General features: G+C 41.7%; 2 protein-coding genes and 1 pseudogene across 6 annotated transcripts; 1 reads left to right on the forward strand and 2 right to left on the reverse strand.

Moving 5' to 3' along the window:
- The first annotated feature begins 35,577 nt into the window (after positions 1–35,577).
- On the forward strand, positions 35,578–37,905 carry LOC120020090 (Krueppel-like factor 2). 2 transcript variants are annotated; one of them, XM_038963530.1, is made up of 3 exons: positions 35,578–35,773; positions 35,879–36,869; positions 37,031–37,905. In XM_038963530.1, the coding sequence occupies exons 1-3, from the start codon at positions 35,705–35,707 to the stop codon at positions 37,204–37,206; spliced, it is 1,236 nt and encodes a 411-aa protein (XP_038819458.1). In that variant the 5' UTR covers positions 35,578–35,704; the 3' UTR covers positions 37,207–37,905. The 2 variants fall into 2 exon arrangements, with proteins under 2 accessions (XP_038819458.1, XP_038819459.1); XM_038963531.1 differs by having other exon boundaries at positions 35,578–35,687.
- A 3,186-nt stretch (positions 37,906–41,091) lies between these two features.
- On the reverse strand, positions 41,092–91,730 carry LOC120020349 (epidermal growth factor receptor substrate 15-like). Of its 4 annotated transcripts, XM_038963941.1 has the most exons (7): positions 91,521–91,729; positions 86,818–86,859; positions 86,489–86,578; positions 81,676–81,748; positions 61,407–61,470; positions 43,786–43,802; positions 41,092–43,285 (listed from the first exon to the last, which is right to left on the reverse strand). In XM_038963941.1, exons 1-5 carry the CDS (start codon positions 91,572–91,574, stop codon positions 61,427–61,429), a joined length of 303 nt encoding a protein of 100 aa, XP_038819869.1. In that variant the 5' UTR covers positions 91,575–91,729; the 3' UTR covers positions 41,092–43,285; positions 43,786–43,802; positions 61,407–61,426. The 4 variants fall into 4 exon arrangements, with proteins under 4 accessions (XP_038819869.1, XP_038819870.1, XP_038819868.1 ...); XM_038963942.1 differs by lacking the exon at positions 43,786–43,802 and having other exon boundaries at positions 61,407–61,467; positions 91,521–91,730; XM_038963940.1 differs by lacking the exon at positions 43,786–43,802 and having other exon boundaries at positions 91,521–91,728.
- Positions 91,731–114,494: 22,764 nt separating this feature from the next.
- LOC120019799 lies at positions 114,495–117,149 on the reverse strand (annotated as a pseudogene).
- Positions 117,150–137,469: the final 20,320 nt, after the last annotated feature.

Raw genomic sequence — 137,469 nt, forward strand, 5'->3', positions numbered from 1 at the left:
TAATATTATTATTTGTTATTCTTAATTATTTTGTTACAATGTATATTGTATACATTGTTGCTTTGGCAATATCGACACAACATTTTTCATGCCAATAAAGCAGCTTAAATTTGAATTTGAGAGAGAGAATGAAAGAGAGAGAGAGAGAATAAAAGAGAGAGAGCATGAGAGAGAGAGCATGAGAGACAGAGAGAGAGCATAATAGCATAGGTGTCACAATCGTTATAATAAGTAGCCCATCCTTTATTTTGGAATAGAAAACTTTAAAGAACAAAACAACAAAACGAGCAAACGAAACATGAAGCTAGAAATAGTGCTCACAGGCAACTATACATAGACAAGATCCCACAAAGCACAAAGGGGAAATGGCTGCCTAAATATGATCCCCAATCAGAGACAACGATAAACAGCTGCCTCTGATTGGGAACCATAACAGGCCAACATAGACATATAAACACCCAGATGACCCACCATCGTCACACCCTGACCTAACAAACATAGAGAATAAAAAGCTCTCTATGGTCAGGGCGTGACAATAGGAGAGAGAACATTGACAGATAAAGAAAGCAGAGAACAGAGAGAGAGCATGAGAGAGCGAGAGTGTGAGAGAGAGAGAGCGCGAGAGAGAGAGAGAGAGAGAGGAGAGAGAGAGAGAGCATAATAGCATAAGAGAGAGAACATTGACAGATAAAGAAAGCAGAGAACAGAGAGAGAGCAGAGATAGAGATCACAGTGAGAGAGCCGAGAGAGGGAGAGATAGCCATCAGAGCAGCGATAAAGATGCTAAGTAAACAACAGGTGTAGACTAAGAATGAAATGCTTACTTAGAGAGAAAGAACATGTCTACAACATGCTGATCTCAGCTGATTCCTCCTTCCCGTCCAGACGATAGACATTCGTCCAACCAATGGCCACTACCACTGGCTAAAAGTTGTAAGTGATCCAACCAGTTACATACTGTTGTTTTGTTTTTGTGGTTTTTATCATGACTTCACTACATGTTTTGTGATGTTTTATTTGTGATGACCATGACTGTGTTATTGTATTCTACATGTGTGTGTATCAGTGGAGGCTCCTCAGAGGAGGAAGGGGAGGACCATCCTCCTCAGTGAAATTTCACAAAAACAAAAAAAATTGAAACATTAAAAATGTATCCTTTTTAGATAAAACTGTATTAAATATATTCATATGTCACCAAATAATTGATTGAATAACACTTTTTTTTGCAATGAAAGTCTACATTACCTTCAACAGCACAGTCTGGGGTAGCACCATGGTGCAGCCGGAGGACAGCTAGCTTCCGTCCTCCTCTGGCTACATTTACTTTAATACAAAACCTAGGAGGCTCGTAGGCCTCACCCCCTTCCATAGACATACATGGTAATTATTTCCTCTTCCGGAGGACGTCCTCCAACCAATCAAAGCTTTTGCAGTATGAAGTGACATGTTGTCCATCCAGGGTCCAGAGTTTTCCTAGTTAGGTTAACATGTAAGGAAAAAATTTAAGGAAAAAAATTGCCCCACCGCTCTGGGACCTATGGTTGCACCAGCCTGCTTGTAGTTGTCAGTTATCGTCAGGTATGTAGATGATCAGGGCTTTATTCAGGAATGTTTCTTGGGATACTTTGATGTGTCAAGTGGGAAAGATGCACGGTCTGTGTTTGACTTCATGAATTTTGAGATGTCTGAGTTTAAGTTCATAGAGAAACTTGTTGTCCAAACATACGATGGTGCAGCTGTAATGGAACGTATCTGCTATTTAAATTTACAGCTAAGTCCCCTCCTGTTCCTTGATTAAGAGGTGATGACTACTCCACTCCACTACCTTTGTCAACTTTCTCCTGACATGAACTGAAGCCACGTCTCATGTGCCCACTCATTCACTGGCACATTGAATGTTTCCCCTCCAAGCACTGTGAGTACCCCTATACATTTTCTCTCATTCCTGTATGTAGAGTCAATCACATACACACTCACATTATTACACATCAATGATTTTACTCCTTGCTTGGACTAATTCATTCTTAGCTCTTTTGTCTAACTGTGTTGTCAGTGTTGTGTTACTGTTTTTTGTCTTCCCAGTCAAATCCTGTCCTGCACTGGTCAAGCCTCTGAACACCTCAACTCATTCCTCATACCCTCATTCAATCACTGCTGTGATCCCTTTCCCACACAGTGTAAGTAGCCCTCTCGTTCCCATTCCCCATAATATTGTACTATAAATGTATTTATTAAATGCTTTAGGTTAAGAACTTCTTGCAGCACGGATCCCTTTAGCGGGATCATTTTCATAAACAACCGCTGAATTGCAGAGCGCCAAATTCAAAAATAATACAAAAAATATTTATAATCATGAAATCACAAGAGAAATATACCAAAACACAGCATAGCTTGTTGTTAATCCACCTAATGTGTCAGATTTTGAAAATATGCTTTACAGCGAAAGCAATCCAAGCGTTTGTGAGTTTATCAATCACTAGACAAAACAGTAAGAACAGCTAGCCGCAAATTAGCTTGGTCACGAAAATCAGAAAAGCAATAAAATGAATCGCTTACCTTTGATAATCTTCGAATGTTTGCACTCACGAGACTCCCAGTTACACAATAAATGTTATTTTTGTTCGATAAAGATTTGTTTTATAACAAAAAAACGGCATTTGGTTTGCGCGTTATGTTCAGAAAACCACAGGCTCGTTCTGGTCCTGAAAGGCAGACAAAAATTCCCCAAAATATCCGTAATGTTCGTAGAAACATGTCAAATGTTTTTTATATTCAATCTTCAGGTTGTTTTTAACATATATAATCGATAATATTTCAACTGGACGGTAACCTATTCAATACTACAGAGAAAGAAAATGTCGAGCTACATCTCTCGCTCGCAGGAACTAATCAAAGGACACCTGACGCGTTTTGAAAAAAAATTAAAAATAAAAGCTTGAAACTATGTCTAAAGCCTGGTCACAGCCTGAGGAAGCCATTGGAAAAGGAATCTGGTTGATACCCCTTTAAATGGAGGAGGGGCAGGCAACGGAACAGGGATTTTTCCAAATAAAAGGCACTTCCGGGTTGGATTTCCTCAGGTTTTCGCCTGCAAAATCAGTTATGTTATACTCACAGACAATATTTTGACAGTTTTGGAATCTTTAGAGTGTTTTCTATCCTAATCTGTCAATTATATGCATATTATAGCATCTGGACCTGAGAAATAGTCCGTTTACCTTGGGAACGTTATTTTTCCAAACATAAAAATTCTGCCCCTTAGCTGAAAGAAGTTAAAATAATTCGTCTTTTTTACGATATTTGAAACACACTTTGTCGTCTCCGTGCGTTACGCGCCTATACCGTGGGTCTCCCATCCTCCTCAATTTTTCAGGTCACCAGCCTCCACTGGTGTGTATAAATGTATATTTAATGTGTACTTTATGCTGTATTATACAGGGCGCTTGGAAAAGAGACCTAGGTCTCAATATGTCTTCCCTGTCAAAATAGAGGTTAAATAAAAAATAAAAATAAACATCTTGGTGATTGGTTAGTGGGAATAGGTAGAAGCTGCCTTTAATCAATGATTCAGAGTCAGATATGTATTAATCCCTCTCATGGTTAAGGCTTGGATTAGGGGTAGAGTGATCTGATCCTAGGACTGTGGTCAGGGACGGACTGGGACCAGAAATCGGCCCTGGTATTTCTAACATACCAGCCCATTTTATTGAATTACCCACACCGGCCTATTTCTCCCTTGAGGCCCCCATTATTAGCCAATTAATCATAATTTTGTGCAATTAAAAAAAAAAATGTAGACAGGCCCACTGGGCTACAGGTGGACCGGCCCATCTGGCATTTGCCAGAATTGCCCTATAGCCAGTCCAACCCTGCCTACAGGTGGACAGGCCCATCTGGCATTTGCCAGAATTGCCCTATGGCCAGTCCAACTCTGCCTGTGGTTGAGATTTACACGTTGGTGACTAATGTGTGAAAAAGAGGTGTCTGACCAGGTAATGGTGATGACACTACACAGTACACACGCACGCACGCACACACACACTACACTTTGCCACCTCTGTCACTCTTTCCGCAGAGGCCACGGAGGTCAGAGAGACACTGTCAGAGGTTCAACATGCTGTTAACCCCTGAGCTCCCCTACTTCCCCCCTCCATCCCCCTCTACCTCCCCCTCTGCCTCTACCTTCCCACTCCTTCCCCCTTTCCTCCCTTTCCTCCCCTTCCTCCCCCCTCTACCTCCCCCTACTCTTCCCTTCTCTACCTCCACCCCCCTAGCCCCCTCTCTAGCTCAATGCTACTATCAACAGGAAACATCTTTCTCACTCCAGGAAGTGTTACTCTCTAATTGGCCGACATGATTCGCTGAGAACTTCTGCACTCGGCCAATAGGAGGAGGATTATTTTAAGAGGTATAAAAGGAAGGGAGGCCCTTCCAGACATATCAGAGAGCAAACAATTTTCTTCACACAGATGACTACTCTGTGTGTGTGTGTGTGTGTGTGTGTGTGTGTGTGTGTGTGTGTGTGTGTGTGTGTGTGTGTGTGTGTGTGTGTGTGTGTGTGTGTGTGTGTGTGAACACCCTGACACCATTACTAAGCACATCTGGGTCTGTTGATTCAATAAACTCATAACGATACCACAAAACCTCCTGATGAAAAGAGGAAGTGAACACACAAATTGCAAAAAACATTGACATTATCAAACAAGTTCATAAATATGACTATTAACACACAAAGTGTATAATATTATTATAACAATAGTAGGTATAATCATTCTATTTTGCATTTGCCTATTGGCCATCATCCATACACTCATAACATATTGTTACAGTAATAATGAATACATTTCGTGATTTGATTATTCAGCCATCTATAATAGATTACATAGTATTTCCTATATACCAGGGTCCATAGGGTATAGTCAAAAGTAGTGCACTATTAAGGTAATAAGGTGCCATTTGGGATGCAGAAATACAGTGTACATGTGTATGTGGGTGTAAGGGGAGATGGTTTGCGTGAGTTCCATTGTCTTTACATTGGCATTTCATCACAGTGTTATTTGGAACTGAATTGTGTTACTATTTCTTACTAACTGCATCCTGACCATATCATTCCACTATGGCACCATGCTGTTTTTAGACCAGGCATCATCCCCACTGTGATTGTTCTAGTTCTTGCCAACTTTGTCATGTTTTCTGTTTCAATGGAGAACCGACAGCATGAGAGCAGAGCCCAAAAATATGTGTGTGTATGTGTGTGTATGTGTGTGTGTGTGAGCAAGCGACAGGAGCGCTGACGGAATTCCTTCATGAGTAAGCAACAGAGACAAAGCTCCGGAGACAAAGGGGTTCGGAATTCTCAGGAAGGAGAACAATCGCGGAGCTTGCGCACATTCCAAGAAATGCACTAAACTCAAAATTCACAAGGCCCATTTGTCAAATGGCACTCTATTCCCTATATAGTGCACTACTTTTGACAGGAGCGCTATGGGCCCTGGCGAAAAGTAGTCCACTACATAGCGAATAGGGTGTAATTTGGGACACATGGAATTTGTTCCGGCATTCTGGCGTAAGGCTCTGTCTTTCAAGAGATTGGAGGATAGCTTTTTGGTGTTTGGCAAGTGCAGCAAGGTGATTGGCAAAAATATATACCACTTGGAGTAGATAGGGAAGTACAAAACATTTCAAAACATTGAAGATCGATTCAGAACATGCCTATAGTGCAAATGCTGACGTCTTTTCTCCCTTTCATTGATGTTGAGGGAGGGAGTAAGTTTCAGCCTGTAATGGCTCTCTTTCGGTGAGTGAGTAGACCAAGGCGCAGCGGGTGATGAATACATAATGTTTTATTGACAAGACGGAAAAACACGAAACGAAATACACTTGAATGATTAACAAAATAACAAAACGAACTAGACAGACCTAAACTATGAACTTACATGAAACGAGGAACACATGAACAGGAACGACCGAACGAACGAGACGAGACAGTACCGTGTGGTGCAAAATACACAGACACAGCGACAATCACCCACAAACAAACAGTGAGAACAACCTACCTTAATATGACTCTCAATTAGAGGAAAACGCAAAACACCTGCCTCTAATTAAGAGCCATACCAGGCAACCCAAAACCAACATAGAAACAGAAAACATAGACTGCCCACCCAAAACTCACGCCCTGACCATCACACACATACAAAACAACAGAAAACAGGTCAGGAACGTGACAGAACCCCCCCTCAAGGTGCGAACTCCGGGCGCACCCCTAAAACTCAAGGGGAGGGTCTGGGTGGGCATCTGTCCGCGGTGGCGGCTCCGGCGGTGGACGAGGACACCACTCCACCACTGTCTTTGTCCCCCTCCTTAGCGTCCTTTGAGTGGCGACCCTCGCCCCCAACAATGGTCCAGGAACCTTTACTAAGGCCCCTCCTACATAGAGGAGACAGCTCAGGACAGAGAGGTAGCTCAGGACAGAGAGGTAGCTCAGGACAGAGAGGTAGCTCAGGACAGAGAGGTAGCTCCGGACAGAGGGACAGCTTAGGACAGAGTGACAGCTTAGGACAGAGGGACAACTCTGTACTAATGGCAACTCCGGACTGGGTGGCAGCTCCGGACTGGGTGGCAGCTCCGGACTGTAGGGCAGCTCATGACTGTAGGGCAGCTCATGACTGTAGGGCAGCTCATGACTGTAGGGCAGCTCATGACTGTAGGGCAGCTCATGACTGTAGGGCAGCTCATGACTGTTGGGCAGCTCATGACTGTTGGGCAGCTCATGACTGGAGGGCAGCTCATGACTGGAGGGCAGCTCATGACTGGAGGGCAGCTCATGACTGGAGGGCAGCTCATGACTGGAGGGCAGCTCATGACTGGAGGGCAGCTCATGACTGAAGGGCAGCTCATGACTGTAGGACAGCTCATGACTGTAGGGCAGCTCATGACTGTAGGGCAGCTCTGGCAGCTCCTGACTGGCTGGCGTCTCTGGCAGCTCCTGACTGGCTGGCGTCTCTGGCAGCTCCTGACTGGCTGGCGTCTCTGGCAGCTCCTGACTGGCTGGCGGCTCTGGCAGCTCCTGACTGGCTGGCGGCTCTGGCAGCTCCTGACTGACGGGCGGCTCTAATGGCTCGGGACAGACGGGCGGCTCTAATGGCTCGTGGCAGACGGATGGCTCAGAAGGCGCTGGGCAGACAGATGGCTCAGACGGCGCTGGGCAGACAGATGGCTCAGACGGCGCTGGGCAGACAGATGGCTCAGACGGCGCTGGGCAGACAGATGGCTCAGACGGCGCTGGGCAGACAGATGGCTCAGACGGCGCTGGGCAGACAGATGGCTCAGACGGCGCTGGGCAGACAGATGGCTCAGACGGCGCTGGGCAGACAGATGGCTCAGACGGCGCTGGGCAGACAGGCAGTGCAGAAGGCGTTGGGCAGACGGCCGACTCTGCCCTGCTGAGGCGCACAGTAGGCCTGGTGCGTGGTGCCGGAACTGGAGGTACCGGGATGACGGCACGCACTTCAAGGCTAGTGCGGGGAGCAGGGACAGGGCACACTGACCTCTCGAAGCGCACTATAGGCCTGGTGCGTGGTACCGGAACTGGAGGTACCGGGCTAAGGACACGCACCTTCAGGCTAGTGCGGGGAACAACAACAGGGCACACTGAGTTCTCAAGGCGCACTATATGCCTGGTGCGTGGTACCGGACTGATGGCACGCACCTCAGGACGAGTGCGGGGAGAAATAACAGTGTGTACAGGACTCAGGAGACGCACAGGTGGCTTAGTGCGTGGTGCCGGAACTGGAGGCACTGGGCTGGAGACACGCACCATAGGGAGAGTGCGTGGAGGAGGAACAGGGCTCTGGAAACGCACTGGAAGCCTGGTGCGTGGAGTAGGCACTGATGGTACTGGGCTGAGGTGGGAAGGTAGCGCCGGAAATACCGGACCGTGTAGGCGTACTGGCTCCCTTGAGCACTGAGCCTGCCCAACCTTACCTGGTTGCATGCTCCCCGTAGCCCGTCCAGTGCGGGGAGGTGGAATAACCCGCACTGGGCTGTGTTGGCGAACCGGGGACACCATGCGTAAGGCTGGTGCCATGTACACCGGCCCGAGGAGACGTACTGGAGGCCAGATATGTTGAGCCGGCTTCATGGCACTTGGCTCAATGCTCAATCTAGCTCTACCAGTGCGGGGAGGTGGAATAACCCGCACCGGGCTATGCACACGTACAGGAGACACCGTGCGCTCTACTGCGTAACACGGTGTCTGCCCGTACTCCCGCTCTCCACGGTTAGCCTGGGAAGTGGGCGCAGGTCTCCTACCTGCCCTCGGCCCACTACCTCTTAGCCCCCCCCCAAGAAATTTTTGGGTAGTACTTGCGGGCTTCCAGCCTTGCTTCCGTGCTGCCTCCTCATAACGTCGCCTCTCCGCTTTCGCTGCCTCCAGCTCCGCTTTGGGGCGGCGACACTCCACTGGCTCTGCCCAGGGTCCTTTACCGTCCAGGATCTCTTCCCATGTCCAATCCTCCTTGACCCACTGCTGCTGTCGTTGCTGTCCGTTAACCCGCTGCTTGATCTGGGTTTGGTGGGTGATTCTGTAATGGCTCTCTTTCGGTGAGTGAGTAGACCAAGGCGCAGCGGGTGATGAATACATAATGTTTTATTGACAAGACGGAAAAACACGAAACGAAATACACTTGAATGATTAACAAAATAACAAAACGAACTAGACAGACCTAAACTATGAACTTACATGAAACGAGGAACACATGAACAGGAACGACCGAACGAACGAGACGAGACAGTACCGTGTGGTGCAAAATACACAGACACAGCGACAATCACCCACAAACAAACAGTGAGAACAACCTACCTTAATATGACTCTCAATTAGAGGAAAACGCAAAACACCTGCCTCTAATTAAGAGCCATACCAGGCAACCCAAAACCAACATAGAAACAGAAAACATAGACTGCCCACCCAAAACTCACGCCCTGACCATCACACACATACAAAACAACAGAAAACAGGTCAGGAACGTGACACAGCCTCTTCATTCAAACATGTGAGACTTTTTAGTGTTCAGTTGTTCGATCCAACTTTTTTTTTACAGGATCGATCAGAGCATTTATAGATTCTCTATCAAAAGGTTATTGGTCTGGTCTGCGTTTAAAACCAACAGGGAAACTCTTCACCATGAGGCTGGCATTGTTCTCTAACTTGTGGTACGTGTGGGTTACCTATGTGGTGTGCATCTCTGTTGAACTGGCTTCTTCTTAGCTTCTCTCTTTGTCTCTCCCTCCCTTATTTATCTTCATTTTCACTCTCTCTTGCTCTGTCTATCTCGCTCCCTCTCTCCCCTCACAGTGCCTTGCAAAAGTATTCACCCCCTTGGCGTTTTCCTATTTTGTTGCATTACAACCTGTAATTTAAATATATTTTTATTTGGATTTCATGTAATGATATACACAAATAGTCCAAATTGGTGAAGTGAAATGAAAAAAATAACTAAACAAAAAAAAACGGAAAAGTGGTGCGTGCAAATGTATTCACCCCCTTTGCTATGAAGACCCTAAATAAGATCTAGTACAACCAATTACCTTCAGAAGTCACATAATTAGTTAGATTGCACACAGGTGGACTTTATTTGTGTCACATGATCTGTCACATGATCTCAGTATATATACACCTGTTCTGAAAGGCCCCAGAGTCTGCAACACCACTAAGCAAGGGGCACCACCAAGCAAGCGGCACTATGAAGACCAAGGTGCTCTCCAAACAGATCAGGGACAAAGTTGTGGAGAAGTACAGATCAGGGTTGGGTTATAAAAAAATATCAGAAACTTTGAACATCCCACGGAGCACCATTAAATCCATTATTAAAAAATTGAAAGAATATGGCACCACAACAAACCTGCCAAGAGAGGGCCGCCTACCAAAACTCACCAGGCAAGGAGCTCATTAATCAGAGAGGCAACAAAGAGACCAAAGATAACCCTGAAGGAGCTGCAAAACTCCACAGCTGAGATTGGAATATCTGTCCATAGGACCACTTTAAGCCATACACTCCACAAAGCTGGGCTTTGTAAGCAAACAAAAATAAGCAAACATGTTTGGTGTTCGCCAAAATGCATGTGGGAGACTCCCAAACATATGGAAGAAGGTACTCTGGTCAGATGAGACTAAAATTATGCTTTTTGGCCATCAAGGAAAACGCTATGTCTGGCGCAAACCCAACACCTCGCATCACCCTGAGAACACCATCCCCATGCTGTGGGGATGTTTTTAATCAGCAGGGACTGGGAAACTGGTCAGAATTGAATGAATGATGGATGGCGCTAAATACAGGGAAATTCTTGAGGGAAACCTGTTTCAGTCTTCAGAGATTTGAGACTGGGACAGAGGTTCCCCTTCCAGCAGGACAATGACCCTAAGCATACTGCTAAAGCAACACTCGAGTGGTTTAAGGGGAAACATTTAAATGTCTTGGAATGGCCTAGTCAAAGCCCAGACCTCAATCCAATTGAGAATCTGTGGTATGACTTAAAGATTGCCTGTACACCAGCGGAGCCCATCCAACTTGAAGGAGCTGGAGCAGGTTTGCCTTGAAGAATGGGCAAAAATCCCAGTGGCTAGATGTGCCAATCTTATAGAGACATACCCCAAGAGACGTGCAGCTGTGATTGCTGTTAAAGGTGGCTCTACAAAGTATTGACTTTGGGGGGTGAATAGTTATGCACGCTCAGGTTTTCTGTTTTTTTGTCTTGTTTGTCGCACCACCAAAAATATTTTGCATCTTCAAAGCGGTAGCCATGTTGTGTAAATAAAATGATACAACCCCCCCCAAAATCTATTTTAAATCCAGGTTGTAAGGCAACAAAATAGGAAAAATGCCAAGGGGGTGAATACTTTTGCAAGCCACTGTAATCTCTCCCTCTTCATGACAAATCTCTTCAGATTGAAACAACTAACATGTTTGACAGTGTACGCACCAGTTGGGCCAGGGAGGAGGATGGAAGATGAGAGAGAAGAATACATCTTAACAGGGTCCACCTCCAAGTCTGCAACAACAAATTACCACGGGCATTCGTCTTTTACTTTCTCAGACGTATATACACAACTGGTGTTCATGTGTGTCTCCTACATCTGGGATTTGAAAACACACACACGTCACAGTTCAGTTTTCACATCACAGATTGATTGGACCACATGTACACCAACTGTCCTGCAGTAGGGGGAGAATGATTTCATGACAGTGTGTATAGACCAACAGCATCAGCACATGACAATAACACACATTTTCTTCCATGACTACATTTCTTCACAAACAGATCCACTTTAAAAACAAGGAGGCAGGCACACACACACAGACACACACAGACACACAGACACACACACACACACACACACACACACACACACACACACACACACACACACACACACACACACACACACACACACACACACACACACACACACACACAGTAGTGTCTGGGCATGGGGTCAAATTAGAGGAGAAACCAAGACTCTCATTTAGCTCTATCATGTCACCCACATCAAGAATGACTAAAGCATTATAAATGAGGTAGAAATGTACGTATGTATTAGGGTTAGGGCAAGGAGTTTAAGGTCCAGAGTTGCTCCTGCAACTGGCACATGCTTTCACTCTCTATCTATTTGTCTCCCCTCCCGTCTCTCTCTCTACACTATATTGGGACATTTATTCCATTGTCCCTGGTGATGGAGTAAAACAGGTGCAGTAAAGCCATGTGAAACATGCAAAACAAAAACAACAGAGAGGAAAACTGTGATTACTAATGGTAAGCAGCATCACGTGATGCCGAACTGCACGCGTTCACACAGGTGCACACAGATGTGCACACACCAGAGGGGGCCCAGGGGAGTCTCAGACCCACTGAATGAGACATGAGTCCTCCTAAATGCAACAAAGTCAAACTTTGGGGGGGGGGGGGGGGGGGGGGGGGCTCTAAATAATGCACATTTAACCATTCTTCTATTTGTTTAAAATGCATTTTGTACGGCGACAGCAGTAATATTACAATAAAAGCTTATTCCAAATTAAACTAACTCCCCCACCTCTGTCATGGTTTAAACCATATTTTATTCATGCTGCACTTGTCATCCCGGGACATATCATCCCGGGATAGTCCTTGCACTTTTCAGATGTCTCAACTTTTCTTTCTACAAAAAGAATGTCATTTTGGCAGCCAGACGCATCTATTAATTTAGGTTACAAGAGTGTAGACCCAATGACAATCGGCGAACAGATGTCTCTTTCCATTCATCAAATGGCGTGGGTGCAAGGTGCACTGTTTAGATGCAGTTAGCCTACTTTTTAAAGGGATTTGTTTGACAATAAGATGAAAACAAAAAACATAATGACTGGTTGTGTTCATGCCAAATTAAAAGGTAATACAAAAACTAATGTCATTACTATTAGGCCCATAAAAAAATGATGTGCACGTGCAAGTATGTGCACATAGCTGTCCAGCGGAAAAAAATGGAGACCCCCCAAATGTCACGGTATAATTTGCAATTTGGCAAACACACACACTCTGAGAAGGAAACGATGGCCTAACTGTGAGAAGATTCACTAGTAGTGAAAACAGGAAGTGGTTTTAACCAACGGCATTAAAGCAGAGAACACCACTCTGAAGCACCCAGCCTGCCTCTCTCTCTGACACTTCGACACTCAACAGTAGTATGACACACAGCACTCACTAGTCTCTATCAATCACACTTTTAAGCATTTATCTTTTATCTTCATGTTATTCTCAACTCCATGAACATTGAACAGTGCAAACCTATGATAACACTTAATGTCAGCATTTGCCATGTTTTCAAGTCTACTCTCTGAACTTGTGCAATAACAACACTCATTTTTTATTTCCATTTCAAAATATTTTGCTACGATGTGCTTCATTGAACACAGCCCTGTTTGTGGAATGTCCAGGTAGCTTAACATAGCATACGGTGGCATGAAGGACAGGTAGATTAGTGGTCCTGTGTTATTATAACAGCTGGTCTGTGGTATGCCTGCCTGGTGTTAAGTGTGATTATGATCTGTTAACTGCTAGTATGACTGGGATGAGAGCCAGAGCAAAGCAGCTGCAAAGTTCCTTAAGAGGTTAATGCCCCACAGCTCCAGGCCAGTCATCTAACCTGAGTGCATTAAGTGTTTTTATCTCTGACCGTCCCTGCCCCTTATGGAATGCTGTTTGGGTCAACCTGGCCCCTGCCCTCCCTGGTCCCTATCTGTCACAGGTTGAAGTGTGTGACCTGTCCTGCCTAGTGGCTGTAGTAGGAGAACCCTGACCCTACTTAGTGCCTGCCTCTTTGTAGGAGTAGTGTCCAGACACGCTTAGACAACAACAACAAAAGGACAATTAATGGCGTCCAGTCATTATCATGGAGGGATTAGAGTGTTTGGTTTAGAGCAGAATGCCTGGTGCAACAAGACACTCTGACCACTGTTTAAGGCTCTTGTGAGCATCTAAGCGTGACAACCAGCTCTGACAGTATGGATGGGCTCACAAATAAGATGGATCTGATAGGTGACTAAGGTAGGTGCAGCTGGGTGTTAGGGGTCTTAAGGGGGCAGTCAAGGTTGGGATAGGGGCCCCTCCAGGCTCCGAGGGGCCACAACCTCCTTCACCCTCAGATCAGCGTCCATTTTGACCTCTGAACCAAAATGGCCATCGAGACTGATGAAGATGTTGATTGATCTAGATGGAGGGAGGTGAGAGAGAGAGAGAGAGAGAGAGAGAGAGAGAGAGAGAGAGAGAGAGAGAGAGAGAGAGAGAGAGAGAGAGAGAGAGAGAGAGAGAGAGAGAGAGAGAGAGAGAGAGAGAGAGAGAGAGAGAGAGAGAGAGAGAGAGAGAGAGAGAGAGAGAGAGAGAGAGAGAGAGAGAGAGAGAGAGAGAGAGAGAGACTGTAGATAGATGGGAGTAATGACCACACTGGCCTCCAAAGCCCCCCACTATGCATGCTATTGCTGAACACTGGACATGTGTGTATAAAACACTCACTATTATTCAGTGTGTGAGACAGTGTGCAATGATCCCATCTTGGGACCAGTTGGGTGGTGAATAAGAAACACACAGAGAAGCACACATCATGGCTGAGTTATGTCAGCCAGTCCCTAGTGTGTGGTAACATTACCCTGACACAAACCGAGAGAGAGAGAGACGGGAGGGGAGACAAATAGATAGAGAGTGAAAGCATGTGCCAGTTGCAGGAGCAACTCTGGACCTTAAACTCCTTGCCCTAACCCTAATACATACGTACATTTCTACCTCATTTATAATGCTTTAGTCATTCTTGATGTGGGTGACATGATAGAGCTAAATGAGAGTCTTGGTTTCTCCTCTAATTTGACCCCATGCCCAGACACTACTGTGTGTGTGTGTGTGTGTGTGTGTGTGTGTGTGTGTGTGTGTGTGTGTGTGTGTGTGTGTGTGTGTGTGTGTGTGTGTGTGTGTGTGTGTGTGTGTGTGTGTGTGTGTGTGTTCAGCAATTTACCTGTCTTACATCCTCTCGCTTGCGCACAGATGGGTGCAAATGGTGGAAATATTTTAGGAGTGTCCTTAAAAACATGATCAAAAGTGCTAATTTATGGCAGTTGGTTATGGCATGAATTTTGACAGCGGAAACACAGCCTATTCAGCCATGACACACACTGTCCATATCCGTATGGAACAAGATGAGCCTAATGTGCTTCTGAGGCCAGTATACTTCGTATTTAGAAACATAAAAAACAAATGTTTTTTCCCATTTCATAGTATTTGATTAATAAGCAAGCATAGCCTCCCCTCCTCTCAATGAAGGCTTTTTTTTGTCTGCCCAATGCAATCGCAAAGTCAATAAAGGGTTTGGCTCATGAGACCGCTTGGAAATACATCTTAATCACCAAAGCTTTATTAATTTAAAATATGAAGTTTGAGAGGAGTAAAACAGTGAGCTGACCTTCCCTTTTTATCTATGCATTGTTGTCCTGTTTTGGACGTGCATAAAACCCCCTCCATGACGTAGGGTTCGTGTCCTTGCCCATAATCAAACGAGAGATGAGAATCTCTGTGAATACCGGTGAACCTTGTATTTAGAAGTTACCTGTACAAATTACTTGTTTTCCTTTTAATGTTATTACAACCAAACTTATTAGAATTCTTCACCTTCCTGGTTTTATGGTGACAACATCCGTGGTGCGCTTGTAATGCAGCTTCTGGAGATGTGAATGCGATCTGATCTGTAAGATGGTTCCGTTTATGTTCATAAAACATAGGCCTATTTGGCAGCAGTAGAACGGTGAGTGGACATTCCATTTCTCTTTATATTGGATCTTTGTCCAGCTACTGTGAAAAGTTTGGAGGTGCGTAAAACCCTCCAAAGTCTGTTTTGTTTTAATATTATATGCACACGGGGAGAAATGATGGTGCCTGTAAGTGTGACATAGCCTATTTAAAACAAATTGTTGTTTATTTTTGTTTACAATTTGATTAGAGCTATTCTGTAACTTTTTATGCCTTATCAATAATGAATTTAATGTTACTTATTGACTATGTTTGGCATGTCCATGCTCAGCCATAATGAAATGTACAGTAAGCCTAGACCCTAATTCAGTGTGAATGCTATTGAAGCCATGCAATTACTTAGAATGTGGACTGCAAATGGGTTCAAGTTAACGTACTTAGCAAAGATAGGTCTGCATTTTGTTATTTCGTTTCTGTAAGCTATTTAACAAACTATAACAGACTAATATTGGAATTGGAGTTGATACCAAGTCAATACATAAAAGACCGTATATACACAACTTGAAGCAACCACATATTTCGCTATGGAGCACGTTCTGATGAGCCAGTGAGGGGCCAAGCCTCGACACACCCACAACTTGTTTATTCATCAAAACCCAGCCCTTTTGTGCCAACACTAGCAAGTGCGCCGATAATTGTGATACTGAAAATAGCAGAAATATTTCTGAGACACCCCTGGACATATAGCACCACCGCCTGCGCTTAGATTTACAATTACATTAGGTTTGTTAAAATAATGCCCTAAGACTGATGATCTGCTTCTAACACATACTTGATAGAACACATCTATCCCTCTCCCTTCCACTCCCTTCATCACTTTTTTTTAAACCTTTATTTAACTAGGCAAGCCAATTAAGAACAATTTCTTATTTACAATAAGATCAACTGCCTGATCAGGGGCAGAATGACAGATTTGTACCTTGTCAGCTCGGGGACTTGAACTTGCAACCTTTCGGTTACTAGGCCAACGCTCTAACCACTAGGCTACCCTGCCGCCCGTACCTTGTTAAGTGACTCGCTAGAGATCGGCCACACAGAGCTATAGTTAAGACACGACTTACATAACCTAAACACAGCACTACAGCTAACACAAAGCCTACCCAACCTACACACAGCACTACAACTAACACACAACCTCCCAGACACAGAAGAACATCTAAAAGTTGGTCCCAAATTAACAAGTCACTGAAACTATACTGAAAGCATGTGAGGTTTTAAAATAATAATCTCAGGCCTCAAAGTTAGCAAAGAAGCACTACAAGTCTACATTCACAAATTATTCATCTCTATCAACCTCACATATAGTTATGTATATCAATGAAAAATAAGAATGCCCCCAATGACTGGCTGACTGAGAGAGTGGCTGTGTCCCAAATGGCATTCCCCGTATAGTGTACTACTGCTATAGGCTCTGTTCAAAGGTAGTGGACTGTATAGGGACTAGAGTGCCATTTGGAACACAAACTCAATTGCCTGGCCAGGTGAAGAAGAGGAAATGCCAAGAGCACTCCTTCCTACTAGAATGTTTGTATTAGTGTTTTACAAATGTCACCGTTTTGAGGTGTGTACACTATAAAGTGCAGTGCAGACTGGATCACTCCATCAACCTGAGTATGGCTTCAATGGGGAACCTGTGTATGGGCTGGGGCTAGTCAGTTGAAACAGCTGGCACAGTTTAGCTCGGCATGATCAAATGTGCTCAGTTCTGTCTGTGGTTGGAGTGCAATAGAAAAAACACAGGCCTCTTTGGTTTGCAGAGGATAGACTGAGGCTTTATACTGTTATATCTAAGTAACTGAGGGTATCCATCTGTCTAACACTGAATGCTTCACAAATGTAGTGCTTCAAAGCTCAAAAGCATAGAAAATGGAGAATGACCAATACTACACCAAAAAATGCTGGGTTGTTTGATTGACACTTACAGGCGTTGGGTCAATTAGTTGGGTTGTTTCCTTTAGAAACTGCTTGGTTATTGATGCTGGGTGCTGGGTTATTGATGCTGGCTTATTGAGATATGACCCTGCGGAGCACCTCAAAAGACTAGTGGTGTGGCTTAGTAGGGGTGATGCTTTCAAATAGTTTCTTTGGCCACCAGTGAGCGTAAATGTCATTCCGGTTCATCTGTTCTGTTGTATTATTGTCACATGTAAAGGTTGAACACTAACACTTCTGAAGCTTGAAAGTGACTTACACACGTGTATGAGTTTTCAAGACACTATGCATATCCAAATGTTGGGATATGTAAATAATACATATCCTAACAGTGTATCTCAATGTTGGGATATTATATTAGAATATGTAATGTGCAAAAAACAAAACATTTAATTTGCAGTGTACAAACTTAACTTGATGATATGCTATTGGACCAAAAACAGATCTGATTAATTCATCTATATGGGTCAAATAATGATGATCCACACTTCTTCAAAAATATATACAGTATAATAATCTATTGAGCTCACAAGTAACACATGAATCTATTATTATGCTGGGAGATTATAATACGGCTTAAAGTACCTCAATGGATCATGAAGGAAATCACACTACAAGCTATCACCCTCATGCAATAAAATGCAAATTAATTACTTATAAATCATACAATGTGATTTTCTGGATTTTTGTTTTAGATTCCGTCTCTCACAGTTGAAGTGTACCTATGATACAAATTACAGACCTCTACATGCTTTGTAAGTAGGAAAACCTGCAAAATCGGCAGTGTATCAAATACTTGTTCTGCCCACTGTATATCCAATAACGTTCCAACCGGAGCATTCCTTCGTGTCTGTAAAAGTTATGGAACTCAAGGCGATATCATGAGGAATGCGCGTGACCAGGAACTGGCAATCTGCCAGACCACTGACTGAAACACCTCCCATCCGGTCCCACATCACAGTATAAACTTCATTCAACGTTCTACCGACTGTTGACATCTAGTGGAAGGCGTAGGAAGTACAAACAAAACCATATCTTCCTGGGATTTGAGTAGAAAAAACACCAGCCTCAGAATTTCCACTTCCTGTTTGGAAGTTTGCCTGCCATATGAGTTCTGTTATACTCACAGACATATTTCAAACAGTTTTAGAAACTTCAGAGTGTTTTCTATCCAATAGTAATAATAATATGCATATATTAGCATCTGGGACAGAGTAGGAGGCAGTTCAATTTGGGCACGCTATTCATCCAAAGTGAAAATGCTGCCCCCTATCCCTAAAAAGTTAATCTTAGACTTGGGACCGCACAGCCACTCCACTGAATAGGACGCTTATGATTGCTTTGCAATGCTTGCAGTTAGCCATTGATTCCTTCCAAACCACTCATTGTTGAATTTGTGATTTCCAACTTGTTGTTTATGTCCAATGGCCGATGAGCACGGATACGTTTTTTTCTATAATTTCTCTTCTTTATTTCTCTTCATATGACAAGGATTAAAAAGGATTTGCCAGTAGATTGTCAACTTGATTCATGATGATGACTGATAGCTAAGATTTTCTTAGTATGATGTTGACATGATCAGGCCAACCAAAGCTACTGTAGATATAACGTGATTTGACGTAATTTTATCTGTGTCCAATGACCTTGAACCTTCTTGGATGGGCAATTCTAATGTAACTCTATGGCAGCACCCAAGGGGCTAGAATTTTAGAGCTCTCCCCTTAGACTTGGCGATGACATAGTGTCCCCATGAGTGACAGAAAACTGAGCCAATCCCGATGCAACGCTCCATATTTTCTGCTGGCTTGCCCCACCACCACAAAAAGCCATGAGCTAGGCTGAAACACCTGCATTTTGAAGCTGCCTTACTCAAGAAAACAAAAAAGAGACCATGCGGCTTTATTAACTCAATGATATATATATATTTTTACATTGTTTGCAAACTGATATGTGACACGTATTAATGCCAAAATAACATGCAAAACAGGCAAGCCCCCCAAAAATGTATATATATATATATTTTTTACATTTATGCTAAAAATGTGGGGCTTAAAACAGATGGGGCTCTGCAAAATATTTTAAGCATATGTTTCCTTTTCAGTCTCCTCCATCTCCACTGAATGATGTTAACTGTAAGGATTTCTTTCCTAATAATAATAAAGTAAAATCGACAAATGTACAGAAAGACCTGTGTGAAGGCCAATTTACCGAAGAGGAAAAACTTGAGGAAATTAAATCCTTTCAGTCTGGAAAAACACCAAGGCTTGATGGTATACCAGTAGAGTTATATCAGACCTTTTTTGATGTACTCAAAGATCCATTATTAGCATGTTCTAACTACTCCTATAAAATGGTTCAGGTACTCAATAAGGTCTGATTTCATTACTACTGAAACAGGACCCAGGTGGTAAGTATAAAGATCAAGTCCATTTAAAAAACTGGAGGACTCTTTCACTTTAAAATCCTGGTGAAATGCATAGCACATATAATTAAACAGGTTTTGCCAGATATTGTTCATCGGAAGGAACAATATCTGGCAAAACCTGTTTAATTGTCTCCCTTATCTATGTATTATGGCCAACAAAATGATAGCTATTGAAATCAGATCCAACAAAAACATCAAGGGGTTAGAATTCCACGGATTAAAAACAAAAGAGTCAATGTATGCCGATGTCTGAAGTTTTTTCTTAAATCCACAATCTGGATCCCTGCACAGTCTCATTTAAGATCTTGATCTCTTTTCTAGCCTCTCTGAACTAAAACCCAATTATGACAAGTGTACCATATTACGTATTGGATCGTTAACTACCTTGTAGTTTACCAATAACATGAGCGGATGGTGAAGTAGACATACTTTCCATTTATATCGCAAAAACTATAAATGAACTTACCACAACTAATTTCAAAAGAAAGTTTGCAAAAATAGATACGATTCTGCAACCATGGAGAGGTTAGTACTTGTCTATTTATGGAAATATCACATTGATCAACTCTTTGGTCCTATCACAGTTAACCTCTCTGGTACAAGAGAGGTTAACCTCGACAACAGCCAGTGAAATTGCAGGGCGCCAAATTCAAACAACAGAAATCCCATAATTAAAATTCTTCAAACATACAAGTATTATCCACCATTTTAAAGATAAACTTCTTGTAAATCCAACCACAGTGTCCGATTTCAAAAAGGCTTTACTGCGAAAGCACACCATGCGATTATGTTAGGTCAGCACCTAGTCACAGAAAACCATACAGCCATTTTCCAGCCAAGGAGAGGGCTCACAAGTCAGAAATAGCAATTAAATTAATCACTAACATTTGATGATCTTCATCAGATGGCACTCATAGGACTTCATGTTACACAATACATGTACATGTTTTTTTGGCCATACAACAATCTCAGCTCTGTAGATTTAGCTGTAAAGAGACAGAATCACTAGATCATTTATTCTGGTATTATTCTATGTAGCTTGTTTCTGGTCACAGGTTCAGGAATGGTTAAAAAATCACAACATTCACTTAAAATTAACCTTACAAATAGCCTTGTTGGGCTATTTGGAAAGCCGTAGTCAGTCAATCAATAGTATAATAATACTCGTAGTAAAGGTTTTCATCTTTAGCTCACAATATGTGGATACTATACGATTACAAAAGTTCAAAATTCATGTGGAAAATGTATGGCACATGGAAACTAAAGGAGGGTTGTCTACGGTGATAGGTGGGATGGGCTGAGAGTGGCTAAGGTGTGGGATTAAAGAGCTCATGTTCGGTAATGTATTAGTGTTATGTGGTTGCTGTATATAAAAGTACCATGTATGTAAAATGTATATGTAAAGTCTGATATGCAAAATGTATATATAGCAAAAAAGCTGTAAAAACAAAAACATATATTTGTGTTCTTCAAAGAGTGGGTGGGTGGTGGTTGGGTTAATAAAAAAAGACAAAATAATAATAACTGAACATGATGAACAGGAATGACATTTACTCTTACGGGTGGCCACAAATAGTTATATGAAAGCCAAGTCCCTAATAGGTCACCCCTCCTGAAGATAACCTATGATTGCATTAAAAAGACCCAGCTGCTGGGTCAACCCAACTGATGGTTAAAATAAAAACGGATGGTTAAATTACCCAAATGTGTGTTATCCAAACAACCCAACCTAACTGGCTCATTCAAAATAACCCAGCGTGTGTTCTGTCCAATATTTACCCAGCATGGGGTTACCAAATAACCCACATTACAACATGGACAGATATACTGTAGGACCAGGCAGCCCTACGAAATCTCTGGTTCATGTAGACCATTCTCATTAATAACAGGAAAATTGCCTTTCTTTGCACTTTGAGAGAAAAAAAAGCACAGCCAGCACAGGCCTGTGTGTGGCACGCCGAGAAACCAGTATCCTTCTGAATGTTAACAGATAATAAATTGGGCCCCATCTCTCCTCTACACTGCTTTCGCTCTACCTCTCGCTCTCTCACTTTCACTCAATTATATCCACATGTAGTTGTTACTAGCATGTTAAGGAAAGTGAGAGCTAAATACTTTGGAGAGGTGGGTTTCCCTAACACATAGTGAAAGCTAAATTGGTCTCTGAGACCTATGTTTGGGTTAGGGTCCTATCAGACTGTGGAATGTGTGTTAGTACAGAGGTGTTGTTGAATGTGTGTGTGTGTGCGCGGAGACTATTAATATGGACATTTACTACACAAAACCTCAAACACAGTTCATAATAATGTACTATTTAACCTTAATCATTACCACTTTTGTGTGTCTCCTATATATATACACTGATGAGGATGGATGCAGGGCACTAGTACACATATAGCACATATAGCACCCAATCTGTTTCACCTGTCTTTGTGATTGTCTCCACCCCCCTCCAGATGTCGCCCATCTTCCCCATTATCCCCTGTGTATTTATACCTGTGTTCTGTCTGTTGCAAATTCGTTTTGTTCATTCATACCTACCATACCTACCTACCGTTTTTCCCCTTGCTCCTGTCCTGTCTATAGTGCCTGTTTTCTAGTTTTCCCGGTTTTGATCTTTCTGCCTGCCCTGACCCTGCCTTCCGTCCCGTACCTTTGCCCCACTATTGATTACCGACCTCTGCCTGACCTGACTCTGAGCCTGACTGCCGTCCTGCTTTTTTCACTGCCCGTGTTCGATTTAACAAGCTGTTGTTACTTCGACCTTGTCTGCACCTGGGTCTTACCTTCTAACGTGTTACTAATAATGTGGAAAAAAGTCTAAATCCCAGAAAGTCTAGATCTGTCAAATTGGTCATCTCAAGAAAGACTAATCATATTTTAAGATTTTGTAAGGTTTAGGGGAGACTTCTTTGGGCTTACGATTGTATTTATCACTAACAATCTGGTGGAAACATTATATGTACACATGTACTAAACAATATTACTGTAACTATGCAATCAGACACTGTTATGCAACACTATAGACATAAAAATTGGTAGATAGCTTTTGTCCCGATAGTGCTAACTTTTGGTTGTTCTTTCAATTTGTTTTTGTTTGTTTGTTTGGGGTTTTGTTTTTAACATTGAAAGTTTTCAGTTCTTTAGTCATGGGAATGATTTTAAATTGCATCCAAAATGGCTCCCTTATCCCTATATAGTACAATACTTTTGACCATGGGCCAATAGGGTTCTGGTCAAAAGTATTGCACTATGTAGGGAATAGGGTGCCTTTTGTCTTGACTGGTCTTTGCCTAGCCTAGTCCTACAGATCTCAGAACTGTGAACACAGGTCTTTCTCTCTCCTTTCCACAAATATTTGAGGTGAACTGAAATTAGAACAGGAAAGGGGCCAAGTCTTTGAATCTCACGCCATTCATTGGCACGTGCTAACCTTCTTCAGTTTAACATTTCTTCTTTTCCCCTCCGCCTCTTTTTTATTTTTTCCCCCTCCAACAGGAGGTCTCAGGAAGTCTCTGAATGCTATCATTCTGGGATTTGGCCGCGTGTGTGTGTGCGCGTGTGTGAGAGCAGGAAAACGAGCCTGGCACTCTTCCTGAGTGGCCTGCGGTGGAAATAGTGTAATAAGACAGGCCAGGGGTGTGTGGTTAAAAATAACCAGCATATAAAAGCCTAGAGCAGGAGCAGAATCCCACTCACTCTCACACACACACTCCCTCCTCACTGACTCTCTAGCAGGACGTCCTAGCTGCCTGGCCTGTGCAGCTCTCCCTCGCTCTCCCACTCCTGCTCCAGCTCATGACAGAGATGATATAAATGTAACACCCAGATAAGGAGTGGGTTTACAATGGAATTGACAGCCCTCTCTGTGTAGTGAAGGGTAGGATGTGTACCAGTATGTCAGACCTACAGTACCAGTCAAAAGTCTGGACACACCTACTCATTCAAGGGTTTTTCTTTATTTTACATTGTAGAGTACATTGTTGAGTAATAGTGAATACATCAAAACTATGAAATAACACATATGAAATCATGTAGTAATCAAAAAAGTGTTAAACAAATCAAAATATATTTTATATTTGAGATTCTTTTAAGTAGCCACCCTTTGCCTTGATGACAGCTTTGCACACTCTTGGCCGTCTCTCATCCAGCTTCACCAACAGTCTTGAAGGAGTTCCCACATATATTGAGCACCTGTTCGCCTCTTTTCCTTCACTCTGTGGTCCAACTCATCCCAAATCATCTCAATTGGGTTGAGGTCGGGTGATTGTGGAGGCCAGGTCATCTGATGCAACACTCCATCGCTCTCCTTCTTGGTGAAATAGCCCTTACACAGCCTGGAGGTGTGTTGGGTCATTGTCCTGTTGAAAAACAAATGATATTCCCACTAAGCGCAAACCAGATGGTATGGCTTATCGCTGCAGAATGCTGTGGTAGCCATGCTGGTTAAGTGTGCCTTCAATTCTAAATAAATAACAGACAGTGTCACCAGCAAAGCACCCCCACACTTCCTCCTCTATGCTTCACGGTGGGAACTACACATGCAGAGATCATCTGTTGACCTATTCTGCGTCTCACAAAGACACGGCAGTTGGAACCAAAAATCTCACATTTGGACTCATCAGACCAAAGGACAGATTTCCATTGGTCTAATGCCCATTGTTCATATTTCTTGGCCCAAGCAAGTCTCTTCTTCTTATAGGTGTCCTTCAGTAGTGGTTTCTTTGCAGTAATTTGAGCATGAAGGCCTGATTCACACAGTCTCCTCTGAACAGTTGATGTTGAGATGTGTCTGTTACTTGAACTCTGTAAAGCATTTATTTGGGCTGCAAATGCTGAGGTAGTTAACTCTAATGAACTTATCCTCTGCAGCAGAGGTAACTCTAGGTCTTCCTTTCCTGTGGCGGTCCTCATGAGAGCCAGTTTCATCATAGTGCTTGATGGTTTTTGTGACTGCACTTGAAGAAACTTTCAAAGTTCTTGACATTTTCCGGATTGACTGACCTTCATGTCTTAAAGTAATGATGGACTGTCGTTTCTCATTGCTTATTTGAGCTGTTCTTGTCAAAATATGGACTTTACCAAATAGGGCTGTCTTCTGTATACCACCCCCAACACAACTCAACTGATTGGCTCAAACGCATTAAGGAAAAAAATTCCACAAATTAACTTAACAAGGCACTGTTAATTGAAATGCATTGAAATGCATTCCAGGTGGCTACCGCATGAAGCTGGTTGAGGGAATGCCAAGAGTGTGCAAAGCTATCATCAAGGCAAAAGGTGGCTATTTGAAGAAAATCAAATGTAAAATATATTTTGATTTGTTTAACACTTTTTTGGTTACTACATGATTTCATACGTGTTACTTCATAGTTTTGATGAGTAGGTGTGTCCAAACTTTTGACTGGTACAGTATATATTTATTCCTTCTAGTCAGTGCATAGTTGTGAAATTGTGTTTTGTATTGCCCAATAGTCAAACTATTGTGTAAATCTTTAATTCAAGGAAAACCAGCTCTTTGGGCGCTACTCGTTCTGTGGAATCATTACTCATCAACATACAACCCTGTCACTGTCATTCAAAACAACAAGTTCATATGTGGTTCCTCTTCAGCAGACTTGCTTATGTTAGAGTGGACAGGTTATAGCCAAATAAATCCGACCTACATAGTCAAGCAAATTAAACTCAATTAGCTCGAGTGGCCTATGCGAATGCCCTACTCATCTGCATCCTCAAGACATTTGATCAATCATGGTCCATTCCATCCCTTTATTAATGAATTATACTTCAAAGATGCAACTAAAAAACGAATTGAAGAAAACTGTCCAAAACAAGCTTCAGTGAAGAGGCATTGTTGAGGTAGCCTCGTTCAACCATCCTGATCTCGCAAGCTTACACGAGAGCTCAGCGGTTAGGATGGTGGATCAGGCTTTTGTTGAGAAGACCTTTTGCTCATTTAGGACTTTTTGATTGTAGAATGTAAGTCAAGTAAGTCAAGTCTCACTCTGTTTGAATTATGCTGAGTTCCTCACACTCTCGTCAGCTACAAGCATACTGTTCAGTATCACATAGCTTAGAGAGAGCTGTCTGGTTGCGTCCCAAAAGGTGCCGTATTCCCTATATAGTGCACTCTTTCTGACTAGGGCCCATAGGGCTCTGGTCAAAAGTAGTGCACTATGTAAGAAATAGGGTTGCATTTGGGACGGAACTGAATGATTCACACCCTGAGAGGAAGTGGTCAGACAGAAGACCACTCTCACTGGTGGCTGTTCAGGGACAAGTGGTAGTGTTAGGGTTAGAGCCAGGGTTAGGGTCAGACGGTCAGGCACTCACATATACACACACACACACACACACACACACACGCACGCACGCATGCACACACACAAACACACTCTTCCGCTTCCTTTCCAGGACTACTGGAACTGACGCACGTTCCACAGAACAAAACACAGACTCCAGCAAAAAAATGTCCACAGACAAAAGAAGAAGAAAAACTTGAATCTCTCAGCAAGAAATAATGCTGTTCAGAGAGATTGTAATATCGCAACACCTTTTTATACCTTATAATAACGTCATTAAATCTATAATGGAGATGTTAAGAAAGGCTACCCAAAAATTCTATCTCCAGGAATGAGTTCAGTCGGAGATGACAACCCATCAACCTTAGTGAACTGAAAACATCAAAGTGTTACACTATGTTGCTCTTTTACCTGTGTAGTAAAGCAATAACAACATTGTTACAAAGTAATTAGAGGTTGTAATGACAGTTAGCCCAAACATCTACAATCAATGGATAGGCCTACGTGTCAGTTGTACGCCTAACTGATTATTGTTGAGATAACATTATGCTTATATAATCTCGTTCAGGAGGCAACAACATAAGTGAGATAAAAGTGAAATAAAAAAATATGTAGCATTTTGTTTGTCACAATAACATGATAGAATGTGTCACAATAACAAGATATCTGAGATAAAGAAAAGACTGTTGCAATACTACGACCTAATTAGCCTCCAAGACTACTGGCATCAAAAGCAGAACAGGCAAATATTGCTTTCTTCTTGGTGGCAGACTTCTATTAGTAAAACACAGAAAAACAAAACAAAATACTTGGTAAGGAAAACAATAGTGTCGGGTCGGAGCTCCTCGGGCCGTCATAAATGAAATCAATGGCCCTAAAGGCGGCAATGCAAATGTCATCAACCCCATCAACATTCTGACCACCGGTTCCAACCACCATTCGTTACTTACACCTGAATAGGTGTAAGCCATCAAATACCTCCAACTTTTCCTGTTTAAATGTGACATCCCAAGTATACATACAGTAAAGAACACCTACCAAAGGGTAAAACAAGAAATACATTGAGACACAACTGCATTCAAGAAATTGGTTTGATGGGACGTCGTGATATCATCAGCCTTCCCTTCCTTGAGGAACAATAGAGGAGAAAAAAAGAACAAAAGAGGACCCCACTAATTGGAGACTGGGGTGCTATTGGGAAAACAGTTTCAGGTGATCCTGGCACCTGATATAGTTGCATTTAGGCAAGTCTGCTGAGCAGTGACAAAGCATCCTAGCACTAGTGAAAGTCAAGGAGCCACAGCTAAGGTTGGTGCCACAAGTCTACTAATTTCTCTTAAGTGGAGATTTTATATTTTCTCCCTCTCTCACCTGTCCATCTCGTCATTTGAATTCCATGCTGTCAATGTCACTTGTCCACTCAAGCTTAACATTATTGTCATCTATCACCCACCAGGTGCCCTTGGAGAGTTCCTCAATGAGCTTGACACCTTGATAAGCAAATTTTCGGATGATGGCTCACCGCTCTTCATACATGGCAACTTCAACCTCCTGACGTCTGCCTTCAATTAATTTCTTTCCAACTCTCTCTTTCCCCTTCTTGCCTCTTTTGACCTCACCCTTTCCCAATCCCCTCCAACTCACAAGGCAGGCAATACGCGTACCCTCATCTTTACTAGAGGATGCTTGCCTACTGATCTCACTGCAACCCCCATTCAGGTCTATGATCACTAATTTGTTTCCTTTCCTGTCTCCCTTTCCTCCAACACTAACCACTCAACCCCTACCTAGATGGTCATGTGCCATCGCAATCTTAGCTCTTTCTCTCCCACTATTCTCTCCTCTTCTATCCTGTCATCTCTCCCTTCTGCTCACTGCTTCTCAATCCTGTCTCCTGATTCTGCCTCTTCGACCCTACTTTCCTCCCTTTCCTCACATTCCCAGTGGGTCAGAAGTTTACATACAATCAATTAGTATTTGGTAGCATTGCCTTCAAATTGTTTAACCTGATGAGGATAGAGGGCGCTATTTACACTTTGGGGGAAAAACGTGCCCAATTTAAACGGCCTCGTACTCTATTCTTGCTCGTACAATATGCATATTATTATTACTATTGGATAGAAAACACTCTCTAGTTTCTAAAACCGTTTGAATTTTGTCTGTGAGTAAAACAGAACTCATTTGGCAGCACACTTTCTGACCAGGAAGTGGAAAGTCTGAAAATTATGCTCTGTTCAAGGGCCTGCCTATAAATGGGCATTACACGTATGAGTATACATGCACGTCATACACCTTCCCCAGGATGTCAAGATGCAGTGAGAGAAGAAATGGAGTGATTATCTTGGTCTGAGATGGAATACGTCCTCTTGGAATGACGTGTCACCCATTTTATGTTTTCAGGAAGGCGCGAAGTTGGTCCTGGATTTGCCATCTGAATAGCTGTCGTTATAGGCGATTACTATCTCCGGCTTTGATTTTATTTGATACATGTGACCATATCATCGTAAAGTATGTTTTTTCAATATAGTTTTATTAGATTTTGGAAATTTATTCGGGACGTTAGGCGTGTTGCGTTGTGTGCCTTTGTTCAGAAAGGAGAGCTTCGAGCCACTTGGCCAGTGTGCTTGCTAAATCAGGAGGGAAAAACGATGTTCTAAATCCAAACACCGACTGTTCTGGACAAAGGACCCCTTGTCCAACATTCTGATGGAAGATCACCAAAAGTAGGACCCATTTTGTGATGCTATTTCATATATCTGTCGAACTGTATACTAGTAGTTTTGCGCCCAGATTTTGGGCACTCTCTCGCTATAACGTAAGGTGGATGTCGTAATGAAGATATTTTTAGAATTCTAACACTGCGATTGCATTAAGAACTAGTGTTACTATCATTTCCTATACAACATGTATTTTTTTGTAATGTTTATGAATAGCTATTTGGTCAGAATAGGTGAGAGTCTAATAGAAATATCCGCACATTCTGGGAAAAAGAAGCTACATTAGCATAATGGATAACCACTGATTTCAGCTCTAAATATGCACATTTTCGAACAAAACATAAGTGTATGTATAACCTGATGTTATAGGACTGTCATCTGAGGAAGGTTTATGAAGGTTAGTGAAAATTGATATATTTTGCTGGTTTATTCGCTAACGCTAACGTGCCTATTGCTATCGCTAACGTGCCTTGATGAATGAATGCGGTTGTGTGTAGGCTATTGTAGTAAGCTAATATAATGCTATATTGTGTTTTCGCTGTAAAACACTTAAAAAATCTGAAATATTGGCTGGATTCACAAGATGCTTGTCTTTCATTTGCTGTACACGATGCATTTTTCAGAAATGTTTTATGATGAGTATTTAGGTATTCCACGTTGGTCTCTATAATTACTCTGGCTGCTTCGGTGCTATTTTTGACGGTAGCTGTGATGGTAGCTGCAATGTACAACTGATTTATACCTCAAATATGCACATTTTTCGAACAAAACATAGATTTATTGTGTAACATGTTATAAGACTGTCATCTGATGAAGTTGTTTCTTGGTTAGTTTGGTTGGTTCTTGGTTAGTTAGGTTGGCTTTGTGCATGCTACCTGTGCTGTGAAAAATGTCTGTCCTTCTTTGTATTTGGTGGTGAGCTAACATAAATATACGTGCTGTTTTCGCTGTAAAACATTTAAAAAATCGGACATGTTGACTGGATTCACAAGATGTGTATCTTTCATTTGCTGTATTGGACTTGTTAATGTGTGAAAGTTAAATATTTCTAAAAAATATTTTTTGAATTTCGCGCTCTGCCTTTTCAGTGGAATGTGGGAGGAGTTCCGCTAGCGGAACGCCTGGGCGAGACAGGTTAACTTGGGTCAAACGTTTCAGGTAGCCTTCGAAAAGCTTCCCACAATAAGTTGTGTGAATTTTGGCCCATTCCTCCTGACAGAGCTGGTGTAATTGAGTCAGGTTTGTAGGCCTCCTTTCTCGCACACACTTTTTCAGTTCTGCCCACAAATGTTCTATAGGATTGAGGTTAGGGCTTTGTGATGGCCACTGCAATATCTTGACTTTGTGGTCCTTAAGCCATAACTTTGGAAGTATGCTTGGGGTCATTGTCCAGTTGGAAGACCCATTTGCGACCAAGCTTTAACTTCCTGACTGACGTCTTGAGATGTTGCTTCAATATATACACATAAGTTTCCGTCCTCATGATGCCATCTATTTTGTGAAGTGCACCAGTTACTCCTGCAGCAAAGCACCCCCACAACATGATGCTGCCACCCCCGTGCTTCACGGTTGGGATGGTGTTCTTCGGCTCGCAAGCTTCCCCCTTTTTCCTCCAAACATAACGATGGTCCTTATGGCCAAACAGTTCTATTTTTGTTTCATCAGACCAGAGGAAATTTCTCCAAAAAGTACGACCTTTGTCCCCATGTGCAAACCATAGTCTGGCTTTTTTATGGAGGTTTTGGAGCAGTGGCTTCTTCCTTGCTGAGCGGCCTTTCAGGTTATGTCGATATAGGACTCGTTTTACTGTGGATATAGATACTTTTGTACCCGTTTCCTCCAGCATCTTCACAAGGTCCTTTGCTGTTGTTCTGGGATTGATTCGCACTTTTTGCACCAAAGTACGTTCATCTCTAGGAGACAGAACGCATCTCCTTCCTGAGCGGTATGCCGGCTGCGTGGTCCCATGGTGTTTATACTTGCGTACTATTGTTTGTACAGATGAACGTGGTACCTTTAGGCCTTTGGAAATTGCTCCCAAGGATGAACCAGACTTGTGGAGGTCTACCATTTTTTTCTGAGGTCTTGGCTGATTCATTTAGATTTTCCCATGATGTCAAGCATAGAGGCACTGAGTTTGAAGGTAGGCCTTGACATACATCCACAGGTACACCTCCAAGTGACTCAAATGATGTCAATTAGCCTATCAGAAGCTTCTAAAGCCATGACATAATTTTCTGGAATTTTCCAAGCTGTTGAAAGGCACAGTCTACCTGGAATTGTGATACAGTGAATTATAAGTGAAATAATCTGTCTGTAAGCAATTGTTGGAAAATTACTTGTGTAAGTAGATGTCCTACCGACTTGCCAAAACTATAGGTTGTTAACATGAAATTTGTGGAGTGGTTGAAAAACAATTGTTACATCACTCCGACCTAAGTGTATGTAAACTTATGGCTTCAACTGTATGTGTAACCAAGGGTGTAATCTTTACAAAAAAAAAAAAACTAAAACGTTTAGTCTGTTTTGCAACAGAGTTTATATTTGACCAATTCAGGTAGGTCCCTCCCCGTTTCGTTTGCTCCCCTTTGGTTCTTAAAGAGTAAACAATTTCCATAATGAATACACCCCTGCTTGCAAGTATTTGCCAACTTTCGAGTCTTACAACCCTGTTGTGCCGAAAAGCTCCCCCCTGCCAGAATGTGAACGCGCACGCACTCAATTCTTCATTGCTGAGGCTTGCTTGCTGGTTGAGATTTCTGATCACATTAGGCTGCGTTTCATTCGATTTTTTATGTCGGTTTGATCGCAGGGGAGGCACTAGTAATGTCTGCAGTTTTCGGTTTGGCTATTTGTTTCAGGTGTATAGTCAATAAATAAATCTCTTTGCCAAAATTAGTCATCCCTCCCATGCATTATTCGACTAGTAGATGTTCTGGAATGTTTATCGCTTGCCAACATTTTACTCCCTCTTCTATGTTTAATATAACACACATACATTAATTATTAATTTGGTTGCCTAACCTGACGTGAAGTTTGTTCTCTAGAAAGTATTTGACTCGGATGTGTGCCACAGAAAGCACTTGACTTTAGCCACAATATAAGGAAATTAGAAGGGGGGGGGGGGGGGGGTAATTTCGGCAAGGCCATTTTCTTGCCTGCCGAACCCCCCCCCCCCCCCCCCCCCCCCCCCCCCCCTTATATCTTGGGACTGCAAGGCCTGGCACACTTCAGAATAATTTTGGCTACCTATCATGCCCTCTGATTGTGTGCCACTGGAAGTATTAGACTCTAGTCACAAAAGGAAGTGGCTATTTAAGCAATAATAGTTTTCAGAGCCCTCTACTATTCTCTCTATCCATCCCTCAATCCCCCATCCCATCTTGCTTTTCCTTCCTTTTTTTACACTTTTTCTGTTTTAGTTTTTAAGAATGTAGGTAGAGTAGTAATAATAAAATAATAATAATAATTGTACTCTGTGCGAAAAAGAAAGTTCAAATATATAAGTCAACATGAGTAAACTGTTATAATAATAGAAAAATTTGAAAAAAATGTATAAATGTATAATAATTGAATAAACAAAACTATGACTGAATGTGCCTCCTTGAAGAATCCTCTCCCCAATAGGTCCCTTCACCCTCAATAGGACACCCCCAGCACCTCCACCATCCCCATCAACCTCCCCCCACCCCTCAACCACAAAACACAATAATGATAATAATTTAAATTAAAAATACATACCATGATATATATACACATGCGTACAGTACATTTACATAAACATTTTCAAAAGACACTCAACTTATCTCTTATCTCTTTTCCTACATCCGATATGCAGGTGACATTTCCACCTGGATGACAGCATATAATCAGCAAGACAGAGATGCTCTTCATCCGAGGGAATGCCTGCCCGTTCTCAGATGTCAGATAATCCCAGATGATCACATGTCATTTACATTCCAGCCCTTGTCAGCTCCAGTTTTGACTACTTTAATCCCTGCATTCTCAGATTCCCCTCTGTGATTATTCTCTATATTGTAATCAATAAAGTGTTTCAAAATGCTGTACTTTTATTAACATATATGTTCAGATCATTCCTGAGAGAGAAAGAGTGTTATATCTCCAGGTGGGTGTGGTAATTCCTCACCTATGCCAACAAGATGCTACTTCTTGTGGGGTCTTTGCCTTGAAAGTAAGTATAAAAGTAAAAGTAATGCAGAATTAACCTACTGAAAGTATACTGACTACAAGGCAAAACAGAACTGTCAAATTAAATTATGTCAGTGTCGTTGTATACTTGCGAATTAGAATCTTAAGTGTAACATAATTTTGTTGGGGAAAACTGAAATGCCCATCAAATTTCTTTCCCAGTTTGCTGAATGTGTTCGGAAGGAGGAGTGTCTTTTCAAATACTGACAAAGATGTTAACATCATGAGAGAAGAAATAGCAGTCACTCTCCTCCAAAACACTGGTATGTTCAATTTCTAATTGAATATAATGGTAGATAAAAAAAAACATTTATATGGACCTTTCAAGGTTATCTTTGATCAAACTTCCCTACTCGTTGGCCACTAAAACACATGTATTTAAATAATTATGTTACAAGAAAGCTATACTATTCCCTTGTTCCCTGTTCTCTCAGAAAAATACATGTAAAGATGTATAAACTACTTGACATTATGTTTCGCTAGATGACCTGAGCCAACTGTGCCACTTCTGTGGGGAGGTGGACAATAATGAGGAAGACATTAACTGGGTAATTGCGTGCTCACTTCTAAAGGCACATTTTTAGGAGTACGAATTTGTATAAGCAGTAATATTTCTAGAGGTAGTATCATCCGCTTTGTCTGATAATTAAATAATTGTAATTCAAGAAATTGTATTTGTTTTAAATATTTTAAAAATGTTCATCATAAATTTCAGATTGGTTGTGACCGCTACCCATGATGGTTGCACCAGTCCATCATTGGAGGATTATGTCTTCGCTGCCTGTCAGGACTAGGTTAGGCTTGAGTTCCAGTCGACGATATCACCTGGAAAACTTTGCATGAAAAGTGGACTAAATGTTCCGTCAAGCTGTTGCAGCTTTCCAGTATTTGATTATGTTATTTGTCTTTTTATATTTGATTTATTGTCATTTTCTATCTCATTATGCAAAGATCAAAATTGTTATTTCTTATTTAATGTTTGTTAACAAACTTAACTTTCTGTGATGTTTTTGTGTTATTGTGTGAATATTTGTGTATTATCTTAATTTTTTAACATTACAAAATGTTTCTTTATACTCAAATTTTGCTTTCTGTGGCACACACTACTGGTCAACATGAGCTACCAAAATGATTCTGAAGTGTGCCAGGCTTTGTAGTCCCAAGATAGAAGGGGGGGGAGAGAATTTCGGCAGGCAAGAATATGGCCTTGCCGAACCCCCCCCCCCACTCTTCTAATTTCCTCAATTTTGGGGCTAGAGTCAAATACTTTCTGTGGCACACATCAGAGTCAAATACTGTCTATAGAACAAACTTCACGTCAGGATAGGCAACCAAATTAATAATTCATGTATATGTGTGTTATATTAAACATGAAAGAGGGAGTTAAATGTAGGCAAGCAATAAACATTTCAGAACAACTACTAGTCGAATAAGACATGGGAGGGGTGACTAATTTTGGCAAAGAGATGTATTTATAGACTAATACACTTGAAACAAATAGCCAAACCAAAACTGCAGACATTACTAGTGCCTCCCCCGTAATCAAACCGACATAAAAAAATGAAATGAAACGCAGCCTAACGTGATCAGAAATCTCAACTAGCAAGCAAGTCGCAGCAATGAAGAATTGAGTCTGGCAGGGGGAGCTTTTCGGCACAACACCGGCTGCGTCATCATTGTGGAGGGAGGTTCCCCAGAGCTTTATAGGCTCACCTGAAAGGCAGAGTGGGGAGATAGACAGACAGCAACACAATTAAACCCAACCAAATCATGAGAAAACAAAAAGATAATTATTTCCAATGTGTCAAGTAATTAACAAAAAACAGAGCAAACTAGAATGCTATTTGGCCCTAAACAGAGAGTACACAGTTGCAGAATACCTGACCACTGTGACTGACCCAAACTTAAGGAAAGCTTTAACTATGTACAGACTCAGTGAGCATACTCTTGCTATTGAGAAAGGCCGCCGTGGGCAGTCCTGGCTCTCAAGAGAAGACAGGCTATGTGCATACTGCCCACAAAATGAGGTGGAAACTGAGCTGCACTTCCTAACCTCCTGTCAAATGTATGACCATATTAGAGACACATATTTCCCTCAGATTACACAGATCCACAAAGAATTCGAAAACAAACCCGATTTTGATAAACTCCCATATCTACTGGGTGAAATACCACAGTGTGCCATCACAGCAGCAAGATTTGTGACCTGTTGCCACAAGAAAAGGGCAACCAGTGAAGAACAAACAACATTGTAAATACAACCCATATTTATGTTTATTTATTTTCCCTTTTGTACTTTTAACTTTTTTCACATCATTATAACACTGTATATATACATAATATGACATTTGTAATGTCTTTATTATTTTGGAACTTCTGTGAGTGTAATGTCTGCTGTCCATTTTTATTGTTTATTTCACGTTTGTATATTATCTACTTCACTTGCTTTGGCAAAGTTAACATATGTTTCTCATGCCAATAAAGTTCCTTGAATTGAATTGACAGAGCGCAATAACTTAGCTCATTGGAGGTCTGCTTTATATACCGGAGCTAAATTTACCATCATCCTGAACGTATTTCCTCGGCTGCGCACAATTGGTCCAGCTACTCGGCTATCATATTTATAAGCTTGGAGAACCTCCTACTACCATTCAAACTTGCTCATGATTTTGAAGCGCAACTTCGGAAGAGCAACGGTTAGATAGAACGCACTGATTCTGGTGCGAGGTGAGCGCAAAAGGGCACTCACTCACTGAATCAACTTTGACATAAAATAAGGTATCATCTTTTTTTAAATGTCTTTATCCGGGGTGGTTTTGCCATCCATCTCGACATTTGCAAACCAAACCAAAAGTTGTGAACATGTAAGTAAGCCTACAGACCTCTAAAACTTTTATGTTCGTAGCCTTCTGTTTGAGATTCAGCTGTGTGTTTTATGTCTAATGCCGTAAACCTCTTGGTTGTTGCAGAAGTGGAAAAGCGAGACGGACAAACCCATTTCTTCCAGCTGCTCCATGCTTGATATGGTACAGAACATGGACTGTCGCAGTATCGGGAGAAAGGACGACGGGGATCTTTGTAATTACTTAGATCTGGATTTTATTCTGGCCAACACCACTGGCTCAGACAGCATGACTACCGCTGCGCTGGGAGCAGGTTTAGCGGAGTATTACATGTCCTCGACGGATCATCCAGGCAACCTGTTCACCACCGAGAACCCCATGCCATCCTACCCGTCCAGTGAGCACAGCTCCCCGCCTCCCCCCTACAGCACCAACCTGATGGCGGAGCTTCTCAGGTACGAGGGGGAGAACAGCTACGTGGTCGGTATTACGCGCAACACCTCCAGCATCCAAGGAAGGTTGTATGTGAACTCTACGCCGTTTCCCAGACAGGACATTTTAGATAGCATCAAAGTGGAACCTTCCATGGACGGTTATGGACCTGTTATGGACATGGTTCCCCAGAGGTGTACGAAAATCAAGCAAGAGGGCAACGTGTTGTGCATGATGTCCTTCGACCAGCCGAGAGTAGCCATCTCCCCGCGGGCAGCCAGAAACATGACGCCACCGCTCAGCCCCAACGATCAGGGGAGCTCCGAGTGCCCCCAGCAGGACCCGATGTGTCACTCCATGAGATTCCCACATAACTACCACTCCTCAGCGGCGTACCCACACCACCCCCCCGGGGCGCCTCAAGCCACCCAAATGCAGATTGGACCATACCAAGGTGCTCACCAGTTCGGAGTGTACGAGGAGGAACTCAGCATGCAACCGAACACACAGAGGGTACTGCTGACGCCCCCGTCTTCTCCGCTGGAGCTGCTGGAGACCAAACCAAAGAGAGGTCGCCGCACCTGGCCAAGGAAGCGCACGGCGACGCACACATGCACATTCGCTGGGTGCGGAAAGACCTACACCAAGAGCTCGCATCTGAAGGCGCATCACAGAACGCACACTGGTAAGATAAATATCTTAGCTTTTTTTAGCACATTGTGCACCATAACATGTAACATTACACACCTTTACGCGCCACCGTATAATTTTACAGGGCCATATTCTTGGATAATAAATATAGGCCTACTCAAGAGAGCTTATGCTTCTTTTGTTCTGTCTCCTCAGGTGAAAAGCCATACAATTGCGGCTGGGAAGGCTGCGGCTGGAAATTCGCTCGCTCCGACGAACTGACCCGCCATTTCCGCAAACACACCGGTCACCGGCCCTTCCAGTGCCACCTGTGTGATCGCGCCTTCTCCCGGTCCGACCACCTCGCGCTTCACATGAAGAGACATATGTGATGTGATTGATGTACACGATGACTGATTGGGGGTTATTAAGGGGTGTCCTTCATGCCTATTTTGACTAGGCCTATCGGTCTTTTTATTTAAATATTTAAACATTCCATTTTGTTATACATAAATATATTGAAAAAATGTTATTATTTTGTAATAACGTAGCTGGTACTACCTTGGTTATATTTGTTATATTAAAGCTTTATAACGCTTGGTAGGGTGTTTGTTTTTGAGTAAACAGTCCCTATGTGGGGCTGGCCCTGTACTTATTTTCTTTCCTTTACAAAACTGGAGTGCTGTGATTGACACAAGTGCCTTTCTGTTACTCTGACTGTGTGCTATTGTAAACACTGTCTATGGCAAAACTACAAAGACACCAAAATAACAAAACAAGTTTACTTAGTCTGCTATGAAAGACAATGTTTTGATGTTTAAACTGCCTGAATGTTTTTTTGGAATGGCCCAAATTTCGTAACTTGCCTTTACACTCAACTGTGTTCTGTTTTCATGGAAATCTTACACTTTTGGATGAAATTGTATGGTTCGAGTGCAAACAGACTGGTCCAGCCCCTTTGTACATTACCAGGGCTAGATGTCCTGTGTATGATTAATTTTTACTGAAGTCTATATGCATTTTATACTGTAAATTGTGTATATATTATAAATATTTGAATACATTTCAATGTATTCTTTATTTGTATTACATCCTTGACTGACATCTCGATGTGTGCAATTATGCATTTAACCGCATAGCCACCAAAGACTCCTTTTTCTGAGAAAGTTGTTCACACAATATACTATAGCTTAGTGAACCACATCCACCCCATAATATGGGCTTTATATTTAGACTATAAATAGATGCTGAAGAACAGACCTAAGATCCTACAGACAACCTATTACACAGTTCATTAGACTATAAGCGTATACACAATGCTACTCTATATACCCCTTCCCAACCTCGAGACTTTGGTTCAATTGAAACAATGATATTTTCCAGCTGTTAGTCAGCCCAGGCCAGCTTCTTGTGGGTTAAGCCTATAAATACAAACATTACATTTACATAATTACAGAGAGAGTGGCTGGGCTGACATCTGGACAGGACATGACGGGGGGCACAGCACAACACAGCAGTCCCAAATGCCACTATATTTCCAACAAAGTATATTTATTTTTTATGGAATAGGGTGCCATTTGGGACGCATTTGTTTCTGATGGGTAAATTATACATGGACATCAAAAGGGTCTTACAATGAACTAATACTGAAATTATACACATGGGGCAGGTTTCCTGGACTGAGATTAAGCCTCCTGCACTAAAACACACTTTCAATGGAGCTTCTCCATTAAGCATGGTGCTTAACTCAGAACTAGGCTTAATCTGTTCCTGGGAAACTGGTGCATGGAGTAGTAGATCACAGTTTAAAACATTCTTGGCGGATAAAGATAATATATCATGAGTGTACTTCCATTTATGAAAAATTTGACATTGACAGAGTTTTCTGACGTGAACTTAACTGTGGACTTTACTAAAAGAAGCCAAAGACTATCACCACCAAAGACAGAGGGAGGAAAATGAAAAGACTATAATACAGTTTATCACACTCATCGAGCTGAGGTCACACAAGTTTGACAGAAATACAGTTTGTTTCAGTTACTATAAATGTTAAATGAGCTCCAATAAAACCACACCTCCCATTATAAGTGGCACCACTCTGTCCCTGAATGAGACACTTTTTAATACAACCCACTATGCTGATTAATCAAAGAAATATGTATGGTACTGTACAGGACAGGTAGGAACAGGCAGCTGCACCTAGTACATCTCACTCAATACCTCTGCATTTACATTGTGTATATGTCTCATACACTGAATTTACATACAGTAGGTTGTTAAATTCAATGTTATTTTTTTTTCTTCTATTAAGTCCATTTTGGAGAGGATTTTACCATTTGCAGAAGAACAAGGCCCATCATAGTATTTTAGTTCAATCTACCAACAACTTGTTAGAATACATCAAGTAAAAATAAAAAAATAAAAGAGAAGTAAAAGTCAGGCTAAAAATAACTAATTGAGCAGTGAAATGCAAATCTAACGTTCTCATTTCATTTTTCTGTTCTTGTGAAAGTGACTTTTACGACAGAGAGAAAGAGAGAGACAGAGAGAGAATAGACCTAAGACTACCATTTCTTGGAATGTTATATGAATTGCATTTATACAAAGAGGATTACAATTATTTTGAGAAAAATCCCAAATTTTGAAGGAATATTTATAATCATACATTATTATATTTTGTTACAAATGAAATTAGCCATTTTGGTTGTGGATAAATAAGACATTGTAGCACATTTTATACATATTCATGTACATTATTTTTGCTTTCTTGTGACCAACACAATACACCTTCAGGCCAACACTGGAGAAAGGTGCTGCAGCAAATAGTTGAATATACAAACATTGTGGCTTTGTCCCAAATGGCACCCTATTCAATGCACTACTTTTAACCAGGGTGCATAGGGAATAGGGTGCCATTTGAGACATTATATAAGAGTTCCTTGAATAAACACACAAATAACCCTCATCGTCAATGAATACAAAAATACCATTTTACATGGACGCTTTATAAGGCATTAGAACCCCACATCCTCGCACTGAGTATGATCAAACTGATGCTTATTTATTTATTTTAAATTTTTATTTCACCTTTATTTAACCAGGTAGGCAAGTTGAGAACAAGTTCTCATTTACAATTGCGACCTGGCCAAGATAAAGCAAAGCAGTTCGACACATACAACAACACAGAGTTACACATGGAGTAAAACAAACATACAGTCAATAATACAGTAGAAAAATAAGTCTATATACAATGTGAGCAAGTGAGGTGAGATAAGGGAGGTGAAGGCAAAAAAAAGGCCATGGTGGCAAAGTAAATACAATATAGCAAGTAAAACACTGGAATGGTTGATTTGCAGTGGAAGAATGTGCAAAGTAGAGATAGAAATAATGGGATGCAAAGGAGTAAAATAAATAAATACAGTAGGGAAAGAGGTAGTTGTTTGGGCTAAATTATAGATGGGCTATGTACAGGTGCAGTAATCTGTGAGCTGCTCTGACAGCTGGTGCTTAAAGCTAGTGAGGGAGATAAGTGTTTCCAGTTACAGAGATTTTTGTAGTTCGTTCCAGTCATTGGCAGCAGAGAACTGGAAGGAAGAATTGGTTTTGGGGGTGACCAGAGAGATATACCTGCTGGAGCACGTGCTACAGGTGGGTGCTGCTATGGTGACCAGCGAGCTGAGATAAGGGGGGACTTTACCTAGCAGGGTCTTGTAGATGACCTGGAGCCAGTGGGTTTGGCGACGAGTATGAAGCGAGGGCCAGCCAACGAGAGCGTACAGGTCACAGTGGTGGGTAGTATATGGGGCTTTGCTGACAAAACAGATGGCACTGTGATAGACTGCATCCAATTTATTGAGTAGGGTATTGGAGGCTATTTTGTAAATGACATCACCGAAGTCGAGGATTGGTAGGATGGTCAGTTTTACAAGGGTATGTTTGGCAGCATGAGTGAAGGATGCTTTGTTGCGGAATAGGAAGCCAATTATAGATGGAACTTTGGATTGGAGATGTTTGATGTGAGTCTGGAAGGAGAGTTTACAGTCTAACCAGACACCTAGGTATTTGTAGTTGTCCACATATTCTAAGTCAGAGCCGTCAAGAGTAGTGATGTTGGACAGGCGGGCAGGTGCAGGCAGCGATTGGTTGAAGAGCATGCATTTAGTTTTACTTGTATTTAAGAGCAATTGGAGGCCATTGAAGCTCGCCTGGAGGGTTGTTAACACAGTGTCCAAAGAAGGGCCAGAAGTATACAGAATAGTGTCGTCTGCGTAGAGGTGGATCAGAGACTCACCAGCAGCAAGAGCGACATCATTGATGTATACAGAGAAGAGAGTCGGTACAAGAATTGAACCCTGTGGCCCTCACTCATAGAGTGAGTGTTGCAAGGCAGGATTATGAGTGTTGCAAGGCAGGATTAATCGAACTGTGACCAGTGTCAAATTCAATACTGCACAAATTAGCTAAATGTTTTGCAACGGAAAACAAAATTGATCGTTTCTTATTGGGTAAGCCTCCCTGTTTCAGTCTGTTTTCTTCTGTTTGGTGCCTACTCAATACAATCCAGCTGCAAATGTAAGGCTATTGCATGGTAAAGCAAAGTGAAGGGAAGACATGAACGTTGTATGTGGTGTCGGTCTGCAAAGAACTACACCATGATGATGTAACAGATATCCATATGAATTTGATGGTTTGGGAAGACTCATTTCCCTTCATACAACATTAAAGAAAAAAAAGAAAACGGATGCCATCGCTATTTGCTGGTCAGCTATTCTTCTGGTAGTTTGATGACACTTTGCCATGATATTGATAATAATACAAATGTTGCATTCCTTCAATTAAAAAATATATAATTAAAAGTAATTACAGGTTAAAGCTATGCTGTACTAATAAACTTGCATAGCTTAAATAAGAGTATACTGTAGGAAAACCAAAACAGTCCTAATGCCCTACTAGTTGAATACATCCTCCACAACAGATGAACCAAATAAACACTTCACTCAGCCTACTAAAGGCATAAGAGTTTAGCATGAAGAAATCAAAAAGGAAATCCAAATCACTCTAAATGTTCTTGAAGCTCTGGTGAAAGGCCGCCACCCTTATCCTTCAAGTCAGATGAGGTGGGTTTTGACCTTGTCATTTTTCTGGTCCAATAAAAGGATGTACGGCAATGAAGTAGAAAACACCAAGATTAACAAATAAACAAAATGTTTCATTCCATAATCTAAAAGGTGGTCATTTTTTCACCAAAACCAGATTTGCACCAGAAATAAGGAACCCAAACACGCTTGCTGACAAAGAGTAGGGTACGTTTATACTTTCAATATTAATGTTCTTAAGCACTTAAAGGGTATATGATATAGTTTATAATACAGTTATAACAGTGCATTTACAGATACTTCATAAACCACAGATGCACGATTTTCCCCGATTTAAATAATACAAATTAAATTAAAATGTTACAATTTTAGATTTTTCCTCACAACAAACCGAAGCAAAGTCCAGCATCCTGTCTCCCCATCTAAGAACTATGGGGTCTACTAGTCAGAATGACCACTGGCCGTAGCCAAGTCAGAGTTCAAACACTCTGGATTTAGGCTGTAGTCAGGGTTAAGTCAAGCTTAAGTCGGGCTGAAGTGGAGATCCGCTGTAGTTGATTATAGTTGCGATGTAGCTGACTAGAGTTCCATTGAGGCTGATAATGACAAAGGGGTTGAAGAAAGAGAGGATTTGGTAGGTTACGGTCTTCATATAGTCTGGCTTCAGTGGAGCTGGATTGGTAGAGGGGCTGCAGTCCCATCAGTAAATCCTAGAGCTGTGGTGAGAGCGAGGCTGCTTTCTTGCTGTAGTGTTCAGGGTCTTGAGAAGCTGAATCTGTAGGTAGATGGGCTGCCATCTGAACATCACAGAGCTGTAGTGGGAGGCTGTTGTCAGGGTGAAGTTGTAGTTGTTGTTGGGCTGTAGGAAGGGTTGTAATTGGGCTGTACAAGCGTTGACGTCTGGCTGTAGTGAGGGCTGTAGATGCACTGTTTTCAGGTTGTTGTCAGATAGTAGTATTTGGGTTGTAGAGGAACTGTTCCTAGTCTAGCGGGGGTTGTAGTCCAGCTGTATGTGGGTTGTATGTTGCTAGTTTGTAGCATTGTTTTGGCTTGTAACATGATTGTGGTCAGGCTGTGAGTTTTATGAGTGTCTATCAGGGTTGTTGTTGTGAGTGTGTTAAAGGGATTTTAGTTTTTAGTCAGGTAGTAGGCGGGTAAGCCTTGGTAAGGAAAATGGCTAGTTCCAGGACCTCCTGTTATGTGTTGTGTTGTTGTTGTGAGTCTGTGACAGGGTTTTTAGTTTTCAGCCTTGCTGTGAGTGATGGCCAGTTCCAGGTCCTCCTGTTCTTGTAGATGGAGTCTCCTCAACCTCTCATGTTCCTCCCGCTTGCTCTCACCTCTTAGCCCACGACAGCTGCTCCGACTCACTTCAAAACTACAGGAGGGTAGGGAAAGACGTCAGGCAATAGATACAATGGCAGAGATGCACGGCAACAGCACATATACCTAAAGCATGCATGTCAATTTGGAGACAATAGTGAGGGATAACAACATGAAATTAAATTATAGTGGTTGAATTGCGAAGATGAGTCAATATAATCAAAATTTAGTTAACAGTGGTCATGACTTCCAACTGTAATAAAAACAGTTTCTTGGTGATTCATTTAATTGATGGGTGATTGATAAATACTGAATTCTTCAAATCAATGAGAGAAATTTGAATGAAACATTTTTGAAAAAGCAATGCGTTGATTGCTGGTGTTACCAACTGTAATGTGTCTCCATTTTGTATATTTTGTGTAGAACCACCTGATTCGGGATGTCAATAGGACCGTGCTCACCCATTAGATTGTGCTCATCTATTCAAATTGTGGATAGTTTTTTTGCATGCAAAGAATTCAACTTGTCCACCACACCCTTCTATAGTAATCTTACCTTGACATTTTCAAGTCCTGGGTGAAAAATGTATTACAAAACAATGCTAGACATAAAATGTACAAATCATGCACATGCCCCCAGCACATTAACACACACGCCTACACAATGTGCCCCCACACACGTTGGCAATAGGTAAACAGCATCACCAATGGTAGTACAATGAAACAGCAACAAACACAAAATAAAATGCAAAGCCACCATGCAGCAGCAGATCTACCAGAGAGCATGAAGACAAAATACAGACATTCAGACATATCTACATCTCCTTAATGGCAAAGAAAGTCACACAATGTTATTATAGTCAATTAAAACTGAAACTAACAAAAATAATCATGAAAGGTGTTCGCCTTAGCAATCTCACTAGAATAAAGACCTCCATCCTTGCGATTATTGAAAGAGATCGTGATACCTCACATCTCAAAATAGGGCTACTTAATGTTAGATCCCTCACTTCAAAGGCAGTTATAGTCAATTAACTAATCACTGATCATAATCTTGATGTGATTGGCCTGACTGAAACATGGCTTAAAACTTCTTAGGGATAGGGGGCGACATTTTCACTTTTGGATGAATTGGTGCCCAAATTAAACGGCCTCGTACTCTGTCCTAGATCATATGATATGCATATTATCATTACTATTGGATAGAAAACACTCTGAAGTTTCTAAAACTGTTTGAATTATATCTGTGAGTAAAACAGAACTCATATGGCAGGCAAACTTCCAAATAGGAAGTGAAAATTCTGAAATGGGTCGCTGTGAAAGGCATCGCCTATTCAATTGCCTTATATTTATGGATCTGTATGCACTTCATACGCCTTCCACTAGATGTCAACAGGCAGTAGAACGTGGAATGAAGCATATAGCTTCATGTGGGACCGGATGAGAGCCTTTGGAGTGACAGTTCAGGCAGATTGCCAGTTCGTGGCCACGCACAGAGGGCATGTGATGTCATTGTCTGCACTGCGTTAGATAGACATGAAGAAATGCTCCGTTTGGGACGTTATTGGATATATATGAGAAAAACATCCTGAAGATTGATTCTCAACTGAGTTTGACCAGTTTATTCTATTTGTAATATCACTTTTTGAAGTTTTCGTTCATTAGCGTAAAGTTCGACGGACACGTGAACTACACATGCTAGCCAAAGTTGCTAATTTGACAGAAGTAATGGACATTATAAAACAAAAAAATGATTTATTGTGGAACTAGGATTCCTGGCACTGCATTCTGATAAAAGATCATCAAAGGTAAGGGAATATTTATGATGTAATTTCGTATTGCTGTTGACTCCAACATGGCGGAGAATGGCTGAGCGCTGTCTCAGATTATTGCATGCTGTGCTTTTTACTAAAGTTATTTTTTAAATCTAACACAGCAGTTGCATTAAGAACCAGTGTATCTTTAATTATATGTTAAACATGTATCTTTCATCAAAGTTTATGATGAGTATTTCTGTATTTCACGTTGCTATCTGTAATTACTTTCGCGATTTTGGAGCCATTTCTGAACATGGCGCCAATGTAAAACCACGATTTGTGGCTATAAATATGCACATAATCGAACAAAACATAAATGTATTGTATAACATGATGTCATATGACTGTCATCTGATGAAGTTGTTCAAAGGTTAGTGATTCATTTTATCTCTATTTGTGGGTTTTGTGAAAGCTATCTTTTCTGTGAAAAAATGGCGGTGTGTTTTTGGATATTGTGGTGAGCTAACATAAATATATGTTGTGTTTTCGCTGTAAAACATTTTAAAAATCGGACATGTTGGCTGGATTCACAAGATGTTAATCTTTCATTTGCTGTATTGGACTTGTGATTTCATGAAATTATATTATATTATATTCCCTGTGGCGCTAGGCTATGCTATGCTAGTCAGCGTTTCTGATGAGAATGATCCCGGATCCGGGATGGGTAGTCCAGAAAGGTTACGCCTGATGAATTTACTGTGTTAAATAAGGCCTCACCTCCTGGTTACACTAGTGATCATATCCCCTGCGCATCCCGCAAAGGCGGAGGTGTTGCTAACATTTACGATAGCAAATTTCAATTTACAAACAAAAAAAAAAACTGACGTTTTCGTCTTTTGATCTTCTAGTCATGAAATCTATGCAGCCTACTCAATCACTTTTTATAGCTACTGTTTTACAGGCCTCCTGGGCCATATACAGTGGGGAGAACAAGTATTTGAGACACTGACGATTTTGCAGGTTTTCCTACTTACAAAGCATGTAGAGGTCTGTAATTTTTATCATAGGTACACTTCAACTGTGAGAGACGGAATCTAAAACAAAAATCCAGAAAATCACATTGTATGTGACAAGACGCAAGCCTCCTAATTGTCCCTAGAATTTCTAAGCAAACAGCTGGAGGCAGGGCTTTCTCCTATAGAGCTCAATTTTAATGTAATGGTCTGCCTACCCACGTGAGAGACGCAGACTCTGTGTCAACCTTCAAGTCTTTATTGAAGACTCATCTCTTCAGTAGGTCTTATGATTGAGTGTAGTCTGGCCCAGGAGTGTGAAGGTGAACGGAAAGGCACTGGGGCAGCGAACCGCTCTTGCTGTCTCTGCCTGGCCAGTTCCCCTCTCTCCACTGGGATTCTCTGCCTCTAACCCTATTACAGGGGCTGAGTCACTGGCTTACTGGTGCTCTTCCATGCCGTCCCTAGGAGGGGTGCGTCACTTGAGTGGGTTGAGTCACTGACGTGGTCTTCCTGTCTGGGCTAGCGCCCCCCCCTTGGGTTGTGCCGTGGCGGGATCTTTGTGGGTCTCAGCCTCCAGTATTTATGCTGCAGTAGTTTATGTGTTGGTGGGCTAGGGTCAGTCTGTTATATCTTGAGTACTTCTCCTGTCTTATCCGGTGTCCTGTGTGAATTTAAGTATGCTCTCTAATTCCTTCTTTCTTTCTTTCTCTCTCAGAGGACCTGAGCCCTAGGACCATGCCTCAGGACTACCTGGCATGATGACTCCTTGTTGTCCCCAGTCCACCTTGCCGTGCTGCTGCTCCAGTTTCAACTGTTCTGCCTGCGGCTATGGAACCCTGACCTGTTCACTGTGATTACTATTATTTGACCATGCTGGTCATTTATGAACATTTGAACATCTTGGCCATGTTCTGATATAATCTCCACCCGGCACAGCCAGAAGAAGACTGGCCACCCCTCATAGCCTGGTTCCTCTCTAGGTTTCTTCCTAGGTTTTGGCCTTTCTAGGGAGTTTTTCCTAGCCACCGTGCTTCTACACCTGCATTGCTTGCTGTTTGGGGTTTTAGGCTGGGTTTCTGTACAGCACTTTGATATATCAGCTGATGTAAGAAGGGCTATATAAATACATTTGATTTGATTTGAAAAAATCATCAAATAAAATAATAAAAAACTTCTTAAGGCTAGGGGGCACTATTTTCACGTCCGGATGAAAAGTGTGCCCAAAGTAAACTGCCTGCTACTCAGGCCCAGAAGCTAGGATATGCATATAATTGGTAGATTTGGATAGAAAACACTAAGGTTTCTAAAACTGTTAAAATTATGTCTGTGAGTATAACAGAACTTATTTGGCAAGCGAAACCCCGAGGACAAACCATCCAGGATTTGTTTTTTTGAGGTCACTCTCTTTTCAATGGGGTTTCTATGGGAATCTAGAATTCTAAGGCAGTTGCTTGCAGTTCCTATCGCTTCCACTAGATGTCAAGTCTTTAGAAATTGGTTGATCTTTTTCCTTTGAGAAATGACGAAGCAGCCCTGTTCAGAACGAGGGTCGAGTGAAGTGTAATGTTTGTTAGAGGCGCGTGACCTGAAAGCACGCTCCACTTTGTTTTCCTCCGGTATTGAACACAGTTTATTCCGTCTTAAATTGTATCGATTATTTACGTTTAAAAATACCTAAAGTTGGATTAGGAAAGTTGTTTGAAATGTTTGGATCAAGTTTACAGGTAACTAATTAGATAATGTGTAGTCATGTTGCGCGAGTTGGAAATGGCGTATTTTCTGAATCATACGCGCCAAATAAATGGACATTTCGGATACATAAACGACAGAATTTATCGAACAAAAGGACCATTTGTGATGTTTAATGGACATATTGGAGTGCCAACAGAAGAAGATCTTCAAAGGTAAGGCATGAATTATATGTTATTTCTGACTTTTGTGTTGTGCCTGGCGGGTTGAATCATGATTTTCATGTGTATGTTTGATGGGGTGCTGTCCTCAGATAATAGCATGGTTTGCTTTCGCCGTAAAGCCTTTTTGAAATCTGACACTGTGGCTGGATTAACAAGAAGATCATCTTTCAACCCATGTATAACACTTGTATGATTTATGAATGATTATTATGAGTATTTCTGTTTTTGAATTTGGCGCGCTGCTATTTCACTGGGTGTTGTCAAATCAATCCCGTTAGCGCCTGAAGGGATCACTGAGAAGTTTTAAAAAACCTGTTTGAAAAATTAAAAAACTGTCATGTTTGACTCCAAAACAAACAAAAAAAGATGATGAATTATGTTCAGTTTGAGTTTTTCTTCTTGGGCAAAAATGTAATGCGATTTTCAAGCTTTTTTCTAATGGGGTTTTCAAGCTTCTGAATCTGGTGGGTCACGTTGAGACTGACTTGAATTTACATTTTAGTCATTTAGCAGACGTAATTTAGAGGAGCAATTAGGATTGAGTGACTTGCTCAAGGGCACATCAACAGATTTTTCCTCTAGTCAGCTCGGGGATTCGAACCAGCGCCCTTTCGGTTACTGACCCAACAATCTTAACCTCGAGGCTACCTGCTGCCCCTAGACTCAGGAAGATGACGTTGCCATGAGTAGCACCGCAGACATTGGTCGATTTCCCTTGCTCAGACATTGATTGCATCAACTAATGGTTGCGTACCACATCATCGGCTATGCAGTCGGGCACCAGATTGCTATAAACAAGTTGGTCGGGATCCTCTTCTCAGACGTTGCTAACGCATGCCAGATTTTACAACCCCTAGATAGGTATTATACACATCAGCTAACCACATCATATAGCAGTCTGGTGCCCAACTGCACAGTCAATGATTTGGCAAGCAACCATTGGTTGATGCATTCAATGTCTGAGCAGGGGAACCAGGGCTCTACACTGACCTTTTTTACAAGGTGAAGAATGTAGGCACACACATAAAAAAAAAAAAAAAGGTAATAAAGCTTGAATCCTTCATTTCTCCTCAGTCTTTAAGGATTACAAGCATACCCATAACATGATACAGCCACCACTATGTTTGAAAATATGGAGACTGATACTCAGTAATGTGTTGCCCCAAAAATAATACTTTGTATTCAGGACAAAAAGTGAACTGCTTTGCCACCTTTTTTTTGTATTACTTTAGTGCCTTGTTGCAAACAGGATGCATGTTTTGGAATGTTTTTTTAAATTCTGTACAGGCTTCCTTCTATTCACTCTCAGTTAGGTTAGTATTGTGGAGTAACTACAATGTTGTTGATCTATCCTCAGTTTTCTCCTATCACAGCCATTTAACTCTGTAACTGTTTTAAAGTCACCATTGGACTCATGGTGAAATCCCTGAGTGGTTTCCTTCCTCTCCAGCAACTGAGTTGGGAAGGACGCCTGTATCTTCGTAGTGACTGGGTGTGTTGATACACAATCCAAAGTGTAATTGATAACTTCACCATGCTCAAAGGGATATTCATTGTCTGCTTTTATCCATCTACCAATAGGTGCCCTTCTTTGCGAGGTATTGGGAAACCTCCCTGGTCTTTGTAGTTGAATCTATGTTTGAAATTCACTGCTCAACTGAGGGACCTTACATATTAATTGTATGTGTGGGGTACAGAGATGAGGTAGTCATTCAAAACTCATGTTAAAACCCAATTTTTGCACACAGAGCGAGTCCATGCAACTTATTATGCAACTTGTTAAGCAAATACCATCTGAGCAGAGGAACGTACCCATTGAGATGAGAGCGATGCAAGAATTTGCTCTCATACAGAGTATGTGCGCATATACACTGGTGCGCTTCACGCTGCCACAACATGGTATTAACCGGACCAGAACAGAGGAGAGGTCTGCTGCATTTACTATCACTATTGCACCTCTTTACAATTATTCCACAATATGTCCAAAGCAGAGAAAGAATCTCTTACGGAACTGAAAAATGACTCCAGTATCATTATAAAACCTGCCGACAAAGGAGGTGCAATAGTGATACTAAATGCAGCAGACTATGAAAAGGACATTCTGAGAACTTAGTGATGGGTGAACTTTACAAAAGACTCCCAAAGGACCCTACTAATCAATTCAAGTCTCTGATCCATGATAAATTGTCAAATGAAGGGGAAATTACAAAGACAGAATATAAGTTTATAACCACACCTGTCATATACGCTCTACCCAACATTCACAAGAGCATGACACCACCTATACAAGGCAAGCACATTTGTGAGTAGTAATGGATCTCTGACAGAGAATATCTCTACCTTTGTAGACCATTTTGTGAAACCCCGGGTGATCTCCCTCCCCACGTATACTAGAGACTCTACTGATTTTTATTTTTTTTTTTTTTTTTAATCTGTGGACCATATACCTGGAAATTCTATTCTGTGTACTTTTGATGTTACCTGTCTATATACTAACATCCCCCATCAGGGCGGCCTAGAGACCCTCAAGATCTACCTCAATGAACGTCCCCCTAATGCTCTACCCAGCAACAATTGTATTGCGGACTTGGAAGAACTGGTTCTAACCTCCAACTATTTTCTCTTCGGAGGATACTTTTTCCACCAGACCAAAGGGACAGCGATGGGGAGCACTATGGCTCCAAATTATGCTAACCTATATCTAGGAATGTTTGAAAAACAGGTGGTGCTGAATCCAGACCTTAACCCTTTTCTCTCCAATATTCTCCTAATTCAGAGATATTTGGATGACATTTTCATGATCAATTACAGGCAGCCAGGAAGAACTTTTGGAATTGCATGCTAATCTAAACTCTAGGCGGCACTCCTAGTGGCTGGGGACTTTAATGCAGGGAAACTTAAATCTGTTTTACCAAATTTCTATCAGCATGTTAAATGTGCAACCAGATGAAAAAAAAAAAACTTGTGACCACCTTTACTCCACACACAGAGATGCATACAAAGCCCTCGTTTTGGCAAATCTGACCATGATTCTATCCGCAAGAAACAATTAAAGCAGGAAGCATCAGTGACTCGGTCAATAAAAAAGTGGTCAGATGAAGCAGATAGTAATCTACAGGACTGTTTTGCTAGCACAGACTGGAATATGTTCTGGATTTCTTCCTATGGCATTGAGGAGTATACCACATCAGTCATTGGTTTCATCAATAAGTGCATCGATGACGTCATCCCCATAGTGACTGTACGTACATACCCCAACCAGAAGCCATGTATTACAGGCAACATGCGCATTGAGCTAAAGGCTAGATCTGCCGCTTTCAAGGAGCGGGACTCTAACCCGGAAGCTTATAAGAAATCCCGCTATGCCCTCCGACGAACCATCAAATAGGCAAAGTGTCAATACAGGACTAAGATCGAATCGTACTACATCGGTTCTGACGCTCGTCGGATGTGGCAGGACTGGCAAACCATTACAGCCTGCAAAGAGAGGCACAGCCGAGAGCTGCCAAGTGACACGAGCCTACCAGATGAGCTAAACTACTTCTATGCATGCATCGAGGCAAATAACCCTGAAACATGCATGAAGGCACCAGATGTTCCAGACGACTGTGTGATCACGCTCTCCGCAGCCGATGTGAGTAAGACCTTTAAACAGGTCAACATTCACAAGGCCGCAGGGCCAGACAGATTACAAGGACGTGTACTGCGAGCATGCGCTGACCAACTGGCAAGTGCCTTCACTGACATTTTCAACCTCTCCCTGTCTGTAATACCAACATGTTTTAAGCAGACCACCATAGTCCCTGTGCCCAAGGAAGCAAAGGTAACCTGCTTAAATGATTACCACCCCGTACCACTCACGTCTGTAGTCATGAAGTGCTTTGAAAGGCTGGCCAAAGCTCACAACACCATTATCCCAGAAACCCCAGACCCACTCTAATTTGCATACCACCCTAACAGATCCACAGATGACGCAATATCTATTGCACTCCACACTGACCATTCCCACCTGGACAAAAGGAACACCTTTGTGAGAATGCTATTCATTGACTACAGCTCAGCGTTCAACACTAAAGAGCCCTTAAAGCTCATCAATAAGCTAAGGACTCTGGGACTAAATATCTCCCTCATCAACTGGATCCTGGACTTCCTGACGGGCCACCCCCAGGTGGTAAGGGTAGGTAACAACACATCTGCCACGCTGATCCTCAACACAGGGGTCCCTCAGGGGTGCGTGCTCAGTCCCCTCCTGTACTCCCTGTTCACTCATGACTGCACAACCAGGCACGACTACAACACCATTATTAAGTATGCCGATGACAACAGTGGTAGGCCTGGACCGTGCACGCCCACATTCTCATCGACGGGGCTGTAGTGGAGCAGGTTGAGAGCTTAAAGTTCCTTGGTGTCCACATTACCAACAAACTAACATGGTCCAAGCACGTCATGAAGAGGGCACGACAAAACCGATTCCCCCTCAGGAGACTGAAAAGATTTGGCATGGGTCCCCAGATCCTCAAAAAGTTCTACAGCTGCACCATCGAGAGCATCCTGACTGGTTGCATCACTGCCTGGTACGGCAACTGCTCGGCCTCCAACCGCAAGGCACTACAGAGGGTATGTGTATGGCCCAGTACATCACAGGGGCCAAGCTTCCTGCCATCCAGGACCTCTATACCAGGCAGTGTCAGAGGAAGGCCCTAAAAATTGTCAAAGACTCCAGCCACCCTAGTCATAGACTGTTCTCTCTGCTACCGCATGGCAAGCGGTACCGGAGCGCCAAGTCTAGGTCCAAAAGGCTTCTTAAAAGTTTCTATAAGACTTCTGAACAATTCATCAAATGGCCACCCAGACTATTTACATTGCCCCCCCACCCCCCCTTTGTTTCTACACTGCTGCTACTCACTGTTTATTATCTATTCATAGTCACTTTACCCTTACCTACATGTACAAATTCCCTCGAATAACCTGTACCATCGCACATTGACTAGGTACATATATAGCATCGTTATTGTTATGTAATTTTCTTGTGTTTCTTTTTGTTTACATTTTCTTACTATAGTTTATTTAGTAAATATTTTCTTAGCTCTATTTCTTGAACTGCATTGTTGGTTAAGAGCTTGTAAGTAAGCATTTCACGGTAAGGCACATGTGAGAAATAAAATGTGATTTATTTTGATTTGATTATAGTCAGGAACTTAAAAGGAGCCATTCACCCAAAAACACTAATTCATATAATTTACAGCCTGCCAGAAAATCTTTCAGTGTGTGTGTCAGGGTTTCCGTTCGAAAAATCTGTCGCCGGACAACATGACCGGGAAGATTTTCATTTACCGGATATTTGAGAAATTTACAGAACATCCATATGCATTCAGATCAGACCTGGCAAAACCAGCGCCATCAATAAATGAGGGATATTGGTCAAATGAGCAACATTTACGTGTCCTTAAAGAGCCTATAACAAATTACAAAAACACTATTTGTGTTTTGATGTGTAGCATGAGGAAAACTTTATAGCATTTAAAAAGAAAATGTTACGTTTTTTTTTTTTTACAAAAAACAATAACTGTGTCACCTCGCGGTTTAGCTGTCGAAGATTTGATCACTAAATGCAACAGGGCAATGCATAAACAGGCCTATAGGCTTATGATATATACAGTTGAAGTCGGAAGTTAACATACACTTATGTTGGAGTCATTAAAAATTGTTTTTCAAACACTCCACAAATTTCTTGTTAACAAACTATAGTTTTGGCAAGTTTGTTAGGACATCTACTTTGTGCGGGACACAAGTAATTTTTCCAACAATTGTTTACAGACAGATTATTTCACCTATGATTTACTGTATCACAATTCCAGTGGGTCAGAAGTTTACATACACTAAGTTGACTGTACCTTTAAACAGCTTGGAAAATTCCAGAAAATTATGTCATGGCTTTAGAAGCTTCTGATAGGCTAATTGACATCATTTGAGTCAATTGGAGGTGTACCTGTGGATGTATTTCAAGGCCTACCTTCAAACTCCGTGCCGCTTTTCTTGACATCATGGGAAAATCAAAAGAAATCAGCCAAGACCTCAGAAAAAAATGGAGACCTCCACAAGTCTGGTTCATCCTTGGGAGCAATTTCCAAACGCCTGAAGGTACCACTTTCATCTGTACAAACAATAGTACGCAAGTATAAACACCATGGGACCACGCAGCTGTCATACCGCTCAGGAAAGGGACGCATTCTGTCTCCTAGAGATGAACATACTTCGGTGCAAAAAGTGCAAATCAATCCCAGAACAACAGCAAAGGACCTTGTGAAGATGCTGGAGGAAACATGTACAAAAGTATCTATATCTACAGTAAAACGAGTCCTATATCAACATAACCTGAAAGACCCCTCAGCAAGAAAGCGGCCACTGCTCCAAAACTGCCATAAAAAAGCCAGACTACGGTTTGCAACTGCACATGGGGACAAAGATCGTACTTTTTGGAGAAATGCCCTCTGGTCTGATGAAACAAAAATAGAACAGTTTGGCCATAATGACCATCGTTATGTTTGGAGGAAAATGGGGAGGCTTGCAAGCCGAAGAACACCATCCCAACCGTGAAGCACGTGGGTTGCAGAATCATGTTGTGGGGGTGCTTTGCTGCAGGAAGGACTGGTGCACTTCACAAAATAGATGGCATCATGAGGACGGAAAAGTATGTGGATATATTGAAGCAACATCTCAAGACATCAGTCAGGAAGTTAAAGCTTGGTCGCAAATGGGTCTTCCAAATGGACAATGACCCCAAGCATACTTCCAAAGTTGTGGCAAAATGGCTTAAGGACAACAAAGTCAAGGTATTGGAGAGGCCATCACAAAGCCCTGACCTAAATCCCATAGAAAATTTGTGGAAGGAACTGAAAAAGCGTGTGCAAGCAAGGAGGCCTACAAACCTGACTCAGTTACACCAGATCTGACAGGAGGAATGGAACAAAATTCACTGAACTTATTGTGGGAAGCTTGTGGAAGGCTACCCGAAAAGTTTGACCCAAGTTAAACAATTTAAAGGCAATGCTACCAAATACTAATTGAGTGTATGTAAACTTCTGACCCAATGGGAATGTGATGAAATAAATAAAAGCTGAAATAAACCATTCTCTCTACTATTATTCTGACATTTCACATTCTCAAAATAAAGTGGTGATACTAACGGCCCTAAGACAGGGAATTTTTACTAGGATTAAATGTCAGGAATTGTGAAAAACTGAGTTTAAATGTATTTGGATAAGGTGTATGTAAACTTCCGACTTCAACTGTATATACAGTGCATTTGGAAGTATTCAGACCCCTTGACTTTGACAACATTCTGTTAAGTTTAAAGCCTTATTCTAAAATTGATTAAATAAAAATAAATCCTCATCAATCTACACACAATACCCCATAATGACAAAAAGAAAAACAGGTTTTTGGAATTATTTGCACATTTATATAAAATATAAACAGAACCGACTTTACATAAGTAATCAGACCCTTTGCTATGAGACTTGAAATTGAGCTCAGGATCATCCTTGAGATGTTTCTACAACTTGGAGTCAACCTGTGGTAAATTAAATTGATTGGATAGAATTTGGAAAGGCACACACCTGTTTATATTAGGTCCCACAGTTGACTGTGCATGTCAGAGCAAAAACCAAGCCATGAGGTCGAAATAATTGTCCGTAGAGCTCCGAGACAGGATTGTGTCGACGCACAGATCTGGGGAAGGGTACCAAAACATTTCTGCAGCATTGAAGGTCCCCAAAAACACAGTTGCCTCCATCATTCTTAAATGGAAGAAGTTTGAGAGCTGGCCACCCAGGAGCTGGCCACCCAGGCCAAACTGAGAAATTGGGGGAGAAGGGCCTTGGTCAGGGAGGTGACCAAGAACCCAATCGTCACTCTGACAGAGCTCCAGATTTCCTCTCTGGAGATGGGAGAACGTTCCAGAAAGACAACCCTCTCTGCAACACTCCACCAATCAGGCCTTTTTCAGCGGTAGGGACTGGGAGACTAGTCAGTACAGAGGGAAAGATCAATGGAGCAAAGTATAGAGAGATCCTTAATGAAAACCTGATCCAGAGCGCTCAGACTGGGATGAAGGTTCACCTTCCAACAGGACAACGACCCTAAGCACACAGCCAAGTCAAGGCAGGAGTGGCTTCGGGACAAGTCTCAATGTCCTTGAGTGGCCCAGCCAGAGGCCGGATTGAACCCGATCTAACATCTCTGGAGAGACCTGAAAATAGCTGTGCATCAACACTCCCCATCCAACCTGACAGAGCTTGAGAGGATCTGCAGAGAAGAAGGGGAGAAACTCCCCAAATACAGGGGTGCCAAGCTTGTAGCGTAAGACTAAGCTGTAATCACTGCCAATGGTGCTTCAACAAAGTACTGGGTCTGAATACTTAGGTAAATGTGATATTTTTGTTTTTTCCTTTGTCATTATGGGGTATAAATTGTGTGTAAATTGAAGAGGAAAAAAACGATTTAATACATCTTAGAATAAGGTTGTAAGGTAACAAAATGTGAAAAAAGTCAAGGGGTCTGAATACTTTACGAATGCACTGTATATCAAGGTATTTTGCACTTCCCTCCCTATCTCTGCAGAACTCAATGGAGTATAATTATTGTAGGCCTGCAGTGACAGATCTCACAGCGCATTGGAGTATAATTATTGTAGGCCTGCACTGACAGGCACGAGCGGTCTTTCAATCATGCAGTTGTGAAATGCATTTTTGAGATCAAAGTGAGCTGCATGCGCATATTTGTTGATATTCATTGCTAGTTAGTGAGTTATTTGCCGAGTTGTAACTAATTTCAGCAATACTAATCCTGCAAAAGTCATGGTGTGTGCATCACCTGCGTGAGTGAGAGAGAGACATTGCGCAGCAGGTAAAATAATATATATATCCTACAACAGACTAACTCGATAGCAAATACAATAGACAGTAGTTTGGATAACCGCAAACGGCTATAACCGTGGCTATAACGGCAAATGTAGGCTATAAGTGCAAATGGCCTACACGCAGTTGATACAGGTGTGCAGTTGATGAAACCAATGCTGCATACTCCCATTGTGAAAGTGTCTCTCAAGCACACAAAATTGGCTAGGATTCTCCTTTATTCAATACTGGCCATGTAATTCTGACAAAGTAAAAAATCTATATTATTAGAATAGTCTAATTGACAAGTAGCCTAACTCATATGCTGTAAATATCTCCCTGGCCTGAACACTGAATATTTTAGCCTTACAAATAGATAAACATCTTAGTTAGCTACCTCACCAACCTTAGCCATTTGATCCCTGTTTCACTGAGTGAAGGAATGATTTCATAAAGAAATCAATCTTATTTTGTGGTTATTTTAATGTTGCAGGGTGGCCAAACATCCTCCAGGAGAGTCCTGGAGAGAAACTGGGTGTGCAGGCTTTTTCTCCAGCCCTGTTCGAACACACTACATTGTAAAGAATCAGCTGCTCAACAGGACCTTGATAAGCTGACTCTGGTGTGTTTGAGCAGGGTTGGATCAAAAGCCTGCACACCCAGTAGCTCTCCGGATGGAGGGTTGACGGACCACATGTTTTATACAGTAGCCTATCAGTGCAATATCTTACTTTGTGAGGGCTTAAGTGCCTTGCTCAAGGCCACAACGGCAGGATTTATAATACATGGGATCAGAGACCAGCAGAAATCCATTGTCAATACCAGTGATAATAATGAATGTATGGTTCCTTGCATCATACAACATTTTGAGTCACCTTTTTGGCCCATTGTGATACAAACCATTTATTTTTGCGGGGGCAAAACACTTGAGCTTTCGGACAAGTAAAAAAATCTGTCCTACTTGTCCAAAGGACAGGTGGCTAAAACATGAAATGTAACGGATATTAAACTTTGGACACATTTTGTGTGATGATGTAGGCTAATCTTTATAGTTGCTGACATATCATAGTTTCTGAAAAAAATAACACTACTTGATGCCTGTCTGCCTCCTGCGCAGCTTTGCCAGTGTTTGCAATGATGCTGAAAAAAGAACATTCAATCACTAATTAAAATGCGTGTCTGTGTGTCTTGCTGCATTCCACCTCTGGGAAGCCAAACGTTCTAGGAAGCCGAGCGTGACCGGTAAAAATTGTCTGACAAAAGGGACAGTTTGTTTTGCATGGTCCGGTGCCCTAGTTATGCCATATATAATGATATCGTGGCGAGAGTAAATAGCCGCATGTAACTCAGCAGCTAAGAAGAACATGAACTCACTAGACTGCTTGTTTGTGTCATGCTTATGTTTGCAATACTGACAACAAAGTTTGTTTGAACATGTCGATAATGTATCTTGTGTAAAACACAAATAGCTACATGTAGCCTACTCCCCTCCTAAAAAAAAAAAAAAAAGGAAATTGCACTTATGCTTACTGAGGCATGGAATGCAACAGTTTGAACAGTTGTGTCGAACATGACATTTCTAGGCTACACCAGTGACCAGACAAAGGCGATCAAGGAGGGGGGAGTGGCATCAGAGCACTCAGCACAGCAGAGTGAGCACTCAGCCACGTAAAATAAAAATCCTGCACATTAGGATAAGCCCAAGAGGTATTCTGCTCTAGATGTTCTGAGATGGCAACTACAAGCAGAAAGGAACAACAATGGCCGGGACTGGAGAGTCGTAGAACCACTAAGCTCTTACGTACATAATCAAACCCTTAGAGTGAGCCTCTAGAAGCAGCATTATTGGAGAAACGAGGAAGAACACTCCTACCCAACCCAAGATGGCCTAAAGGAGAACTCTTACCTGGAAGGTTTGGAGAAGGACACATCATAAATATACTATTAAAGTTGCCATTCTTCTTGAATATGTAAAGAGTACAGTACTTGAATATGACATACAAATTCTCACATTAGGCCGGGCTATGGTTTAAAACTTTGTGACAATAATGTATTTGTTACATGCTACACAAAACATATTTGGTGTCAATTGATTGATGACAGATTGATGTTGCAAAATAAAAATCATGTCTCATTATATAAAGAATCCTGCACCAAAAAGTGCATACTTTGTGCTCTGGGGTTTTAGGGCTCTGCACTGTATAGGGAATAGGATGGCATTTGGGATGTAGACTCTGACTCGAAAGCTGTAGAAAACACCACCACTTTCTCTGTGCTCTGTGACTGTAGTAGCAGGGCTGTAGAGAAAACAGACTTTCTCTCAGTCCTGTCAGTGGCACTAGTTTAGCACTTTCTTTCGTATTTGACATGTCAGTCTCTTCAAATTCGCTCTCATTTGTCTAAATGTTGCTTGTATGTATTCATGAAACCCTGACGAAGACAGCTTGCTGTCGAAATGTTGGTGAGTAAATTACTGCATCGGAGTGTCTATTCTTTTTCTTTTAATGTATGTATTTTGATTGCCTGCTGAGAAGCAAATTTCCCTTCCAGGATGATAAAGGTTTCTATTCTCCTCTCTAGTCTCCTTTCCTCATTTAGCAACACATTGGCAGTAGCAGCACAGTGACAACAGCCTTGACTACAGTTTACATTCTTAACACATTTTACATAACGACAGCGACATCATCCAGCCACTGGTTTCTCTCATTTAAATTAACTTGATAATGTACAAAATAATGTATGTATGGAAAATGGAGGGATGTCCATGAATTGTGTTAATAGTTAGAACAATGAAGATCTGTTATCTGTGTGTTTGTAACACTGTTCATTTAATATGACGGTCTCTCTATTGTTGTCCTGACATACACCACTTAATGTTTGTTTACTAATGACAACAGCCATAGGTGATGAGCCTTGACTGAACAGTTCAAATGGACTCAATATTACTGGATGTCGGAAGTGTGTACTTAGAAAAAACGATATACATTATTGGGTTCACTAGCTAATGTAACTACAACATTGTTGTGGTGGGCTTTGCTTGATGGTGCATCAAGCACTGTAAAGTGTGTTGCAACCCATGTGAAATGCGTGGGTAAATGAGGATTTATTTAAATACATTTGGAACATGCTGAACAGCTGAAGGCACAGCAGGGTGACAAAAGGAGCACCTGTAGTAGCTAGTCTACCCTTCACTGCTCCTCTCTGAGAGATTTAAGAGATTCGAGAGCAATGATGAAGGTGAATAGTTGACACATCACCACATCTGAAATGTGGCTGCTGCCAGTGGAGTGAAAGAGACTTCACAGAGGAAGAGAGGCACAGGGTACACACACACACACTGAGGGAAATGTGGGCAAAATGTGGGTATATGCAAATGTTGACACATTTAGCTTTGCTAAATCTCCTTTTTGAATGCTGAGTGTAATTAAGCCTAAAAATAGGCCTAAACTATTTTTCCCATTCTAACTACCCATTCCCTCCACTAAAATTACCATATTTTCTAGGCACTGGTTAATTCACATCTTAATCCGGACACCACCTCAGTAGATGGTTTGGTTGGTAAACAATATGGTAATCAGTCTGTGCTCAAGCAAAAACAGACCTTATCTGTACCAACAGCTTTCCTGTTTACTACCTACTTCTAAAGAAGAAACCGGGTGCTCTGCACATTCACTATAGAACGACAGAGGGGGAGAGAAAAGGGAAGTACTAACAAGGCGAGCACACACAAGTTTAATAAGACAGTGTTACACCAAAAATGAGTTGCTCTGCAATGCTGACACATCAAAACCTCTCCTGCGTCTACCTAACTGACATTTCCCCACGTAGACACAAGACAAAATTAACTAAGTGACTACTTAGATTTTTTTTTTTAACAATTAATTAGATAAACAGATTTAACAATAGAAGCATTTTTGGTTTTGTCTTGTGGCATGACCCATGGAAACTTTTTTCAACCTTTTTTAAGGGGTTTCCCGAGTGGGGCAGCGGTCTAAGGCACTGCATCGCAGTGCTAGAGGCGTCACTACAGACCCGGGTTCGATCCCGCTGCGACCAGGAGACCCATGAGGTGGTGCACAATTGGCCCAGCGTCATCCGGGTTAGGGGAGGGTTTGGGCGGCCGGGATGTCCTTGTCCCATCGCACTCTAGCGACTCCTTGTGGCAGGCCAGGCGCATGCACGCCGACACGGTTGCCAGTTGTACGGTGTTTCCTCCGACACATTGGTGCGGCTGGCTTCGGGGTTAAGCGAGCAGTGTGTCAACAAGCAGTGCGGCTTGGCGGGGGTCGTGTTTCAGAGGACGCATGGCTCGCGACCATCGCCTCTGCCGAGTCCGTACAGGAGTTGCAGCGATGGGACAAGACTAACTACCAATTGGGGGGAAAAAGTAAAATAAAATTTATACAAAATATATATATATTGTTTTATCTAGTCTTTTTTGTGAACTTACGCCCCTCAGTCTTCAGTATCTGTTTTGTTCCTTTGATGTAACAAGAGTAAAAAGTATTTTTTTGCTGACTTAAGGATGAAATGTGTGAGTTGTAGCTTGTAATAATCCGCACACGTGCACACACACACACACACACACACTTACCATAGGGAGGTGCAGGTCTGTCAGGCACGTTTTTCTTGGGATGCATAACAGGATTGTCTGGCTTCTTATCCCAAGATAAGAAAAAAACAAAGCACACAAATCCAAAATGAACACTTTAAAACATAGTTATTAAACAGAAGCTTTAAAGAGCCTACATTTTGTCTAGACAGTCATACAGTGGTTCTCTTTCAGTCAGACAACTTTGGTACAACATAAACTCAGCTAAAAAAGAAATGTTCCTTTTTCAGGACCCTATCTTTCAAAGATCATTCGTAAAAATCCAAATAACTTCACAGATCTTCATTGTAAAGGGTTTAAACACTGTTTCCCATGCTTAAACAATTAATGAATATGCACCTGTGTAACGGTCGTTAAGACCACTAACAGCTTACAGACGGTAAGCAATTAAGGTCAAAGTTATGAAAACTTAGGACACTAGAGAGGCCTTTCTACTGACTCTGAAAAACACCAAAAGAAAGATGTCCAGGGTCCCTGCTCATCTGCCTGAACGTGCTTAGGCATGCTGCAAGAAGGCATAAGGACTGCAGATGTGGCCAGGGCAATAAATTGCTATGTCCGTACTGTGAGACGCCTAAGACAGCGCTACAGGGAGACAGGACAGACAGCTGATCGCCCTCGCAGTGCTAGACCATGTGTAACAACACCTGCACAGGATCGGTACATCCGAACATCACACCTGCAGGACAGGTACAGGATGGCAACAACTGCCCGAGTTACACCAGGAACGCACAATCCCTCGATCAGTGCTCAGACAGTCCACAATAGGCTGAGAGAGGCTGGACTGAGGGCTTGTAAGCCTGTTGTAAGGCAGGTCCTCACCAGACATCACCGGCAACAACATCGCCTATGGGCACAAACCGTCGCTGGACCAGACAGGACGAGTCACGGTTTTGTCTCACCAGGGGTGATGGTCGGATTCGCGTTTATCGCCGAAGGAATGAGCGTTACACCGAGGCCTGTACTCAGGAGCGGGATCGATTTGGAAGTGCAGGGTCCGTCATGGTCTGGGGCACTGTGTCACAGCATCATCGGACTGAGCTTGTTGTCATTGCAGGCAATCTCAACGCTGTGCGTTACTGGGAAGACATCCTCCTCCCTCATGTGGTACCCTTCCTGCAGGCTCATCCAGCATGACAATGCCACCAGCCATACTGCTCGTTCTGTGCGTGATTTCCTGCAAGACAGGAATGTCAGTGTTCTGCCATGGCCAGCAAAGAGCCAGGATCTCAATCCCATTGAGCACATCTGGGACCTGTTGGATCGGAGGGTGAGGGCTAGGGCCATTCACCCCAGAAATGTCCGGGAACTTGCCTTGGTGGAAGAGTGGGGTAACATCTCACAGCAAGAACCAGCAAATCTGGTGCAGTCCATGAGGAGGAGATGCACTGCAGTAGTTAATGCAGCTGGTGGCCAAACCAGTTATGTTTGTTGAAAATAAACTCAGTTGACGTTTCTTTTTTTTGCTGAGTTTATTATGGGGAGTCGCGACTTCGGTTGAAGGTTCTACAATCATGCCTGACTAGGCCAATGAAATCTCCACCTTGCTGGAAGACCCGCGTTCCAAAGGTGATAAGCGTGAAGCCGGAATCATTCCTTAACTTATTCCGCTTTTCACCTAAGTGTGAACAGGAACAATTCACGCTACTAAAACAAACAATTGGAACAAGAGGGTGTCTTACGTTGCGCCAACTAAACTGTCCCTCAGTTTGTAAGGTTCCCATACGTTTCTTAATCACAAACAATTACCTATTCTTCAAATTGCTTGGCCTGGCTATATCAATAAGATGGCTAACGCGACTGAACGACAAACAAGCTGGGTTCGGGTTTGCGACCATGTCTTGGTGGTTCCGACTTCCTGAGTTTCGGAACGTGGAGATGGTTGGTCGGCTTGAATGTCTCCCGGCTCCTGTGCGCTCTGTCGCCGGTTACGGGAGATTACTCGAGGAGAGAGGGCAACCAGGTTCTGTGGGTATCCCCCCGCTCCCTGTGTCTGCCTTAGTTATGCACCTCTTGCCTCTCTTCCCAAAACAGTCCGGGTCCCACCTCGGTGATCTGGTCCTACGTAGACTTTTGAGACCAGGCTAGCTAACAAGCGCTGCATACTAGCTATTCCTGCCTCCCCACAGTGGAGTTGCTTGGATAGCTTTCTTGTTTAGTATACGTAGCATTAAGTCGCTTGGTTATTCTAAACAGACCGTGCTGCGGTCAAAGAGGTTAGCTAGCCTAGCTTAGGCTAAAGAGCCTCCTGACAATGGCAACCCCATTCCTACTTAAAATTCCTGGAGTTGGAGGGATTAGAGAAAACGGGGGTGGCATGCTCCTCTAATGAGGAAGTAGTCCCCAAGCAGCTGCACCGCTCCACAAAAACATTACTGTGACACCAGTGCCCCCAAGTTTTGTTACGACAAAAGGGGTACTATGTCAGCCATTGCCGGAGCCCTCTGTGCCCATAAGGGGGCTGGGCTTCATGCAGCCTGTACAGTCTCACGGAAGCACAACATGTGTTGGAAGCTTTTCCATGTTTAAAGTCCCTCTGGTACCCCACATTCCATGGTGTTCACATGGTTAAATGGGTACATCAATCTCCACAGGGTGGGAGTAACAAGTTGGATGATTTGCTCTCTGTCTACAAGGGTGCACCCCTGCCCCATAGGTGGCACATTATTGAGATTCATTGCTGATTCCTGCCTGTAGGCTCACTCTTCCCTATGAGGTGTCTAGTGACACAGGTTATGGGCCCTGTAGGCGATTGATGGTTAGTAGCGAAGTCGAAGGAACTAGCAGAGTTGGACACAACCATGCTATTATCCCATATACAGTCTCTGTGGTTCATATGAACTCCAAAATGTCCCAGTCCACAATGTTGCTCCCCGTCCTGTCAGACGGCACCTCACGGGAGGCTCGCTGTCTGCTCTTACTAATGGCGCACATGCGCAGTATCGCCTTGGATCATGTGAACAGTAACGTCAGGGTGCAGGTTTAAATTTGTTGTGTGTCCCCCAATGTTTCTACAGCGGCATCAAGTTGACTGTTCCCGAGGCCTCAGTGCCCATTTTCAAGGGTTATATCCTCCTGTCTCCAGAAGCTGTCAACCCGAGTGGTTCTTATGTCGGAGATCCAGGACGGCTGGTACAGACGTTATTACCTGGTTTCGAAAAGGGACAGGACTTTGCATCCCATTGTAGACCTACATGGCCTCAGCAAGCACCTAAGAGTGTAAAGAACTTAGAATGCTCACAATCTTCTGGCTATTACAGCCGATTGGCTGGTTGCGGGGAGGCAAGCAGTGTTAGACACATCCATGCTACTGTCTCTAGGGCTAGGCTTCATAAAAAAAATGGAAAAGAGCTGTCTGACTCCATCTCAACGCATTACATTTCTGTGTCTCGAGCTAGACTAATTCGCATACGTGCTTCTCTATTCCCACGGTGGGTTTCCGGGTTCCGGCGGCTCTGCCTAGCAAATTTTCAGCTGGGTCACAGTGCATTTTTGCCAGAGCCTACACCTACTGGAGGTGATGGAAGTCCTTCCCCTGGGGCTATTGTTAATGTGGCCCTTCTAGCGCTGAGTGCTAGCCACTCGCAGCCAAGGCCGGTCGCGTCGGGTGTCTCTGTCAGGCCTTTGGGTCATTGCCCAATGATGGGACCTTCTGCTAATGTCAGGGGGCTCCCATAGGCCAAGTTGTATCCCGCAAGGTGCTCACGACAGACGCACCTCCCCGAGGAACGTACTGCATATCAGTTAACCAGAGCTACTAAAGGTGTATCTGGCGCTCAGGCACTTCCCCCTGCTTTTGTCAGGCCAGCTTGTGCTCGTCAGAAATGACAATATGTCAGTGGTGGCCTGTACAGACGGGGAGAGACTATCCCTCCTAACCTTAGCTCGCTCCCTATTGCCGGGGAGCAGTGCGCACATGGTCTCGCTTTGGAGATGCATGTCCACGGTTTCCTCAACTTGGGTGCAGATCTTTTATCCAGTTGGGACCCTCTCTCTCAGGAGTAGAGGCTGAATTTTTGGCAGGGCTGATGTTTATCTTTACGCATTGCAAGAAATTATCACACAGTCATCTAGAACAGCTGGTACTCTCGTGCATGCTTCTGTGTTGCTTGCCTCGAAGCGAGCATAAAAAGGCATTTAGCTCGTCTGGTAGGCTCACGTCATCTGGGTTTCCCTTTGTACAGTCCGTAATAGTTTTCAAGCCCTGCCACAACCGACGGTCGTCAGAGCCGGAGTAGTAGGATTCAATCTTAATCCTCTATTGATGCTTTGCTTGTTTGATGGTCCATCTGAGGGCATAGCGGGATTTTTTTATAAGTGTCCGGATTAGTCTCCCGCTCCTTGAAAGCGGCAACTCTAGCCTTCAGCTCAATGCGGATGTTGCCTGTAATCCATGGCTTCTGGTTGGGTTATGTACGTACGGTCACTGTGGAGACGAGGTCGTCGATGCACTTATTGATGAAGTCTATGACTGAGGTGGTGTACTCCTCAATGCCATTGGATGAATCCTGGAACTGCACATGGGGACAAAGATCGTACTTTTTTGAGAAATGTCCTCTGGTCTGATGAAACAAAAATAGAACTGTTTGGCCATAAGGACCATCATTATGTTTAGAGGAAAAAGGGGGAGGCTTGCAAGCCGAAGAACACCAATCCAACTGTGAAGCACGGGGGTGGCAGCATCATGTTGTGGGGGTGCTTTGCTGCAGGAGGGACTGGTGCACTTCACAAAATACATGGCATCACGAGGGAGGAAAATGATGTGGCTATATTGAAGCAACATCTCAAGACATCAGTCAGGAAGTTAAAGCTTGGTCGCAAATGGGGCTTCCAAATGGACAACGACCCCAAGCATACTTCCAAAGTTGTGGCAAAATGGCTTAAGGACAACAAAGTCAAGGCTATCACAAAGCCCTGACCTCAATCCTATAAAAAATGTGTGGGCAGAACTGAAAAAGTGTGTGCGATCAAGGAGGCCTACAAACCTGACTCAGTTACACCCAGCTCTGTCAGGAGGATTGGGCCAAAATTTCACCCAACTTAGTGTGGGAAGCTTGTGGAAGGCTACCCGAAACATTTTGACCCAAGTTAAACAATTTAAAGGCAATGCTACCAAATACTAATTGAGTGTATGTGAACTTCTGACCCACTGGGAATGTGATGAAAGAAATAAAAGCTGCAATACATTATTCTCTCTACTATTATTCTGACATTTCACATTCTTAAAATAAAGTGGTGATCCTAACTGACCTAAGACAGGGCATTTTTACTAGGATTAAATGTCAGGAATTGTGAAAAACTGAGTTTTAATGTATTTGGCTAAGGTGTATGTAAACTTCCGACTTCAACTGTAGCTTCTCTGTTCTGCCGGTCAATGGAAAATCCCGCCAGGTCTATATTATATAAAAAATTGCACTGTTGGTTAGGGCTTGTAAGCATTTCACAGTCAACCTGTTGTATTCAGAGCACGTGCTCTGTGAGGGACATCCTTATGTTTCTACAGGAGTTTTTCGAGCAGGGGCAGGCATTCTCTACGTTAAAATTGTACATGGCCGCTATCCCAGGGTGTCACGTGGGAATTGACGGAGCCTCACTGGGGGCCCGCCACCTGGTTTTGAGGTTCCTGGAAGGTGTACGTCGTCTCAGACCAGTCTCTAAACCTATTGCGCCGCACTGGTTTTGGAGGCACTGCGTACGGCCCCCTTTGAGCCTCTAGATCTGAAGATCCTATCCTAAACCTCCCTGCTCATGGCTTTGGCCTCGGCTAAACGTTTTGGGGACCTCCACGCGTAGTCTGTACACCCTCCTGTACTCAGTTCGCCCCTGGGTGACTAAGAGTTTTTGCTTCCGAATGTCATGGCTATGCCCTATAGGTCCTTAGCTTTTTCGCCGCCTCCTTTTGTTTCTGAAGAGCAACAGAAGTTACATGCCCTGTGTCCGGTGAGAGCTTTAAACAAATACGTTGAACGGACCCGGGATGTCCGGTAATGTGATCAGCTTTTTGTCCAGCTCGCGGCAGGGAACTCTCTAAGCGGTTTCTCTCCAACTAGATTGCGGAGGCTATGTCCCTGGCATATAGCAGCAAGGGGCAAGGGTTACCTAGCGGTGTATGCGCCCACTCCACCAGCGTTGTTTAAAGGGTTGATTATAGGAGATATTAGTACTGCGGCGAGTTGGGCATCACCACACACTTTTGTGAGGTTTTATCTCTTGGATGTCACTGCTCTCAGTGTGCTTACAGCTGGGGCAAGGGAAAGTCACTAGGCAGTGCACATAATATCCACACTGACGCATCTGGCGGGGCCAAGTCTGGGTGGTCTGCTATGGACCATTTCATTTAGTATTTGTTGGGGTCGCTTTGGGGAGTGATTATCTTTCTCCATAGTATGTTGCACCAAAGTTGACTGACTGAAAGAGAACATAACGTTATGACTACAACTAAAAGTTCCCTGAAGGAGGGAAACGAGGTATAACAGCTGTTTGGCTCTGTGTCGCCTGTTCCTGGGCTCGGTGAAGAGCGGTAATAAATTAAGGAATTAATCTGAGCCTCACGCATATCAGCTGTGGAAAACAGGGTTTCCAGAGAGGCAGGGATTATTAGATAATTCGAAGGAAGTTGCGAGAGTACGATATACATTACTTACATCCACAAAGCACTCTAACTTTCATTGTTTGACTAAAGTCTGCAAATCCATCCTTTCCTCCAAAAGCATTGCATTACATTTACATTTAAGTCATTTAGCAGACGCTCTTATCCAGAGCGACTTACAAGTACATACATTCATACTTTTTTTGTACTGGCCCCCCGTGGGAAACGAACCCACAACCCTGGCGTTGCAAGCGCCATGCTCTACCAACTGAGCCACACGGGACCATTGCCATCAAAAGGGTCCACTGTTCCAAAGTCATCTACACGAACATTACAGCCATAAACACACTTATGAAAACAACCGAACACACACTTAATATGGAAACATATTGTGAACAAACTAGCTACTAAACACTGCCTGAGCCTGAAACTACACATTCACAATAATTTGAGCATTTTGCTTATTCTAAAAAGCCTTAGGTGCTATTTCCAGAACAGGGGGTATGTGGCGTGACTGTTTAAGTTTCCATGACTTGCCAAACCTGAAAAGCCTGAGACTGACGTATTCATCTGATTACTAACTAATTACAGAACTGAGGTGGATTACTGTTAGCAGCATTGTGATGGAGTTGTTTTCAAAACACTGTGGTATGCCTTTTGAAATACCGGAGAAAATAAATTGACCAAAAAATAACAAATTGTAACAAAATATGTTTGTTGTTACTTCGGAGCTATTGTGACAATAAAGGAGCGCATTCATGTGTGTTACTGTGTTACGCAGTGTTTTCCTTCCCGTGGCATAGCTCTAAGTCCCCCCCCCCCCCCCCCCAGTGTGTGCCTTATTCCTGTGGAGGTCTGTCGTTTCACAGGTGCGTAGGAGTGTGTTACCCCTAATTTAAACCAACTTCCTCCTCTTTCAGTGAATAAGACATAAGGGCGATTCCATGCCAGCGGGAGCTGAAATATTGCTGGTATCTCAGATTGTTCTGGCAATTGTCACATAGAAACTTCATTAGGGAGGAAGTATGCTTGAAATGCTTTTTATATTTGTAATCACAATCTATTTTTTAGAACATCATGATGAAAGTGGCCATTTTAGGCCCATTTTAGACCTATACATGCCTCCTGTAATACAATATGATATGTGAACCGTACATGATACAGACAACATATTGGTGTCATTATAATATATCCCTTATAGTGTGCTCTAATATATGGACCATGACTTGATTTTGAAATGTAAAAAATCCTATTAATTTATTCAACATTAAAAATATTAATATAAATATCTAAAAACTACAGTTTTTGATTTTGTTCATTTTAAAGACATTGTTTGGAACAACATACTCTACAAGTACATCAAATTTGCAGAGTGGACTCTGCTAAGTCTGAAGGTATGATCAATTTTATGAGCGCCACCAACACAGTGAATGGGAAAATTGATTCAAAGGGAACTCCCTCTGCTGGTGACTGGTTGAATGTCCAATCCTAAAGGAGGGCTGTGATTGGTTTATGACTTATAATGTCAATTTCTATGTATAAAATGGGTTATATTATTAAAAGTACCAGATAGTGTACTCTTCACATTTCCAGAGTAGGCTGAGTGTTCAAATCATTAAGAACACCTGCTCTTTCTATGACATAGACTGACCAGGTGAATCCAGGTGAAAGCTTATTGATGTCACTTAAATTCACATCAATCAGTGTAGATGAACGGGAGGAGACAGGTTAAATAAGGATTTTTAAGCCTTGGGACAATTGAGACATGGATCGTGTATGTGTGCCATTCAGAGGGTAAATGGGCAAGACAAAATATTTAAGTGCCTTTGAACGGGGTATGGTAGTAAGTGCCAGGCGCAGGGGTTTGAGTGTGACAAGAACTGCAATGCTGCTGTGTTTTTCCACACTCAACAGTTTCCCGTGTGTATCAGGAATGGTCCATCACCCAAAGGACACCCAGCCAACTTCACACAGCTGTGGGAAGCAACTCAATATTAGGAGGGTGTTCCTAATGTGTACACTCAGTGCGTCTTTTTGCAGGCTAAATCAATAAGGGTAGTTTTGAGATATTAATAATAATATTTTTTTATGTTGAACAAATGAATGTGAAAATATAAATGTCAGAATATTGACATACTCCATATTTGAGGGATAAACCAAATGTTCTGCATCATGTCCGGTTCACAGATCATAGGGTCTTACAGGAGGCATGTATAGTTAGAAAAAAAACCTAAAATGCCCAATTTCATCATGATTTCCAATTTGAATCTGGCGGAGATTTGTCCATAACGCCCACCAGTTCAACAGTAGGGGATCAAGGGAATGTACAGGGGATAGAGAGGAGAGAGAGGGCGGAGGAGAGCTGAAGTGGTTAAAGCAGTGGTGCCAGTGTTCTGGTGTGCTGGACACACACAACACAGTTTCTGTTATGTTCGGCCTACGCTGCGCCTCCTGTTTTTCCAGGGTTATTTTTAGTTGGCCAGCAGTTAAATGCGTTGGTAGCCTACTAAATATAGACCAAGCCACAGGAAAATATGAAGCCACTGAGTTTAAATTGGATGCCATTAACTAATGCCAAGAAATAAAGTCTAAATGTAACCAGGGCAGGAATGAACGAGAGCTTTTCTTCAGAAATCTTGCACAATTCAACTGACTTTCTCTCTCACTTAATGATCTAGAGATAAGGGTATGATTATTCTGTTCTGCTTCTAAATCTTGTGAAATTCCCCCCGAATTACTGTTTTGATATTTTGACAGCTTGTTGTAAAACACGGAACATGATCTCAATAACTGATAAGGTGCTGAAATGTCAGTTTGATCTAGTTAGTTTTCTATCTAAATGCAATTTACCTTACACCAGATCATTACAGCTAAAGTGTCACCAGCAAATAGCACCCCACACCAATCACACTTCCTCCTCCATGCTTCACGGTGGGAATCACACATGTGGAGATTATCCGTTCACCTACTCTGCGTCTCACAAAGACACGGCGGTTGGAAACAAAAATCTCACATTAGGATTCATCAGACCAAAGGACAGATTTCCACCGGTCTAATATCCATTGCTCGTGTTTCTTGGCCCAAGCAACTCTCTTCTTATTATTGATGTCCTTCAGCAGTGGTTTCTTTGCAGCAATTCGACCATGAAGGCATGATTCACGAAGGTCTCCTCTGAAGAGTTGATGTTGAGATGTGTCGGTTACTTGAATTTCCTCTTGTGGAGCATTTATTTGGGCTGCAATCTGAGGTGCAGTTAACTCTAATGAACTTATCTTCTGCAGCAGAGGTAACTGGGTCTTCCTTTCCTGTGGCAGTCAACATGATAGCCAGTTTCATCATAGCGCTTGATGGTTTTTGCGACTGCACTTGATGAAACTTTCAAAGTTCTTGAAATGTTCCTCATTGACTGACCTTCATGTCTTAAAGTAATGATGGACTGTCATTTCTCTCAACTTATTTGAGCTGACATAATATGGACTTGGTCTTTTACCAAATAGGGTAAAATCTTCTGTTTATCTTCTGTATACCACCCGTACCTTGTCACAACACAACTGATTTGCTCAAACGCATCAAGAAAATAAATTCCACAAATTAACTTAAGGCCCACCTGTTAATTGAAATGCATTCCAGGTGACTACCTCATGAAGCTGGTTGAGAGAATGCCAAGAGTGTGCAAAGCTGTCAAGGCAAAGGGTGGCTACTTTGAAGAACCTCAAATATAAAATATATTCATGATTTGTTTAACAATTTTTTGTTTACTACATGATTCTATATGTGTTATTTCATAGTGTTGATGTCTTCACTATTATTCCACAACATAGAAAATAGTAAAAATAAAGAAAAACCCTGGATTGAGTAGGTGTCCAAACTTTTGACTGGTACTGTAGGTACAAAAATAGAACAGTTTTAGACATAAGTGAGGCCTGAAGTGCTTTCTTAACCTAAAATAATCGTTTGTAATTTGTATATTTTTACTCAAACCTCCTTTGGGCTGGATTAAATGGGCTCACAGGCCGGATGTGGCCGTAGTTTGCCCACCCCTGGACTAGCTCTTAGTGCCAACGTGGTGTGTGTGGTGTAAAATAAAGGTTGTGTACAGAAGATGAGAGGTAGCTACAGTATATATTGGACTGTACATTCGTTTGAGTGCCTTCCTTGTATTTATACTTCAGCTACATTGTTTATCTATTTTTTATTGATTTTATTACTTTACTACTCCTTTTGTTCTATTCTTACAGGCCATTATCAATAAAATGTCACAATACGATGCAATGCGTTCGATTAGGCTGCTGGGGATACATAGTGTAGTTCTGACTATGCTCTTCAAGAGGTGATGATATTACAACCAAAAAGTGAATGTTATTTAACAATCCCTTGAAAATGACACACAGTTGTCAATGGTTTTAGCGGAGATGGGGTTCTCCTTGGCCCCCAGCAGGCAAATCGAACACTCTGCACCTTATTGACTTTTTATTGATAACGACCTATTGTTGTCGCATTGAGAGGTGAACCTACAAGTAAACACGGCTCATGTCTACAATGTGCATTCTGTATGACAAATAAAGTTGACTTACCTCTGCATTTGAGATTTATTTTATTTTATACAAATCCAAAATAAACATTTATTGACCTGAAAGGCTACTAAAGTGTGACTTTGTCCTCTTGTTTCTTGGATAATTACATTGTTTTGTTCACAAGCTAGGTTGTTTTTCAATATTTGTTTGAGTATGCTGCAACTGTCTGCTGGTAGTGAAGAGACACAGATTCGCATCTCTGACAGACATGGAGTGCCCCGTCACCATGGTAACAGCCACCCCTTAAAGGTGCAGCAAAAAACTTCTTACCTAATGACTCAAATATTTGCGTGTACATTGTGCTTGATTGAACATGGAACACTCCAAAAACCTTTTAGTAGTTTCTTATCAGTAAAACACCCAAATACTTTCATTTTGCTCCTAAATGTATTTGTGTGCGCCTACATTTCAACGTATGCACTCCTTGTAAAAAATGTCAGCCCTGAACTACAATAACAAATAAGATGCATCACTCCGCATTTTGTAGCAAGGTAGGCACTTGTTGATTCTTGATATTCAGTTGTAAAACTGTATCTGTTTTTACTATTGTACCTTAGGGATTTTTGAAAGTCAGGACAATCATATTTTAATAATTTTTTGCATTATTTTAGCTCAAAAATTACATTTAGGAGAATTTCCTAAGAGGAAAGATTTGCTTTTGGAATTTTCAAAAGATAAGCAATATTATTCATTTCCATGTCCAGTGGTTCGTCCTTTAAAAGATGCAGCGTACTGCAGCACAGCTTGCGTGGTGCCGCAGAATTTTATGGCACATTATTTGAGAGCCAACCACCGGTACCATTAATGCTAGTTAGTGCTAGTTTGACCACCAGAGGGCATCATTGAGAAGCATTTGATAGCCTTCAATAGTGGCTGTACTAGAGAATTTAAAACCTTTTTTTGTAAGAACATAGTATATGGGACCGATTTAAAGAAATGTTGCTTAATTAATTTGATTAATAATATGGTGTTTCTGTTCCAAAAAAAAAAAACTCTGGGTTTCTGTTAGGATGGAATGGAAAATATGGCGCTGTACAACATGATGGTCGGGAGGCTACAGTACTGGGCTACTTAGCTAAAGAATCCCTGTGTCGTGCGGGCATGCGGAAGACCGAGGTTCAATTCCCCGATGGGGAGGAAGGAGTAGGCTGTCCTGGTAAATAATAATTTGTTCTTAACTGACTTGCCTTGTTAAAGTAAGGTTACACTAAGGGCGTAACATTTCTACACTATAATTGTAGTCTAACCAATATCCAAACGGAGAATCAGTCAAAATAAAAATCTCATTGATTTATCAAGGACCAGTCCCTATGCTTGTCTCAGAGCAGCACAAAAACGGTGCTAAAATAGTTGTAGGCTATTGCTTCAAATACTATTGCTTCTAACTTCAATATGCTCTTTAAATAAATAAGACTTACACAATTTTTAACAGCACATTACTCAACACTAGTGAGACTCATGTCCTACAGCATATTGAAAAATCTGACATGACTCTCTGCCAATAATTACATATAGAGGACTGGAGGATTCGAAATTAAAACCAAAAGCCACCTCGTGGGTCTCCCGGTGGAGGCCGGCACGGGTATCTGTAGCAACGCATTTTGCATTGCGATGCAGTGCCTTAGACAGCTGTGCCACTGGGGAGGCCACATCCACAAAGTATCAAAATACAGAAAGGTGTAACAACAGTTTTGGTAAGTAATACTGAGGTTGTGCACAATTATCAGTTTCTATTTAGGTTTATGTCACCCATTCATTGTCAGAGACACAGTAGGACCCAAAAGCATAATCAGTGCTCTAACTCCCCCTTGCGCTAGTCTGGAGCAATGAAGTGGTGACGCAGGGTACCGTACCTAACCACAAATTACCTCTAAGTACCGTAGCATGATCACAAAACTTTTAGTGGAGCAACCACTGTAGGCTCTATGCCTGGAAATTCCCTTGTCTGGAGCAAAGGATCCCAATTTCAATAGCTCCAAAAAGTGCTAATTTTTTAAAATAAAATAGTTCAAATTAATATTCACTGAAAAAGGATCTTATGTAGTTTCTTGAAATAGCACTCTCGGAATTTAAAAAAATTGGTCCAGAGATTTGGTCAACTGTCAGATTTGTCTGAAAGCCTAAATTAATCTGGAATGTCCTCATTACATGTAGGGCAACAAGGTCACTCATGGTCTGTAAAGTTGGATACAATTATAGAAAAAATATTGAAATCACCATTGTCACAAGCAGGGGTTGTCTGCCGGGCAGAATATCTTTGCCAGTGTGTGTGTCAGTGTTTCTGTTAGAAAGATTTGGTGCCGGACATGACCGGAAAGACTTTAATTTATCGGACATCTGAGAAATTTACCGGACATCCATATGCATTCAGATCAGACCTGGCTCAGCCAGCACCATCAATAAACGAGGGATATTGGTCAAATGAGCCACATTTACATGTCCTTAAATAGCCTATAACAAATTACAAAAACATTATTTATTGTGTTTTGATATGCAGCATAAGGAAAACTTTATAGGCTTTAAAAAAATATGTAAATAGTTTTTTTTTACTAGAAACAATAACTGTGTCACCTCGCGGTTCAGCTGTCGGAGATTTGAGCACTAAAGGCAACAGGGCATTGCATAAACAGGCCTATAGGCTTATGATATATATATATACACAGTGCATTTGGAAAGTATTCAGACCCCTTGACTTTGTCCAAATTTTAAAAACTACACACAATACAATACCCCATAATGACAAAACAAAAAACTGTTTATTTGAATTATTTGCACATTAACAAAAAATTTAAACAGAAATACCGACTTTACAAAAGTAATCAGACCCTTTGCTATGAGACTTGAAATTGAGCTCAGGTGCATCCTGTTTCCATTGATAATTCTATTTTCTAAAACTTGATTGGAGTCCACCTGTGGTAAATTCAATTGATTGTATATTATCTGGAAAGGCACACACCTATCTACATAAAAAGTATCAAAAACTAAGCCATGAGGTCAAAAGAATTGTCCGTAGAGCTCCTAGACAGGATTGTGTAGAGGCACAGATCTGTGGAAGGGTACCAAAACAATGTGCAGCATTGAAAGTCCCAAGAACACAGTGGAACCACCAAGACTCTTCCTAGAGCTGTCCACCCCAGCTAAACTCAGTAAACAGGGAGAAGGGCCTTGGTCAGGGAGGTGACCAAGAGCACGATGATTACTCTGACAGAGCTCCAGAATTCCTTTGGAGATGGGAGAACCTTCCAGAAGGACAACCATCTCTGCAGCACTCCACCAATCAGGCCTTTATGGTAGAGTGGCCAGATGGAAACCACCCCTCAGTAAAAGGCATTCCCGCTTGGAGTTTGCCAAACGGCACGTAAAGGAATGTCAGACCATGAGAAAAAATATTATCTTGTCTGATGAAACCAAGATTGAACTCTTTGGCCTGAATGCCAAGCTCCGCATCTGGAGGAAACCTGGCACCATCCCTACGGTGAAGCATGGTGGTGGCAGCATCATGCTGTGGGCATGTTTTTCAGCAGCAGGGACTGGGACCTAGTCAGTATTGAGGTAAAGAATAGAGCAAAGTACAGAAAGATCCTTGACTAAAACATGATCCAGAGTGCTCAGGACCACAGACTGGGGTTAAGGATCACCTTCCAACAGGACAACTACCCTAAGTACACAGCCAAGACAATGCAAGAATGTCTTCGGGACTAGTCTTTGAATGTCCTTGAGTGGCCCAGCCAGAGCTTGGACATGAACCCAATTGAACATCTCTGGAGCAACCTGAAAATAGCTGTGCAGCGACGCTACCCATTCAACCTGACTGAGCATAAGAGGATCTGCAGAGAAGAATGGGAGAAACTTCCCAAATACAGGTGTGCCAAGCTTGTAGTGTCATACCCAAGAAGACTCGAGGCTGTAATCGCTGCCAAAGGTTCTTCAACTAAGTACTGAATAAACGGTCTGAATAATTAAGTAAATGTGATTATTTCAATTTTTTATTTCTAATAAATTAACATTTTCTAAAAAAAACTTGGTTTTGCTTTGTGATTATGTGGTATTGTGTGCAGATTGATGAGGGGGATAAAAAACGAATACATTTTAGAATAAGGCTGTAACCTAACAAAATGTGGAAAAAGTCAAGGGGTCTGAATACTTTCCCGAAGGCACTGTATATCACACAATTAAAAAGACAGATAAAACTTAATTTAGCCAACAAAAATGCCTCAACAATTAGACAAAACACATTTTGCATATTTAAACAACTGGTTTCAATTAATTGGTTTACAATAATGACAACGATATACAATAATAATAAATGATAAACCTAATTATTATAAATACATGCAAGTTCCAAAATTGCATCCTACCTGAATAGCGAGTTGCACAGTAGCCTTCATATTGCTGCGCCAACGTTCTTCTCATCTTAGTCCACAACAATATTATAACTAAGGACATTCCTCTTGTAGATTTTTCACTTTAGGCATAGTCCTTTTTTCTCTAACTTTGGTTTCACATCAATGAAAAAGGCCTCCATCTTCAAAATCAACAGTAGCCTAGGTAAGGCTCCTTTCTAGCTCTCTCAGCAGCAGGCGCACCTGTGAGAATGAGTGTGAGAATGCTGCTGAAGCGCGAATTCAGCCTCTCCCGGACAATTTGGCTGGCTCCAATTTTATTTATCGCATTTTCATTTATTTATTTTTGCCAAAAGCCGGCAATTAGGCCTACCGGCTAACAGAAACCCTAATGTGTGCGTGTGTAGGCAACATGCTCGGTTCATTTGGAAGTATAGTCTAGTAGCCTACTGATATCACAAGCATGATTAAAAAATTAGGGGGAGATATTTTCAATGGATGGAATGGATTAACCTTTTCAAAGCTAGTTAAGGATCTTAAGGACCCAAAATAGTTTGTGGCATTTTTGCTGCAATATAAATAGTGTGCCAAAAAATGTTGCTAGAAGTTTGCCACTGGTGGTGAATCTGCAGCAAACCTTTGGCAACAATATTTATTGCCACGAATGGCAAACAGTTCGCCAGAGGTTTTTTTCTGGCCTACAATTCTCCCAAGATTCAATCTGTGGCAAAAACATTTATTTCCACTAATGGCAAACAGTTTACCAGAAGCCGTTTCTGGTGAACATGAGTTCCAAGACCAGTAACCATTGATGACCAATCAGGGTGAATAGAAACATCTCTATTCAAAATGGAAACCAAGCTATTTAGATAGCTAGCTAACTACCTACCTACCAAAGTTGTCCGGTGAGTGTCTAAATTATTACACTTCCTAATAAACTTCAACATTTTATTAGCTAAATGATGCCTAGTTAGCAATGTCTTGTTTTATGGGATAGAGTGAAACACATTTTGTTGATACTAGTTTCAATCTGTCAGAGCCACTGTCTTGCTAGCGCTTAGCTAGCTATCATATTGTTGCACAATTAATGTGATAGGTTGTTAGCTAACTAAAAACATTTTGGGGTGAATAGGTTGCTACCTTTTAAAACCATGTCAAAATCCTAGTGTCATGGTTCAGTAGCATGTTAGCTAACAACAGCTAAGCAACAATATGAGATGATTTGACATCAAAGCAAAACTTCACTTTTGCAGATGGATAAAAAAAGAGATTGATAAGGTAAGCAAATGCATGTATTCTCATAAATGTAATTCATTCTTTGTAAAAATTAGGTCTTTCATTGCTTTACACTAGTAGGAGCTAGCTCATCTTGATCATCTCTCTTTCTAGAAGCAATCAGTTACAAGGCAAAAATACAGATTGAAGCCTTCAATCAAACTGAGGACAGAGAAATGTGTGTGCACCAGACATGTCAAGACTTCTTGCATGCTGGGTTGTTTGGATGTCCCAATTGCTAGGTTGCAGGTATTGGGTCAATAGTTTAGTTGTTTTCTGTTAAAAAGGTTGGATCGTTGGTGCTGGGTTATTAAGTGTCGAGACCTGGCAACTTAAAAAAGTATTCTATTTGTTAAATTTTATTTAACTAGGCAAGCCAGTTAAGAACAAATTCTTATTTACATTGACGGTCTACCGGGGAACAGTGGGTTAACTGCCTTGTTCAGGGGGAGAACGACAGATGTTTACCTTGTCAGCTCAGGGATTCCATCTTGCAACTTTTCGGTTACTAGTCCAACGCTCTAACCACTTAGCTACTTGCCGCCCCAGGAAACATTGGATTTATTAACTAAAAAAAGGTAAGATGTGTTTTTATAGTAATTCTGGTGCTGCCCCGCAAAAAAAAAAATGAACAGAAAGAATCGTTACTTTTCTATGTTCGAATTGGTTCAGAACTTTATTTTGCTGGTTGGAACAATGGAAAGGAATGAAGAAAATAATGGTTCTCTTCAGAACAAAATGATTGGAAAATTATTTTGGTCCCAACACCTGGTCATAACCATAAACTCCATCTCCCTGATACATTAAAACCTGATGAGGACAGAGGGCGCTGTTGTCACTTTGGGGGAAAAACGTGCCCAATTTAAACGGCCTCGTACTCAATTCTTGCTCGTACAATATGCATATTATTATTACTATTGGATAGAAAACACTCTCTAGTTTCTAAAACTGTTTGAATTATATCTGTGAGTAAAACAGAACTCATTTGGCACAAACTTCCTGACCAGGAAGTGGAAAATCTGAAATCGATGCTCTCTTCTGGGTCCTGCCTATAAATGGGCATGACACCTATTAGTATACATGCACGTCATACACCTTCCCCTGGATGTCAAGATGCAGTGAGAGAAGAAATGGAGTGTTTATCTTGGTCTGAGATGGAATACGTCCTCTTGGAATGACGTGTCACCCATTTTCTGTTTTCAGGAAGGCACGAAGTTGGACCTGGATTTGCCTTCTGAATAGCTGTCGTTATAGGCGACTACTATCTCCGGCTTTGATTTTATTTGATACATGTGACAATATCATCGTAAAGTATGTTTTTTCAATATAGTTTTATTAGATTTTTGAAATTTATTCGGGACGTTAGGCGTGTTGCGTTGTGTGCCTTTGTTCAGAAAGGAGAGCTTCGCGCCACTTGGCTAGTGCGCTTGCTAATTCAAGAGGGAAAATGGACGTTCTAAATCCAAACAACGATTGTTCTTGACAAAGGACACCTTGTACAACATTCTGATGGAAGATCAGCAAAAGTAGGACCCATTTTATGATGTTATTTCATATATCTGTCGAACTGTGTACTATTAGTTTTGCGCCCAGGTTTTGGGCACTCGGTCGACATAACGTAAGCCTTGTGGTAATGAAGTTATTTTTAGAATTCTAACACGGCGATTGCATTAAGAACTAGTGTATCTATAATTTCCTATACAAAATGTATTTTTTAGTTATGTTTATGAATAGCTATTTGGTCAGAATATGTGTGTCAGAAAAAGTGTCAGAAAAAAATCCGGACGTTGTGGGACAAAATAGCTACGTTAGCACAATGTATAACCACTGATTTCAGCTCTAAATATGCACATTTTCGAACAAAACATAAGTGTATGTATAACCTGATGTTATAGGACTGTCATCTGATGAACCTTATCAAGGTTAGTCAAAAATTATATATCTTTTGCTGGTGTGTCACGATCGCTAACTTTTACTGCTGGGAAATGGCTTGTGTTTCTGGCTATTGTGGTAAGCTAATATAACACTATATTGTGTTTTCGCTGTAAAACACTTAAGAAATCGGAAATATTTGCTGGATTCACAAGATGCTTGTCTTTCATTTGCTGTACACTATGTATTTTTCAGAAATGTTTTATGATGAGTATTTAGGTATTTGACGTTGGTGTCTGTAATTATTCTGGCTGCTTTCGGTGCAATTTCTGATTGTAGCTGCAATGTAAACTATGATTTATACCTGAAATATGCACATTTTTCGAACAAAACATAGATTTATTGAATAACATGTTATAAGACTGTCATCTGATGAAGTTGTTTGTTGGTTAGTTTGGTTGGTTCTTGGTTAGTTAGGTTGGCTTTGTGCATGCTACCTGTGCTGTGAAAAATGTCTGTCCTTTTTTGTATTTGGTGGTGAGCTAACATAAATATACGTGCTGTTTTCGCTGTAAAACATTTTAAAAATCGGACATGTTGGCTGGATTCACAAGATGTGTACCTTTCATTTGCTGTATTGGACTTGTTAATGTGTGAAAGTTAAATATTTCTAAAAAATATATTTTGAATTTCGCGCTCTGCCTTTTCAGTGGAATGTGGGAGGAGTTCCGCTGGCGGAACGCTGGAGCGGTAAAGGTTAAGACAGGATATGCATTTTGGTTTCAATATGTTTATTTTAATTAGGTTTTAGAGTCATAAAGCAACTGAGGAAAAAAATAATTGCTACTTTGTATAACACTTGAATGAAGATGAAAAAATGTATTTTGTCAACTCGTAAAACATTAGCTCCACCAGAGTGCTGAAAAAACAGATAGAATGGTTATGTTTTCAATGCTTAAGCTATTCAAGTATTTTCTGTGCTATATATAAGGGATAATGTATACTTTATAAATGTAGAAAAGCATGCCAAATTGCCAAGGAAATGTGCCCTGGAGCTTTACAAAGCGCTATAAAATAACACATTTTAATAATCTAATGTAAGACATCAACAATAAACACCTTTAAACACTTGTTGGACAATAAACATGGAGGCAACATCAATTCATTTAGTTGCATTTTATGGAAAGATTTAAGAATGAAAAGGTTTCTTCTTTACGTGGTGTGATAGCAGACATATTTGGTCTATGAAAATATATATTTAAAATGTTAATACTAAGAAAAATATTTGTGGGAAAAATGTACCGGTTGTCCCGTCTTTAAAGAATCTCTTATCTAAATTATTTACTTTTAACATTGGAGTCCTGTAAAAAAAAAGAAGGGGGAATTGAACAACATTAGCAGAAACTAGAAATACATCTATTGTTTTAGAAACATTATAAAGCATGCTCATCCATTATTTGTGATTTTTGGTGTATTTATGGCAAAATATATTTTGGCTGGTAAACAATGTGAGTAGCTGGTAGATTTTTCCATCTACCTGCCACAGTGGCTGATGGACCAAAAAGTACATTTCCCATCCTATACCCAACCCTGCTTACCTGTAGGCTTGGGGCTGGGCCAGGAGCTGTGGGAGGTGAAGAGAGCACTGCAATCAAACGGACTGCCACTGGGCTGAGACAGAGACAATGAAAGGAAGATAAAAACACTTAAAGGCCCAGTGCAGTCAAAAATGTGATTATCCTGTGTGTTATAAACACTCACCAGCCAGTTTATTAGGTACACCAGCCCATTCACAAAAACGGATCGCTCCTACATATGTGGTTTGCTATATAAAGCAAGCAGACAGGCATCAAGGCATTCAGTTACAGTCCGATTGAACGTAAAATGACCTAAGCAACTTTGAGCGTGGTATGATTAGGGCTGTGGTGGTCATGCATTTTGTCAACTGGTGATTGTCATGCAAATAACTGCCGGTCTCATGGTAACTGACCGGTCTTTAACATAAACACGTTTAGCGTCCCCTGGGTCCATGCATAGCCCACAAGCCACTGATGCAGACCTTTGGAACATCTACATTTAAAAAAGAAATAAAGCCATTTAATATAGCCCACACCATCACAATAAATCCATCATTTATTTTAGATAGGCTACATTTTCTTATCATGTTTCTTTACACCTATTTCAGAAGAGCAGAATAGCATATTCTGAATTGTCCTTATGTTAGGCCCTGATCTGGCTATGCCATGGGCTACACTAGTTCATTTAGCAGACAAAATTTGCTTACAATTCCGTGGGATTATTTTAGAGCATGAAGAATACAATTGAACAAAGCTGAATAAAATTTTAAGGATATTTTCCCCAAATGATTTCAGAGGGTGCTCACATGGGCAATTGTGTGTTGAGCAGTTAACAAAGAAACAGGTCTTCCCTATATGCTTAATTTAGAGTTATTTATGCAACTTTAGTTTTGATACAAACATTAGGCTATATGTTTTGATTTTTAATACATGATGCGACAAAGGCCTGAGATCTGCTGTTACTTGCGCAGGCTGCACATATTTCATCTCATTCACAATTTGACATGCACTTAATAAAATTCTTATCCATCAGACTATTCTTAATTTAATCTAGTCTTTACATATTGCCTACTAAAATATATATATATATATATATATATATATATATATATATGGAATTCTTTTTTATTTAGAATTTCCCACAAAAAAAAATGTGTATCCGTAGCCTGCACTTGAATAGCGAATGGAGATTAGGTGCATTTACGTTTTTAATATGCAAGCATAGGCACCGCGTCTATAAGGCTAGGGGAAGCTTTCCCTAAAGTAAATTTGATAAAAATAGCATAAAATCGCCTACTCCTGTCTATACAGACATAATTCAAACCATTCAAAATAGGCTACTAAAGCATGATTAGCTTCTTTTATTTCTAAATAAATTGTGGAATGTTTTAAATCGCATTGCCTACAGTGAAAGGAAAGGCAGTGCGTGCAATTTGGGCAGATTATTGTTGAGTTGTGACTGTCTCTGAAAAGTAAAGAGGCCATGCCAAGCATTTCGCAATATTTCAAAATACAATTGCGGAAAAACATACAATCAAACAAATAACCAGCCTTTTAGTTATCAAAATTCTCAATTTAACTGCATGAACAACATTATAGCCTATCTTATTGGCACCAGTAGAGAGCATCAACAATATCCTCGGTGTGCACACTGCACATATTCACTATTTATAATTGTTGGGTAAATGCTACTTAAAAGTTTGTGGAAAATAAATTCCTTCTCCGGTTTAGATGGACGTCATATTCTATTTGTGTCTCCCCATCTCGTAGGCCTATTATATGGACAACGTTGTTTTTAATTGATCTATGTGTCAGAGTAGGCTACCCTGTAATTTGTGTGGAGGATTAAATCAGAATTAGTTGGGTAACAGAGATAAATAAGATGTTTTATTTACATAATATGCTTACGTGAGATACTTGTCATTAGAATGTCTCCCTTTGGACTATACTGTTGGCAGTTGCACTTTTCCCTTCTCAGCTAGGGAAAAGTCACTTGGGGCCCAGAGAGGGGAGAGGTCAGGCTTATCTTTTACATGTCTCTGGTAATATGCAGAATATCAGAAAGGGAGAGGTCAGAATGGAACATTGTCTTCATATGTGAATGTATCTGTTAAACCATGTGAAGGGATGGCGTGATTAAGGGGGAACCAATTATCTCTTGGCTCCACAATGTCTGTGCGCAAGTCACTCCCCTCAGTGAGCTTGTCCAGGAGTGGGGAGAAGAGGGGGTTTACTTGAGATGGGAGAATATAGAGTTGACAATTGAGTTATGCCTTGGATGAGGTAATGTTTTGGTACTATGAAGTACCAGGAACAAGATTAGAACCTCGTCTTAGAGACCAAACTGAACGATAATTTATAGCTAATGCTATCTGGCTATGGGATACTCCTTTCTCAAGTAAAAGGATCATTTGTGAAGTTTTCCTAAGATCTGTGGTTCGTCATGTAAGTTGAAAGGGGTGTATCTTTGCTATGAAAGATCTCAGTTGCCATTATGTTGAGACTCTCAACTTTTCATTAGAGATAGTGAATTGTTGAGAGTCAAATGTGTGGTTTGTAACTCTCCTCATTTGGTAATATTGTAAATTGCCACGACATTTGTCAAATTAAAAAAGATTCTACTAATGTCTCCAGTCATATAACACGTAGTAGAATTGCATGAAATGTGTTTAAATAAGGTCACATTTTCGCCCATGAGAAAAAAGAAGAAACTTATCCAATTTATCGCAGGGATCGTCAACTATATAGACAGCCGCGGGCCGTTTCTTTTCTTGTCTGGATAGTCGGGGGGCCGGAACATAACTGAAAATAATTTGCAAACCGCAAATTGACCGCAGAGAGGCTGGACTGAGGGCTTGTAGGCCTGTTGTAAGGCAGGTCCTCACCAGGCAACAACATCGCTTATGGGCACAAACCCACAGTCGCTGGAACATACAGGACTGGCAAAAAGTGCTCTTCACTGACGAGTCACGGTTTGATCTCACCATGGGTGATGGTCGGATTCGCGTTTATCGTCGAAGGGAATGAGGGTTACAATGAGGCCTGTACTTGATTTGGAGGTTGAGGGTCCGTCATGGTCTGGGGCGGTGTGTCACTGCATCATCGGACTGAGCCTGTTGTCATTGCAGGCAATCTCAACGCTGTGCGTTACAGGGAAGACATCCTCCTCCCTCATGTGGTACCCTTCCTGCAGGCTCATCCTGATGTAACCCTCCAGCATGACAATGCCACCATACTGCTCGTTCTGTGCGTGATTTCCTGCAAGACAGGAATGTCAGTGTACTGCCATGGCCAGCTTAGAGCCCAGATCTCATTCCCATTGAGCACGTCTGGGACCTGTTAGATCAGAGGGTGAGGCCTAGGGCCATTCCCCCCCAGAAATGTCTGGGGACTTGCAGGTGCCTTGGTGGAAGAGTGGGGTAACATCTCACAGCAATAACTGGCAAATCTGGTGCAGTCCATGAGGAGGAGATGCACTGCAGTACTTAATGCAGCTGGTGGCCACACACAAGATACTGACTGTTACTTTGATTTTTACCCCCCCCTTTATTCAGGGACACATTATTCCATTTCTGTTAGTCACATGTCTGTAGAACTTGTTCAGTTTACGTCTCAGTTGTTGAATCTTGTGTAAATATTTGTATGAACATACCATTTACACATGTTAAGTTTAGTATAAATGAATTAATCAAAATCATGTTTTCAATGAAAATATGCAAATCATGATATGAATATGTTGGTAACCCACTGTATAAAAGTGATAATGCCAGAGAAGCTGGTGTTTGGAGGACTTTGTCTCGGGCCTAACAACACACGTGCCAATATATCCTCCAAACACCGGCTTCTCTGGCATTATCACTTAAATAGCATATTGGGCCTATATTAATTCTAGCTACTTTTGAAGCACATGTTGTGCTCTAGAAACTAATATTAAACTCCAATGTAAATGTAGCTGTTTATTATAAAAAGCTACATTGTGTAAAAGGACTACCTATTGAGATGCATTACATAGAAAATGTAACTGTCACCTTAAAAACTTCTTAGGGATCAAATCCTGTTAACAGGATCGATTTGACAACATCCGGTGAAATGGCAGAGCGCCAAATTCAAAATGAATTACTATAAATATTAAACTTCATGAAATCACACCAAATTAAAGCTACACTTGTTCAATCCAGCCAACGTGTCAGATTTCAAAAAGGCTTTACGGTGAAAGCAAACCATGCTATTATCTGAGGACAGCACCCCATCAAACAAACACAATCCTAATTCAACCCGCCAGGCGCGACACGAAACTCAGAAATAACTATATAATTCATGCCTTACCTTTGAAGAGCTTCTTCTGTTGGCACTCAAATATGTCCCATAAACATCACAAATGGTCCTTTTGTTCGATTAATTCCGTTGTTATATGTCCAAATTGTCCATTTATTTGGCGCATTTGATCCAGAAAAACACCGGTTCCAACTCGCGCAACATGACTACAAAATATCTAATAAGTTAGCTGTAATCTTTGTCCAAACATTTCAAACAACTTTCCTAATACAACTTTAGGTATTTTTTAACATTATGGGGTATTGTGTGTAGATTGAGGGGAAAAAAATATTTAATCCATTCTAGAATAAGGCTGTAAAGTAACAAAGAGTCTCAGATATTGTTTTGCATAAAGACATTTCAGATATTCTTTTATTTAATATGGTGTTTAATTTTTGAAAGAAATTTAATATAATGGCATCGTTTCGGTACCGAGTATCGTGATACTAAACCTGGTATCGAAATCATAATTCTGGTATCGTGACAACACAACGTGTGTGCGTTTGTCCCTGCTACTCACCTTTCCCAAGGTACTGTCTGAGAGGCCTGATTTCTTTAGGAATTGAGCTGCATCTGCAGCTCCTACTTTCCCTGTGTTTCCCAGATCCACCTGCAATGGAGAATTGATATGGAGGTCATGTAATGAATTGGGTTTTCTTCTCTATATAGCCACTATGCTCATTCGTTCTGCATTTCACTACATCGGAACTGTAATATAATGCAATGCAGAATGAACAAGAAGAGTGGCTAGCTTCTGTAGAGACATACCAAGTAAATGGACTAAACCTTAGCCTTAAACAAACAAAACATGAATGGCACAAATGATCACACTCAGCAGTGGATATTTACCTGTCTGTAGTAGACCTCGTAAGCTGGGTTTCCACTCGATAACTACAAGGAAATCAAGAAACATCAGGGGAGAGTAGTGAAGAAATGGAACCTTTACTTACACATTAAGGCCTACTTACAGTGCCTTAAGAAAGTATTCATACCCCTTGGATTTATTCCACATTTTGTTGAGTTATAGCCTGAATTCAAAATGGATTAAATATAATTTCTCACCCATCTACACACAATACCCCATGACAAAGAGAAAACATGTTTTTAGACATTTTTGCAAATTTATTGAGAATGAAATACAGAAATATCTAGTTTACATTCAGTGGGGCACAGTGGGGCACTGATAACAAGTTCAAACAGGTGCCATTAATACAGGTAACGAGTAGAGGACAGAGGAGCCTCTTAAAGAAGAAGTTACAGGTCTGTGAGAGCCAGAAATCTTGCTTGTTTGTAGGTGACCAAATACTTATTTTCCACCATAATTTGCAAATTAATTAATAAAAAATCCTACAATGTGATTTTCTGGATTTTTTTTTCTCATTTTGTCTGTCATAGTTGAAGTGTACCTATGATGAAAATTACAGGCCTCTCTCATCTTCTTAAGTGGGAGAACTTGCACAATTGGTGGCTGACTAAATACTTTTTTGCCCCACTGTAAGTACTTTGTAGAAGCACCTTCGGCAGTGATTACAGCTGTGAGTCTTTCTAGGGAAGACTAAAGAGCTTTGTACACTTGGATTCTGCAACATTTGCCCATTATTCCATTCAGAAGTCTTCAAGCTCTGTCAAATGGGTTGCTGATCATTGCTAGACAACCATGTTCATGTCTTTCCATAGATTTGCAAGTAGACTTAAGTAAAATCTTTAACTCGGCCACTCAGGAAAATTCACTGTCTTCTTGGTAAGTAACTCCAGTGTAGATTTGGCATTGAGTTTTAGGCTATTTTCCTGCTGAAAAGTTATATCTCCCAACGTCTAATGGAAAGCAGACTGAACCAGGTTTTCCTCTAAGATTTTGCCAGTGCTTAGCTCCATTCTGTTTATTTTTTTATCCTGAAAAACTCCCTAGTCCTTAATGATTACATTGTTACTCTAACTTCCGCGACGCATACAAAGCCCTCCCTCGCCCTCCTTTCGGAAAATCTGACCACGACTCCATTTTGTTGCTCCCAGCCTATAGACAGAAACTAAAACAGGAAACGCCCGTGCTCAGGTCTTTTCAACGGTAGTCGGACCAATCTGATTACACACTTGTGTGTAAAAGGTAGTTGTTGTGAAATTGTTAGATTACTTGTTAGATATTACTGCATGGTCGGAACTAGAAGCACAAGCATTTCGCTACACTCGCATTAACATCTGCTAACCATGTGTATGTGACCAATAAAATTTGACAAGTATAACCATAACATGATGCAGTCACCACAATGTTTTAAAATATGGATAGTGGAACTCAGTAATGTGTTGTATTGGATTTGCCCCAAACATAACACTTTGTATTCAGGCCAAAAAGTTAATTGCTTTGCCACATTTCTTGCCTTGTTGCAAACTGGATGCATGTTTTAGAATATGTTTATTCTATTCCTTCTGTTCACTGTCAATTAGGTTAGTATTGTGGAGTAACTACAATGTTGTTGATCCATCCTCAGTTCTCTCTTATCACAGCCATTGAACTCTAACTGAAATCCCTGAGTGGTTTCCTTACTCGCCGACAATGGGGTTAGGAAGGACGCCTGTTTCTTTGTAGTGACTGGGTGTATTGATACACCATCCAAAGTGTAATTAACTTCACCATGCCCAAAGAGTTATTCAATGTAAGTTTTTCTTACACATCTACCAATAGGTACCCTTCTTTGCAAAGCATTCGCATTCGAAAACCTCTCTGGTCTTTGTGGTTGAAGCTGTGTTTGAAATTCACTACTCGACTGAGGGACCGTACAGATAATTGTATGTGTGGATGAGGTACTCATTCAAAATTAATGTTAAACACTATAAATGCAAACAGAGTGAGTCCATGCAACGTATTATGTGACTTGTTAAGACATTTTTTAATCCTGAACCTATTTAGGCTTGACATAACAAAGGAGTTGAAGACTTAATTTGTATTAAAAAAAATATGAAAAAATGAACAACTTAATTCCACTTTCATATTATGGGTTATTGTGTGTAGGCCAGTAACAAAACATCTCAATTTAATCAATTTTAAATTCAGACTGTAACACAACAAAGTCAAGGGGTGTGAATACTTTAAAGATGTAGCCTACGTTGTCACAGCTAAAGTTACAGCAAATTCAACAGTGTCTAAATCATTATCACTGTAAGTATGAAGTTGTTTCATGTCTTCCATGACAATCTAACTAAAGCAGCCCACATAATTTGGTAATCTAGATGAAGTAGAGCAAGTCAATAGCCAAAAGGAACAGAAACTGTGTAACCAGTGAGGATGAGGAAGATCAAAAAGGAAATGACAGCTGAGCATCACTAGCAGCTAAACTTTGGTGACTTGCCAGTTGCCAGCAAGCTAACTTCAAATTGATTAGTAGCTAGCTTACTGTTTGACAGTGTTACTGAAACAACTACGATAGTGAGCATTGTCATTGTGATTCAGGATATTAGAAAAACATACAGCTAGCTAGCAACCAAATAACACAACTAACTAGCTAGTAGTAGAGAGGAAGAGGCGAACCAAGAGGTTTTACTCCTCCCAAAAGCTGCCCACGAAGTGAGGAATTTTTGTATGGAGGTCAACAGGAGCATTGCATTTGGTCTACAAAAAAGGGAATTGCCCATTTGCCAAGTGAGGCTTAATTGATCAAATATAAGTTTCGTAATGGTTTGGTTATTACAAATGCGATGATGTAGGCGCATTTTGGCAACTTTGAGGAAAAAAACAACTTGTGCCTGTTGACATAGACATAGATAGAGGACTCATAATAGATATAACCTGTTTTAGCATGGACATTGCCAGGGCATAAAATTACCTTTTTGGTCCAGCAGCCACTGTGGGAGGTAGATTTTAAAACCTACCAGCCACTCAGATTTTTAAGCAATTAAAATATTTTGTTGTTGCTAGAATTACACCAACAAAACACATAAAAAACAGATGAGCATGCTTTGTAACATCTAAAACAATAAATGTATTACTAGTATGACAATGTGGTATATTGTTTCATTTCATTTTTGTGACCGGAGTCTTTTAACCAAAATATCACAGATGAGACAGAAATGTTCACCTGCCCCTTTAAGGGTGGGAGGTTACTGTGGTAATGCAACTCTAGTCATGTTTGTGCCTGTGAGATGGAGTGTAATGCAACTCCAGTCATGTTTGTGCCTGTGAGATGGAGTGTGACTAGTAGAAGCGTCGTCTTTTCTTCCCTAGCAGTTGAAACTCAAACATAGAAAAACAACCTAGCATGTGAACAAAACAATGTAAATAGCCAAGAAACACAAGGATAAAGTCTCACTTCAGTAGACTTTCATTTCAAGTAAATTAGACCAACTTTTACACCTGTGCACATCACTTCTAAAAAGTAATCTTTCACTCAGCTCTTCACGTGCGCACATACCCCTGCCAGCAGTGTTGCAGCGCGTGGTGGAATAGGACATATAGGATTGGTAGTGCTTTGACTTTGTGTGATTAATTTACCAGTTATGAAACAAAACAGCAGAAATACTTTGAAAACAGCTACTGCAGCATTAATTTTATTATAAATGGGATCATACTTGACCATTTTTATTCACAAATGCGAGTGAAATGTGAAGCCCTGACCAACCGCCAACGAGGCTGGTGAAATGGACGTCTTACCTGCCAATTACAATATCTATCCGCATTTGGCTGGTGGCGGGTGTAAATTTTAGGCCCTGGTCATTGCCATTGGGGGCTTCCACCATTTTCAAGTAGTCCACTGGATGGGGATGAGTTGGGAGCAATCAGCCAATAAAGAAGAAAATGGACTACTTCAAAATGGAGATAGCCTTAATGGCACTGCCCAAGCTGTCACAGACACTACAATGGCAAAGATACAAAGATGAGTTCTCTATCTCTATGGACTGTTGTTCACACGCATATCTGCCCTCTCATTGGTTAGAATGGTCAGGTGTCATTGGCTAGAATGAGCCCACCTGAACATTCTAGCCATAGAGAACCTGCAAGTAAGCATTTTGTTGGACGGAGTATACCATATGTTTCCCGTACAGAGGAGGCTGATGGGAGGTTATATAGGAGGATGAGCTCATTGTAATGGCTGGTGGGGGAAGGTATAGAAGGATGGCTCATTGTAATGGCTGGAATGGAATAAATTGAACAGTATCAAACACGTGTTTGACTCCGTTCCATTAATTCCATTCCAGCTATTACAATGAGGCAGACCTCCTATAGCTCCTTCCATCCAACTTGATCTCGCCTCCTCCCACCTCCCATCTTTGAAGACATGTATTTCCATTGTTAGAGCGGTCAGTCGAATATCTTGTCAATTTAATAGACAATCTCTGCTAACGTTAGTAGCTACATGGTGGGCTTCCTGTGTAAGATACAGGCAAAAATGCTAACAGCTAACGTTAGCTAGCAAGGGGATCCGCAGCAATATTTGACCTCTCGGCTGATGGCTACCATATGATAAAATCCCTTTCAACATTTATTAAACTAACTAATGTACACCATTTCCCATTACAAAAACCTTCGGAAAGTATTACATTTGTCAAGTATTTAGCATTACCTGGGTGAGAGTCATGAGCGCCGCCATTTTTCCTGCAGTCTCGGGGGCGCGCATTCTCTTGAAGCGAGAATGCGCCTCAACACTGACAGCTCAACATTGGGTGCGTTCGGTCTGGATTCAGTCTGGAGTGCCAGATAGCGCTCAGAGTTGCTTTTTGGCCATTCGTAAATTCAAAGCCTTATCAGATTGTCCGTTCGTAAATTCGGAGCGCACACTGGACGCTCTGGCCGAGGAGTAGGGTTGATCCGAGCGTTCTGACCTCACAACCGCACCCAAGCTAACTGGAATAAGTTAGCTAGCTACTTCCAGATTTTTTTTTTTTACTAGGCAAGTCAGTTAAGAACAAATTCGCTGGGCCAACTGTACGCCACCATATGGGACTCCCAATCACGGCCGGATGTGATGCAGCCTGGATTCGAATCAGGAACTGCAGTACCTTAGACCGCTGCGCCATTCGGGAGCAGAACACCAAATGAATTAACACCTCATCTGACCATTTTACTTGCACTAGCAGAGCTGGTTGGGCTGTTTTCATGTTATCCAGAGCATTGGTGACTGTAACTGTGCTGCTGGCAACAGTTGAATTACGTTTTTTTGCCAATGTTTACCGACACGGACCATATTCAACGAGCGTTCGTAAATTCATCAGTTATTCCGCGCTCTGGTGCGCTCAAACGAGAGTGCTCTGAAATCAGAGTAGATAGCCAGAGTGAATTTTACGAACACGGCCATTGTTGAAATCAGCGGTGAGGGTCATGACTGCACACCGGAGGAAAACGTGTTATTTTCTCAGTGACAAAGATAATAAAAATAGAAGTTGCATGCATAACGATGGAGAATACAATTGAATCGACCTTCCATTGTCATAAAGTTTCTGAAAAAAATCTGTTGGCTAAGACATTATTGTCATTATTATAGGACACATACATTAAATTAATGGGCATATATACTCAAGTTGGATCACTTATTGCGGAGGCATTTTGCTCACTTACTGTACTACTCATTTATTCAACGGACGCAGTATTGTTCTAATTGGTGTCCAGTATCCAATGTTTTTCATTGTTTTGTCGCCTCCATGTGGATCAATTGTTTTAGTACTACACCAGAGGTTAAATTGGTTCGTCATGACAGTCAGACTCTTCTCTTAAGATTGTATTCCTTCACATAGAGCATCTAGAGGTAAAACGATGTGTAGGAGTCATTGATAAGACAGCATAGTTAATACATTATCTCAATTAAACTTTGGTATCAATAACATTCTGTTGATGTTGCTGTTCAACATGGGGTTGAAATGACAACAATAAGATGTTTGGTATGGAGTCACACAGCCCCTTGGAATTGTTTAGGATGGAATGCCATTCAACTATCACCACACATTCAAAGGGAACCAATGGATATGTTTACAAATTCCCAAATAAAATATTTCAAATTCAAAGTAGAAAAAAAGATAATTGACAGTCACAGCAATGAACAGGAGGGATAACTGATAATTGAGAAATTACTAATCTTTCACAAAACCATCATACGCAAGAAACCAACTTTGTTTTAACGTCCAAGCAAGTTATCTAATAGAACACTTATGGAAACAAACAGGAAAGACCCAACGAAATGGCGTGAGGAAAATTCATTGCAAAACAAAGTGATGTAATGAGGATAAGTCACAGTATAATAATGACCTGGGGCCTGTTGCACAAAACTAGGATAAGGGATTAAGCCAGGATATCTTGGTGATCCTGGCTCAATTGATCCGTAATCCGGTTGCACTAAAGATGGATAGGGGGCAGGAGGATATGTTATGGTATAAATTACCATGGAGATTTATTCTGTGGAGCTAGCCTGCTCCAGACCAGGCTAAATTCCAGGATCTATTTAATCTCATCCCTAATGTCAGTCAGCAGTCACCACAAATGGAAACCAATAGTTATTTCACTGCTCACTATACATTGTTATCACATATAACTAGACCCACTGTCATTATTTAAACGTTTGTGATCATTAATTTCAATGATTTTGGATAAAAAATGATTTTTAGATGATGTTGCTATCATTAGATAATTTACAGTTTCCCATAGACTATAAGGCTATATATAAAATGATAGAATATTAGGGCCACAGAGGGGAAAAAAACACAAGTCATAATATTGTAACCAGTTGTTTTAAAGGAGGACAGTTGTTAAAATGACAGATGTGGGGCATTTCGTGAAATTGTACTTCAGTATGGTTTCATAAACAAAGACATGCTGATGTGCCAGAATATTAAGTATCACATTGTCATAAGTATCAAAACTGTAAAAACAATATGTAGCTTTTCTGCAGAAAGAACCAGCCTCATAAATTTATGACTTTATCCTTTTTCTTCAGTGTGGCCCTAGTACTCTGTCATATAAACAAATACACATTCCATATGAATATAAAAACACAATGTGTAACATTATGTTCCTTTATTGAATAAGGACAAAACAAAGCAGGTAAACCATCAGCTCCTTTCGAAACTGAAGTCACAGTGACTCTACAAGATGGAAAGCACAGAATCCAAGCATATTATACAAAATGATACATACACATTCAAAGGTCTGTATATAACACACCCTGCATGTCTGCACACTAAAATAAATGCAGGACAAATCCATACACATCAACTGAACAGACAAATGAATGGATGCAGTAGCCTCCCTGCAGCCTTGTATTACACACAGTATACCGCACAAACATCATAAGAGGCCAAATTCGTAAAAAAACGAACCCAAAAATACCCAAATTCCTCTGCCACCGCAGGACATATTTAACCAAAATTGAAAGCACACATACTAACTAAAATAATTCAACACATATTGGTCCCTCAGCAGCCGACCACTGTCGTCATCAGGGAAGATTGCCGGATTGTCCCAGTCCATGGCTGGTGGCACTCTGGGGGCCCTCTCCTTCCTCAGGCAGGCCACATTGTGGAGGACAGCACAAGCCACAGTAATATCACATGCCCTAACAGGGCTGACCCTTAATTTGTGAAGGCAGTGAAAGCGTGCCTTCAGGAGGCCAAAGGTCATTTCAACTCTGGCCCTGGTCCTGGCATGGGCATGGTTGTAGGCCTGCTGTGCTTCCTGGGGGTCTGTGAAAGGTGTCAGGAGAAAAGGCTGGCAGCCATACCCCCTGTCTCCCAGCAACACACCAGAGAATTCACCTGTCAACACAAAATCTCATCATTACTACCTCATAAACACAGTGATATTCTTGACACAGCCATGATGGTTATAAATAGGGGTTGTGTGGCTTACCTTGTGATAGGCACTGATAGATTTCAGAGGCCCGAAAGATTCTGGAGTCATGGACTGAGCCAGGCCATTTTGCCACAACATTGCTGATCACACAGTCAGCATTGCAGACCATCTGAAATCATAAGATGAGGAATATTACACCAATCAATGCACATCACTGGCAATGCAGAGTGTTCGTCAATGGACAATATCAAAAAGTTATGTTCACCTGAACATTAATGCTGTGAAAGGATTTCCTATTCACAAAATCGGCCTCATGGGCACCTGAGGGGGCTTTTATCCTTATGTGTGTGCAGTCCACTGCACCAATGACATTGGGGAAACCTGTCACACAAAGTAATGAGTATCCTACTATGTGTTAACAGTTGTCCTGTAATTTGTAGATCCTCTTACCTGCAATCCTATAGAACACCTCTTTGATGTCACAGAGTCTTCTGTGGCCAGGGAAGGAGATGAAGACATCTGCTAATGCTTTGATAGCCAGACACACACTCCTTATTGTGCGGCAAATTGTGGCCTTGTTCAGCTGTTCTGCATCCCCCACTGAGTACAGGAAGGCTCCACTAGCAAAAAAGCGCAAGGCCACACAAACCATTTGCTCCACACTCAGTGCATGGCTCCGTGCAGTGCGGTGCTTAATCCTGGGACCCAGTAGTCTGCATAGATACCTGATGCCATCTGCAGAAAACCTGTATCTTTCATATAGATGGTCATCAGGGAAGGCCAGTGGGTCCAACCGGTCCCTGAAGACCCTTTCTCGCCTGAAGGCTCTCCTCAGCACAAGTGCTTCTTCATCCACCACATCTCGCACGAATGGGCATGCCATTGTCAGAGCAGAAAGGAACACACAATTTTGGGCCTTCATATAGGCTAGTGGCCACACCTGGTGCTGGGGGGGTGGGCAAAAGAGGGCGATGCCTTATAACGATGACTTGGTTGTACTGATTGCTGGGAAAATAAAAAAAACCTTAGAAAGATGCCACTGTCCTGTGTGCTCACAATAAGAGCTCATATGTCATGGCTCACATGACTTTACGAGAATATACCTAATTTTTATTTTGAGCTGTGTCATCTTCTTGGAGCTGGGGGAGGAAAGAAAAATAATGATTAATACATTTGTGTTACAGTTAGCATACAGTGTACATTGAAGGCATATCTCACCTCCCTCTCAAGTTTTTTTATTTCAAGGTCCAGTTTCCTAATTGTCCTCTTTTTTATTTCGGACTCCAGTGCAAGATTTTCCATCTTTTTCTTCTTGTACTGAATGTCTATGTCTGCCAGTTCTATTTGGCGCCGGAGGTGGTTGCCATACAACTTTCTGATAGCTTGTGAGCTCTGTGAACACAATACAATTAGCGCAGCTGGAATTTGGCAGGATGTGGTGTCCTTTTATTAATACGCACTATGTTGCCAGGCTGGTTTTCCCACTGTATAGCATCTGGGTCCTGTAAAAGAAATTAGATTTTTTGATTTTGATGAGGACTCCTCACCATTGTAGAGTAAATAGTACTTTCACAGTCTTAACATGATACCTCATGCCTTCTGGAATCCAGAGAGATGGTCTCCTCCTCATCATCGTCTCCATCATGTGCTGTTGCTGCTGCACTGGGGCCTTCACCCTATCACATTTAATCGGATTCATATTGAAGCTAGTAGACAAGACATGCCAGGCCTACAGTATGCCTTTGATGGAGTACTCACTGGATCAGCATCGTCTGGTGCTTGTGCTGGTGGCTCTAACAGGAACACAGTGCTGCCAGACACTGCAAGGCAATAGGTAAACCAAAGTCAGACAGTCCAAATTGATTCAATATGAATGTGGTTGTATCCCATGTAGAGATGGAAGGACATACCTTGAATGAAGCGGGTGGCATCTTGGGAGGAACCTATGCTCGTCTCTTTCCCCCCAGGGATCCCCTCTAAGACGGGCCTGCCTTTATTTAGCTCCAAGGCCATGTCCTCTGCTGGGGTAAGGTCAGCCTTTGGTGACCCACCACCCGTGCCTTGTCTGTGGGTATTCTTTTTCACTGCTAAAACAGTACAGACAATGTGTGAGCAGGCACCTTCTGGGTACAATATATGCTTGTGCTTTGTTAAATATTAGTCAGGGACCATACCATTCTGCAGAATGTTCTTGTATTTGATTTTGACCTGCTGCCATGTCCGTTTTGGCCCGTTCATGTTTAATCTACACACACACACACACACACACACACACACACATTTAATGGAGTCACACTGCAAAAAATTACTTGGTATTTTTGTCTTGTTTTCAGTAAAAATATCAAAAAATTTATCATAGCTTTATACAGTGTGATGGAGTTACTTTACACAATTTCACTCATATCTGCAGTGCATTTCAATGAAAAATTTAACCGTTTCATAATTACAGTACAACTGCATTTTTGGAGATGTGAATTAAATATTTGAATTGTAATTGTGATGTTTCAGCGGAGCGGTGAGTGTGTAATTGTGCACTACTTACGCATTCAGGCGGTCTGCAATACTTTGCCACGCTTTTTCTCTTTGCTTTATCACTGTGGCGGTGTTGCCTTTCTTCTTAATTATATCTTTTACCTCCTCGTATGCCTCCATGAGGATTTGTGCTTCCGACGGGGAAAAGTACGCGGCTCTAGTTGCCATGGTAAATCAGTTAATCTGTGATCTGTGGCGGGGTCTATTTGATTGAGCCGTGAGCGCGCACCTATCCAGGATTGGTTTCACCTGGCTTAATGAATCCGTGTCTGCTCATCCTGGCTTGGTCTTTGTGCAACCAATTAAGCCTGGACGCACATGTTTTGGCTTCATTGAGCTCAGCTGAGTCATTTATCCCGGATGTCTTAATTCTACTTTTGTGCAACAGGCCCCAGATGTTAATGACTGGCGTGAAGCTCCAAGTCCTTGGTTACATCACAAATGGAACCCTATTCCCTATATAGTGCGCTACAGTGCCCATAGTGCACTATAGGGAATAGGGTGCCATTTGGGACGTGGAATAGGGTGCCATTTGGGACGTAAACCTTAACAAATAAATGTGGAAGGACCACCAGGGGGCAGGCTGTGCCCACTGATAGTAACCCAGCCCTGCATGTGAGTACAGGGGATCATAGACAGTTAAGCACAGCTGGCGGCACTAATAACCTATTCTCTTCCTCCTACATAAGACACGGGAGAACCAGCAGTGGGGAGAGCTCGGTGGGAAAAGGACGTGTTGAAAGGATGACTTATCTCACAGACGACAGAAGAAAGGAACGGAAAACCTCTTGGGTATGGTAAACACTGATTCTCACCACCACCAGAAATGAGCTCTCCACGAATGTATAATTAAGACGGTGACACACCTGTGATTTATGTCAAAGTTAAAAGTTGCTCACCTTGTTTTCCTTGTTCCTGTGAAGATTTGTTGTCCTTGTGAGATCATCCCTTGTTGTGTGGGCATGTGGGAGAAGAAAATATACCTCAATAGAGTACTTTTTTCTACGTCAACCTGCTCCCGACTCGTTTATTCCACCTTCCGCTGTAGAGCAACAGACAAAATACTTGGTCCGCTCACATGAATGATTATATTTTCACTCTTTAAACATTCAATGGTTAAGAAAGTATTTCCAAACAATGACTAAGGGATGTCATCATGACAGACATTTAACCAGTAACTTGGTGGATCAATGAGGGGGGGAAACTGCATAGAGAAGAGATGACAGGGGGATATGGCTTACAGTTATACAGTATTGGACTGATTGTGGGCATAAAGCACTTAGCTAACATACTAGCCAATCAACCATGACATACAGGATTGGGAGGACCTAAACTCGGCAAAGAAAAGAAACGTCCTCACTGTCAACTGCATTTATTTTCAGCAAACTTAACATGTGTAAATATTTGTATGATAAGATTCAACAACTGAGACATAAACTGAACAAGTTCCACAGACATGTGACTAACAGAAATGGAATAATGTGTTCCTGAACAAAGGGGGGATCAAAATCAAAAGTAACAGTCAGTATCTGGTGTGGCCACCAGCTGCATTAAGTACTGCAGTGCATCTCCTCCTCATGGACTGCACCAGATTTGACAGTTCTTTCTGTGAGATGTTACCCCACACTTCCACCAAGGCACCAGCAAGTTCCTGGACATTTATGGGGGGAATGGCCTTAGCCCTCAACCTCCGATCCAACAGGTTCCAGACGTGCTCAATGGGAATAAGATCTGGCCATTGCTGTCTTGCAGGAAATCACGCACAGAACGAGCAGTATGGCTGGTGGTATTGTCAGGACAAGCCTGCAGGAAGGGTACCACATGAGAGAGGAGGATGTCTTCCCTGTAACGCACAGCGTTGAGATTGCCTGCAATGACAACAAGCTCAGTCCGATGATGCAGTGACACACCGCCCCAGACCATGACGGACCCTCCACCTCCAAATCGATCCCGCTTTTCAGGCCTCGGTGTAATGCTCCTTCCTTCGACGATAAACGCGAATCCGTCCATCACCCATGGTGAGACAAAACTGCGACTCGTCAGTGAAGAGCACTTTTTGCCAGTCCTGTCTGGTCCAGCGACGGTGGGTTTGTTCCCATAGGCCACGTTGTGCCGGTGTTGTCTGGTGAGGACCTGCCTTACAACAGGCCTACAAGCCCTCAGTCCAGCCTCTCTCAGCCTATTGCGGACAGTCTGAGCACTGATGGAGGAATTGTGCGTTCCTGGTGTAACTCGGGCAGTTGTTTTTGCCATCCTGTACCTGTCCCGCAGGTGTGATGTTCGTATGTACCGATCCTGTGCAGGTGTTGTTACATGTGATCTGTCACTGCGAGGACGATCAGCTGTCCGTCCTGTCTCCCTGTAGCGCTGTCTTAGGCGTCTCACAGTACGGACATTGCAATTTATTGCCCTGGTCACATCTGCAGTCCTCATGCCTCCTTGCAGCATGCCTAAGGCACGTTCACGCAGGTGAGCAGGGACCCTGTGCATCTTTCTTTTGGTGTTTTTCAGAGTCAGTAGAAAGGCCTCGTTAGTGTCCTAAGTTTCATAACTGTGACCTTAATTGCCTACCGTCTGTAAGCTGTTAGTGTCTTAATCTTGCGACTACAGGGGGTGCTGTTCCGAATTAGCATTTTGTCGTCTCCAAATTAAACTGCCTAGTACTCAATTCTTGCTCGTACAATATGCATATTATTAATTCTATTGGATAGAAAACACTTTCTAGTTTCATACAAAGTTGGAATGATGTCTGTGGGTGACCCAGAACTCTTTCTACAGCGAAATCCATGACAGACAGTGAAAGGTCTGAGAGCGAAGCTCTGGTTTCAGATCAGTTTTTAAGGTCTCTGTCTATCCTATGGAACGACACGAACTGCACCCGCCTTCCCCTGGATGTCAGTAACCAATGAGAAGTGGAATGGGCCTTCTAGGTAGCTCTCAGAGGTTATAAAAGACCAAGGAGTGAGAGTAGCCCCCCTTTCGACGCTCGCCCTTACGCAGGAAGGGACCTCCGGATGCCATTTTCAAAGGCTCGGTTATCAACGTGAAATGTATCCGTCTGTAATTTAATTCGATATAGGACTTAGAAACATCATAAGGTAGTTAATTTAAACCGTTTTATAGCAATTTATATCCGTTTAGTGCGATTTTGATGCATTTCTATGTGAAGCACCGGGCACATTTCGGGGTCCCGGTCGAACGTTAGCGGGCATTTAGACGGACAAAGGACATCTTTCGACCAAAAGAAGATTAGACCCAAGAAAGAATACATTGCCCAAGAATCTGATGGAAAATCACCTCATAGTAAGTAATATTTAATATGATAAATCGTTGTTCTGTCGAAATATTTTAAACGCATATTTCGCCATTTTGTTTTCTATCCCTTCGCTTGGCGAACCCTGTATTGCACAGTAAGGATAATTTTAGAAATGTAAATCAGCGATTGCATTAAGAACTAATTTGTCTTTCGATTCCTGTCAACCCTGTATTTTTTAGTCAAGTATATGATTAGCTATTGATTAAACTAGATCACTCTGAAAGATGGCGACCGACTTTTCCATGCTGGTTTTGCTACCATCTTCATTGTATAACCACGGTTTTTTATGGCTAAATATGCACATTTTCGAACAAACAATATATGTATGTTGTAATATGATGTTACAGGAGTGTCAACGGAAGAATTCTGAGAAGGTTAGTGAAAAAATTAATATCTTTTGGCGATGATTACGTTATCGCTCTTTGGCTTGAATTGATGCTCTGGTATTGTTTGCATATGTGGTATGCTAACTTATCGATTTATTGTGTTTTCGCTGTAAAACGCTTAGAAAATCTGAAATATTGTCTGAAATCACAAGATCTGTGTCTTTCCATTGCTATGCTTTGTCTATTTTTATGAAATGTTTTATGATGAGTAAATTGGTCATACACGTTGCTCTCTCTAGTAATTCTAGTCCAGTTGTGACTGTGGGTGCAATTGTAAACTGTGATTTCTACCTGAAATATGCACATTTTTTAACAAAACCTATCCTATACCATAAATATGTTATCAGACTGTCATCTGAGGAGGTTTTTTCTTGGTTAGTGGCTATCAATATCTTAGTTTAGCCGAATTGGTGATAGCTACTGGTGGAGAGAGAAAATGGTGGACAAAGGAAAAATGGTGTATTTTGCTAACGTGGTTAGCTAATAGATTTACATATTGTGTCTTCCCTGTATAACATTTTAAAAAACAGAAATGATGGGGTTATTCACAAGATCTGTATCTTTCATCTGGTGTCTTGGACTTGTGATTTAATGATATTTAGATGCTACTATTTAATTGTGACGCTATGCTAGCTATGCTAATCAGTGTGGGGGGGGTGGGGGGTGATCCCGGATCCGGGATTGATACTCGTGAAAGGTTAAAGACCGTTAAACAGGTGCATGTTAATTAATTGTTTATGGTTCATTGAACAAGCATGGGAAACAGTGTTTAAAACCTTTACAATGAGGATCTGTGGAGTTATTTGGATTTTTATGAATTATCTTTGAAAGACAGGGTCCTGAAAAGGGACTTTTAATTTTTTTGCTGAGTTTATAAATGTCTTATCTGGATCAGGGGGAAAATGTGTGAATCACTGGAAGTCAAATGTCACCCACTCTCTCTCTCTGCACATTCCCAACGGCATCCTATTCCCTATATTGTGCACTACTTTTTACTAGGGCCTATAGGGACACATTTGGACAAGCTCTCTTCCTTAGTAAAGTTTGTAACCCGAAATGGGCCCAATGACTTCTCAGGGGATGGCTGTGTAGCAGCCATGACAACTCCCTGGTTACTAGAGTCAGAGTGAGGGGCACTCCAAATCCCAATTCAACCTCTACCCCCTAGGCATGTGTCAATCTCAAAGGATTGGATCGATGTCAGCTTCATCTTACCCTATGTTAGGTCAGGTGGGAGTGTCAAGTGTCCTCTTCAGTTCCTTCTTCTGTCTCCTTATCTTCCTCCTCGGCCTCAGTGGCTTGGTCTTTGTTTTTCTCATCCTCTTTTCTTGTCTTCCTTCTGTTTCATGTTCTTTTCTGGCTCCTGTGGCAAGTAGAAGTAAAGGGGTGTTAAGAAATAAAACTGTAAATAGACAGGTATTGACAGTGAATTGTAAGCCTTATTGTGGTATTTGGCATGTTTGCCATTTCTGTTCCAGCGCTAGCACACCTGATTCAACTAATCAAGGTGTTGGTGATTAAAATCCAATTCTGTCTCATGCTTCGTAAACAACAATTGTAGATTAACAGTGAAATGCTTACTTCCCAACAATGTAGAGGAAAAATAGACAATTGTAACACAATGAATAGACATACTCAATAACTAACCATAACTTGGCTTTATAAACATGGTACCAGTACTGAGTCGATCTGCAGAGGTACGACGTAATTGAGGCAGATACATTACATGTCCAGGACATCGAACATCTCATTCCAAAATCATGGGTATTGATATCGAGTCCCCCCTTTTCTGCTATAAAAGCCTCCACTCTTCTGGGAAGTATATCCACTAGATGTTTGAACATTGCTGCGGGGACTTGCTTCCATTCAGCCACAAGAGCATTAGTGAGGTCGGGCACTGATGTTGGGAAATTAGGCCTGACTCGCAGTCGGCGTTCCAATTCATCCCAAAGGTGTTTGATGGGGTTGAGGTCAGGGTTCTGTACAGGCCAGTCAATTTCTTCCACACCGATCTCAACAAACCATTTCTGTATGGGCCTCGACTTTGTGCACAGGGGCATTGTCATGCTGAAACAGGAAAGGGCCTTCCCCAAACTGTTGCCACAAAGTTGGAAGCACAGAATCGTCTATAATGTCATTGTATGCTGTAGCGTTAAGATTTCCCTTCACTGGAACTAAGGGACCTACCCCAAACCATGAAAAACAGCCCAGTACCATTATTCCTCTTCCACCAAACTTTACAGTTGGCACTTTGCATTGGGACAGGTAGCATTGTCCTGACATCCGCCAAACCCAGATTCGTTTGTCGGTTGCGAGATGGTGAAGCGTGATTCATCATGCTGTCGTGTCTTTGGCTATGCCGGATTAAGTGATATGACATGCTATTCTATAAAATAATTTCTCTAATTAAAATTACCTGATTAAGCTAATCAGGTTAATGTAATTAACTAGAAAGTCAGGGCACCACGACATAATGTTTATAGAGCTGTTATCTTCCAAATAAACTCTTAAAGACCTGGTAATCTTTTACGTCAGTAGCAGTCAATATTTAATCCTCACCTGATTTAGTATCATCTGAAAGTTGTAAATTCTTGGTTATCTTCACGAACCCTGGCTAATAAGTTGAATCAGCAATACAAAATTTGGTTTAATTATTTATTTACTAAATACCTAACTAATCACACAGAATTACATATACACGGAATTAATCATACATGGATTACAAATGATGTCATAAAGAAAACGTCCCTGGTGGACGGAACAGCTACGACGGCTGGTTACACAAAAATAGGGGGTTGGGCTTGAATGAAAGAGCGGGAAGACTGAGTAACAAAGGGAGAAGCTATGCTATCGTAAATACAGAATCTTATGCATTCTAAATAACCTCCCATTTGGAAAAGGAAAATGCAATAAATATTTACTCTGAGCTGCGCTTCAATAGGTTGGTTGTAGATGGAAGGCCGTGTTGCCCAACAGAGATCTTCCTTGTCCCTTGAAGAGTGTTTCTGGTGGTAAACTGGGACGTTGTAGTATCATCGTTGTGTGGTAGACTAGATACGTCGTCCGTCCTTTCCTAGCCCACATTTATAGCGGCCGCTGCTAACTCAACGGCTAAGAGGTATCACTTCTGGAGTGAATAAGAGTTCAAAGTTCCTACCAAGGTGCCATCCTTCCGGGGTGTAGGTCGTCACCTTCACATTGAAATTCGATGCTAATTTCGTTAGATTCTTGCTGAGGTTGGCTTAGTTCTGTAGGTGGTCTTTATCCTTTCTTCGTGGGGACCTCAAGTCCACACGTCCTTGGAACAGCTTATTATCTGAACCCTTTTAACATAGGACTGTCGCCCTAATGTCCTCGGAACAGAAAGTTACATTTTCATCAAGGGCTTTATATAGGGGGGGAGAGAAGGGCGTGTTTCATAGTTTATAACCAATGTCTGTTCACATGGGCAAGGCCACTGAGTTGAGCATACTCTATGACAAACTGTTCTCTCATTAAGAAACTAAATTACATTTAATCTTTTCACAAATAGTTTCATATTTAAACATTTAAATTGCACAACAATTCCATGTGAATCTGATAACTATAATGTGTAGACTTTCCAAGATACAGTTTGTCATCCTATCATCAGCAATACTGTCTCAGACGCCAACTGATCTTATCTGGCACAGTGTCTCCTGACCCCTCCTGTCTCAGCCTCCAGTATTTATGCTGCAGTAGTTTATGTGTCGGGGGGCTAGGGTCAGTTGGTTATATCTGGAGTACTTCTCCTGTCTTATCCGGTGTCCTGTGTGAATTTAAGTATGCTCTCTCTAATTCTCTCCTTCTCTCTTTCTTTCTCTCTCTCGGAGGACCTGAGCCCTAGGACCATGCGTCAGGACAACCGGGCATGATGACTCCTTGCTGTCCCCAGTCCACCTGGCCTTGCTGCTGTTCCAGTTTCAACTGTTCTGCCTGCGGCTATGGAGCCCTGACCTGTCCACCGGACGTGCTACCTGTCCCAGACCTGCTGTTTTCAACTCTCTAGAGACCGCAGGAGCGGTAGAGATACTCTTAATGATCGGCTATGAAAAGCCAACTGACATTTACTCCTGAGGTGCTGGCTTGCTACACCCTCGATAACTACTGTGATTATTATTATTTGACCATGCTGGTCATTTATGAACATTTGAACATCTTGGCCATGTTCTGTTATAATCTCCACTCGGCACAGCCAGAAGAGGACTGGCCACCCCTCATAGCCTGGTTCCTCTCTAGGTTTCTTCCTAGGTTTTGGCCTTTCTAGGGAGTTTTTCCTAGCCACCGTGCTTCTACACCTGCATTGCTTGCTGTTTGGGGTTTTAGGCTGGGTTTCTGTACAGCACTTCGAGATATTAGCTGATGTACGAAGGGCTATATAAAATAAACTTGATTTGATTTGAAACTTGATCATATTCATTTAGTACCAACGCATATTTTCAGCTGGTTGGATTACCAAAATATGGTTCCTTTACCCCCACCTTTTGATGTTCCCAGACTCTCTATGTTTAACAAAGGCTTTTCAAGAGTCCTTCTGTAGAGTCAAGAGAGGAAAGGGAGAAAGGTATTTATGGGTGTCATAAACTTCCCCCACTCAGGTCAACATCATAACAATGCACTGGGTTATCAATCTCAGGATGGATCCAGACTCCCTTGTATACTGACCAAAAATGTAAACGAAACATACAAAAATGTCAAAGATTTTACTGAGTTACAGTTCATATACGGAAACCAGTCAATTGAACTACATTCATTAGGCCCTAATCTATGGATTTCACATGACCAGGCAGGGGCGCATCCATGGGTGGGCCTGGGAGGGCATAGGCCTACCCACTTGAGTCAGGCCCACCCACTGGGGAGCCAGGCCCAGCCAATGAGTTTTGAGTTTTTCCCCACAAAATGGCTTGGGAGTCCTCAACAACCTGCCTCAGCCAGTTTTTTAACAAACAATGTAGTTCATTCTCACGAATTGTCTTCCCTATGACCTACAGTGCCTTGCAAAAGTATTCAGACCCCTTGGATTTCTTCACATTCTATTGTGTTGCAAAGTGGGATTAAACTTGATTTAATTGTCTTTTTTTTCTACAATATACACAGAATACTCTAATGTCAAAGTGGAAGATTTTTTAAAATAGTTTCTAAGATGCATACATTAAATAACTAAAATATAGTCGTTGCATAAGTATTCAGACCCTTTGTTTAGGCAAGCCTAAATTAGTTCAGGAGTAAAATTTGGCTTAACGAATCACATAAAAAGTTACGTAGACTCTATGAAATAATAGGGGTTGATATGATTTCCAAACCCTTCCTCTGCCTCCCCATACAACATCTGTAAGGTCCCTCAGTCAAGTATTGAATTTCAAACACCAGGGAGCTTGTCTAAAACCTCATATAAAAGGGTAGTGATTGGTCGATGGGTAACAATAACAAACCAAACATTGAATATCTCTTTAAGCATGGTCTAGTTAATAATATTGCTGTGCATTATGATTTAAACCACCCAAACACCTCAAAGATAGTCATCCTTCTGAACTGAGCTGCAGAAAAGGAATGAAACTGCTCAGGGATGTTACCATGAGGTCGTTAGTGATATTAAAAAAGCTACAGTTCAATGGCTGTCATGGTAGAGAACTGAGGATGGATCAACAACATTGTTGACAGAGTGAAACACAAAAATATAAAATACAAATATTCCAAAACATGCATATGGTATGCATCAAGGTAATAAAGTACAATGGCAAAGGAATGCACTTTTTGGCCTAAATGCAAAGCCCTATGTTTGGGGAAAATCCAACACAACACGTCACTGAGTAACTGCCTCCTTATTTTCAAGCATGGTGGTGTCACGTTCTGACCATAGTTCTTGTGTGTTTTACTTGTTTAAGTGTTGGTCAGGACGTGAGCTGGGTGGGCATTCTATGTTGTGTGTCTAGTTTGTCTGTTTCTATGTTTGGCCTAATATGGTTCCCAATCAGAGGCAGGTGTTTTGTGTTGTCTCTGATTGGGAATCATATTTAGGTGGCTTGTTTTGTGTTGGGGATTGTGGGTGGTTGTTTCCTGTCTTTGTGTTTTCTCTGCACCAGATAGGGCTGTATCGGTTTGCCACATTTTGTTATTTTTGTATTTGTAAGTGTTCACTGTTTATCGTCTTAATTAAACATGTTGAGCCCTGGCTACGCTGCGTGTTGGTCCAATCCCTGCTAGGCTGCCGTTACAGGTGGTGGCTGCATCATGGTATGGGTATGCTTGACATACCAGGGAGTTTTTCAGGATAAAAAGAAACAGAATAGGGCTAAGTACAGGCAAAATCCTAGAGCAAAACCTGCTTCAGTCTGCTTTACTCCAGACACTGGGAGAGGAAATCACCTTTCAGCAGGACAATAACCTACAGCACAAGGCCAAATCTACACTGGAGTTGCTTGCCAAGAAGACATTGAATGTGGACAAGTTACAGTTTTGAAAAAAATCTTCTCAAAATACTATGGCAAGACTTGAAAATTGCTGTTTAGCCAAAATTTTGACAAAGCTTGAATTTTGAAAACAATAGTAGGCAAGTATTGTATAATACAGGTGTGCAAATCTCTTAGAGACCCAAGTAGACTCACAGCTGTAATTGATGCCAAAGGTGTTTCTAACATGTATGGATTCAGAGACCTGAATACGTATGCAACAACTATATTTTATTTATTGCATTTGTAGAAATAAAAAATAAACAATTATTCCACTTTGACATTAGAGTAATTTGTGTAGATAAAAAAAAAATCTTACAAAAAATGTGTTAAATTAATTTTTATCCTACTTGTACGACAACACATTTGAAGAAATTCAAGGGGTCTGAATACTTTTGCCTAGTGCCTTCAGAAAGTATTTTTACCATTTTACTTATTCCACATTTTGTTGTGTTACAGTCTGAATTCAAAATTGATTAAATATTTTTTAAATCTCACCCATCTACAGACAATACCCCATAATGCCAAACTGAAAACACTTTTTTAGAAATCTTTGCAAATGTATTGAAACCAAATACAGAAATGTCTAATTTACATAAGTATTCACAGCCCTGAGACATTTTAGAATCGCCTTTGGCAGTGATTAAAGCTGTGAGTCTTTCTGGGTAAGTCTGTAAGAGCTTTGCACACTTGGATTGTATAGTATTTGCACATTTATTAATTTCAGAATTCTTCAAGGTCTGTCAAGTTGGTTGTTATACATTGACAGCCATTTTCTAGTCTTGCCATAGATTTTCAAGCTCATGTAAGTCAAAACTGTAACTACTGTAGACCACTCAAAAATATTCAATGTCTTCTTGGTAAAACTCCAGTGTATATTTGGCCTTGTGTTTTAGGTTATTGTCCTGCTGAAAGGTGAATTTGTCTCCCAGTGTCTGTTGGAAAGCAGACAACCAGGTATTCCACTAGGATTGTGCCTGTGCTTAGCTCTATTCTATTTATTTTTATCCTAAAAAACCTCCCTAGTCCTAACCTCCCTAGTCCTAGCAGGAGTAAATGTCAGTTGGCTTTTCATAGACGAGCATTCAGAGTTAAAGACAGCAGGTGCGGTAAAGAGAGAGAAAGAGTCAAAAACAGCAGGTCCGGGACAAGGTATAACGTCCGGTGAACAGGTCAGGGTTCCATAGCCGCAGGCAGATCAGTTGCATTAAACTCTGGCGTTAAATGTGGCATTTAACTCTAACTGTTTTAAAGTCACAATTAGCCAAATGGTGAAATCCCTGAGCGGGTTTCCTTCCTCTCCGGCAACTGAATTAGGAAGAACACCTATATCTTTATAGTGTCTGGGTGTGTTGATACATCATCCAAAGTGTAATTAAAAACTTCATCATGCTCCAAGGATTATTCAATGTCTGCTTTTAAAATGTTTACGTATCTACCAATAGGTTCCCTACTTTGTGAGGCATTGGAAAACCTCCCTCGTTTTTGTGGTTGAATATGTGTTTGAAATTCACTGCTCGACTGAGGGACCTTACAATTATTTGTATGTGTTGGGTACAGAGATGGGGTAATTATTCAAAAATCATGTTAAACACTATTATTGCACTCAAAGTGAGTCCATGCAACTTATTATGTGACTTGTTAAGCACATTTTTACTCCTGAACTTATTCAGGCTTGCCATAACAAAGGTCTTGAATTCTTAATACATTTCAGCTTTTCAGTTTTGCAAAATTAATTAATTTGTAAAAATATCTAACAACTTTTGACATTATGGGGTATTGTGTGTAGGCCAGTGGCACAAAATCTAAATGTAATCCATTTGAAATTCAGGCTGTAACAACAAACAGTCGAAGGATGTGATATCTTGTCCATTCCCTTTTTGTTATTCTTCTGATGAAGGCCACTAACGGCCGAAACATTAATCTTTTAACTTGAATAAAACAATGTGAGGGAAGAACGCCCTTCTCAAATCGAACATTAATCTGCGCTGCTCGGTCATGTTGTGAACAAGGTAGAGTGGTGCATCGTCCAGAAACATACAACTCCATTTTAATGCCCATGATTTTGGAATTAAATGTTCAACAAGCAGGTGTCCACATACTTTTGGTCATGTAGTGTACATTCAATACAGTACAGTAGCTACTAGCTAACTTAGTCCAGTTAGCTAACGTTAGGTTTCCTCTAATCGAGAATTTTCCGTTTTGTTAAAGGAAAAAATTCCAGGAACTCAGGATCATGATCCCCACCACAATTGCAACACGGTCGTCCTTCTACACACCGTTCTTCAGTATACTCAGTTCATCTGCACACACTTGAAACATGGCCAAATCCTTACATGCATGCAAATTCTTACATGCAGTAGTTTGGGGACGAAAGTTCTTACATAACCAAGCTTAGGTAATTGCTCAAAAACAACAGGACAAACAGACTTTATTATTCTTTTCCATTCACCCAGCGAGTCAGGTGCCGGGCACCAACCACATCAGGAATTCTCTTCAGGTATTCAACCTGAACATCTGTCATCATCCCTGAGATGACTGATGGGTGCTTTACTCCGATGTTCGAAACACAAAACTTCTGTTGTCCAGATTCTTTTGAGGCCCACGGTAATTTTCATCTGCTCGTCAGAAATACAATTAATCAAAATAAGACCACTCCTGATCACTTTGACAGACTCTACTTTTCCAAGCGCATACTTCACAATTTTTGACACCTCAAACGGGTCCGACATATGCATCCTTACTCCACAATCCGAATCCCAACAAGAAGCGATTCATTATCATTCACACACGTATCCTCCACTCCAATTTTAGACAATTTACTTTTTGTTCCAGTTTTTCACATTACTGTTGTCTATTCAGTACATTCGTTTTCACCAAATTTCCTCAATGCACTGCTTAATTCGAACTTATCAACCACTTTCGCCATCTTCCTGTTGTTTGTTTGAAGTCAAATAACGCCATCTAAATCCAAGTTTGTGGGCACGCCCCATCTACCTGCATTCGCTATGAATGCCAGACTTTGTGGTTCAGTATGAGCAGATGAATACACAGGAATTCGAAACTTTAGCATTTTTTATTTATTGAAATTCCAAAAATAATGAAGGATACAAATTCAAATGTGTTACAGAAATCTATACATCCTTCTTAAAAATGGTAACACAAAACATCACAAACAAACAGATAAACACAAAAACAGAAACACATACAGGATTGTTACATTCAAAGAAATTTGAAAAGCTTAAAAGTATCAATTGATTTCACTAACTTATTCTTACATAGCATAGCATTCAATGTGGCAAAGTAATTATTTAAATCTACCTTTAAAAATATTGAATAGAATGCTTTTTTCTTAAAGGTATTTTATGGATGTAACATTTAGCTACAATTATAATCAAATTCATCACATACTTTTCGTTCGTGGAGAATGGAGTCTGAAGCTGGAGTCTTATATCTCCCTCTCTAACTTTAAGCATCCGCTGTCAGAGCAGCGTACTGTACCTGTACACAGCCAATCTGTAAATAGCACAATTTATTTATATAGCCCTTCTTACATCAGCTGATGTCTCAAAGTGCTGTACAGAAACCCAGCCTAAAACCCCAAACAGCAAGCAATGCAGGTGTAGAAGCATGGTGGATAGGAAACACTCTCTAGATAGGCCAAAACCTAGGAAGAAACCTAGAGAGGAACCAGGCTATGCGTGAGGGGTGGCCAGTCCTCTTCTGGCTGTGCCGGGTGGAGATAAGTCCAATGAAGCGCTGATGCGCGTAACGAAGGTGACAAGTGTGCGTAATGATGGGCAGCCTGGTGCCCTCAGTGCCTCTTTGCTTGACATCATGGGAAAATCAAAAGAAATCAGCCAAGACCTCAGAAAAGAAATTTAGACCTCCACAAGTCCGGTTCATTCTTGGGAGCAATTTCCAAAGGCATGAAGGTACCACGTTCATCTGTACAAACAATAGTACGCAAGTATAAACACCATGGGACCACACAGCCGTCATACAGCTCAGGAAGGTGACGCGTTCTGTCTCCTAGAGATGAACGCACTTTGGGGCAAAAAGTGCAAATCAATCCCAGAACAACAGCAAAGGACCTTATGAAGATTCTGGAGAAAACAGGTACAAAAGTATCTATATCCACAGTAAAACAAGTCCTATATCGACATAACCTGAATGGCAGCTCAGCAAGGAAGAAGCTACTGCTCCAAAACCTCCATAAAAAAGCCAGACTACGGTTTGCAACTGCACATGGGGACAAAGATCGTACTTTTTGGAGAAATGTCCTCTGGTCTGATGAAAGAAAAATATAACTGTTTGGTCATAATGACCATCGTTATATTTGGAGGGAAAAGGGGGAGGCTTGCAAGCCGAAGAACACCATCCCAACCGTGAAGCACGGGGGTGGCAGCATCATGTTGTGGGGGTGCTTTGCTGCAGGAGGGCCTGGTGCACTTCACAAAATAGATTACATCATGAGGACGGAACATTATGTGGATATATTGAAGCAGGATCTCAAGACATCAGTCAGGTCACAAATGGGTCTTCCAAATAAACAATGACCCCAAGCATTCTTCCAAAGTTGTGGCATTAAGGACAACAAAGTGGCCATCACAAATCCCTGACCTCAATCCTATAGAACATTTGTGGGCAGAACTGAAAAAGCGTGTGCGAGAAAGGAGGCCTGCAAACCTGAGTTACACCAGCTCTGTCAGGAGGAATGGGACAAAATTCACCCAACTTATTGTGGGAAGCTTGTGGAAGGCTACCCGAAACATTTGACCCAAGTTAAACAATTTAAAGGCAATGCTACCAAATACTAATTGAGTGTATGTAAACTTCTGACCCACTGGGAATGTGATGAAAGAAATAAAAGCTGAAATAAATAATTATCTACTATTATTCTGACATTTCACATTCTTAAAATAAAGTGGTGATCCTAACTGACCTAAGACAGGGGATATTTAATAGGATTAAATGTCAAGAATTGTGAAAAACTGAGTTTAAATGTATTTGGCTAAGTTGTATGTAAACTTCCGACTTCAACTGTAAGTTGAAACTTCCTGATTCTACCTGTGAAATGAAAATGAGCTCGTTCTAGCTTGTGGTGTGAATAATTTGATGTTCATGACAAAAATGTTGTGTTGTTGTAATCTCTATATTCAGTGGCAGAGCCAGTGTGACATTTCCCTTTAAAGTCGTTTTCTTGGGGTATCTGTACTTTACTATTTATATTTATGAGAGCTTTTATTTTTACTCCACTACATTCCAAGGGAAAATGTGCACTTTTTACTCCCATACATTTTCCATTACACCGAATAGTACACGTTACATTTAAATTGCTTAGCATGACAGGAAAATGGTCCAATTCACACGCTTATCAAGAGAACACGTTGGCATCCCTATGTTTCCTCTGATCTGGCGGACTCGCTAACCACAAGCGCTTCATTTGTAAATTATGTCTGAGTATTGGAGTGTGCCCCTGCCTGTCTGTAAATTAGAAAAACAAGAAAATCGTTCTGTCTGGTTTGCTTAATATAAGGAATTTGAAATTATTCATAGCATTTATTTTTACATTTGATACTTGAGTATATTTAGCAATTACATTTACTGTTGATACTTAAGCATATTTAAAACCAAATACTTTTATACTTTTACACAATTCATATTTTACTGGGTGACTTTTACTTGAGTCATTTTCTACTAAGGTACTGTATTTTTACTTTTACTCAAGTACGACAATTGGGTACTTTTTCAACCACTGAGTATTTAAGGCCTCACTCTACTGTTTAGTTTGTGCATCGCTTCAAAAATTCACTATCAATCAACATCTCTCTATAAAAAAGGCAACCATTGTTTTTCGAGTCAATGCATATCACTGGGTTATAATATCTTTGTACCAGGGTTATATTATCTCTGTCAACATGTGTGAGTGTGCGTGCGTGCAAGTGCATGGCTCCAGCCCGTGTGTGTGCATGCACGCAATGCGTCCTAGTGTGTTTTCCTCTGTGACCGGCATCCTTTTTTCTCCACAGGGAATATCTCCACAGAAGAGAAGTAAACTGAAGCCAGCCAACTAATCGCCCCCGCCTGCCCTCCAACTGCTCTCCAATTGTGTCAAGGCTAAGGGGGTTCAGAACCCAGAACCTGTGTGTCCTTTTGAAAATCCTTCTTAATCAAACCACATTAATCACGCTCCTTTCCCTTATTATTTCCAGCGTGGAACACATCCTCTCAGTCCTGTTAACTGCAAACCGGCCCCTGCATCGCCAAGCATAACATCAAATAATAACAGCACATCATCATAGTGTGGGTTGTTAATTATTGAGTGGTATTATTTAGTAGTTACAGGTGTTCGGTTTTCACTCCACGAAGTGGGCCCTTAGGCAGCGTTTACACAGGCAGCACAATTCTGATCTTTTGGTCAATTATTTGCAAAAGATATGATCTGATTGGTCAAAAGACCAATTAGTGGCTAAAAGATCATAATTGGGCTGCCTGTGTAAACGCAGCCATGGTGACTTAGGCTACATGGGGAATCAGTTTGGCAGCGGCTAGTTTAATTAACCCACAATGCATGGATTGCAGTTACTCCTTGGCCATAGACTGCGTTTAAGGTAAGGAAACAAATAGGTAAAATCGCCAGACTATCCCTTCTGTTGTTGGCCAAGTACCAAATACACCTCCAAACCAAATATCCTGGCCCTAATATGGAAGTAAGCAGAGTCTGTCCTGTCACTGTCTGTCCTGTCGCTTTGCACTGATAAAATTCAGCCGTCCATTGCAATACACTTACAGTACAAGCTTAATTGCATCCAGCGTATAAATCAATAATCAATGCTTGTAGCTCAGATCTGTCTTTACGAGTCACTCAACAAGCTGACAAGGTGCCACACAGAGTATTCTCTCTGTCAGGATTTTAAACCAAGAAAGAAAGAAAAAGTTTGTAAACATAGCTACATTCATTTAGTTGAACATCCTTTACACAGAATCTCTTTGTTTTTGTTATCACATTTGTTGAAGTTGGTCATCACACAGAACGTATTTTCTCCTTCTTCTGATCACATGTGCTGCCAGGTTTTATCCATAGACTGAATGTGCTCCTTAGCCTTCATCCTCAGCACTGCGATGTCGGAGCTACGTTCCACTTGCTCATGCATTGGGTACTTATCGTTGAAGGTGGGAGGACACTGACAGGGAGACGGGGCCATTAACTGCATGCCCTGCACCATCCCCTGGTGCACCTTGCCATGTACTGGAGGGCTGTTGAGGAAGCGTTGGCTGTGGGAGTGGCTAGGGTAAGCAGACTGGAGGTAAGGGCTCTGCCCTGGGCCCATGTAGCCGGGGATAGTGTTCATGGGGGTGGCCCTATTCATGGGAGAGGTCAGCCAGGGGTTAGACATGGGCCCGTTGTTGGAGGGCATGGGCGGCCGGTTGAAGGCATGGGGGAGTCATGGAGCTTCATGGAGCTAGAATCCATCTTCTCCTGATGTCGCCACTTAGCCCGACGATTCTGGAACCAAACCTGGACACGGACAGAGAGGATACAGTATTATTACTATACAGTAGTAGTGTCAGTTATAGATAGCTTCCAGCTCCTCATAATGAAAGTGGGCAGTATGATTAATGTACATAAATAGTAGGAGTAGTAGCAGAAGTTTAGAGCATTATCAAAATTACAGTGGACCGTATAATGCACTGCTGCTGTTGTATTTCTAGTAATATTAGTAGTAGTAGTAGAAGTGGTCATGCCAGTTAGTAATGCTAGTCTAGTGATAGTAAACAGCTGGAGGATCCATACCTTGTACAGTATTATCAGTGCATACTGATAGTAATAGTAGTACTAGATAGGCGGATACTCCATACACTATAATTAGTGATGTAGTGGTACTGGTAGTAGTAGAAGTAGAGGCTCCATACCTGGACGCGGACCTCAGGGAGGTTGACTTTAATGGCCAGGAGCTCCCGGCTGTAGACGTCAGGGTAGTGGGACTTCTCAAAGGCCTTCTCCAACTCATGGAGCTGGAAGGTGGTGAAGGTGGTGCGGTTACGCCGGTGCTTCTTCTTGGGGTGGTCCTCCTCTGGGGGTTCCGGGGACTTCCCCCCCGTCGCTGTCCATCCTCTTCTGGAGATCGCCCAAGTCCCCATCACACTTATCACTGCAGAAAAGGCCTGACTCTGAAGGAAGAAAGTAGAAGACAACAGACGTGTTTGTTTAGATATGTCTACTGCATGAGCCTTTCGGGTCATCCGACAGTGCCAGTTTTGCTTCCCAAATGTGGCATACTAAGTCTTGCTTTCACATGATTGGAAAGTTTGTTTCCTTTTGGTGGAAATGGTATATGGTGGGTATAGTGTTTGATGTGAACCAGTGTATTTCACAACAAAGGACAGCGCCTTCTGCTTAATCTATGGTAGACAATTCACAATCACATGGCATTCAGCCACAGTTCCAATAGCCATACCACTTAGAATACATTCACACTATAATGCATAATTCTAGGTAGCTACTGTAGCATGCTGCTTAAGATGGATATTGCAACAGAGGATAAAGGCAATGCAAGCTGCAGGCCTCTTCACTGAGGGTGACGTCATAATGTCTTTCACTACATTCCTTTGTCCCAGTAATCCCATGGGGACAGATGCCACCTAATAAACCTGAGCGTCCCCATGTGCCCTGGGCTGACCAGCTCTAATCTACACAAAAAACGTTACTTTTCGAAGAAAACGGGGTGAAGTTGAAGCCCCACCACACATGGTGGATAGAGGGTAGATCCCATTAGAGCTTGTTAATTATTGAATCCAAATCAATTGAGATTATCATCAGATCATTGGCTTAGTTAATATCCTGTAATGATACAGTAATGGATAATTGTTATGTATAAACAAGTATTTTTCCCAATGAAAAGGGAAAAATAATCAGTACAAGTATAAATATATTGTAGCTTTACTGTAGTAATAAACTGTAGTCTCTGAATCTTTGCATGAAATCAGAACCCGAGCACAGTGTGCTTTCAACTGGCATTGCCTTTCCTCTTGGATCAAAGATTCTAAGCAAACATTGTGACTACTCATTTTACTGGACAAAATGTAAAGTCTTTACTGGTCAAACTATTGTTTCTCAATCTGTGACCAAAAAAAATTCCTCCCCATTGACACTTTTCTTGTACTATTGTAGTGTGTCTCTAGTGACACATCATATCCAGAAATGCAATTTAAAACTAGACTAGACCTGCTCCATGAGATTGTGCAAATATTTAGAATCACGTCAATATCAAATCAACAAAAATTTACAAAGTCATTTCACATGCACCAATGCATGCACATTGGTGTTGTGGCTGCATATGTAAATTGAATCATGTAATAAATGCAATGTATCAATTAATTAATTGAACCAATCAATCAAAACAACCATCGCACTGATCATGGAAGGCAGAGTGCTGTGTGATGTCCCCCAGGCTGGCAAGGTGTCCGTAGGGGTCTGACTGGACCTGCTTCCACTGGTACTCCAGACCCTCTGTGTCCACTTTATGGGCCCCCACGCCCTCCACGGAGGTGAGCAGGGGTTCCTGGTCCTTCCTGAAGCCCAGGATCACATCAATGCTGTGGACTCGACCTCCTACGCTAGACCCCACTCCCTTCACCATGTCATGGTAGTTGTCTGATGACATGCAGCCGTCGTCCACCATTCCCAAGGTATCCATTGACAAATGCATCCGGAAGAGCTTTCAGGGAGCTCGATATGTTGTCCAGCTTTTGAAGGGATACCCTCAGATATAGTTGGACGTGACAGGCAGACAGCAGTACAGGTGGTCTCTGGTCGCTTCTCCTCACATAGGGATTATATCACGAGAAAGCAAGTCAGAAGAGAAATGAAGGTTGCTTCCATTGGGGGTTGCTGATCATGTCTTTGAAATGTCCTGTCTGTCTGCAAAACAGAATTTGGGGAGTTAGACATTTTAGTCTCACAAAAACACAGTTTGCTGTACTGAAAGTTCTGTTGTGTAAGTACTTATATTCCACTTGCATATGGCACTTGTTGATATTACAACCAATAGAGACAGTATTGGTTGTAATGTTACTTCAGTGACAAGTAATTTCCCTTCAGTTGGAAAACTGTGGGCATATTTGATGTTGATATGCACAATTCACATCTGACATTTCTGACAATTCTTCATTCTTCATGTTCCATGCTTGACAGAAAGCAACCAAACAAACCCAAACTTTTTTTCTGTATCTTTGTCATACAAACTTGTCCAACAGTTTGCATTTAAAGGTATTTTTCAGTAGAATGTTTTTACTTAAGGGGTAAAATCTGACTCATACATCAATTTTGAATGCAAAAGCATACATTCATTGATGTAATTTGTTGAAATATTGATGTATGTCATTTGTTTTCGTCAATAATATGTTTAAAATCAATACCCATTTGATTAGTTCAAAAATATGATCTGAGATTATCAACAGGTGTTTGTAAAATAAATGTATTTATTATCATAATGTTATAGCTAGCTACAAATATCAGAAAAATAGATATAGCATAGAATTTACAAGTTATAAGATTATATAGTAAACATGGGTTTAAGAATAAATATCTGTCTTTGATTTTATAGTTTTGAAAGTTTGCAGGAGAGGCAATAGATATATTCAGATAAAGTACACCTTATGATATTGGAAAAACAATGGCACAAGACTGCAATGAAATGAAAATAATAGTACTTTTTGTAACAAAGTATTAATAGTACTATCAACTCAAAATAAACAACAATGCATAAGTAAGCGTACGTACCTCTATCCAGGTAGCTTAGTTATAGAACACACATCCTCTTCCAATGCCGAGCCATGAGTTGTGGTTCCTCTATCAGACAAGTTGCAAACGATGGTGGATGGGAGTTCCATTAGCTGTGCACTTGCTCCTCCCAACCTCCTTGAAAGTCTGCAAACATATACAGTATGTGAGCAAAGTAATAAGTATCGAAACTCCAAGTAACGAGTTCCTCCTTCTGCTTCTGTCTGTTTGACTGAGCAGATCAAAAAAATAAAAAATAAAATTGTCACATGCAACGGGTTTATACTTCACCGTAAAATGCTCACTTATGAGCCATTCCCAACGATGCAGAGTTTTTTTTTTAAATAATAAAAATAAAAATTGTGTAACAAGAGTAATAAAATACACAAGAATTAAGCTATACAGTGCATTCGGAAAGTATTCAGACCGCTTCCCTTTTTCAACATTTTGTTACGTTACAGTCTTATTCTAAAAAGGATTCAATAAATAAACATTTTTATCAATCTATACACAATACCCCATGATGATGAAGCGAAAACAGATTTTGAGATTTTTTTGCAAATGTATATTTAAAAAAATAACAAGAATTCAGACCCTTTGCTATGAGACTCGAAAATGAGCTCAGGTGCATCCTGTTTCCATTGATCATCCTTGAGATCTTTCTACAACTTGATTGGAGTCCACCTGTGGTAAATTCCGTTTATTGGACATGATTTGGAAAGGCACACACCTGTCTATATAAGCTCCCACAGTTGACAGTATATGTCAGAGCAAAAACCAAGCCATGAGGTCGAAGGAATTGTCCGTAGAGCTCTGAGACAGGATTGTGTCGAGGAACAGATCTGGGGAAGTGTACCAAACATTTCTGCAGCATTGAAAGTCCGCAAGAACATAGTGGCCTCCATCATTCTTAAATGGAGGAAGTTTGAAAACACTAACACTCTTCCTAGAGTTGCCCCCCCGGCCAAACTGAGCAATCGAGGGAGAAGGGACTTGGTCAGGGAGGTGACCAAGAACCCGATGGTCACTCTGACAGAGCTCCAGAGTTCCTCTGTGCAGATGGGATAACCTTCCAGAAGGACAACCATCTCTGCAGCACTTCACCAATCAGCCTTCATGGTAGAGTGGCCAGACGGAAGCCACTCCTCAGTAAAAGGCACATGACAGCCAGCTTGGAGTTTGCTAACAGGCACCTAAATACTATCAGACCATGAGAAACAAGATTCTCTGGTCTGATGAAACCAAGTTTGAACTCTTTGGTGTCACGTCTGGAGGAAAGCTGGCGCCATCCCTACGGTGAAGCATGGTGGTGGCATCATCATGCTGTGGGGATGTTTTTCAGTGGCAGAGTCTGGGAGACTAGTCAGGATCGAGGGAAACATGAACAGAGCAAAGTACAGAGATATGCTTGACGTAAACCTGCTCCAGAGCGCTCAGGACCTCAGACTGGGGTGAAGATTCACCTTCCAACAGGATAATGTCCTTGAGTGACCCAACCAGAGCCCGGACTTGAACCCGATCTGCACCAGATGATAGTACACTCCATACCAGCTGCGTGACATCAGCATGGGATGAACACACATAGACGTTGTCACCGCAGGTTCCACCGTTGATAGATTGGTGCAATAGCCAGGGGCAGTAGCAGTGCATGGGTAAAATCCCTGAGGAAGCCAACCCAGTAAAAAAGCTATGTTACTACCTATGTTGTGATATTTGCTTTGTTTGCTCTATAACCCATTAGTTCATACTCAACTGTGATATACAATAAGGCCGAGATAACAAAAAGACAATAGTCACACAGTGGCGGAATAAATTAAACTACACGTTTGTTTCCTCCCAAAACCGGAGAGCAACATCTGTTCGGTGAAATCCACAAAGCAAATATTGCATGTAACAAACAGTTACATGACCTTCAGCATGGTCAAACAAGTTAATGTTAGATAGTTTACTAAACAACTACTGATTTACAACCACAGAGTTACCACAACTCAGCACAAAGATAACAGGAGCACTGACTCCGCTAATTCAGCACCATTACAACCTAAACCTTTAAACATCATCAAATCAACAAGGCTATACAGTATATGCTTAGTTTAATACACTGAAAACAAACAATTTATTCAAATCAATGTTGCTAAATATCATGTGGCTTTCCATGGTACTGATTTCTGTGTCTCTGTGTGTGTGTGTGTGTGTGTGTGTGTGTGTGTGTGTGTGTACGCGCAAGTAAAAATAATAACACGTTGACTCACCCTACTTGTAGACTAGTTAAACGCCAATGCCATCCTCTCTTTCATGTTGGCAAAATGGTCTATGGCTCTGTCATACAGTACGCTATTAGTTTTTGTTGTCATAGACTACCTAGCTAAAATGCTTGCTAGCCTAACTCTTTGCATGAGCAACAATGAACCAGCTAAGTTAGCTAGCTAGTTAACGTGAGCCTACTAAGCTACATTTAGGCGACATATTCAACTTCAATCATCTCAGGCCAGTGGCACAATATATGAATTTATGGTTAGATTATAATCACCGTCATAATCAATGGCCTGTACAGAGAATTAAGTCAAAAACCACAAGTCCAAATTCCCAACTCTATCCATGGCATAGGAAATGATTGATTTAGCAAGCTAGCTACTGCAGGACATTAACACAAGCAGACCAGAAACAGACACGTTTTTCTGACGATGATGATGTGTTGCTTAAGATGTGATTTGATTGGTGTGAAGCCAAATTCAAACCAGCCGTACTTTTTTTTTACCCCCTTTTTCTCCCCAATTTTGTGATTACAATCTTGTCTCATCGATGCAACTCCCCAACTGGCTCGATAGAGGCTAAGATTGAGTTATGCGTCCTTCAAAACATAACCCGCCAAACCTCACTTCTTAACACCCGCTCGCTTAACCCGAAAGCCAGCTGCACCACTGTCAGAGGAAACACCTTTCAACTGTCTACCGAAGTCAGCCTTCAGGCGCCCGGCCCACCACAAGGAGTCGCTAGAGTGCGATGAGCCCAGTAAAGCCCCCCGGCCAAACCCTCTCCTAACCCGGACAGGCCAATTGTGCACCGCCCAGTGGGACTCCCGGTCACGGCTGGTTATGACACAGCCGAACCCCAGGCTGTAGTAACGCCGAAACACTGCGATGCAGTGCCTTGGACCGCTGTGCCACTCGGGAGGACCATGTCATACTCTTTTGTTCCAGACAGCTTCAGATACATGGGCAACACATACTGAGACAGAGGGGTGCTGTCTCCCTCACTCGGATGATGTCTCAGGTGAGATTCTGCCACTTGCGAATTGACAGACAGTTATGAAGACACAGAAAGACAAAATATTAATTATTATTATTTATTTTTTGGGGTCAAATATTTGTGGAAGCCTGGTTTCCCTTGACATCCATGAATACATGCCAATGGCCAGGAGTTTCCTGTTTGCGATTCATGATGAAATGGAGATGTGTGGAAATATTAGCGGGAAGACATTTAATTCGGTGTCAAGGTGTCGATAAGGTATTTTTAAAAATCTGCCTATCATATGCAAATAACCAATTAAATAAATTTTTATTAATCATTTTTTAAAGTTTAAATTATTTACCTGTGAATAAAGTAATGAAATAAAGATGAATTAAACTATTTAACCATTTAATAACCAGACCTTCATACAAACTAGGCTGAATTCTTGATGCACAACCGAACGTGTTGCTCTATGCTGCCAGCATGCCTACAAGCAAGCCAGTCTTGGCGGCCGAAGCGGCACGTGGCAAGTTGCTGCTGTATACTCTATATGGGCCGTCATAGACTTCAATGGGAGAAGGGTGGCGGGCGGCAAAACGCAAGCAAGCAGTTCGTCGTGCTGGCTCCCGTGAGAGGCGCCACTGGCTCGGCACTCGAGATGAAACAAGCTGAGGTTTTGAGTGGCTGCCACGCATGGTTGACCAATGAGCAGAGTTAATCTTGTCAACCAATCAACAATGTTTTAATGACAATATCAAATCAAATGTTAATCATCACATGCACAGAATACGATTAACCTTACCGATACATGCTTACTCACAAGCCCTTAACCAACAATGCAGTTTTAAGAAAACTGATCTGTTTCACCTGTCTTTGTCTTTTGTCCTTGTCTCCACCCCCCTCCAGGTGTCGCCCATCTTCCTCATTATCCCATACCTGAGTTCTCGGTTTGTCTTTTGCCAGTTCGTTTTGTTTCATCAAGCCTACCAGCGTTTTCCCCATGCTCCTGTCTTTCTCTAGTTCCTGTTTTCTAGCTTTCCCGGTTTTGACCATTCTGCCTGCCCTGACCCTGAGACTGACTGCCGTTCTGTACATTTCTGACTCTGCTCTGGATTACTGACTGCCCTTGACATGTCGTTTGCCTGCCCCCCAGTTGTTGTAATAAGCTTTTGTTACTTTGAAACTGTCTGCATCTGGGTCTTCTCCTGAGGCGTGATAGTACGAACTGGCCATGACAGACCCAGCAGACTCGGACCAGCTCGACAACGCTGTCTCCTCCCAAGGAGCCACTATTGGAAGACACGAGGAGTTGCTTTGTGGGCTTATGGAAGGGTTCCAGACCTTGGCCGAACGCCATGACCGTGCATTGAACACATTGCTGGAGAAATTCTGTGGGTTGTCTGTCAGGCAGCCTTCCACGACAGTAAACTCCCAGCCCCTTAGAAACCCAGCTGTTAGCAGCACGGCTTCCCTAGCCACCCTGGTTTCTCAAGAACCCCACTTATCTCCCCGGAATGGTTTGCTGGCGAGTCGGGAACCTCGTGCAGTGTTCTCTCATCATCGAGCTGCAGCCCTCATCCTTCCCCTTGGACCGCACAAAGATAGTGTGCCTGAACACGCTGATGTCCGGGAGGGCTCTCACCTGGGTTATGGTCATGTGGGAACAACAGTTGGCCGTATGCTTCAGTCTGGAGAAGTTCGTGGCAGAGGTAAAGAAGATTCTTCATTGTCTGGGAGAGAGGCTGCCCGGAAGTTACTCTAGCTTCGGCAAGACTCCCGCAGACTAAGCTGTGAATTTCCGCACGTTGGCAGCTGAGAGTGCCTGGAACCCAGAAGCGCTGTTCGACACATTCCTGCACAGATTATCTGCGAAAGTAAAGGACGAATTAGCAGCCCGGGTACTATCAACAGATCTTGACTCACTCATTGCCGTGACCATCCGGATCGATGGGCGGCTAAGGGAATGTAGGAAGGAGAGGAGGTCCAACTCCACTCGCTCACCCAAGGATTCCATCTTGCCTCCGGGATGCGTCAGTCCCTGACGTCTCCGTTGTCGAGAGGACACGAGGCTACCCGAGTTCCCCCGAGAGTTTCCGAAGTCTGCCGATTCACCTCTTCCCGAGCCAATGCAACTAGGCAGAGCTAGACTGTCACCAGCAGAACGTCTACACCGGATTCACACAAAGAGTTGCCTGTATTGCGGGACTACTGGTAATTTCGTGTCCTCCAGGCTCACCGGTAGGGGTGAGTACTCTGGGGGGGCATGCGGAGAACTTTTCCTGTCCCCTTACTCACATCCCTTTCTATGCGATCCTGCTGTTGGGGAACCAGTCGAAATCTCTCTGGGTACTCATTGACTCTGGGGCAGATGAGTTTTTTGGACAGTACCCTGGCGTCCGAGCTGGTCATCCCCACTCAGCCCCTCTCCATTCCCATGGACGTTAGAGCGCTGGACAGGTGCTCTATAAGCCGGGTCACCCACAATACCACTCCCATCAAGCTACGTGGGTCAGGGAACCACAGTGAGGCTATCCAATTTATGCTTATTAAGTCTCCTCAGGTTCCCGTGGTATTGCGATTCTCTTGGCTCCAGCAACACAATCCCCTAATAGACTGGACTGCTGGTGCAATCATTGGCCCGTTTTGCCATGCCCATTGTCCAAAGTCAGCGCAGCCTGCCCCAGGACGTCTTTCTGTGGGCTTGGAAGATGCACCGGACTTCTCCGCCATTCCTGTGGAGTACCAGGACCTCTAGGGCCACTTCACTTCCTCTGCACCGACCCTATGACTGCGGGATCAACATTTTCCCAGGCACCACAGAGTTTAATGGCTGTTTTTAATTTTTTTAATTTTTAATTTAACCTTTATTTAACCAGGTAGGCAAGTTGAGAACAAGTTCTCATTTACAATTGCGACCTGGCCAAGATAAAGCAAAGCAGTCCGACACATACAACAACACAGAGTAAAACAAACATACAGTCAATAATACAGTAGAAAAATAAGTCTATATACAATGTGAACAAATGAGGTGAGATAAGGGAGGTAAAGGCAAAAAAAGGCCATGGTGGCGAAGTAAATACAATATAGCAAGTAAAACACTGGAATGGTAGATTTGCAGTGGAAGAATGTGCAAAATAGAAATAATGGGGTGCAAAGGAGCAAAATAAATAAATAAAAAAATACAGTAGGAGAAGAGGTAGTTGTTTGGGCTAAATTATAGATGGGCTATGTACAGGTGCCGTAATCTGTGAGCTGATCTTACAGCTGGTGCTTAAAGCTAGTGAGGGAGATAAGTGTTTCCAGTTTCAGAGATTTTTGTAGTTCGTTCCAATCATTGGCAGCAGAGAACTGGAAGGAGAGGCGGCCAAAGGAGGAATTGGCTTTGGGGGTGACCAGAGAGATATACCTGCTGGAGCGCGTGCTACAGGTGGGTGCTGCTATGGTGACCAGCAAGCTGGGATAAGGGTGGACTTTACCTAGCAGGGTCTTGTAGATGACCTGGAGCCAGTGGGTTTGGCGACGAGTATGAAGCGAGGGCCAGCCAACGAGAGCATACAGGTCGCAGTGGTGGGTAGTATATGGGGCTTTGGTGACAAAACAGATGTCACTGTGATAGACTGCATCCAATTTATTGAGTAGGGTATTGGAGGCTATTTTGTAAATGACATCGCCGAAGTCGAGGATCGGTAGGATGGTCAGTTTTACGAGGGTATGTTTGGGAGCATGAGTGAAGGATGGGGCAGGTGCAGGCAGCGATCGGTTGAAGAGCATGCATTTAGTTTTACTTGTATTTAAGAGCAGTTGGAGGCCACGGAAGGAGAGTTGTATGGCATTGAAGCTCGTCTGGAGGGTTGTTAACACAGTGTCCAAAGAAGGGCCAGAAGGATACAGAACGGTGTCGTATGCGTAGAGGTGGATCAGAGACTCACCAGCAGCAAGAGCGACATCATTGATGTATACAGAGAAGAGGGTCGGCCCAAGAATTGAACCCTGTGGCACCCCCATAGAGACTGCCAGAAGCCCGGACAACAGGTCCTCCGATTTGACACACTGAACTCTATCAGAGAAGTAGTTGGTGAACAAGGCGAGGCAATCATTTGAGAAACCAAGGCTATTGAGTCTGCCGATGAGGATGTGGTGATTGACAGAGTCGAAAGCCTTGGCCAGGTCAATGAATACGGCTGCACAGTATTGTTTCTTATCGATGGCGGTTAAGATATCGTTTAGGACCTTGAGCGTGGCTGAGGTGCACCCATGACCAGCTCTGAAACCAGATTGCATAGCGGAGAAGGTGCGGTGGGATTCGAAATGGTCTCTAATCTGTTTGTTGACTTGGCTTTCGAAGACCTTAGAATCGCAAGGTAGGATAGATATAGGTCTGTAGCAGTTTGGGTCAAGAGTGTCTCCCCCTTTGAAGAGGGGGATGACCGCAGCTGCTTTCCAATCTTTGGGAATCTCAGGCGACACGAAGGAGAGGTTGAACAGGCTAGTAATAGGGGTTGCAACAATTTCGGCAGATAATTTTAGAAAGAAAGGGTCCAGATTGTCTAGCCCGGCTGATTTGTAGGGGTCCAGATTTTGCAGCTCTTTCAGAACATCAGCTGACTGGATTTGAGAGAAGGAGAAATGGGGAAGGCTTGGGTGAGTTGCTGTGGGGGGTGCAGTGCTGTCGACCGGGGTAGGGGTAGCCAGGTGGAAAGCATGGCCAACCGTAGAAAAATGCTTATTGAAATTCTCAATTATAGTGGATTTATCGGTGGTGACAGAGTTTCTTATCCTCAGTGCAGTGGGCAGCTGGGAGGAGGTGCTCTTATTCTCCATGGACTTTACAGTGTCCCAAAACTTTTTTGAGTTTGTGTTGCAGGAAGCAAATTTCTGCTTGAAAAAGCTAGCCTTGGCTTTTCTAACTGCCTGTGTATATTGGTTTCTAACTTCCCTGAAAAGTTGCATATCACGGGGGCTGTTCAATGCTAATGCAGAACGCCACAGGATGTTTTTGTGTTGGTTAAGGGCAGTCAGGTCTGGAGAGAACCAAGGGCTATATCTGTTCCTGGTTCAAAATTTCTTGAATGGGGCATGCTTATTTAAGATGGTGAGGAAGGCATTTAAAAAAAATAACCAGGCATCCTCTACTGATGGGATGAGGTCAATATCCTTCCAGGATACCCGGGCCAGGTAGATTAGAAAGGCCTGCTCGCTGAAGTGTTTCAGGGAGCGTTTGACAGTGATGAGTGGAGGTCGTTTGACCGCTGACCCATTACGGATTACAGGCAATGAGGCAGTGATTGCTGAGATCTTGGTTGAAAACAGCAGAGGTGTATTTAGAGGGCAAGTTGGTTAGGATGATATCTATGAGGGTGCCCGTGTTTACGGCTTTGGGGTGGTACCTGGTGGGTTCACTGATAATTTGTGTGAGATTGAGGGCATCAAGCTTAGATTGTAGGATGGCTGGGGTGTTAAGCATATGCCAGTTTAGGTCACCTAGCAGCACGAGCTCTGAAGATAGATGGGGGGCAATCAGTTCACATATGGTGTCCAGAGCACACCTGGGGGCAGAGGGTGGTCTATAGCAGGCGGCAACGGTGAGAGACTTGTTTTTAGAGGGGTGGATTTTTAAAAGTAGAAGTTCAAATTGTTTGGGAACAGACCTGGATAGTAGAACAGAACTCTGCAGGCTATCTCTGCAGTAGATTGCAACACCGCCCCCTTTGGCAGTTCTATCTTGTCTGAAAATGTTGTAGTTAGGGATGGAGATTTCAGAGTTTTTGGATTCAGACATGGCTAGGACATCCGAGTTGGCAGAGTGTGCTAAAGCAGTGAATAAAACAAACTTAGGGAGCAGGCTTCTAATGTTAACATGCATGAAACCAAGGCTATTACGGTTACAGAAGTCATCAAAAGAGAGCGCCTAGAGGGGCCTCCCGGGTGGCGCAGTTAGCACTGCGATGCAGTGCCCTAGACCACTGCGCCACCCGGGAGGCCCCTCTAGGCGCTCTCTTTTGATGAGTCTCTGGGTTCGCGCCCAGGCTCTGTTGCAGCCGGCCGCGACCGGGAGGTCCGTGGGGCGACGCACAATTGGCATAGCGTCGTCCGGGTTAGGGAGGGTTTGGCCGGTAGGGATATCCTTGTCTCATCGCGCTCCAGCGACTCCTGTGGCGGGCCGGGCGCAGTGCGCGCTAACCAAGGGGGCCAGGTACACGGTGTTTCCTCCGACACATTGGTGCGGCTGGCTTCCGGGTTGGAGGCGCGCTGTGTTAAGAAGCAGTGCGGCTTGGTTGGGTTGTGCTTCGGAGGACGCATGGCTTTCGACCTTCGTCTCTCCCGAGCCCGTACGGGAGTTGTAGCGATGAGACAAGATAGTAATTACTAGCGATTGGATACCACGAAAATTGGGGAGAAAATGGGATAAAATTTAAAAAAATAAAATAAAAAAAAAAGAGAGCGCCTAGGGAATAGGAGTGGAGATAGGCACTGCAGTGCCTGGATTCACCCCTACATCATCAGAGGAACAGAGGAGGAGTAGGATAAGGGTACGGCTAAAAGCTATGAGAATTGGTCGTCTAGGACGTCTGGAACAGAGAGTAAAAGGAGCAGGTTTCTGGGGGCGATAAAATAGCTTCAAGGTATAATGTACAGACAAAGGTATGGTAGGATGTGAATACAGTGGAGGTAAACCTAGGCATTGAGTGATGATGAGAGAGATATTGTCTCTAGAAACATCATTGAAGCCAGGTGATGTCATCGCATGTGTGGGTGGTGGAACTGAAAGGTTGGATAAGGTGTAATGAGCAGGGCTAGAGGCTCTACAGTGAATTAAGCAAATAAACACTAACCAGAACAGCAATGGACAAGGCATATTGACATTAAGGAGAGGCATGCTTAGCCGAGTGATCATAAGGGTCCAGTGAGTAGTGAGGTTGGTTGGGGTCATGGCAATTCAGACAGCTAGCCGGGCCATGGGTAGCAAGCTGGCAGAAGATGGAGGTCTGTTTTTAGCCACCTCGTACATTTCCGTCGGTAGATTAGTGGGGCATCGTGTGGCAGAGGGGACCAATCCAATTGTCAAAATAGTTATAGTTATAGTGGCCCAAGAAAATTGTCCAATAGACCTATTCAGATAGCAGCAGATAAGACAGCTAACGATTAGCGGGCCGCAGATGGGCGTTTAGGTTACGTCGTGACGGAGGGGCCAGTTGGATAACTCCGGTAGTCCAGTCGTGAAGGCCAGGTGGGGCTCCGCATCGGCAGTAAAACGGATCCGGATAGGTGATTGTAGCCCAGGAATGGCTGATGGAGCTCTTCAGCTGGCTAGCTCCGGGAACAATTGATGTTTGCTCCGGGACCGACGTTAGCCAACAGTCACTCAGATAGCAGCTAGCTAGCTGCAAGATCCAGGTGTAAATGTCCAGAGCTTGAGGTAGAAATCCGGGGATATGGAGAGAAAATAGGTCCGGTATGCTCTGGTCTGAGTCGCGTTGTACAAAACTGGCGATAGCTTTTCGAGCTAAAGGATAGCTGATGACGGCCAACCGTGGTTAGCTGAATACTAATGTTAGCCAGTGAACTGGCTAACTTCTGGCTAGCTTCTGTTGTGGATTTCATATTTGAGGTGAAAATACTTCTTTTTTTTATTGGTGAGGCGGGTTGCAGGAAAGTGTTTTGAAGTTGAGTTTTTAGAAAAAATATATATAAAAAGGTATGCGAAGAAAATATGTAAATATATATATATATACACGGGACACGACAAGACGAGGACAAAGGACGTCTGACTGCTATGCCATCTTGTAATACTTTGTGATAAGAGAAAACTGATGATGGATCAACAACATTGTACTTACTCCACAATATTAACCTAAATGACAGAGTGAAAAGAAGGAAAAATGTACAGATTTTAAAAAATCCAAAACATTCATCTTGTTTGCAACATGGCACTAAAGTAATACTGCAAAAAAATTGGCAAAGCAATTACCTTTTTGTCCTGAATACGAAGTGTTATGTTGGGGCAAATCCAACACAACACATTACTGAGTACTACTCTCCATATTTTCAAGCATAGTGGTGGCAGCATTATGTTATGGGTATGCTTGTAATCGTTAAAGACTGGGGAGTTTTTCAGGATGAAAGAGAAACGGAATGGGGGGGTGGGGTGAAGAAAAATTCCAGAGGAAAACCTGGTTCAGTCAGCTTTTCTCCAGACACTGGGAGGTTAATACACCTTTCAGCAGGAAGATAACCAAAAACACAAGGCCAAATCTACACGGGAATTGCTTACCAAGACAATGAATGTTCCAGAGTGACCGAGTTACAGTTTTAACTTAATCTTGCCACTATAGGGGGTGCTGTTTCGCATTAGCATAATTTGCTCTCCAGATTAAACTGCCTAGTACTCAATTCTTGCTCGTACAATATGCATATTATTGTTATTATTGGATAGAAAACACTCTCTAGTTTCTATAGCCGTTTGAATTATGTCTCTGAGTGAAACAGAACTCATTCTACAGCACTTTTCCTCCCAGTGTGTGAGATTTCAGAAATCTTGGCCTCTGGTTCCAGATCAGTTTTAAAGTCCCTGTAAATCCTATGAGGATACAAACACTGCCCACGCCTTCCTCTAGATGTCAGTAAGTGGTGACAATTTGAATGGAGTCGATTGCGCAATCATGGCCTCTATAAATCACCAAATACCGGAAGTAGCGTTCTTTTGGACCCTGCGCTCAACGCAAGAAGGACGTCGGACTGGCCTTTTTCCAAGCCTTGGTTTAGCCAGTAATATAGCGCCGGTCATGTTTTTACTCGTTATAGGTGTTAAAAACATCATAAGGTAGTTAATTTAAACCGTTTTATAGCAATTTATATCCGTTTAGTGCGATTTTGAGGCATTTCTATGTGATGCTCTTTGATGCGCCGGGCACGTTTCGGGGTCCCGGTCGAACGTTAGTGGGCATTTCGACGGACAGAGGACATCTTTCGACCAAAAGAAGATTAGACCCAAGAAAGGATACATTGCCCAAGATTCTGATGGAAGATCACCTCATAGTAAGAAATATTTAAGATGATAAATCGTTGTTTTGTCGAAAAATTTTAAACGCATATTCCGCCATTTTGTTTGGTATAGCTTCGCTTGGCGAACCCTGTATTGCACAGTAAGGATAATTTTAGAAATGTAATTCAGCGATTGCATTAAGAACTAATTTGTCTTTCGATAGCTGTCCAACTTATATTTTTTTAGTCAAGTTTATGAATAGTTATCCATGAGACAAGATCACTGTGAAAGATGGCGACCGACATTTTCAGGCTAGTTTTGCTAGTATTGTCATTGTATAACCACGTTTTTTTGTGGCTAAATATGCACATTTTCGAACAAACTCTATATGTATGTTGTAATATGATGTTACAGGAGTGTCATCGGAAGAATTCTGAGAAGGTTAGTGAAAAAATTAATATATTTTGGCGATGATAACGATATCGCTCTCTTTGGCTTGAATCAATGGTCGGGTAACGTTTGCATATGTGGTATGCTAATATAACGATTTATTGTGTTTTCGCTGTAAAACACTTAGAACATCTGAAATATTGTCTGAATTCACAAGATCTGTGTCTTTCCATTGCTGTGAGCTGTCTATTTTTAAGAAATGTTTTATGATTAGTAATTAGGTCATACACGTTGCTCTCTGTATTTATTCTAGTCGAGTTGTGATGGTGGGTGTAATTGTAAACTATGATTTATACCTGAAATATGCACATTTTTCTAACAAAACCTATCCTATACAATAAATATGTTATCAGACTGTCATCTGATGAGGTTTTTTCTTGGTTAGTGGCTATCAATATCTTTATTTGGCCGAATTGGTGATAGCACCTGATGGAGTAAGAAACTGATGGAGTTAGGAAAGTGGTGTCTTTTGCTAACGTGGTTAGCTAATAGATTTACATATTTTGTCTTCCCTGTAAAACATTTTAAAAATCTGAAATGGTGGCTTTATTCACAAGATCTGTATCTTTCATTTGGTGTCTTGGACTTGTGATTTAATGATATTTAGATGCTACTATTTAATTGTGACGCTATGCTAGCGATGCTAATCAGTGTGGGGGGGGTGGGGGGTGATCCCGGATACGGGGTTGAGGTTCGGTAAAGGTTAAAATCTACTTGAAAATCTATGGCAAGATCTGAAAATGGTTGTCTAGAAATGATAAACAACAAATTTGACAGAGCTTCAGGAATTTTGAATAGAAAAATTGGCAAATGTTGCACAATCTAGGTAGTGGAATGCACATAGAGACTTACCCAGAAAGACTCACATCTGTAATCGGTGCCAAAGGTTCTTTTACAAAGTATTGACTCAGGGGTGTGAATACTTATGTAAAGATATTTCTGTATTTAATTTTCAACAAATTTGCTAAATTGTCTATGGATGAAAATACCCTCACATTGAAGCTGACCGTCTACACTTTAACCTCATACTCATTGTATCGTTTCAAAATTAAAGTGCTGGAGTAAAGAGCCAAAACAACAACAAAAGTGTCACTGTCCCAATACTTTTTGGAGCTCACTGTACGTCAGTCACTGACAATCATTCAATTAAGTCCATGTCAGCTAACATTTTTTAGATTGGTAAATTAGTCTAGCCAACTATCAAACTTGTAATAATCATGGTCGATTTACTGACCGGGGCCCCAATTGATTTTGTTACTTACTCTCACTCAGATATCATTTAAAAATAGCATGTTTGTCTCTCCACCCCTTGGAAAAATGAGTAGAATTGCAGAAAACTTGATTTAAAACGGCAACATTTTGGCTATGCCCCACAGCAAATTGTGTAGAATTGCAGGAAATTAACTCTAAAATGTAAATTTTTCTCTCCGCTGTCAAGAGGGGGGATGCTCAAATTTAGCAATTGTCAAAATGAGTAAGTTTTGCGTTTATTTAGCAGTACAAAACAGTAGTAGCTAAGGGAAATCCTGTTTATGTTGCCTAGTGAGTCACAAATGTCCAATTAAAGGCATTATTTACAGTAACACATACAATCTCACACTCAATTTGTGCAAATATGTACAAAACGTATTTCAGCAGTGTTCTGCTGATGGTGAAAGACAAATTCCAGATGCAAATATTTGTTAGTATTATTATACAATAGATAAAAATGGCATTCTGATACAACATCAATACACACAGTTCTTACACGTAATGTTAGCTTGCAAGCCAGCCATCTAACCTCAGCTAACATCAGCTAGCTAACAGCAAGCTTTAACTTGGGGTCTTTTGTTTAGACATGTAACGTTAATAACGTTAGCTAGCTAGCTAAACAATTAACAATAATCCCAATCCATAGAGTACTAGCAATATAAACCGATTGTCATAGCTAACTAAAGTTATCCAAATAGGTTCAATGTTAGCTAGCAAGCCAGCCAGCTAATAGCAAGCTTTAACTTGCCATGAAAACAACTTTCTGACAAAATTAGAAACGTATAATATCTGAAACTGTAGCTAGGCTCTTACCCATATACATGGATGAAGGCTTCACGGCAGACTGCAACCCCTTTAATTAAATAAGACGTACTGTGTCGTTTCCGTTTAGTTTGCACAGCTTGCTTGGCCCGTTGTGCCAAGTCACTCTAGTTCACACTGACCCATAAGAATCATCAGATCTTTCTCCCTCTCTGTCACGGATGCCATGGTTGTCCTTAGTTTGAAGATGTAATCCGGAGATGTGTTTTATACAACAGCCTCTATTTGACTACCTATGCATTTGCAATCAAACGGCAGAATTCTACTAATCTCCTTATCATACTCTGCTTCTACCAGACATTCCACTGATTTAAAAACCTCTTATGGCTGCAAGCCCGAGGTCGGTACACCTATGACAACATCCAGCTCAAAGTGCAGGGCGCGAAATTCGAAAAAATATTTTTTTTAAATATTTAACTTTCACACATTAACAAGTCCAAGACACCAAATGAAAGATACAGATCTTGTGAATAAAGCCACCATTTCAGATTTTTAAAATGTTTTACAGGGAAGACAAAATATGTAAATCTATTAGCTAACCACGTTAGCAAAAGACACCACTTTTCTAACTCCATCAGTTTCTTACTCCATCAGGTGCTATCACCAATTCGGCCAAATAAAGATATTGATAGCCACTAACCAAGAAAAAACCTCATCAGATGACAGTCTGATAACATATTTATTGTATAGGATAGGTTTTGTTAGAAAAATGTGCATATTTCAGGTATAAATCATAGTTTACAATTGCACCCACCATCACAACTCGACTAGAATAAATACAGAGAGCAACGAGAATTACCTAATTACTAATCATAAAACATTTCTTAAAAATACACAGCTCACAGCAATGGAAAGACACAGATCTTGTGAATTCAGACAATATTTCAGATGTTCTAAGTGTTTTACAGCGAAAACACAATAAATCGTTATATTAGCATACCACATGTGCAAACGTTACCCGAGCATTGATTCAAGCCAAAGAGAGCGATAACGTAATCATCGCCAAAATATATTAATTTTTTCACTAACCTTCTCAGAATTCTTCCGATGACACTCCTGTAACATCATATTACAACATACATATAGAGTTTGTTCGAAAATGTGCATATTTAGCCACAAAAAAACGTGGTTATACAATGACAATACTAGCAAAACTAGCCTGAAAATGTCGGTCGCCATCTTTAACAGTGATCTTGTCTCATGCATAACTATTCATAAACTTGACTAAAAAAATATAAGTTGGACAGCTATCGAAAGACAAATTAGTTCTTAATGCAATCGCTGAATTACATTTCTAAAATTATCCTTACTGTGCAATACAGGGTTCGCCAAGCGAAGCTATACCAAAGAAAATGGCGGAATATGCGTTTAAAATTTTTCGACAGAACAACGATTTATCATCTTAAATATTTCTTACTATGAGGTGATCTTCCATCAGAATCTTGGGCAATGTATCCTTTCTTGGGTCTAATCTTCTTTTGGTCGAAAGATGTCCTCTTGTCCGTCGAAATGCCCACTAACGTTCGACCGGGACCCCGAAATGTGCCCGGCGCTTCAAAGTGCAACACAAAGCAATGCCTCAAAATCGCACTAAACGGATATAAATTGCTATAAAACGGTTTAAATTAACTACCTTATGATGTTTTTAACACCTATAACGAGTAAAAACATGACCCGCGAAATATTACTGGCTAAACCCAAGCTTGGAAAGAGAGCAGGTCCGACGTACATCTTGCGTCAGGCGCAGCAGGAAAAGAACGGTACATCCGGTCTTTGGCCTTTTATACAGGCCCTGATTGCGCAATCGACTCCATTCAAATTGTCACCTCTTACTGACATCTAGAGGAAGGCGTAGGCAGTGTTTGTAGCATCATAGCATTCACAGGGACTTATGAACTGACCTGGGAGCAGGGGCCAAGATTTCTGAAATCTCACTCCATATCAGGAAAAGTGCTGTAGAATGAGTTCTGTTCCACTCAGAGACATAATTCAAACGGCTATAGAAACTAGAGAGTGTTTTCTATCCAATAATAACAATAATATGCATATTGTACGAGCAAGAATTGAGTACGAGGCCGTTTGAAATGGGCACCTTAAACAGAGCTACTCAATACTGCCCCTGCAGCCATAAAAAGTTAAAAACTCGGTCAAATTCTTCCGTGACAAAACTGTTGATCGCCTTTTATTCCCTATCACTGTCATCAGAAAACTCTACAATGTCTTCTTCAATGAAAATGTTTTTACCTAAATAAGGGATTTCCTCATCATCTGATTTATTTTCAGAGTCGTCGTCCAGAAAGTAGTCCATCACAACTTTTTCCAACTGACCTTTGTAGATAGTGCCTGATAAATTCAAGGCAGCAATGTTATTGAGAGCAGGAGCAACATATTTGCAGTTCTCCATGGCTAACGTTATATCTTTCGAAAAAACTGCAGTAGATAGGATTATATATGCATAACGAGCAGCTCATTTTACAGACACAAGATGCTACACCGCAGACCAATCTGAAACTCATCTCTGGCATGTCTAGCCCACTCATTATCTCAGCCAATCATGGCTAGCGGGAAGGTTCCTGACTTTTTCTTTGGCTAAACCAACTAGGCTCGTAATTTAAGAACTTCATTCGTATTTACAGATGGAATAAAAGTTTGTTATTGAAAAAAAACTGTTTTATGTTCAAACGGCTCTCCTGTGATGTCGTGACTTGCGACATATGCCTAGTGTCCTGAAACGGGTCAGATATATCGGGACCTCCTTCAAGACTGTTGGAAAAGCATTCCAGGTGAAGCTGATTGAGAGAATGCCAAAAGTGTGCAAAGCTGTCATCAAGGCTACTTTGAAGAATCTAAAATCTAAAATATATTTGGATTTGTTTAACACTTTTTTGGTTACTACATGATTCCATATGTGTTATTTCATAGTTTTGATGTCTTCACTGTTATTCTACAATGTAGAAAATAGTAAAAATAAAGAAAAATCCTTGAATGAGTAGGTGTGTCCAGACTTTTGACTGGTACTGTATTTACGGAGAACAATTTCCGCTTTATAACAGGTAGTGTCCATTTATTTACAGTAGTGTGTTGATTAATTACTGCTTTCTTCAGTGGAAATACAGAATATGTATTAAAATGCCAAATAATACCAAAAGCTAAATCAAGCAGAGATTTACAACTATTTAACCCTGTTAGTCATTATTGAAACATGCAATCTACAAAGATAATGAATATGGGACAACTAGATACAAATCTTTTATTTTAAAAACTATTCGTACAAAAGTCAAGAGTTGGCTATAAAATCAATACATTACAAACAAAGTGAGTGTGTGTAAGTGTTTGTGTGTGTGTATTATGGTGTGTATTATAATTTCCCATCATAAAATTGTATCCCCATTCCCCAACTTTCAACAATACCCACAAAATGTTTTATATTTTTCTCCAATCTGGCAACCCTCATAAAATTCCACATAACCTTGTATAAAATTAATTGTGAAAGAAATCGTGTAATGTACATGAAAAAGTGGTGCAATCTAGGCACAACAAAATATGAAATGTGTTATGAAGAAAATTGTGTAGGCCTACCTACACGAAAAAATGGCCTTTCTGACTACAAGTGCACCAGTATCACAAAGTATTAAGCGAAAACAAGCATAGAAAAACAGTATTGGCATTAATAAAAAATAAAAACTACGTTAAAAAAAGACAGTGTAGAACACCATTGCCCATCATGCATTGCTATAATAACTTTCAAAAGATTGTTCTGAAGTTTGCCTCACAAAAATGTAGTTTCCCATGAAATGTTCCCACAGAAATTTCCCACAGAAATGTGTGTCTTTTCACATGAATTAAGCCACACAAAAATGAACGAAATCTGCTGAAATACTTTTTGTTCATATTTGCACGAATTGAGTGTGATATTGTGTTGGCCGAAGAGATGGTCAATAACTTCAAATTCGCATACACATCTCAGAGAAGTTGAAATGGTCAAACCACAAGGACACAGTGGTGAAGAAGGCATGACAGCGATTCTTAAAAGTCAGGATAATGCAGAAATTCGTCCTGTCCCCATTTAAACCATGTCCTGTTCTCCCAGCTTCAATCACTCAGATACGGGCAGTACAGAAGCATCATGGCAATAACTGAAAGACTGGCCAATAGCTTCTATTTTCAGACCATCAGGCTGCTGATTAGCCACCACTAGTCAGCTACCTGTCCCCCCCCCCCCCCCCCCCCCCCCCCGCTACTCCCCCTATGGACACCGATCCTAAGATTTTCACTGTACTCTGCAATCATACCTGCAACCCTGTACATGTGACTATTAAACACTCTGAATCTACGAGACAATGGGATAATGCAGAAATTATTTCTGAAAATGTATGTATTGTGGATGAAGATATATAAAGAGCATATACTGTGAAAACATAGCGCACAAAGCCAGTTGCATGGACACCTACAGCTTACCTCGCCAAACTGTTCTCCTCAGCTGCACATTCTGCAACAGATGTATTTTGCC

Source organism: Salvelinus namaycush, chromosome 25, assembly GCF_016432855.1.
Source record: "Salvelinus namaycush isolate Seneca chromosome 25, SaNama_1.0, whole genome shotgun sequence".
In the NCBI taxonomy this organism is placed as follows: Eukaryota; Metazoa; Chordata; class Actinopteri; order Salmoniformes; family Salmonidae; genus Salvelinus; species Salvelinus namaycush.

Excerpts from the sequence above, each read along its gene's own strand:
- LOC120020349 (XM_038963941.1), bottom strand. The coding sequence starts at position 91,574 with ATGCGCGCCCCCGAGACTGCAGGAAAAATGGCGGCGCTCATGACTCTC. Across the intron at positions 86,579-86,817 it reads ACGAGGTCTACTACAGACAG|GTGGATCTGGGAAACACAGG; the intron begins GTAAATATCCAC and ends TCTCCATTGCAG. Across the intron at positions 61,471-81,675 it reads GCCCAGCCCCAAGCCTACAG|AAGCCAGACAATCCTGTTAT; the intron begins GTAAGCAGGGTT and ends TCTTGGGATAAG.
- LOC120020090 (XM_038963530.1), top strand. The coding sequence starts at position 35,705 with ATGTCTTTATCCGGGGTGGTTTTGCCATCCATCTCGACATTTGCAAAC. Across the intron at positions 35,774-35,878 it reads AAACCAAAAGTTGTGAACAT|AAGTGGAAAAGCGAGACGGA; the intron begins GTAAGTAAGCCT and ends TGGTTGTTGCAG. Across the intron at positions 36,870-37,030 it reads GCATCACAGAACGCACACTG|GTGAAAAGCCATACAATTGC; the intron begins GTAAGATAAATA and ends CTGTCTCCTCAG.